This window comes from Rattus rattus, chromosome X, assembly GCF_011064425.1.
Source record: "Rattus rattus isolate New Zealand chromosome X, Rrattus_CSIRO_v1, whole genome shotgun sequence".
In the NCBI taxonomy this organism is placed as follows: domain Eukaryota; kingdom Metazoa; phylum Chordata; class Mammalia; order Rodentia; family Muridae; genus Rattus; species Rattus rattus.
Window position 1 is genome coordinate 101,502,753 of NC_046172.1, and position 144,179 is coordinate 101,646,931.

Below are 144,179 nucleotides of genomic sequence, written 5' to 3' on the forward strand. Positions count from 1 at the left end.
ACAGAAAGTGAGAAATAGCCTTGGACTCGCTGGTACAGGAGAAAATGTCCTGAACAGAATAACAATGGCCCAGATTCTAATATCAACAATTGATAAATGGGACCTCATGAAACAGAAAAGCTTCTGTAAGGCAAAGGACACTGTCAAGAGGACAAAACAACAACCTACAGATTGGGAAAAGATCTTCACCAACTCTCACAGAGGGCAAATACCCAAAATTTATAAAGAAATCAAGAAATTAGACACCCACAGTCCAAATAACCCAATTTTAAAATGGAGTACAGAGATAAACAGAGAATTCTCCACACAGAAATCTCAGATGGCCAAGAAGCACTTAAAGACATGTTCAAAGTCTTTAGTCAGCAGGGAAATGCAAATCAAAACAACTATGAGATTCCAGTTCACACTGATCAGAATGACTAAGATCAAAAAATCAAGTCATAGCACATGGCTGGTGAGGATGTAGAACAATGGAAGATTCCTCCATTGTTAGTGAGAGTGCAATCTTGTACAACCACTCTGGAAATCAATCTGGAGGTTCCTCAGAAAATTGGCAATAGTTCTACCTGAAAACCCAGCTATAACGTTAACACCTGGGCATGTACCCAAAAGATGCCCCACTACTCCACAACGACATTTGCTCAACTATGTTCGTAGCAGTTTTATTCATAATAGTCAGAAACTGGAAACAACCTAGATGTACTTCAACTGAAGAATGGATAAATATAGCACATCCACACAACAGAATACTATTAACGGCTATTAAAAATGAGGACATCATGAAATTTACAGGCAAAGGGATGGAACCAGAAAATATCATCCTGAGTGAGATAATCCAGAACCAGAAAGACACATAAAGCATCTACTCACCTATAAGTGGACATTAACCATAAAGTGCAGGATTTCCACCCTACAATCCACAGACCCAAAGAAACTAGATAGTAAGAAGGTCCCAAGGGAGGATGTGTGCCTCTCACTTAGAAGGAGAAACTAGTCATCTGAGAAGCATGGAGAGAGGGAACAGGATAGGAGAGGGAGTGAGGAGGGGAACAGGGATGGTGATCGGGTATGGAGGTGAGACGGGGTTGGGAGTGAGGATGGAAAGCATGGGGAGGGCATCTCTGGGTTAGCTGGAGGCCTGGGACTGAGAGGATTAGGGAAGTCTGGGGGGGTGACCGTGGCTGAGGATTCCCACCAGGGGCGATATAGAGGCTGAAGTCGCCAGCTCCTGCAGTAGACATGACTTCCACCGGAGGGAAGGAGACATCAATCCACCCACAAAACCTTCAACCCAAAATTTGTCTTACCTACAAGATGTGCAGAAATAAAAATAGAGAAGAGACTGATGGAAAAGCAAATTATTGACTGCCTCAACTTGGGACCCATCCCGTGGGAGAAAGCTAACCCCTGACACTATTAATGATACTCTGCTATGCTTGCAGGGATAAAAAGCCCTAACCTAACTGTCTCCTGGAGGTCTTACCCAGCAGTGGATGGGGGAAGATGCAGAGACCCACAGCTAAACATCGGGCAGAGCCTGGGGAGTCTTACATCAGGTGCAGCTCAGGGAGTCTTATGGAATAGTGGGGGATAGAAGTGAACAAGTTGGAGGGGTCAAGGACACCAAAAGAAGATCCACAGAGTCAACCAACCTGGGACCATGGAGGCTCCTGGAGCCTGGGCCACCAACTAGCAAGGATGCAGGAACTGAAGCTCCTATTTTTGTACAGCTTGGTCTTCGTGTGGGTCCCCCAACCAGTGGAGAGGGAGCTGCTCTGACTCTGTTGCCTGCCTTTGGATCTCCTTCCCTCTACCTGCAGCGCCTGGTTGAGCCTCAGTGGGAGAGGATATGCCTAGTCCTGCTGGGACTACATGTCCCAGGGCAGGGTGGGGTAGTACTCAGGGGGGGTCCCCTTCTGTGAGAAGAAGGCAAGAGGTCAATGGGGGAGGGATTTATAAGGGTAGGACTGGGAAGAGAGGAGGGAGGGAAGCTGTGATGGGGGTGGAAAGTAAATTTTAAAAAAGGAAGGATATGTACTAAACTCCTTTTTGTAACCCTAGCAGCTTCTGAGTTTACCTCATCGGATTTAATTCCACCCATACATCTCTGGAGCCACCTCCGGTAGCTCTCTTGTCAAATAGGGACGAAATGAATGTGAAGGGTTTCTTAGCAACATCCCAGGATATAACTCAAAGCCATCGAAGGATGGATGCGACCAGTCTCGGACAACTAATTGCCCTCTTTCTGGGAGAAAGCTTGTAGGCGCAATCCAGTACATCATTTCCCCTCTTGGGAAACATGTACCTTCGCTTGGTGCATCCTCAAAGTAACTTTCTTTTTAACCCTCCTGTTCAAGCTTATATTAAAATCTTTAAGAAAGGGGCTGGAGATATGGCTCAGTGGTTAAGAGCACTAACTGCTCTCCCAGAGATCCTGAGTTCAAATCCCAGCAACCACATTGTGGCTCACAACCATCTGTAATGGGATCTGATGCTCTCTTCTGGTGTGTCTGAAGACAGCTACAATGTACTCATATACTTAAAGTATAATAAATAATTCTTTAAAAAAAAAAGACCTTTAAGAAAATAACCAACTCTGCTTTATTGTACAGGCTAGACCCGGAATTCTTTTCAGCATGCAAATCATGAGTCCCTGTTTGGCCTGAGTCAGGCTTCTAAAAGCTAAAGTGAATGCCTCAGGCTACCTAGGGTGGTAGTGCAGAGGGATGTCCTGGCTGCATTTCCTCGTCCTTGACACACTGAGATTACGACAAATGCTGCAGGGAGAGAAAGGCATACGTGACGACAGACTGATCGGGCTAGGTTTGACAGTTGTCCTAAAGGTTAAGGGAGCGCAGGAATGATTTTAAACAGGACACAGCTCACCCCCTACACTAAGATTGAGATCAGTCCTCCAGCAGTGCGGAAGTAGGAACAGGAGCCAGAACACCTGGATGACATCAGAGGAAGAGACAATTAGCAGCCAGGAGAGTGGAGAGAAAGGTCACTTTTCCGCATGTAGAGATATAAACTTAGAAAATACATGAACATAATAGAAAAACAACGATTCTATACTTGGTAGGTTTTAACCCCTTTAAAGATAGGTGGGATAAATAAAATCGGAGGGGTAGGCAAGTGGTTCAGTATTAGGACATCCACCTAAAGTGCATAAGGGCCTGGGATAGAGCTCGGCATCTCAAACATTTTAAATTAAAATTAGGACTCAGTGTCTGTTTTAGTTAAGGGTTTATGCTGAGAAGAGACACCAAGACCAAGGCAACTCTTATAAGGACAACGTTTAATTGGGGCTGGCTTACAGGGTCAGAGGTTGAGTCCATTATCATCAGTGTGGGAGCATGGCAGTACACTTTCGCCAAGGCCACACCTACTCCAACAAAGACACACCTCCTAATAGTGCCACGCCCTGGGCCAAGCATATTCAAACCACCATGGGGGGTAGGGGGGGACTTTCTGATGTGATCCAGGTTTTCCAAGTTTTAGATTTTAAGATTTCGTCACCCTGTCACAAATTGCAAGTTTACCTAATGAGCACATTGTGTTATTCAACCTAATATAGGCACCACAGAAATAGAGAAAAAATTGTGATTAATATTGAAAATAAGTAAGCAGAAGAAAGTGCACTAATCTTTTGGTAGTATACCATAGGAGACTAAACAAAAGCATATTGTTATACTGATCTTCAATCTATTTCTTTTTTTAATTTAATTTTTTAATTTTCTATTGGTAATTTTATTTACATTTCAAATGTTATCTCCCTTCCGGCTTTCCCCTCTGCAAACCCCCTATCACATCCCCCTCCTCCTGCTTCTGTGAGGATGCTCCCCCATCTACCTACCCACTCCTGCCTCATTGCCCTAGCATTCCCCTACACTGGGACATCGAGCCTCCACAGGACCAAGGGCCTCCCCTCCCATTGATGCCAGACAAGGCCATCCTCTGCTACATATGTGGCTGGGGCCATGGGTCCCTCCATGCATACTCTTTGGTTGGTGGTTTAGTCCCTGGGAGCTCTGGGGGGTCTGGTTGGTTGATATTGTTGTTCTTCCTATAGGATTACAAACCCCTTCAGTTCCTTCAGTCCTTTCTCTAACTTCTCCATTGTGGTCTCCATGCTCAGTCTGATGTTTGGCTACATACATCTGCATCGGTATTGGTCAGGCTCTGGCAGAGCCTCTCAGGAGATAGCTGTACAAGGCTCCTGTCAGAAAGCACTTCATGGCATCAGCGATAATGATTGAGTTTGGTGGCTGCATATGAGATGAATCCCCAGGTGTGGCAGTCTCTGGATGGACTTTCCTTCAGTCTCTGCTCCACTCTTTGTCCCTGTATTTCTTTTAGACAGGAGCAATTCTGGGTTAAAATTTTTGAGGTGGGTGGGTGGCCCCATCCCTCAACCAGTGGCCTGCCTCTGGATATGGTCTCTGTATGTTCTCTCTCCCCCTTGTTGTGTATTTCAGCTACTGTCATCCCTGTTGAGTCCTGTGAGTCTCTTGCTTTCCTAGCATCTCAGACTTTCTGGTGGCTATCCCTAGTTCTCCATCCCGCACTGCTACCTCTGTTCAATTTCCTGACCCTCTGTACATCTTCCCTGGGTCCTCCCACACCTGATCTTGCCCCCTCTTCCCCCCTTCTCTCTTCCTCCCAAGTCCCTCCCACCCTCTACCTCCTGTGAGTATTTTTGTTCCCCCTTCCTTTTTTTGGAATTTAATCTTTTTATTTGATACATTTCTTTATTTACATTTCAAATATTATTCCCTTTCCCAGTTTCCTGTCCATAAACTCCTATCCCCACCCCCTCCATATGGGTGTTCCTCCGTCCATCTCCCTTTCCGCCCCCCTCCTGACATTCATCTGCACTGGAGGTCCAACTTTGGCAGGACCAAGGGCTTCCCCTTCCACTGGTGTCCCAATAAGGTTATTCTCTGTGACATATGCAGTTGGAGCCCAGGGTCAGTCCATGTATAGTCTTTCAGTAGTGATTTAGTCCCTGGGAGCTCTGGTTGGTTGGCATTGTTGTTCTTATGGGGTTGCAAGCCCCTTCAGCTCTTTTAATCCTTCCTCTAATTCCCCGAAACGGGGTCCTGTTCTCAGTTCAGTGGTTTGCTGCTAGCATTGACCTCTGTTTTGGACATGATTTGGATGTGTCTCTCAGGAGAGATCTATATCCGGTCCCTTTCATCATGCACTTCTTAGCTTCATCCATCCTATCTAGTTTTGGTGGCTGTATATAAATGGGCCACATGTGGGACAGGCTCTGAATGGGTGTTCCCTCAGCCTCTGTTCTAAACTTTGCCCCCATATGCCCTCCTATGGATATTTTTGTTCCCCCTTTTATGAATGAGTGGGAGCATCGCATTTTGGTCATCCTTCTTGAGTTTCCTGTGGTCTGTGGATTGTATCTTGGGTAATTCGATCTTTTGAACTAATATCCACTAATCAGTTAGTGCATACCATGTGTGTTCTTTTGTGACTGTGTTACCTCATTCAGGATGATAGAAAGCTTACTGCACAAGCACGCATACTGGAGTTTGGACCCCCTAGTGGTCATAGCCATCATCTCCAATTCCAGCTTTGGAAAGCAGAGCATTACTAGGTAGTGGGATTAGTGTTATTGGAAGCTCTGAGTTTCATTGAGAGACCCTGCTTCCACAAAGGCAGCCATGAATAAGACTCTCAGCATCAATTCCCCAGGCCTCACACACACATGCATACAAAAGAAAGGACACACACACACACACACACACACACACACACACACACACACAAGTGCTCACACAAAAAGAAAAATATTAGAAGAGCATAAATCACATAAAAGAAAAGGAAATATGTACTTAAAAAGCTTGCTTACCAAAATTTTGGAAGAAGTCAAAGCATCCTATTTGTAGATGTATAGGTTGCTTACATAAGAGTACCCAACAACTCTACCAGAAAACCATATAAAACAGCAAAGTGTTGGAATATAAAATTAACACACAAAAATACATATAAATACATACAAAGATATGTTCCTTCCGACATGGCAGTATCAAATATATTGAGGAAGAAATTAGGAAAATAGTTCCCTTCACTATTGCCTTACATATACCTTGGTTACCTTTACAATTTTAAAGTGTACTATTGACATAGGGTACCAACTTCAATTATATTCACTTAATTATTTCTAATATCATATATCTCCTAAATAATTTAAATTTAGTAAAAACAAAAAAAAAGTATGGCGAGGATGTGGAGAAAGAGGAACACTCCTCCATTGTTGGTTGAGATTGCAAGCTAATTACAACCACTCTGGGAAATCAATCTGAGGTTCCTCGAAGACTGAATACAGCTATACCTCCCTGGAGCATATGCCAAAAGATGCTCCAACATATAAAGGAGACATGTCTACTATGTTCATAGCATATTTATTTATAATAGCCAGAAGCTGGAAAGAACCCAGATGTCCTTCAAAGAGGAATGGATACAGAAACTGTGGTACATCTACACAATGGAATATTATTCAGCTATCAAAAATAATGACTTTATGAAATTCATAGGCAAATGGATGGAACTGGAAAATATCATCCTGAGTGAGGTAACCCAATCACAGAAAAACACATATGGTATGCACTCATTGATAAGTGGATATTAGCCAAAAAGCTCAGATTACCCAAGATACAATCCACAGACCACATGAAGTACAAGAAGAAGAATGACCAAAGTGGGGATGTTTCAGTCCTTCTTAGAAGGGGGAACAAAAATATTCATAGGAGGAGATATGGAGACAAAGTTTGGAGCAGAGACTGAAGGAATGGCCATTCAGAGCCTGCCCCACATGGGCATCCAGCTCATATACATACAGCCACCAAACCCAGACAATATTGTTGATGCCAAGAAGTACGTGCTGACACTGATATAGTTGTCTCTTGAGAGGCTCTGCCAGAGCATGACAAATACAGGGGCGGATGCTAGTAGCAAACCTTTGAACTGAGAATAGGGTCCTGGTTGGAGGAATTAGAGAAAAGACTGAAAGAGCTGAAGGGCTTGCAACCCCATAAGAACAACAATGCCAACCAACCAGAACCCCAGGGACTAAACCATCACCCAAAGACTTTTCATTATGGATACACCCATGCCTCCAGCTATATGTAGCAGAGGATGGCCTTGTTGGGCACCAATGGGAGGAGGAAGCCCTTGGTCCTGGTAAGGTTGGACCCCCAGTGAAGGGAATGTCAGGCAGGGAGGTGGGAAATGGTGGGTGGTTGGGTGAGGGGAACACCCAAAGAAGAAGGAGGGTTGGGATTTAGCTCATTGGTTAGGCGCTTGCCTAGGGAAGCGTTAAGGCCTTCGGGTTCGTCCCCAGCTCGAAAAAAAAAAAAAAAGAAGAAGGGAGAGGGGTATATAATAGGGGGCTTTTGGACGGGAAACCAAGAAAGGCGATAACATTTGAAATGTAAATAAAAAATATCCATTCAAAAAAGGTAATCTTGTACCAACTTAATACAATGGTAATTTCATAAGCAGTCATTTTCATGTTCAGTTGCAATGCATTTATGGCTCTAATATAGGCATAGGTCTGTGTTAACTCAACATACCTTTGAAAAATCACAGCTTACATGGTCATTAAATATTAAGTTATTTAAAATCAAGTCAGCCTAGAGAACACCTTTACTTTCCAAATATAGATGATTTTATTTTAGTATCTTATATTATTGCCTTTATTGCTATACTTTTCCATCTACCATGAATTCCTAACTATATTATTTATAAATAATTATGTACATATAAATTTAGTGTATGTATGTACAAACATACAGTACTCTTATTGTAGATCTTCAGTGCTACAGCAAAAATATTTGAGATAATAGGTCAAAAGAAAAAAATACTTTGGAATAATCAAGGAAATTGAATATCTTTACAATGAAAACCTTGAAAACATTCAAGTTAAAAGTTGAAGAGTCTAAAAATGAAAAGTTCTTCCATACTCATAGACTGGAAGTTAATATTGTAAAACTGGCTACCTGTTTTAGTTTGGGTTTTTATTGCTGCAATGTAAACATCATGACCAAAAATCAAGGTAGGAAAGAAAGGGTGTGTTTGGCTTACATTTCTGTAGTCCATCACTGAGGGAAGTTAGGGCAGGAACATAAGCATAGCAGGAACCTGGAGGCAGGAGCTGATGCAGAGGCCATTGGAGGGGTGCTGCTTACTGGCTTGCCTCTTGTGGCTTGTGGGCCTGCTTTTGTATAGAACCAAACAGCCAGCCCAGCACACAGGGAAGATATCACCTACCATGGGCTAGGCCCTCCCTCATTGATCATTAATTGGGAAATTGCTTTATAGCTGGATCTCATGGAGGTATTTTCTCAACTGAGGCTCTTTCATCATGGATGACTCGAGCTTGTGTCAAGTTGGCACACAAAACCAGTCACCACGTTACCTTAACAAAAGCAACCTGTGGACTCAATGAAAACTGAATCAAAATCCCAAAGCCACTACTACTAACCGAAATAGAAACAGAAACTTAAAACTTGTTTCCAAGCAAAAGTGTCTTTGGATAGCTAAAGCAAGCCTGAACAAATAGACTACTGCTGGAGGAATTGCTATACCTGATTTCAAACAGAGTTCTAGTAATAAAATAGTGTGCTACTGACACAAAACAGGCCTGCAAATCAATGGAACAGAATAGGAGATCCAGGTACAAACCCATACAGCAACAACCAGCTGATTGTTGACAAAGAAGACAAAAACACACATTGGGGAAAAGGCAGCTTTATAATCTACTACTGCTAGAAAAATCAGGTATCCAGGTATAGAAGAATGAAACTTGATACTTTTCTGACGTTGAAAAAAAAAATGGATCAAAGACCTTAACTCAAGAGAGGAAACTCTGAAACTGTTAGTGGAAAAAAATAAGGAAAAGACATCAAGGTAGAGGCATAGGCAAGGACTTCCTCGACAGAACACTTAGGAATTAAGTCAATTGACCTGTTGGGATCTGAAGAAATGATAAAGTTTCTGTTTAGCTAAGGAAAGAGTCCAGTGAATAAATAACCTGCAGGATGGAGAAAAGCTTTGCCAGTTATACGTCTGAGAGAGGATTAGAACATAGAAATATAATACACATATATGTGTATATATGTATACTATATACCATATACTATATGTAGTTTATAATATACACATATGTGCATAAATATATGTATAAATATACATATATGTATACATATACTAAAATGTAAAATAAGGAAAGGCATGGCCAAATTCTTAAAGGACAGTTCACAAACTACAAATAACCAATAAGTATGAAAAATGTTTAATCTCACTAGATATAGGAGAAATGTAAATGAATACCACGTTTGGGATTCCTCTGAATTCAGCTAGAATGTCAGTTAGTAAGAAAACAAGCAACTCATGTCTGGTGTGATGTGCATGAAAGAGAACATCATACATCACTAGTATGGTATGCAAACTAGTGTGGTCTCTAAGTCTCTACCAGTATGGGCCTTCAAAAAAAAGTCTATCTACGGTGTGAGTGAGCTGCGCCGCTCCTGAGTATTTACCCAAAAGACTCCAAGTCAAGGGACCACAGAGACACTTACACATTAAACTTTATTGCATCTCTCTGCATAACAGCTAAATTAGGGAACTAACCTAGCAGTCCAATAACAGAAGAATAGAGCAGAAAAATATATTTTCCAGTCACAAAGTATAACGAAGTCATGTTATTTAAGAGAATTGGGTTCAATTACAGAAGACTGTGTTAAGTGAAGGAAGCCAATTTCAGAAAGACAAATACATGTTTTCTGTCATTTGTGCTTCTAAAATTTTATATTGTCACGTGTATGTATGTATGTATGTATGTATGTATGTATGTATGTATAAAATGAAAACAGAAGTAAAGTTCTCTATGGCAATAGAAAAAGGTACGCAAAGGGCAGTGTTAAGGAAATATTTCAATAAAATATATATATTATACTATATGAAATTTGTGAGGGAGGATAATATATACATGATCTGTGTATAAACAAAGAAAATTTGCAAGATTCAATCCTTTCCTTCTACCACGTGAGTCTAGAAATCAAACTTAGGACATCAGTCTTGGTAGCAAGTGCCTTTACCTGCTAAGCCGTCTCACCAGTCCTTCTACAAAAATTTGTTATAATATTTTTAATAAATTTTTGGCAAGAAATTCCATATTACCATTTCAAACATACTTTAGAAATACACTTTTAAGCTTACTCTCATCCAGGTATGTATTAAACAAGCAGGGATGCTGTAACAAAATACTACAGGTAAGATAGCTTAACAAGAAATTTATTTTTCACTATTCTGGAGATTAGAAGTACAAAATCAAGATACCATTGTGGATTGTATCTCAATACATGTCTTTTTCCTGGTGTGTAAACAGCTGTCTTCAGCCTAGAGCTGAGCATAACCTTTCTTCTGTGTACAGAAAGAAATAAATCTCTACTGTGCTTGCCTCTTCTTATGACACAGCTCTATTAGACTAGGGCTCACCTTCAACTTTATTTAGCGTTCATGTCCTATTTTGAGGTCCTCTCCTCACATAGTCATGTGGTGAACTAGATATTCAACATACAAATTTTGTTAAGGTGGGACATAATTTAATCCATAAGATTCTTTGAAGAATTCCCCATTTTTCAAGAACTCCAAATTCTCTAAATCTTTCTTGTTTATTCTCCTCAAGGATATAAACATGTAATTTACAACTCAATGTCAGAATTCTGTTTATAAATACATAAAATCACAAATATATATTTAAGCATATATATGCTTAAAACAAGAGTGTATAAAATTTTATAGCATTATTTGTTATATATAATTATATAACCATGACTTATATAAAATAAAATTAATATAAAAGAAATTTCAACAGGTCCAGATAATAATAACTTTTAAAAGATTTACTTCTATTTATAAGTATCTGTGTGTCTGAGTGAATGCTAGCATTGTTAGGGTACCCTGGGAGATCTGAAAAGGGGTAGAGGGAAATCTCTTTGACTTGTAGTTGTAGATGGTTGTGAGCCATATGACCTGGGTGCTGGGAACTGAACTCAGGTCCTCTGGAAGAACAGCAGGCACTATCAACCTCTGAGCCATTTCTCCAGCCCCTATACTTAAATTTTTTAAAATAAAAATTGAGTATAAATGCAAGCTACAATCCTGATGTTCTAGTGATAGTATCAGGAATGGAACAGAACAAGGAAAGTGATTAGTCAGGTGAGAATGGCAGTCTGGAAAAACATACGTTATGTCATTATGACAGCAAAATAGAAATTTATTTTTCATACATTTGAAGAAGCCTGAGTTTGAACAACTATCCACTCACCTTCACAGGACATAAAAAACAAAACAAAAAACAACAAAAACAAAAAATCCAAGAGTAGGTGGTACATTATACCATCTGTGTGGAGCACAGAAATAAGAACACATGCATCTGAATGTCAACTTGTCACTCAGTGCCTGTTTTGTTTTTAATATTTTATCACATGGTACACTTAAGATTTTATCTGATTAGGCATAAATGCTTATAAATAATTACTTATAGACAACCATCTAGTTTTTTCTCCGGAGTTTCATTCTCCTAGAAAATATTCATCTTAAGCAAAGTTGAATTATATGAAAACATTTCTCAAGATAGTCTTATCCAATTTTAAGCAATTATACATCTGAGGTTCTTCTTTTAACTTAAGCCCTGAATCTCAATCTGCGAATTTTTTATTTGTACAACTTTGGTACCACCAATCTCAAATGAGCCAGGTATGACACATAGTGGTTGAAAATGTTCTGCCATTGTAAAGTCTGCTTTCAGGAGCTTTCTCCAGTGACAAATGTGTGCTCACTGCTAGGCATGATGAGACATGCCTATAATTCAGCACTACTGAGGCAAAGGCAGAGTGATCAAGAGTTGGAGACTACCTTGGACATGTGCCTGAGTTACATGGAGACAGCCTATCTCAAAACAACTACATGAGCAGGCAATGAGAGGGCCAAGCCAGAGGCTACACCAAACAGACACCATGACAGGCTCCAAACTGGTAATTTAAGGATTCATTTCTATTTTTGGTACATCAGGATAGGGAGGTCACCCACCTCCTCCCTGGAATCCCCTAATAGGCTTTAAATGCATGCCTGCAAGCTCACTCTGAATCTCCATTTTGGTGCATGGAGATCCCTATGTGCTGGTGATTTCTGCAGAATAAATGCTCTTTGCCTTTGCATACCATTTGAGCCTGGGGTCTCATTCTTTGGTGAATCACAGACCCTTACAAATAAAAACCAGAAACAAAAAAAAATCTAAATTTTAAAAGAATATAGTGATAATGCAAAACAATGCTTTATTTAGATCTTCTCTCCTAAGTCCCATTTAATATCTGGGGTAGGAGGATGAGTGGGGACCTTTGCATCTAAGAAAAGGACCCAAGAATGAGTGGGAATCTAAGGCAGAAAAGGGGGTTAATAAGGAAAAGAAGGGGCTTATGTGGATACATTGAAAGCAGGAATGATAGGGGTACAAGTAGAACAGAAATGTGAAAAGACCAAAGAGTTCTCAGAAATGCAAATAACTCACTCAATTATATCTACTGAACCTGATCCCTCTGTTTGAGTGGTTTTGTCTGGGCTTGTAGCCGGAGATAAGCAGAAGAAGCTGAAAGGGAGGAGACACGGAGAAGCAGCTAAGGGGGCCATTAACAGAAGCAGCAGAACTAGTTTTCAGACTCACTGATGGTTGAGGCCATTAGCATTCTGAAACCCAACCAACCAAGATCAGAGCAGTGCCACCATCCCCTGCTGGGGAATGTACACATTAACAGAGTTTGCTGGAGTTCTTCTGACTGGAACTTTGGAACAAAGCACTTGGAATCAAAGTCCATAAACCAGGGCACATACTCACAGGTGCTGCTGCCATGGTTTCTCAAACACCTTGTAGAATACACAAATTAAGATAAACATTGTAAAGTATTGTGGTAAGTTTGCAGCTTTCTAGGCCCTCTCAGCCAGGGGAAGGTATATGTGCATAAGTGTAAATAGGCTTAGCCATTTGCAACAACCAATCCACTCAGCTTTTCATTCTCCCATTTAGTTCGCCAGGTCTAAACTGAATCAGAGACCACGTTTTGTTCAGCCTCCAATACTTATAATACCTGAAGGACAAGAGGCTGGGCCATATGTGAAGTGAGTATTTCACAGAGTGCTACATCAGTTCTCCTTATGTTGCAGGCATTTTCTGTGAGTGTATATCATTTATTTGATAATATTGAATGCTTGCTGTCTCTCATACCATGTGTCCTACTGTGGACACTTACTGGACTCATACTGTGTCACATGCATGTTCATATAATATACACAGTTGTGTACACTATATAGCAATAGCACACATAAAGTCACATACTTTCCTGTGTGTATCTGAATGAAAAGGAAATTTTTAACAAGGATAGCGAAAAAGAACAAAATAGTAAAAATATTTCCTACACAAATTCGGAGGATTCTTTGTAACCAACAGTGTGTTTATTTTTGGTTTTATAGGATTCCACAAAAGAAAATAGAGTAGTTCAAATTCACAAAATCAAACAAATGAAAATAGAGTACTTCAAACAAAGAACAAATAATTTTAGTATATAGATATAGATATACATATAGCCTATGTGATAACTCTATATGAAATAACAGCTATAGCTACTTAGGGAGATTCTATCTCAAATTAATTATTCCTAGGTAGTCATATATAATTTTGGGGTCTGGTACTATACTAAGTACCTTACATGTACTATTTACTTTAAAATTAAAACAAAATATCACATTCATGAGTAACAGGCTAAAATTAATGTAATTTTTTTATTATTTTAAAAGACAGGGTCTTACTATAGCTCTGGCTGGCACAGTGCTTAATGTGTAGGCCAGTGTGGTCTCAAACTCATAGATATCTGCCTGCTTCTGCCTTCCAAGTGCTGAAATTAAAGATGTGAACCACCACACCCATCCATAGATATTTAAGATGGTTACAAAAGGGAGAAAGTATTCAAAATATTTCCCACACAGATTCAGAGGGTCCTATTAACTCATAGTGTGTTTATTTTTGTTCTGTTTGATTTGATAAAAGGAAAATATGTAGGAAGCCTACTTATATTTGAATTTCAAATAAGTCACAAATATTGTTTTAATATAAAGATGTCTCATAATAACTTTGAGTGTGGCAAGATGGCTCAGTAGATAAAGGTTGAAAAGCCTCACAACCTGAGTTCAAAATTTAGAACTCAGACTGGCCTCTAACTCCTAATCTTAGTGACTCAGCCTACCAAGGGCTGGTATTATAGGCACGACCACCATGGTCATCAGATTGGAGATATTCATCAATTGTGTAAATTTTGTTTGTTTGGTTGTTTGGTTGTCTGGTTGGTTGCTTGCTTGCTTGGTGTTCGTGTGTTCGTGTGTGTGTGTGTGTGTGTGTGTGTGTGTGTGTGTGTGTGTTGCTGTCTGTTAAACTTGGCTTTTATATGCTAAGCAAGTGTCTTTACCACTGAGTTACAGCCAGCTTTATACAATGACTACTTTTCTTTTTTTTTCCCGGTCGGTAAGATATAATTGCCCACCTAAACATACAAAGCTTAGTACCATCCCATCAAGAACATTAATACCAACCTGTAAATACACAGAGCAGAATCTAATGTCACCTGCCAGCTTCTCTTTCTCTCCTCCTCTCTTCTCTCCTTTCCATTTCTGTCTCCTCCACTTCCTTCAAACTTCTTTCCCACCCATCCTTCCTTCTCCTCCAATGACAGGCCTCCTTCTATCCTGTACCTGTCCCTCACCTGTATTTTACAAATTCAATGGGGAGAAGATTCTGGTGAAGTCACCTGATCCCTGAGTATGTGACTAGGCAGTGGAATTAGCATCAAAATACAGATAACTCCAGGGCAAACCACAACATTTCCCCCTTTTGCCCAGTTAAAAAGGCCTTTTTCAATATATAAATTGGTACAATTATTACCATTCTATAATTTATAAAAGCATGATATACCAAACACCTGCCCATCCTTCATATCAGATTAAACCAGAACATTTAGTTATCCATTCCAGGTTAAGAAAAGGCTTAAAAATCTGTATTATGTATAGCTCTTGTATGCTATGTGATAACTCATCAATAAAAATATGTATTTCAGAGTTAAACAGCCCAATAGGCTATGTAACTATAATCAGTCTTCAACCCCGTCAGAAATCTAAGAATGACTAAATATCTATACACATAGGAAGCCTAACACGGTTTCCAGAACTGAGAGGTTGTAGAGACAAATCTCCACTAGCACAGTCCCCTGTTAGCAACATGTGAGCGCAAGTCTTCAGCCTTCTGGCCCAAAATCAACTGACAGACTCTTGAAATGCGGATTTTTTGAAGGGCTGATCCCCTGTCTTGGCAGAGTTTGTCAGTCAAACTATTATTGCATAATTTGTCCTTTTTTTGGACAGCACAGTCTGCAAATGAAACAGGTGTTTTTCTCAGTGGCTCAAATTTTAGATTAGTTTCTTTTTTGAAAACCATCTCTGCTTATAAACACCAATATTTGATCTTTTATCTTTCCATTAGTGCTGCTTTCTTAAATGTATACCCTAAATAGGCCTACCTCAAGTGCCGCTCTTCAAAACAGCTTCTCTTGTTTTCTCCTGTTTCCCTTCAACACTTATCTGAGTTGTTCCTTTGATTCTTGGGCTTTTCAGTTGTGTCTGAGAGGAAAGTGGCATTTGATAGCTCTGATAAATTTACAACGACAGGTTTTTGCTCTTGTTAACATAAAACCACAAGACACCAGCTAGGAGCACGGGAAAATGAAAGTCAGTGGCTGATAATGATTTTGTCTAGCATGTACAAAACAAGGCAATGCCCCACCAGGAAGCAGTGAACTGGGTATTTCTTTATTTGTGCAACACAGATGACTGCTATCTCCCCAGTACAGTACTGCTTTCACTTAAATGTGTACCCACTGTAAATGGAGGCCTACCTCCAAATTGACCAGCTCTTCAAATTGCCCAACTCCGCTAATGTTTTTTTCCTGGAACTGAAGATTACGGCAAGTGCTCTGTTGCTGAGTTACCTCCCAAGCTATTTTCTAATTTTCTTTTTGAGTGGAGGCTTCACTTGAATTGCCAAGCCTGACCTTGAACTGGCTTTGTAGCTCAGGGAGGCCTCACAGCTTTGACCTTCTTCCCTTAGCCTCCTGAGGAGCTGGGCTCACAGGCATACATCAGAATATCAGCTCAAACACGTTCCTTCTAACATCCTGTTACTGTGACACCCCACTGTTTCTTGGAGTATATGTTTTCTTTCCCTGAAATAAAAGCAAAAAACACAACCTACTGATTATGTGTGTGGTCTTTGTTTGAAGGTCATGGTGGCAGAAGAGCCGAGAGCTCACATCTTGATCTGAAAGAAGACTGGGAATAGAATTGGTTCTTTGGAAATCTCAAAGTTGCCTCCTAGTGATTGATATACCTCCTGCAAAAGGCCACACCTTTTACTATTCCCCCAATACTTTCACCAATTGGGAACCCAGGTATTCCCACATATGAGCCTATGGGGGCCATTCTCATTCAAACTGAAGTAGATGCTATATTATGTGTTTAAATTATATATTTATATATGTTTATTATATGTTCCTCCCATTAGCATGTAAGTGTCATGAAGACTGGAATTGTGCTTTACTGATAACTATATCCACAATACCTAGAACCTTGGTTGGACTAGAGTTGGTACTACTTAGTGAATAGCTTTGTATTGTGTTCCAGCTTACAAATGCCATTCTGTCACACAGTCAAAATTAATCTCATTGGTTGGTCTCATCCTCCAATTGAATAAGCTCACTATAAAATATCATTCTCTCTCTCTCTCTCTCTCTCTCTCTCTCTCTCTCTCTCTCTCTCTCTCTCTCTCTCTCTGTCTGTCTGTCTCTCTCTCTGTGTCTCTCTCTCTCTCTCTCTCTCTCTCTCTGTCTCTCTCTCTCTCTGTCTCTCTCTCTCTCTCTCTCTCTCTCTCTCTCTCTCTCTCTCTCTCTCTCTCTCTCTCTCTTTCCTCTGTAGCATCATTACCGCATTATACCTGAAGGTGTTCATGCATGTGTGTGCATACCTGTAGAAGCCAGAGATTGTTGTGCACATCTTCCATTGTTGGCTCTACACCTTATCTTTTGAGACAGGTTATCTCAGTGAACCCAGAATTCAACAGGTAGCTAGACTAGCTGGCCAGAGAGCTTCAGGGTTACAAACCTTCCAAACTGGCTGTTATTGGATGCCTGTGGTGGTTTGAATAAGAATGACCCCCATAGGCTCAAATATTTGAATGTTTGGTTCCTGGTTGGTAGAACTATTTGGGAAAGATTAGGAGGTATTGGTCTTATTCAAAGAAGTGGAAAGAACAGTGGAGGCGGTTTTGACAGTTTAAAAGACTTGGTACCATTTTAAACTTTGCTCCATTTCTTGCTTTCTGTTCAAGATGCTGGCTCTCAGGTTGTTGTTCCTGCCACCACACCTGATCCCTCAACTTAGCTATCGTGGACTCTTATCCTCTGGAGCTGTAAGCCCAGATCAACTATTTCTTCTAGAAGTTGCCTAGGTCGTGGTGTTTATTACAACAATGGAAAAGTAACGAATACACTGGAGTTTCTGTAAATTGGTGCAGCCCCTGTGGAAATCAGTGTGGAGGTGCCTGGGGAAGCCAGACTGGATCTATCATATGATGCAACTCTACCACTCCTGGACATATATTCAAAGGATGATATTTCTTATTATAAAGATACATGCTCATCCACGTTTACAAATGCTATGTTCGTAATAACTAGGATGTGAAGATAGGCCTAGATGTCCATCAATTCATGGATAGGCAATGAAGATGTGCTAACTATACACAGTGGGACTTTACTCAACTATATAACCTATTTGCTAAACAGTCACCCACAGTTATATGTAAGACTCTAAGTGCTTCCGAGGATGAAATGTTATGGAAATAATAATGATAACACAAACATTATTGCCTTTCAAGATAGGGCTCATTCGGCACGATTTGGTTTGTTATTCCTTCTCTGTGGTCCTTTTATACCTTGTAAAATATTTTTTATTCATGTCCATGTTCCTACTGAGCCCTCTGAAAAGAGAAAAACTTGTCTCTATCCCGCAGGGCCTGGTGTATATTTGCTGCAGATCAGATGTGATCTCTATGTTAATAGAAATGGAGTTAGCAAGGTACCACATGCACCATTTAACATTCGATTAACAAGAGTTATCAGAACACAGGTTTCTTCTTAGAAGTAAACAGTGTAATTTGGTTATCTTGTTATCCTACAATTTGAATTATTATGAGTTAAATTTTAATATGCATATGATAGTCGAGGTGGCTTATCATCTGAGCAACAGGCTCACAGGACACATTTCAAACATGGAAAAGAAATGAAATTTATGCAACCTCTGAACACTTTTAAGCCCTGGGGGCTTACACAGAGTTTGAACAAACAAGACTAGCTTCCCTTCCAGTCCAAACAGTGTCATCAGATCTTTTTCCCCTTCCCACCCAGCTGTGCTTTCTGAAAATCCCAGAGCACTTAAAAAGAGCTTTGCAGTCGCGGAAAGAGCCGAAGGCAGGCTTCGGGCTCTTCCGGACAACCCCGACAACCCCGATGCTCTCGGAAGAGGAAGGCGAGGACGCCACGCCTCCTACGTTGCGTCCTCTTTCGGCAGAGCCGGGCGTCCGGAGCGGCGTCCGTGGAAGCCGCTTTGACGTCGGCGGAAACTGGAGCGACATTTAAAGAGGTAGCAGAAGCGCTGCGGAGTCCGGCAGCTTGGGGGAGGACTCTGACCCTTCCTTGGCCGGAGGAGGAGTGAGCGGCCGCCCGCGGAGCAGGTGAGGAGTGGGCTGGGCACCGGACCCGGGAGACGGAGCCCGCCTGCGCCTTCAATGCCCTGGCCGCGCCTACGTTTGCGGTCGCCTCACTTGAACCAGGAAGCAGCGGAGCCCGAGGCCCGGCTCCTAGGCTCTTTCTTTGTGTGGGTTCGGGAGCGCTACGAGAAAAACCGGTAAGGCGCGGCGTGGTCCCCTTCACTGTCCAGTGCCAGAGGCACCCGGTACCCTCGGATAGACCTTAGGGCGTGGGGGACACCGCCAAGTACCCACTTGGCTTTTCTCGCTCTCCATTCTGCCGCTTTGGGGGGCGGGGAGGGGGAAGGGTCTTTTCCCACCTCTCTACTAGTTTGAGCTTTACTATGGGGCCCATCCTCTTTAGACCCTTCTTTGGACACAACAATGCTTACCGCTTCACACGGCCCGCTACCCCCAACAGAGTACCCTCTAGCTAGGCCTACTTTCTCTAACACCCCTCAATCCCCCTGTCTTCGCTTTGCTGTTTGCACCTCTATCTCTATTTGCAAGAGGCTAGCTTTTTCACTTGAATTGGCGTTTAAAAACTCAGTTGCATCTAAGTTCAAAGGAAGAAGAGGGAGCTGGTGGAAGAGAGATGTTAAGCAGCTGCAGGGAGCCCTGTGTTGTTGGTTTGTCTCACCCTCTGGCCTGTGGCTCTTATCTCTTCCCTACTGTCACCAGCCCTCTAAACCAGCGGACATTCGTCCCACAATGCTGTGAGATGTCGTTTCCATAGTCAGGTTGGAAATCTCTGGGGAGGAAAGGCTTAAAACCCACTCGGGTTGATCCTAGGCTAACCCTGACCAGCTGGATACCTAAACAAAATGAAACCAGGTCTCAGTATCACCTAGACACCTACATTTGAATCATTCCCACATTGGGAAAAACATATTTTCCAATGATAAAATCATGGCCGTATACAGAAACCTCTCCGTTTCAAAATGGTTTCTATTGAAACCTTCATGTTTTGGGTCACTGGCAGATTATCTAAAGGTCACACTTTGTGATGAATGCCTTTATGATTGCCTGTTAATACCTTGGTGCTGTTAAAATGGAATGTTTTTAATTCTTGACTTTTAGACTTTCGTCCATAGTTTGTTCTTAAGTTAGGATGTTTTAAATACAGAGATACTCTTGCCTCCCTGTGTGTTGATGTGTGAGTGTATACGTGTATGTATCACAAATACCAGGTGACAGTGACATTCTTTAGTAACTTATCGATAAAATAATTCCTTACCATACGCACTTAGCAAGGAATGGTTAATGCATGATATTTGTATATAACGTGTTTGTCTCATAAATATTTTAATATGCACTGTTAACTGGAGAGCTGTGAAGTGCAAAGATCAAGTGTTTGGAGTGGCACACAGCAGAAACACTTGCTATCTTCTCCGCAGTAATACCGCCTCTGTTCCAGTAAGGAACTGCTCTTGTGATCACTAACTCATTTGAAGAGAAATAGGTTCTTTTACTAGTGAACGTCATTCTTTACCAACAAAATGTGTTTGCAGTTTTTATGTAAATAAGCACTGAGGTGGACCGTTTTTCCCTTTCTAGTTTCTTGTATCTTCAAGAGAGAGTATGTGCTGACTTCACTTGATGCTCTGTTTAACACTGCACCTCTGGAAAGTGTGCGGGGCAGGATAGAAGGGCAAGGGTAGGTAAAATATAATGGGAAATTGTGAGGTGGTAATTGTCAGTGTCTAATTGTCCTTGGCTGTGAGGGTGAACTTTTGAAGAGGATCTAACTGATAAATTATAGCTGAATTGAAGAGAGTATAAATTTCAGACTTAATATTAAACACACTAAACTGTTCTGGCATTTAAACCGTTCATTTACAGAAGTAATTTGTATGCTTGATGAAGATTTTTCTTAGAATTAAAAATTCCTATCTCTTGAGGAAAAATAAAGTAAAATTGGGACTAGGAAATGAATTCTAATTTTAAAAGGGTAACTAATGGAAATGCATTTTCCTGAATTTCAAAGGAAGGTGACCAAGGAGATTATTTTTCAGATCTACATGGCAATTTAAAACTGTCTTCACTTTTCTCAGAGTAAGACCTAAGATTTGACATATAGTCAAAAGCTAGTCTACGTAAGCAGCATATTTAAAAGTCAAGATTTAGACCAAATTTTGATTAAAATTTAAACTGTTTACCACATCTGTGCCTTACATTCTGAATAGTCAAGTACTTTGAGTTTTTTTTTTCCTCCCTAATCCTCCCCTCTTTCCCTCTTCTCTCTCTCCCTTATAGGCATGGAGAGTAGAAAACTGATTTCTGCTACAGACATTCAATACTCTGCTAGTCTGCTGAACGCCCTGAATGAACAGCGTGGCCATGGACTCTTTTGTGATGTTACTGTGATTGTTGAAGACCGAAAGTTCCGGGCCCATAGGAACGTCCTCTCAGCCTCGAGCACTTACTTTCATCAGCTCTTCTCAGTGGCTGGGCAAGTTGTTGAACTGAGCTTTATAAGGGCTGAGATTTTGCAGAGATTCTCAACTATATCTACAGTTCCAAAATTGTCCGGGTTAGAGCAGATTTACTTGATTTGTGCTAATTAAATCAGGGCAGTTACTAGGCGTGAAATTTATAGCAGAGCTCGGTGTCCCGCTGTCACAGGTTAAAAGCATATCAGGTACAGTACAGGATGGTACTGCTGAGACCTTACCTTCTAGTTCTAATGACAAAAGCCCTGAAATAGAAAAATCAAAAGACGAAGTCCAAGATAATGGGGCTCCAGTGATGCCCATTATAACTGAGTCTTTTTCCCTCTCTGCTGAAGATTATGAAATGAAAAAGATCATTGTTACTGATTCAGATGACGATGATGATGATGATGATGTCATTTTCTGCTCTGAAATTTTGCCTGCCAAGGAGGATTTGCCAAGTAATAACACAGCGACACAGGTCCAGCCTAACCCAGCCTCTGTTGCTATTTCGGAAGTGACACCTTGCACTAGCAGTAACTCTCCCCCTGTAACAAACATCACACCTCCTCAGCTTCCCACTCCTGTGAATCAGTCAACTCTAAGCCAGGCACAAGGAAGTGAAGAATTGCTGGTGTCTTCAGCTTCAACACATCTGACTCCTAACATTATTTTGTTAAATCAGGCTCCACTTACTGCACCCCCAAGTGTCAGTTCGTCACTCCCAAGTCATATGTCCTCTTCAGTCAATGTACTTGTACAGAATCAGCAGGCGCCTAACAGTGCTGTTACAGGAAACAAAGCTGAGGAAGAGGAAGAAATTCTAGATGATGACGATGACATCATTAGCTCCAGTCCAGACTCAGCAGTCAGTAATACGTCTTTGGTTCCACAGGCCGATACCTCCAAAAGTACCACGTTCGATGGATCGTTGACACAGAAGATGCAGGCTCCTATACTTCCGCAAGAGCCACCTTCTAATTCTTTAAAAATTTCCGATGTAATTACTAGAAACACTAATGATCCAGGTTTGAGGTCAAAACATGTAATGGAGGGTCAGAAGATCATTACATTAGATACAGCTACTGAAATTGAAGGCTTATCAACTGGTTGCAAGGTTTATGCAAATATCGGTGAAGATACTTATGATATAGTGATCCCTGTCAAAGATGACCCTGATGGAGGGGAGGCCAAACTTGAGAATGAGCTACCAAAAACATCTGGCAGTGAACCATCAAACAAGCGTATGAAAGTAAAACATGATGATCACTATGAGTTAATAGTAGATGGAAGGATCTATTATATTTGCATTGTATGCAAAAGGTCATATGTCTGTCTTACAAGCTTGCGAAGACATTTTAACATTCATTCTTGGGAGAAGAAGTATCAATGCGTTACTGTGATAAGGTATTTCCTCTTGCAGAGTATCGCACAAAGCATGAAATTCATCACACTGGGGAGCGAAGGTATCAGTGTTTAGCATGTGGCAAATCTTTCATCAACTATCAGTTTATGTCTTCACACATAAAGTCAGTTCATAGTCAAGATCCTTCTGGGGACTCAAAGCTTTATCGCTTACATCCATGCAAGTCTTTACAGATCAGACAGTATGCATACCTTTCTAATAAGCCAAGTGCTATGCCTGTCATGAAGGATGATGCTGTTGGGTATAAGGTTGATGCTGGAAAAGAGCCTCCAGTAGGGACCACATCTGCTCCTCCTCAGAACAAGTCAACATTCTGGGAAGATATTTTTATTCAGCAAGAAAATGATTCCATTTTTAAACAGAATGTAACCGATGGCAGTACTGAGTTTGAATTTATAATACCAGAATCTTACTGAACTCTTGGAATATCAGGAAGTTTGGGTTGAATTAAGGGGCAGGGATTTCAGAAGACTTGTAAAACCAGTCAAGGTGAAAACATGTTAATTTGACCTACCATGTCCTCTGAAAGTAGACTAGGTACATTGTTATTTTTAGAAAGTTTTCCCTAAAAGTTTGAGTAGAGCTTGAACATCCCTGAAGTATCTGTATAGTTTAGCTTTCAGCTCATTTTAAAAGGTAAATTTTTAAAGGTGCAGAGACATGGTTTTCTGAATAGATTTTGAGGAAATCTAAATGTTCTTTGAAAATTACTGGAGTTAACTAACATACCTTAGTACAGCTTATAATGTTCCCCTTCCAGGTTAACACTCTACTGCTGATTTTTCAATTTTCTAAATGTTAAGACTAAGTGTGTTGTGTTTTATATGGCATAAGAAGTGATGAACGTCCAAAAGTTGTGCTAGTAAATATCAAAGTCCTCACTTGGTGATTTATTCTGTCAGTCCAAATGGAGATCAGCCTTCTGCCTCTCTTCCCACCGTGAAATAGTCATGCAAACAAGTCTCTCCTATGAAGACTGAGTTGATTTTAGCTAACTAGGATTAACCATTGCTTATATTGCCGTGCTCTGATTTTGATGGCAAGGCCACTGTATAACTTTAACATTTGCTCCCAGGGGTAGGGGGAGCTAGCAGACATGCATGTAGTGCGGACAGGAGGTTCTTTTGTGCTTATCTTTGCTCTCCTGCCTTTCTATGCTAGCAGCAGTCAAGTTGAATGGAGAGCTCCTTTTGTTCCTTATGATTAAAAATGTTCCTATCTGAAAGCTACCAAATGCATTTTTATGTGTAATGCTAGTAAAGGTTGAGATTCCATAGATGAGACTTGTGGTTTGGGGGTGGGAGGCCGCTGGCACAGCTTTTTTAATGCCCATTTTAGAATCTCCAGGGGGAAGTTTTCATTTTAAGTAGTTTAAATAGCAATCTAGAATTGTCATTTCAACAAGGTCTTTTGAGTTTTTTAACCCCTTAAAACAAGTTCCAGCCCATGTGCAAACTGCTGTCATAGTCTATAGCAGAAACCATAACTAGAATACTGCAGGCACATTGCTTCCTGTTTATTTTGACAATAATACCAGCTCTCCTCCTTTTAAGATGGCACATATTTAAACACTTAGAAGAATTTAAAATTTACCCAAGAACTAGTAATAAAAGAAAGCAGGTTGGAACAGATATATAGTTTAGCATTTATAACAGATTTAATACAATTCTGTAAAAATTAACAATGTTTTGCAATGAACAAAAATCATAGATACTGAAAATGGTTGTTGTTGGATAGTCGTTAGTCATCTGTGATCTTGCTTATATATTTCTTAGTTCAGCATAGGTATTTTCATTCTTTATATATTTTTGTCTATTTCTCGACATTGAACTTAAAGCTTTAATCATACTTTTTCATATATAGGTCATTCCTCTGGGTAAACTAGGTGTGAAAGTGAAGTTTTAAGTGTATCTTAAGTTGGTAGCTGAGGGTATCAAGAATCAGTATTTGCAGTAATACAAAGGAAAAGGGCAGTCCCTGCTTACTGAGATGTAGAGTGCTATACATTTACATTTTCTGTTTGGTAAGCTTAGGCCTGCCATCATAAGCTAACTCTTAGAAAACATAAAATCACTTTATAACTCAAGACTCTGATGTCTGATCACAATATTCATTTCCTTTCTCTGTAGCTATTGATGGCACTGCCTTTTGAGTATAGGGTCTGCTCACAAAGGTTCTCAGTTGAAATGGGAGTTTCATGAATGCAGTCTCAGCAGTTAGACATAATTCTACCAGTGTCAGCCATAATGATGTCAAATCAGTTTGTCATAGTAAAACTTGATAGTTACTACAAGCCTGTTAGAACAAACTGGGAAGTCTGTAATGGAAGACGATTTGGTCCGAATAATACTGGTAAAAACGATTCACCACAGCTGCTGTGCTCTGTCAGTCTCTAACCAAAACTTTGAAACTTTGTGCCTACTGAAAAGCAGCTTCTGGAGTTTGCAGGGAGGAGAAGAACTAGAAAGTTAAATTGTAATTTTGCTAGGAGACTCTTACATGTGTTTGGTTTTTTTTTTTTTAATAACTTTATATATCCAAAGTTCAGAGTTTTTTGTGGAATACTCCTCTGGACAATAACTTTTTACTCCTAGCCATTATTAGATTGAAATTTGTAGCAAAATGCTGTTTAAAATCTACTGTGACTATTTTTTTTTTAGCTTTCTGACTACTGATTTTTCTATTTCTTTCATGTTGGCTTCAATTTTACTCAACTGCTAAATTATCTGTAGTTATTTTTGATAGAATCTATTTGAAATAGTAAATTTGTTCAAAGAACAAGCCAACATTTTTAAAAGGTTATAGCATTCTTGAAAGATTAAACAGAAACATTTTGTTATCATTTTGGTGGTCACTATCCTCCACACAGAGTCACTGAAGAACTTGTTCGATTAAACTAAAAGGAGAAAAACAAACGAACCCTGCTGTAGGCATTTAAAATGTTATAGTGTGTGTATTTTGAGGAATTAAATGTAAATTCAATAGCACTTGCTTCTTTACCTCTGTTAGTCATATGACACCTTGTTCATTTCCCCAATTACTGTAATTTTCACATTTGTACAATCTTCCTTATCATGGCATAAGTTCTGCTTTTCATTAATCATTACCTGATACTAGTTCATAGAGTTTATGACAAAATAAAACGTATTCATTCTAATTTTTGAGTGATTTTTTTTACAAGATTGTAGTGAATGAATTATATAGGCTTTCAATCCTGTTGTTTTATGTTTTTTCTCCCCGTAGCAAGAGAGAAGCTGTATTTCTGGTGACAGCATGGCAGAAATTGTCATTAGGTTTTGTGTTTGGTTAAGCACGTCGCATTGTTTCTCAAACCATTGCAGTTAAAAGTAAGTTGGCAATGCCAGTTGGTTTAGAATTCCTGTTACACACCACAAGAACACCTGTAAGTGCATGGGGAGGATAATTTTATTAATTTGAAACATCACAAAAGCTGTGTGGGTTTCCAACATGGCAGTGATACAGATTTTAAGCAACATCTAGTTTATACAGGTTTTGAATTAATATTTTAGTACTTCATGCCCAGTTCAGTACTTTAAAGCAGAATTAGGAAGAAAGCAGTAAATGTTATAAAATGCAGTCAAGATACATTGGAAATACAAATTCCTTGATTACAGCAAATGTTTTGCAGAAGAGTGAAGCAGCAAATATTAATTTTTCCTAAGGTAGCATGCACTGGATATAATTCAATGTAATAAGAAAAGCTGCTCAAATTAAGAGTTACAAAATCTATAGTTTCAAGTTATTTTGTAAAGTAAAAAAAATACATAGAAATGAGTCATAGAATCTTAACACTTTAAGAAATGTGATCATTAAAGATATACTTTGTAATGGTGCCTTTAAAATATACACATCCACTAAAGCAAGGGGTAAAGTGTAAATGACAAGAAAAATAACCCTTAGATATGTGTATAAGTCAACTGATTATTAGTCCTTTTTGAAAGCCAATAGAATTTTAATATGTTCAGAAGTGTAAAACTAACAGTAACTTTGTGTAACATCAAAGGATTTTAGTCTTTTGGATTTGAAGTCTGGATAAGAGAATGTGACACTGAAAGTTAAACTGAATGTTTTTGCAAACATTTACTGTGAATGGTGAGTGCACTTGTTGTGCCTTGGTGATTCTCGATGACCAGGTAAATGGGAGCACCAGCATTTGTCTGCTACCTCCAACCATCAAAGATGGGAGGCAGCGAAATGGGCTGGAAATGTTTCCAGTGTATGTTCTTGTGTTTGCAGAACTGTCTAATTAGGCGTCCTCTGTAACTCCTGTACTTTTACATAATGCAAGTGTAGAATTATCAATCTTCTTTTAAACCATTTCTCAGGTTAAAATAAAATCCCAGTGACTATGTTCATGCTGGAGTGAAGGCATGGGTGCCAGACTGTTTTTAACTCAACAGCTTGATGGTTTAAAGCTCTGTATAATTAAAACAACTATAGAACTACCACAATACGCCAGATGGATTTTAAATGCGTAACACTTAAGAATTTGTCAAGTTGGCTGTATCTGAGGTCTTAAAGACTTGAAATGGCATTATAAGGTTTTCATAATCTTGAATGCTGTCACAATTGATCTCAACGGGAAAAAGAAGGACCAATAAGAGCAGTGGCATTAAAATACAGATGAGTTTTCAGTGGTGGGGTGCAGGATCGTGCGGTTTGCTGGGGTCAAAGCACAATAGCTGAAGATTAAATAGTCACAAAGATAAGTAACAATTCATACCACGACCCAACCTAATCTAGCATTTTTAAACTCTGAATTTCAACTGTAAGATTTATATCTCCAGTAGCAAATGTGTTTTGTAATAATGCAACATATAGTAGGAACACTGTCTCCTAAGTTGTCAGATGTATACTGAGATCTACTGAAAACAACACACATGTTGCTCGTGTATTTCGGTGCTTCTCCACCAGCCAGTTCTGATCTCACCACTCAGGATAGCACGCCATTGCACTTTTCCCCTTAGGAGGTCCCAGTCACAAAAGCTGAGCTGAATGATCACAACAGCCATTTTTACAAGACTCAGAGAACAGAGTAAAGATATGAGCAGCTTTTTTCAATATCCAGACACGAGCAAACAAAAAGCCAGAACTTTCTGTATTGGAACTACTGTGTAGCCCCAATCAGCTAGGAAGGTTTCCTAAGTGTGACATTAATAGTAGGGAAAGATAGAGCCTATAGACCAGGTGATTCAACTGAGGTGCTGTCACGGCCATCTACCAAGGGCCTGAGGACAACAGTCCTTTACATAAAGTGAAGCAGATGGCAGCCACACTTGTGTAGAGGTGGAGCATCAGGAAATGCAGATCTGAAGAAGCCACACTCTTGCCGACTGGCTCCCCAGCCCTGCTTAGTGAACTTCCTTTCTTGAAAATACTGGGTTTGGCCTAGCCAACCCTGCCCTTCCCTGATAATGAATAAGCTTCATCCCTATCTTTCCCTAGCTTGGCAAGCTATTGTAAAACTTGATGTAGAAGAGTCACACTTTAGATGTACCCTACACGCTTCCACTAGAGCAGAAATACAAAAGCCACACTATCAATAGCTGACGAGTATTCCTCTTTAAGGACTGTAAGGTGGTGGCTTTTCAAAAGGCGGGTAGTAGGGTGGAGAATAACGGGGTGGCGCACTGGAGGACCACATGTAGCTGGGTGAAGGAGAGGGCGATTGGGGCTCCTGCTCATCGGAGAGTCCAGATGGAGGAGAGGATGGAAAGACTCCGGAATGCTGTGTGGTGAAGAGAAAACAGCTCATGCAGTGAGTTTGCAATTCCTCCCATAGCCATTACTGTTTAAAATGAAGACACACCAAACTTGTTCCAGTTTAGGAAAATAGCTCTTAAATGTTATGGTGTCGGTAAAGGACAGAAAATAGCCCCACATCAAGTCACTCAGGCTGAAAACACTGGGGATCCTCCTCCTTGCCCCTTGAACTCTACATCTAGATAGCTACTCGATCCTGTTGTTTCTGCCGCGTGGCCTTTTGAAGACATTACTCCATTTTCTGTGTGTGTCATTCAGCCCATCAGTTCCTATCTCCTCAGTTATCTGTGGTTTAAGCTTTACAACTAGTCTTTCAAAATGTCTGGGGTTTAAGAATGTTTAATAAGGTTAAGTATCTGATCCCTAGGGAAAAAAAAACTTTTCTGTAAGAATATGTCATTGAGAAGTCTAGGGGTCAGGGGCTCATGTCACAGACTAAAACCAAGGTTAGACAAATCAACTGGCTTGCTTGGGTCCTGGGCTGTGAAGTCCTGTTCCATATAAATTACCATTCCTTTCATTACCCATACATACACACCAAAGATCAGAAAACAAGACTTAACAAAGGCATGGGGGTGAGGGTGAGAAAACCAGTGTTAAGCATGAGGAACAATTTGTCAGTATACCAGAGGGCTTGAGAATTCAATTTTACTCTTTGTTGTCTACCTTTTGGAAAAGAGCAGCTATATGGATTTTTAAAATCAATCTATTGAGATATTAAAATATAATACTAAGCATGATGTCCCACACTCAGAAAGGCAAAAACCCCATATTCTCTCTCATGGGGATACTAACCTGTAAAGAATGGGGGCAGAGCAGTAAAGTGTACAGAAAAAAACCTCACCATAGCCTCGCTCTAGAGTGATTGGAGGGAATTGCAAGGGCAGTAAGAGTTAGGAAACCAATTCAGGGGCTCCTGGTCAGCACACAGAATAGGGGACCTGTGGGTATTCTAGTGTAGCTGGGCTCCGGGAGTACCTGGTATTTTTTGGAGCCACTTACACTAAATTTTCTCAAGAGTTCAAGTTCTATTTCGACACAGGTGAGGTGGAAGAGGGGTCACACTTGGGATCACATCATCTTCCCATGCGTGTAGCAATATTTGGCCAACTCTGACATGAGGCTTCCAGAGCATGAGACTAGTTGGCAGAATCTTATCCTAAGACAATGACTAGAGATTCCTAGGTCCTGTATGAGACACTGAAATATCTGCAGCACATAACGTTGAGAGCAAAGAGATTTGCCACACTCCTCTTCCTCCTTCACCCTACCAATTTACTGAATAATGACTAAATAACTGGGCTAGAGAACCTAGAGAAACGTTAAAAGCAATACAACATTAGAGATTAGACCAGGAGAAGCAAGATGTCTTCCTAAGCTTAAACTGCCCCCTCCCTCCAAGAAGATATCCTTTACTAAAATAGTCCAGTTTATGTTATTTGATAATAGGTATATTCTTTTTTTTTTTAAAGCACATTGCTAGATCATTAGGCAAACTTGTTCACTTGTGACGGTGTTGTCAGTCCTGTCACTATCCTGCTCTCAGCAAATTAAATGTGAGTTAACCCCTTCCTAGGCTGGGTGTAGTGACAAAGGCCTTTAATCCCAAGTAGCAGAGGCAAGTGGATCTCTGTGAGTTAAAGGTCAGCCTGGTCTACAGAGAGAGTTCCAGGCCAGTCAAGAATGCATAATGAGACCAGGTCTCAAAAAAATCTAACTAACTAACTAACTAACTAACTAACTAACTAACTAACTAACCCCTTCTTCCTTAATTCTTTTTCTCAGGTACTTTATCACAGCATAAGAAAAGTAAGTCATACATCCTCCTTTCCTTCTCTCGTGTTGCTTTCTTCTAGAAGGAATGTTCCTCTTAATCAGAGAGGAAAGTAAAACCTACAAAGGCAAGAGTCTCTGTGCCTGACGTATGTGGCACTCTGTCCTAAATCCCACTATAGAGGTGGCAAGAGGCAGCAGGGCACTTTTAGATGTTCATGGCTACAGAAGGGAAGGACATGTCCCTGCAGTAGAGCTGAAGTCAGTTGCTTCCTGAGAGCCATTCAAAGGCTCCAGTGGGTGGCAGCTGCCATGGATGGCAGTTGTACACTGATAATAAAGAAGCTAGTCCAACGGCCTCTGGGTTCTCCGTTCTCAGTTTCGTGCCGATAACTATCAGAGGGGTGGGCAGCCGACAAGAGGTGATCCTCATTTCCCTCCGAGATCAAAACTGGAAATCTGGAGGGTAAATGTGAAGGTTCCTGGCAGAGCTAACTGGCTGCAGTCCACGTACCCTTGGGGGTTGGAGAAGAAAAAGGCCCACAGTAGCAGTACGTAGTTTCCTAGCAACAGGCAAGCACCTTGGGAAATACTTGGCTTTGTTGTAGCTAGAGAACTGGCTTGGTGTGTTTTGGTTCTTGGGTGAGAGTTGAATTTTACTGATGCTTTGAATCTCTGCACACCACCAAGTACAAGGAACATCTAAGTAGCCAACCGACTACTGGCCTAGTCGGCTCTGGCTTTCTGAGATACCTCTAAGGCCTGAGTGAACTACAGACCACCCTCCAATATACCTTAGAGTTACATGGTGTACTCTAATCATGCTAAGTGGGAAGCTACCCTTCATTAACTGAGTTGTCTCTCCAAACCCCCTCATGTGCCCTGTGCCTGTCCACATCCTTCAATGTCTATGCCCATCTCTCAGGACATAAACACACCTCTTTTTAGGAAGTCCATGAGCGTTTTACTCCAGAAGGTTCCCTGGCACTGCCTAGTGACAATGACCTTAGAGAAATTGTGTCTCAAAGTGGGGGGACACTACAGGATTTGTTTGTTTTTGAAAACATTTTCCCTGCATTCTGCCCTTGAAATAAAAGGCTAAGAATATGGAAAGGAGCAGATAAAAGAAAGAAGAGAGATATAGAATACAAAAAATTGAATAATAAAGGGAAATGTTGAAAGGGAGGGGGAAATAAAAGGCAGAAATGGATTTCTGAGCTTCAAGGCAACTTGTACCACCAACTCCTCCCACCCCCACAAGGTTGAAGCAATCCTTTTATTAAATGAGCTCAGTTTATGTGAGTCAGCCTTAATGGCTTCAGTGAAACATCATGTACTTTCAGGTGCTGAACAAAGAATATAAGCAGCGCCATTTGCATTTCTCAGAGACTGAGACTTTTGGACTTAAAGCTGGCGGTTCACCAAATGGACAAGAAAAGGACAAGCTCATGAGGAAAGGAGAGGAACTAACCTAACATTCCAGCCTGAGACATATGACTGGGAACCTTTGAGGTTTTAGAGAAAGCCACACTGAGTTCATATCTGTAGGGAAACAATAGGATGTGGGCATAGCTAAAGCCAAAGGGGTCCTGGGGAAATGATTTCAAAAGGCAAGAGAAGTGGTGCTGGAGCATATGGCCTCCCTATGTTGAAGTATGGGAAGTACATTAAATGTGAGGACACAGTGAAATGTAAAACTGAAGTAGCCTGTCACCCCACATGCAGGTCTCACAACTAAACAAATCCTTACCCGTATCTGACCACAAGAAGTGTTTCCCAGCCCTCCTAACTGGATCATTACACAACAAAGGCATGATTTTGAGGAACTAAAACAAAACCCTGTTAGGGGGCCGGTGAGATGGCTCATTCTGTAGAAGCACTTGCCACCAAGCTCTATTTACACACACACACACACACACACACACACACACACACACACACACACACACATGCACACACGCACGCACGCACACACTCAGCACATGCACACACACAGAGAAAATTAATTCACTAATTAAAACCATGAATCTTTGCTCTCATTCTTCTATTAACCTCAGAGTGAAAAGGGAATAGAAATGATCAAATGAGAGTCACAGAGATAACCCTATTTAGAAATGAACAAAATGAAGAAATCTTTCAGAAGAAGGTCTTTCAAAGTCTGAGTATAATGAAGGTCATTTTCAACCTGAGAAGAGCAAGAGGAAGCTCTGGTGTCTTTTTTTTTTTTTTTGGACAGACTCACTCAGACTCACTCTTCTGGCAGTTTGACTCACAGAGCTGGTGTGCATTTTTCACTTTTCTTTTATTTATCTAGAATCATATACAAATATTCCCCAGCCTGTTGTATGTTTTATTGGAAGACTGGTATTTCCTTTTGAAATTATAAGTGACTGTACATTTGGAAATAAAAGAATCCTCAAGTTATATACTAAGTTCTAGAAAAAAATAAAAAAATATTCCCTCCAAGGCCTATACCACAAAACTCTAAAGGCTCCAAGAAGGAAATACAAAAATTCGGCGTGAGCCTAAGAAAGAACTGAAAATGTTCAGGAAGCAAGCACCTGAGCAGCCCCCAAATCGGGAAATGGATGGAGCAAGGGACCCTCTTTTCAGGGGAGATCAACTTGATAATCTAATGAAAAAGAGTACATGGGACTTTCCTCAAGTCGTATTTAGGAAACCCATGAGAAAAAAAAATACAGTAACATGTGTATATATTTAACCCAGGGAGAAGAATCTATAGGCATTCAGATTTATAGCTTCTCCAAAGAATTCTCCAAATTCCTCTCTGGAACCAGCAGTTATGGGTAAAAAGGCTTCTCCTCCTCTTCTGACTTAATCTGAACTTGAAGTCACTGAACCTCGCCATTATTTTGTCATCACAACTTGACAAATTGCAGTGGCAAGAGTATTTTATTGATGTATAATTGCTCAGAAAATAATGCTTGTTATTGAAAAGAAGACAGACAGGCTTATAATCTCAGCACTTGGGAGGCTAAGGCAAGAGGATCATGAGTTCAAGGCCAGCCTGACTATAAGGTGAGACCATGCCTCAAACAAACAAACAAAGGAAAGAATAGAGGATTCTGTAATCCTTGATATTCTTGTTACAAATCCAGAATGGAGTGGGGTTTATTTTGAAGGTAAAAACATAGATGTTCTTTAATTTTTAAATATATACATATATGTCCACATTTACACATGTGTATGCATAGACATTTTATCTGTGTGCATGCACACAGGTATGCCATAAGTATGCAGATTACTACTTGTGGAAACTGGTTCTCCCCTTCTATCATGTGGCTACCGGGGATTGAACTCAGGTCGGCAGGCTTAGCAGTAAGCAGCTTTACACACTTAAATATTTATCTCGATTTCTCCAGAGTAAATTTTGTACATTTTGATGGGGTGACTGAATTGTAATTTTCCTCTGGATTCTTTGGGTTTCTTTCCTCACACCACTTATCTACTTTTTAGTCATGACTGTCCTCTGACTCCCTTAAGTCTGTAGACAAATCATTTAATACAAGGGATGTCTTACTCAAATTCTACAGCCATATCCCCAGGCCACAGTATCTGACCAGGCATTGTTTGAGCTGAAACCAACAATCCAAGTCATCACTGGATTATTTGCCAATCTTATTTTGATCCCTGGAGTAGGATTTAAACAGAAAATAATAAACAATTATGTGTCTGAATATCTTAGATGGAGGTTTCCTATTAAGAGTTTGTGTTAACTGTCACACTAGATATTATCCCTAGTTGGAAAGTGCACCATGTCATAAAACTGCAAAGCTTCTGTAAGGCAAAATGCACTGTCATTAGGACAAAATGACAACCAACAGATTGGGAAAAGATCTTTACCAATCTTACATCTGATAGAGGGCTTATATCCAAAATATACAAAGAACTCATGAAGTTAGACTCCAGAGAGCCAAATAACCCTATTAAAAATGGGGTACAGAGCTAAACAAAGAATTCTCAGCTGAGGAATATTGAATGGCTGAGAAGCACCTACAGAAATGTTCAACATCTTTAGTCATAAGGGAAATGCAAATCAAAACAACCCTGAGGGGGCTGGAGAGATGGCTCAGTGGTTAAGAGCACTGACTGCTCTTCCAGAGGTTCTGAGTTCAAGTCCCAGCAACCACATGGTGGCTCACAGCCATCTGTAATGAGATCTGATGCCCTCTTCTGGTGTGTCTGAAGACAGCTACAGTGTACTTATATATAAGAAATAAATCTTTAAAAAAAAAAACAACAACAACAACCCTGAGATTCCACCTCACACCAGTCAGAATGGCTAAGATCAAAAACTCAGGTGACAGCAAATGCTAGCGAGGATGTGGAGAAGAGGTACAAACACTCTGGAAATCAGTCTGGAGGTTCCTCAGAAAATTGGACATTACACTACATGAGGACCCAGCTATACCTCTCTTGGGCATATACACAAAAGATGCTCCAACATACAACAAAGACACACTCTCCACTGTGTTCATAGCAGCCTTATTTATAATAGCCAGAAGCTGGAAAGAACCCAGATGCCCTTCAACAGAGGAATGGATACAGAAAATGTGGTACATCTACACAATGGAGTACTACTCAGCCATCAAAAACAATGACATCATGAAATTCAGAGGCAAATGGAATGAATGAACTAGAAAATATCATCCTGAGTGAGGTAACTCAATCACAGAAAAATACACTTGGTATGCACTCATTGATAAGTAGATATTAGCCAAAAAGCTCGAATTACCCAAGATGCAATCCACAGACCACAGGAAGCTCAAGAAGAAGGATGACCAAAATGCAGATGTCCCCACTCCTTCTTAAAAGGGGGAAAATATTCATAGGAGGGGATATGGAAGCAAAATTTAGAGCACCGACTCAAGGTATGGCCATTCAGAGCCTGCCCCACATGTGGCATATATATATATATATATATATATATATATATATATATATATATATCCACCAAAACTAGATAAGATTGATGAAGCTAAAAAATGCATGCGGAAAGGGACTGGATATAGATCTCTCCTGAGAGACACACCCAGAGCATGTCCAATACAGAGGTCAATGCTAGTAGCAAACCACTGAACTGAGAATAGGACCCCCTTGGGGGGGAATTAGAGGAAGGAATGAAAGAGTCGAACGAGCTTGCAACCCCATAAAAACAACAATGCCAACAACCAGAGCTTCCAGGGACTAAACCACTACCCAAAGACTATACATGGACTGACCCAGGGCTCCAACTCCATATGTAGCAGAGCATAGCCTTGTTGGGGCACCAGGGAAAGGGAAACCCTTTGTCCTGCCAATGTTGGACCACCAGTGCAGGGGAATACGGGGGCGGCAGTAAGGGGGATGTATGGGGGGAATACCCGTATGGGGGAGGGGGATGGGATGGGGGCTTATGGACAGGAAACTGGGAAGGGGAATAACATTTGAAATGTAATTAAAGAAATATATCTAATAAAAATTTTTAAAAAAGAAAGTGCACCATGAAGTCTAACTTCCTAAAATCAATACAATTTACTTTGATATGAAAATGAAAATAGCTCATGACAGAGGCTCACACCTATATTGTCAGCAGTCAGTTTGAATCAGAAGTATTTGCTACAACATCAGGGCTAGCCTTTCTATAGAATTCAATCCCTTGGACATTCTTGATGGAAGGCAAGAACAAGTTGTCCACCTCCACACACACATGCTGTGTGACACATGCATGTACCTCCACAAGCAATACACACACACACACACACACACACACACACACACACACACACACGTATTTTTAAGAAAAAGAGAAAGGAAAGGAAAAGAAAGAAAAGGAAGAGAAAAAGTGAAGACTCCTCCTGTTTGTCAGTCCACAACCTCTTTATCCGAGAAGTGTTTGTTTTACTATGTAGGCCCCAAGAGGATGATGCCATCTCTGTATAAACGTCAGCATAGTTGAACTCTCTTAAAAGGTAAACATGCTGTCTCTGTCACTGTTGACGTTGTGCTCTTCCTGAACATAGTTACCACCTGTGTTTTTAAAAAAGACTAAAGCTGTCTTTCTGTGGCTACAAGGCTTTAGTGCAAATTTCAGCATAAGGCTTTTTCTAAGCCTTAATGCTCTGTCCTGGTAGTGATACCATATTTGAGAGGAGTGAACAAGTCTAGGTTTATATTACCCTGTTATAAAGCTGTAGACCTCTCCAAACCACATGCAACTAAGAGCTTTAAAGTTTCAGCTATTTTGGTACACTAAAGCCGAAATCAGGTTCCCCAAAGATTTCTGCCTACCAAACATTAGCTACAAATCCTTTCAGAAAGTTTATGTCCCCTTGTATTGTTCCTGGGCTCTAATCAAGTGAAACAAAAATCATTTTGAGTTTTGTTCCTTTAAAAGAATTTTCCTATTGTCTCTGAGTTTTGGGTTGAGCAGAATGTAGTGTGCCTTGATTCTTATTTGGCGAATGGTTTTCAGAGGTTCCTGTAAAACAAAGACCTGGTCTTTGTTCGGATGGGGCTGATTTGGTCCCCTGCACTCTGAGGAGGCGATAACAATGTTTGCAAGCACAATGTGACCATTTGGTCACACACTGAAGCCTCTAAAACCATGAGTGAGAATAGTGCTCTCCTGTTTAGAAGCTTATTTTGACCTTGTGGGTTTCCTCGCAGTGAAGGAAAGCTAGGAGCACTATCATTGCCATTCATATGTAAAGACCCATTTGATGGGTTTTCCCAAAGTGCCTCCTCAGACTGTGCTGTGCTCTGAGCACAGTGAATCCATTTTGCCCTTTTAATGCTTCCATTTCTCTGCACTTAGGCACAGCTCAAAAGAAAAAGGTTGAAAGTGCAAACTTAATAACATATTTCTGACCTATATGATAAAGGCAAACCAACAAATAAACGAAACAAAACAGAAAACATGGGGGTGTTGTAAAAGTATTTTCTATGTTGTTCTAGTTGGGTGCTTGAACAAACAGAGGGACTCCCTCCTGGCTCATAGCTCCCTTATGTCAAGCTTCAGGGTTATGCCTCTCCCTATAGCAAAAGCTGGTGTTAAACAGGGGCCCATAGTAACTTCTGCAAGCTGTCATCTCCCAGCCACGTTATCTTCCCTTAGTGTATTTAAATACAATTTGGGATACCTTTCTCTTATCCTCCTCCTCTGTTTTCCTCCCATTTCTCTTCTTCTCTCATGCTCTGCTCACTTTCTTATGTCTTCTAACCTGGATGGTCCTTAATCTACTCACTGGTTCCTACACACTGATAAAGGCTATCAGAGGTTGAGAGCCTGGGCTAATCCCTATGAATTCCAGAAGCAAAGGGAAGAAGATTCTATAAGTCAAATACAATAAAAAAGGACTGGGTCACAGCTCAGGGAATAAAGAGGGTTTTTTTTTTCCAAACATACCTGAAAGTCATAAGCAGAATATGGTGGAAGATGAGGAGGGCTATGGTAGTAGGTATTGTACGATGCCACTTGGGGACGCGCATAGTAAGAAACAGTTGGATGGGCATTTTCAACAGAGCAGTTCAGAGCTGGACGAGTAGGGTTCTGCAAAAAAACAAGTTATAAACAATACATTACACACCATCATCATTAGGTGAATCACCCAGCTATCGATAAACAAATATTCAGACCTATATTTAGTGACAAAGCTTCCCAGAGTATACTGTTATTTTTTATGCGTATGAGTCTTTTGCTTGTATGTGTGTCTGTGTATCCATGTGTGTGCGTGGTTCCTGAGGTGGCCGGAAGAGAATGTCAGATTCCCTGGAACTGGAGTCACAGATGATTGTGAGCTGCCACGTGGGTGTTGGAAATTGCAGGTCCTCTAGAAGAGAAGCTGGTCCTTTTAAGCACCGAGCCTTCTCTCCAGCCCTATTGTTATTTTTTAACTACTGTGGAGCTACAGATACAGTTCAGCAGTAGAACATTCGTCTGGCATGTGTAAGGCCTTGGATTCGATCCCCACTACTGCAAAACGAAAGGCTACTCTGATAAATTAATATAGTGTGCTCTAATCCATGTTCTAAAAATCTCAGTTGCATATTTATGTGTACAAATACAGAGAAATTATTCCGGAAAGATGCACTGCAAACTGTTATTTGTAGTTGTTACCTCTGCAGAGGGAAGTAATATTAGGAAGAAGATGGAAACTCTTACTTTTTAATATATAAGCCGATGTTTTTGCAATTAATACATAGTGTGCCATTTTCATCAAGCTTTAAATTTGTTTTAGATTTATGTATTTTCTGGTATGTGGATGAGTGTTTTGCCTGCATGTATGCATGTACACCACATCCATGTGCATGCCTGGTGCATATCAGATGGCATGGTCCAGAACTAGAGTTACAGACAGCTGTGACTTATCATGTGGGCGCTGGAAACCCAACCTTGGTCTTCTACAAGAGCAACAGTGCTCTTAACCACTGAGAAATCTCTCCAACTCCTCCAGCTTAAAAAAGATTTGTATTTATTTACGTGTTCATATGTGCATGTGTCTGCATATGAACATGTGAGAACACGTCTATGGAGGTCAGACAATGGCATTGGATCCCCTGGAACTGGAGTTACAGATGGTTGTGAGGCATCATATAGGTGCTAAGAATTGAGCTTGCATCTACTGCAAGGGCAACTGAGCCATTTGTCCATTCTCCCGACCCCACAACTTTTGTTTCATTATAATCTGCTGGCAGATGTAGCCTTTTTAGGTCAATGCCACTGTTGCCCAGGTTAGAGGCCTGCTCATTAGTTCCCGAGAAGAAGCATGCTTTGTACCACATGCATCTAAGTAGAGAGTAAATGTTTTCCTTTTTTATGGGGCAAGTGGACCATACCACCAGCCAGAAGAACTGGTAAGGTTGAGTGAGCTCAAATCCCATGAAACCCAAAGTTGAGAACAGTAGGAGTGGGGCCAGCTCCCTGCCAAACTCTACCTGATCTGCAACGTATAACCACCACATCCCCGGAGAGGAGCAAAACTCTGTAGTCACTGTAACATAAAAACCTGGAGTTCCCCATGCTAATGAGGTATCTAGGCCCAGGAGTTCTCCATGCTAATCAGGTATCTGGATTGACCCAGAGTGTACAGCCAATGAACTTCCCTTCCTGGACATTCCTTCCGCAAAAAGGTATTTAATCCCTGGTTCACCCTGAGTAAGGTGTATGTATTTAATTCACCACCAGATAAAGCAGTTTGAACAAGCAAGGACCATCTCATCATCAAGTGGGGTGGGAGTTCGATGGAAAGTGTAGGGCCCAGATCTTGGGGAGAAGGCCTGCTCTCCTCCAGTTCCTTTCTCTCTGTACTCTTGGCACTCCCTCGAAAACAAAGAGGGTTCCACCCTTGTCTAGACTCTGCTTTCTGCCTCCTGCCTGTGGATGCCATAAGGTAAGCTCGGACCAGGGACCCGCTCCTGTAGCACTTGGGTACACAGACTGGGAACCAAGCAATCATCTCAGAGTTCGCTGTTTCCCCCCTGGGAAAGCAGGGACTGAGGACCCCATTACGGACTATGGGACTGTGTTCTGCCTCCGCTCAGTGCTCTGTTGGCACTCCGAGCACTCCAGCGGCGAGGCAGACACACAGCCCCCCCACTTTTCTATCTTCGGTATCATAGAGCCCTCCTCCATTTGCGTGGATAGTTAAGAACTGTCGGAAAGATAGGTGCCTTCCACCCAGTATGTACCGACGCCACCTTAACACAGAGCAGGAGGTACCTCTGCAGCAGTGAAAATTTGGGTCGGTTTTGGCAGCAACACAGGTGAGCATGCCTCAGGGTGTCGGCAAGGAAATTCCATTAGAGAAAGTTTCCACATAATTCTGTTGCTCTGTTGCTTGGAGTGGGTTACAGTTTAGATCCCTAAGGGTATGAGATCTACAGGCCCCAGTCATTACAATGCACCTCACGGTCACCTCGTGTATGGGAGAGGCCTGAGATCTTGCCTTGCTTTACAGAGGAAGAGCTCTGAGAAGTTCCATTATCTCTCTACCAAAATTCCAAGAAGACATTTCACCCCTGAGGAAGTAGCAGAAATTGTGTTTCTTTGGTCTCCTAACCACCTGAAACATATCCTGCCAGCTCTAACAAAACCAAACCATTTATCTAAATAAATCAAGCCTGACCACAGGAAAGCAATCCAACAATGTAAACTGTATCTGTAAAAAAAAAATGCCCTGTGTGTTTAGTAGGTCACAGGTCCAGGATCCTATCTGAAAGTTAACTATTCCAGAGAAAGAAGCACAGAAGAAACATCAAAGGAAGACTGAGTGGGAGTGAGCAAGTGTTGGAAAGCTGCTGTAGATTTCAAGCTAGAGTGGATCAAGGAAATGGTCAGGACCTGGAGGGAAGAGGTCAAAGAGATGGGCAGAGATGATGCAACATAGATGGCCAAAGGGTGATCTGCTTCTCTTTCAAATATATAACTAGGATTCAGTACTTATGTGTATGCATGCACGTGTGCGCGCATGCATGTGTGTGTGTGTGTGTGTGTGTGTGTGTGTGTGTGTGTGTGCATGCATGTGTGTGTGCTTCCACTGAAACTCTGGAACTCAAGTTGTAAGATTCCCCTCCCTATTACTGATCAGTAACTTTCTGAGCTCTCATAAAACAAAAGATTTCTAGAAGGCACAGAAAACAGTGGACGCAATATTGCCTGGGCCAAACTGGATCTATTGAGACAATGGTCATGGACTTTGCAAAGAATGCTGCTTTTATTCGTCTTTAACTTAGGAACCAAATGCACAGATCTATGTTGGTTATTTTCGACATTCATCTTAATCGTCATGTCTTTAATCAAGCAACACTGCACTGGCCATTTCCGTAGGACCACTCCCAAGCACGACAGGGTAAGGCGTGAAGACATCCTTTTTCATTTCAGGACTTTGCAAAAACCTCTAAAAAAAACAAAAAAGTGGGAACCTCGCTGATCCTGGCCCAGCGCTCCCAGCTCCCAAACCCCATGGGAGAGAGAGCTGATCGCCCAGAAGTGTGAGCAATCGTGAGACTGCAGGACAGGAGAGACCACCACTTCTGCCCACCTTTGCCCACATCCCTGGCAGAAGAGGAAACTGTATAGGGCCTCTGGGCACAGGAAGATAGGGGCAGTCAAGCTGCAGGAGCCCTGTGGTCCAGACTGCACCTGGGGCTGAACAGACCTGGTCAAACAGCTCCCTACACCCAAATCCCGTGGGAAGGAGAGCTAGACCTTCAGACAGGCAGACATGCCTGAGAAACCAGAGGACTAGTCTCTGCCCACATTTCTGATTCTAGAGGAAAAACGCCTAGCACCATCTGGGCCCCCTGCACACAGGGACTCAGGAGAAGGAGGGGCAGGCCCTTTTGGTTCCTGCCCACAGGGACAGCTGAAAGCCAGTGGAGAGGAACAACTACACGCCTGAGAGCAGAACACTCTGTTCCCATAACTTGCTAAAAGAAAACAGGAAAACAGGTCTACAGCACTCCTGACACACAGGCCTACAGGACGGTCAAGCCACTGTCAGAAATTGCAAAACAAGGTAACATCAGAGACAACCTGATGGCGAGAGGCAAGCGCAGGAACCCAAGCAACAGAAAGCAAGACTACATGGCATCATCAGAGCCCAATTCTCCCACCAAAGCAAACACTGAATATCCAAACACACCAGAAAAGTAAGATTCAGATTTAAAATCACATTTGATCATGATGATGGAGGACTTTAAGAAGGTCATAAATAAGTCCCTTAAGGAAATACAGAACAACACAAGTAAACAACTAGAAGCCCTTAAAGAGGAAATACAAAAACCCCTTAAAGAACTACTGGAAAAAACAACAAAAAAGGGGAAGGAAATAAAAAACAACATCCAGGAGTTAAAAATGGAAATAGAAACAATAAAGAAAGCACAAAGGGAGACAACCCTGGAAATAGAAAACCTAGGGAAAAGATCACGTGTCACAGATGTGAGCATCACCAACAGAATACAAGAGATAGAAGAGAGAATATCAAGAGTAGAAGATTCCATAGAAATCATAGACACAACCATCAAAGATAATGGAAAATGGAAAAAGCTAGTAGCCCAAAACATACAGGAAATACAGGACACAATGTAAAGATCAAACCTAAGGATAATAGGTATAGAAGAGAGTGAAGACTCCCAACTCAAAGGACCAGTAAATATCTTCAACAAAATCATAGAAGAAAACTTCCCTAACCTAAAGAAAGAGATGCCCATAAACATACAAGAAGCCTACAGAACTCCAAATAGATTGGACCAGAAAAGAAACGCCTCCCATCACATAATAGTCAAAACATCAAGTGCACAAAAAAAGACAGATGATTAAAAGCAGTAAGAGAAAAAGATCAAGTAACATATAAAGGCAGACCTATCAGAATTAGACAAGATTTCTCACCGGAGACTATGAAAGCCAGAAGATCCTGGACAGATGTCATACAGACCCTAAGAGAACACAAATGCCAGCCCAGGTTACTTAAAAGATCTGTATGATAAGAACTTCAAGCCCCTGAAGAAAGAAATTGAAGAAGACCTCAGAAGATGGAAAGATCTCCCATGATCATGTATTGGTAGGATTAATACAGTAAATATGGCCATTTTACCAAAAGCGATCTACAGATTCAATGCAATCCCCCTCAAAATTCCAATCCAATTCTTCATAGAGTTAGACAGAACAATTTGCAAATTCATCTGGAATAACAAAATCCCAGGATAGCTAAAACTATCCTCAACAATAAAAGGACTTCTGGGGGAATCACTATCCCTGAACTCAAGCAGTATTACAGAGCAATAGTGATAAAAACTGCATGGTATTGGTACAGAGACAGACAGATAGACCAGTGGAATAGAATTGAAGACCCAGAAATGAACCCACACACCTATGGTCACTTGATTTTTGACAAAGGAGCCAAAACCATCCAATGGAAAAAAGATAGCATTTTCAGCAAATGGCGCTGGTTCAACTGGAGGTCAACATGTAGAAGAATGCAGATCGATCCATTATCACCCTGTACAAAGCTTAAGTCCAAGTGGATCAAACCAGATATGGTCAAACTAATAGAAGAAAAAGTGGGGAAGAATCTCGAACAGATGGGCACTAGAGAAAATTTCCTGAACAGAACACCAATGGCTTATGTTCTAAGATCAAGAATCGACAAATGGGATCTCATAAAACTGCAAAGCTTCTGTAAGGCAAAGGACACTGTTGTTAGGACAAAATGGCAACCAACAGATTGGGAAAAGATCTTTACCAATCCTACAACAGATAGAGGGCTTATAGCCAAAATATACAAAGAACTCACGAAGTTAGACTGCAGGGAGACAAATAACCCTATTAAAAATGGGGTTCAGAGCTAAACAAAGAATTCACAACTAAGGAATGCCAAATGGCTGAGAAGCACCTAAAGAAATGTTCAACATCTTTAGTCATAAGGGAAATGCAAATCAAAACAACACTGAGATTCTACCTCACACTAGTCATAATGGCTAAGATCAAAAACTACAGCGACAGCAGATGCTGGCAAGGATGTGGAGAAAGAGGAACACTCCTCCATTGTTGGTGGGATTGCAGACTGGTACAACCACTCTGGAAATCAGTCTTGAGGTTCCTCAGAAAATTGGACATTGCACTACCTGAGGGCAGCTATACCCTCTTGGGCATATACCCAAAAGATGCCCCAACATATAACAAAGACACGTGCTCCACTATGTTCATAGCAGCCTTATTTATAATAGCCAGAAGCTGGAAAGAACCCAGATGCCCTTCAACAGAGGAATGGATACAGAAAATGTGATACATCTACACAAGGGAATACTACTCAGCTATCGAAACAATGACTTTATGAAATTCATAGGCAAATGGATGGAACTGGAAAATATCATCCTGAGTGAGGTAACCCAATCACAGAAAAACACACATGGTATGCACTCATTGATAAGTGGATATTATTAGCCCAAATGCTTGATTTACCCTAGATGCACAGGACACATGAAACTCAAGAAGGATAACCAAAATGCAAATGCTTCATTCCTTCTTTAAAAGGAGAAGAAGAATACCCTTGGCAGGGAATAGTGAGGCAAAGATTAAAACAGAGACAGAAGGAACACCCATTCAGAGCCTGCCCCACATGTGGCCCATACATATACAGCCACCCAATTAGACAAGATGGATAAAGCAAAGAAGTGCAGGCTGACAGGAACCGGATGTAGATCTCTCCTGAGAGACACAGCCAGAATACAGCAAATACATAGGTGAATGCCAGCAGCAAACCACTGAACTGGAGAACGGGACTCCATTGAAGGAATCAGAGAAAGGACTGAAGAGCTTGAAGGGGCTTGAGACCCCATATGTACAACAATGCCAAGCAACCAGAGCTTCCAGGACTAAGCCACTACCTAAAGACTATACATGGACTGACCCTGGACTCTGACCTCATAGGTAGCAATGAATATCCTAGTAAGAGCATTCAGTGGAAGGGGGAAGCCCTGGGTCCTGCTAAGACTGAACCCCCAGTGAACTAGGACTGTTGGGGAGGGCGGCAATGGGGAGGGTGGGGAGGGCAACACCCATACAGAAGGGGGTCTAGGGGGATGTTGGCCTGGAAACTGGGAAAGGGAAATTTGATATGTAACAAGAAACATCCAATTCAATAAAGGTGGGAAAAAAGTGGCTCCCAGCCCGATGTATGTAAGTGCTGCCAGCTCGCAGTAGTAGGTTCCTACCTTTCCATCAGCCAGTACCCTTGAGCCTTCCTACAGACTACAGAGCACTGTAAAAAAGGAGCAGACCTGCCAGGCACCAACTCCATTTGGACCTAGGCCAAGAGGTTTTTGGCTTACACATTTATATTCTAGAACTTTCTACATCATGTTCTCATTTTGATGACATCATCTCCTTGGTGGCCTCATGTTCTACCCCCACTAGAATTCTATTATTCTATGAACTGACTATCTTTTGCCATGATCTTTGTTTTCATTTTTTTCTTTTCTCCTAAGAGCGTTCGACAGGGCTCCCAGGCTTAAGGTTTAATAATATTCAATATTTCCTTGGCTCTCCACCCTTACTGTTAAGGAAGTTCCTGAGCAAATAGCAGGTAGTGTTCATTACAAAACTTGAAGAAGCAGAACCGCCTGGGCAAATGTCATTGTGAGGCAGGAGGGATCGGATAGAAGGAGCAAGAGTTGATCTGGGCTACAGTCCAAGTTCTGCTACTTTGTTCTGGGCAAATCTCTTGAGCCTTCTTGATCTGTGTTCTCATATATTAAATGGTTGAGTATTTAATATCTACCTGAGGTGAGTATCTAAGCTAAGTAACAAAGATTGAACAAAAATATTTACACAAAGCCCTGTTTAAAGAGAGCATGGCCACTATCATTACTATCAACAGAATCCCCTATCTTCTGTACATAAAAAGATAACTGAATTGAACAATTCAAATATAAATCTATACATGTGAGTTTAATTGATCTTTTTGACAGGAGAACTAAGAGCCAAATGGGGAAATATCAGTCTCTTAAACATATGTGTTGTAGTAAATCATACATTTGATAAAGGTCTAGTATCTGTAGCAGGAGAAGAATGCTTAGGATTCAACAGCAAAAGATAAAACACTCAAAATAGGGGGGAAACACAGGCAAAGCCATACGTGGGAGCACAAGCCTATAATCTCATTTGTCAGAAAGCTGAGGCAAGAAGATTGTGCATTTGGGCATAGCCTGAGCTACAGAGTAAGACCCTGCCTAAAAAAAACAGATAGATAAATGATAGATAGGTAGGTAGATAGATAGATAGATAGATAGATAGATAGATAGATAGATAGATAGAAAGATAGATGTCAAAAGCTAAGATGCAAAAATTTCCAAAGAAGGTGTATAAATTGTCCACATGCACATGAAATAGGCCTGACATCGTTGGCTATTATAAAAAGGCAAGGCAAGATTATAATGTTGTGCCTACTAGACTCTTTTGCTAATGAGTTTATAGAGAAGTTGGAATTTTTGTATAGTATTGTCAAGAATATAAAATGATATCTGATGAGGAAAACAGATTGGATCCCTCTCCAGAAGCTAAATATAAAAGCATCATACCATCAAAAAATTCCACTTCCAGTTTATATGAAAAAACTGGGAATTTATATGAATGTTTGTAACAGCATTTCTCCATAGCCAAAAAGGTGGGAGCAAATGTCCATCAACAGACTTTAAAAGATTTAAATACACTTAATATATAAAATATACATTATTTAATAGATTTAAATAAAATGTGGCATGTCCATAGAATGAAATATTATTCAACCAATAAAAGAAATGAAGCACTGATATATGCCGAAAGGTAGATGAGTTCTAAATATAGTAAGTGAAAAGAGTCACCCAGAACTTTATGTTTTATATTAGTCCATTTGTAGGAAATATCCAGAAGAGACAAATCTATAGTGATAGCAGATTAATGGTTTCTGATGGTTCGGGACAAGAGGAACAAGGAACAGCTGTCTCGTGGTTACAGGTTTCATTTCATGAAAGGGCCATAGAACTAAGTAAAGATGATAGCGAGGTGCCATTTTGAATGTCCTGAATGTTACTGAATTGTACATTTCAAATAGGTTTATGTTATCATGGAGATGTCCTCGTGGATTTTTTAAGGTGTGGGAAATCTTTGGTTTGAAGAGAAAGCCAAAACCCTGTGGGGGCTCTAATTCTTAGAAGGTCACCATCTTATTCCTTCCTTCTTCCCAAGTTGCAGAACTTTCTTTGAAGAAAGTCGTCTTTCTCAGGCACACTTTGACTTCACATCCCAATTCCTTCTGACATCATGGAAACTTGTCAAATCATTAACTCAGAGAGGTTACATAATAGAAGGTTTTAACACCTATGTGGCGTCTTAGCCAGCATATTTAAAACATTACTACCTGGGGCTAGAGAGATTGCTCAGTGGTTAAGAATATGTATTGTTCTTACAGAGACCCTAGTTCAATTCCCAGCACCTACAACAGGAAGCTTAAAACTGCTTGTAACTCCAGCTCCAGGAGATGCCCCTGACCTTAGGCACATATACATACATATATACATACATACATATGTACATACATACATACATATACACACATATAAATAAATAATAATATAAAATAAAATTCTAGTAGTTTTGAAATTACCTTATTTTTAATTATCTTAATTTTGAAAATAGACAAAGGGGGGCAAAGTCTTATCAGAAAATATGGAAGAAAAAGAAGAGGAGGAATAAGAGGAAGAAGTGGAGGAAAAACAGTAGAATGTTCAGCACTGTGATTTTATGGGGTAAAATCGGAGGGTCACCTTGCAGGTAAACCATGTAAAGCACTATTCATTCATCAAGGCAGCCCCTCCCCTGGGTCTGGAAAGCTCTTCCTATTCAGGAAATCCCCACCTGCTATGAGACTCTTCTGGGACAAGCCTCCAAGAATAATGGAATTTTTACCTTTGAAAAAGCCTAAACATGGAAACACCTATGTCTCCTAACCACCCCCACACAGAGGAAATCCTTCTTGTTCCTAGGGTGACCATCACATCAATGCTTACCATACAGACTCCCTAGTGCTTGGGTTTTCTGAAGAACAGAGGAAGTGAGAAATATGTACAAGGGAAAAAGGACAGAAGAGAAACTGATAGACTAGGGGTGGACATGGAAGGGTTTCACAACAGAGTCACCAGCAGGAACACCCAATATTCCTAAGCAGCTCACTTCTTCATGGGCTTTGTAACCAAAACTCCATTGTTCCCTTTACCTTCAGGGCCCTTCATTTTACCATTACTGTCTTTCAACTATCTATCTAGAGTTAGATTAGAGACTGCTATTCAGGATCCTGTTCCTTGGCAACTCAAAGGGGATATAAACAACCAAGGGTCTAGTAGTTGCTTATCTCACTTCTTGAATCATAAGAAAATCCCTTCTAGGCACAAAATCATGTTCTAAGGATATGTGAAACAGTGGTCCTCAAGCCCACCTACAGACCCGAATCATCTGGAGTGATCTCAAGAATCCATTGCTAGATGGGTTTCCATTTCGACCAGCTGAATCAGAAAGTCTAGGGAAAAGGACTCAAGTGAGATTTATTTTTACTTTGTTTTGCCTTGGTTTTGATACCCCAGGTAATTCTAATATAAAGCTAGGTTAATAACCATGGCTCAAAAATAACAGCTCCATAATTGGAGATTAAAATTTACCAACATTGGGGTTGGGGATTTAGCTCAGTGGTAGAGCACTTGCCTAGCAAGCGCAAGGCCCTGGGTTCGGTCCCCAACTCTGAAAAAAAAATTTACCAACATAGAAAATAAATTATGATAAATCTTTTGGAAGCAAAGAAAGAGGCTAGGTCCTGTTATCGAGGGAATATGCATTACTGAGGGTTCTGGGTGCTGCTGTGCATTTACAGGCATGCGCACAAATATGGACAAGATTCCAAAGAGAGGAACAGGAATGTGGGTAGGCTGAGGTCGAAGGCAAGACCTGGCAAGCAGCTTATCCCGGGACTGAGTCATCAGGTTCAAGAAAAAGACAAACAAGCCTAGGTGCATCTAGTGTAGAAACTCCATGATGGAATTCCTGTAGGAGACTAGCATTAATCCTGCCTACAGTTAAACATAAGTCCCTTTTCTTCATTGTCTCCCAAAGATCATTAGGGAGAAAACTAAGTAGGAAAGTTTCTACTAAAGGTGTTGGGGGAAGGTATGTTGGATTGTTCACATACACCAACAGAGTGAACGGGAAGACGGAAGACTGAAAACTCCCTCCCACTACTTCACTCTTAAAATAAGCCCCCAAGCTACGTGGAAGTTTACATTCACAAGAAATATATACAGATTGATGTCACTTCTCACTTCAGCTTGAAATATTTGAAGGCAGCTGCCTATGCTGGATTCTGATTCCTCCCTTCAAATTCTGTATCTCCATTGTCCCAAACATCTTAGCCTTGTTCACAATTGCCAAACAGAGGTGACTGTGAAATGGAACGTCTCTTTCTTACCATATCCTTAAATCCCCCAAGGACAGCGGCAGTAATGATACCCAAGAACAGGCCCACAATGTTGAGGATGGTGGCAGACCAGAGTAGATGGTACAGGTGGATGATGTCCTGGCAGCTGCTGACGTCAATGTATTCATAGTAACCACCGGTGATTTCCACCCTGCTGCATGGGGAGAAACATAGTGCAGTCAGTCTCCTAGAAGCAGAAAATCTTCCTCCCTTGCTCTCAGCACTAGGATTGGACTACTGTGTAGCTCAGAGGATAAAAAGCTGCCTGCCTAGGCAGATGGGGAGCTGTTGTAAAGGGCATCACTGTAAAACACAATAAATGGAAGTGTGGTTGAATTTATGGAAAACACAACACAAAACAAAATGTTGCTTGTCAGAGAGACTCTTGTAATCATCACTAACACTAATCATAGATAGCATTTATTGATATGTATCATCTACTAGGCACAGTGTTTAACATTACACGTATGTCAGTTCAGTAAATCTCACCTGTCCAATATGGTAGCCATTAGTTACATGTGGTATTTTTTTTTATTAAGTACATTTTACAGTTCAAGCATTTAGTCTTCTCATGTTTCAAGTGCTTCATATAGCCATATGTAGATAGTGGCCATTGAACTGGACAGAACATATTATAAAACATTTCTATCATCACAGCAATGCCTGTCAACACTGCAAACTCACACAGTAGTCTACGGGGTAGATCAGCAGTTCTCAGACTGTGGGTCACGTCCCTCTTGGGGATTGAATGACTCTTTCACAGGGTCACTTACAACCATTGGAAAACACAAATGTTTTACATTATGATTCATCATGGTAGCAAAATTACAGTTATGAAGTAGCAATGAAAATAATTTTATGACCGGAGGTCAGCACAACACGAGGAACTGTATTAAAGGGTCACGGCATTAGGAAGGTTGAGAACACTGAGGTAGATGATGTTACACTCCCACTTTTCAAATGATGGAAGTGAAATTCCGGGAGGGTAAGGACCTTGGCTAAATCATAAGTGGTACAGCTGAAATCTGTTTCAGGCTTCAAAGACTTCAATATCTCCGTAATCAAAACCAAGCAAATAATTCCACCAAGCCCCCCCCCCCAAAATCCCCAGTGTGCTAATATACTACTAAAACTGAGATGTAACACAAGACTCAGAATATCACTCCTTGGAGAAGTTCTCCCTGGCTACTTTGTCTAAAGATGCCTACACTCAGCCTAATTGCTCTGAGTCACGTCACTTGACACAGACTGATTTGTACTCTCCCTCCACAAATACATATGTGAAAGATGTAACCCCTGCAGTTCTGCATCTGCCAATTCAATCTGCCATGGATTGAGTATTTAAAACATGGGTCTGTACTGAACAGACGTAGACCAGTTTCTGTTGTTCCATAAATAACAAAGAACTGTATTTAGTATAATGCCTCATGTCATGACACTTACAATTATGAATTATAAGTAATCTAAAGGCAATTTAGAATATACAGAAAGCTGTGTGTAAGTTGTGTGCAAATAGTATCCATTTCCTACAAAGGACTTCGGCACCTACAGGTCTTTGTATCAATAGGAGATAGGGACTTAGAACTAATCCCTTCCCTCACGTCAAGAGATGGGTGACAAGATAATAAACTCACTAGTTCAGTAAGCTGAACTTGGGTGCAATAATTTCTTTGGTCTACCTCTGTTCTTTCTGGGGTGAACAGACATTTGTTCATATCTCAGGAAAAAAACCTCATGCAACTGTTATACATGACACACATTTGGTGCTGAATAATGCTCGGTAAATGAATTCATTGGAAATCTCTATCCTCTGGGACATTGCAAAGCAGGTAACCTGAAACATTGTGCTTAAAATTAAGCACATAATGCAATGCCCTAGCATCCAAAGGCTGTTACATGAGAGATCCCTGTTAGAGGAATACCAAGAGTGAAAAACAAACAAACAAACAGAGGGTAATCTCCAAAATGAATCAAAGAAGGATTATTCACGCAAGAAAACCTTTTCAAGTCTACAAGTAAATTTAACTTAGGAATCTTTAAAATGAATTTCTCTGAGGAATTGAAATCAGTGTGGTTACAGGGCTGACTACACCAGGATCACCAATGTGTCTGCCCATACATGTCAATTGTATTCTTTGTGTGTGGTTATAAATGTGTGTGTGTGTGTGTGTGTGTGTGTGTGTGTGTGTGTGTGTGTGTACACATGCAGGTGTGTGTTTACAGAAGCACCAGAGACACTAGATCCCCAGAAACTCTAGTTACAGGCAGAAAAACCTGACCTTGGTTCCCCCAGCGACCATATCCATCTGAAATTGAATTTTAGTACTTTATACCTATCTGAAGATCCCATTCCTAAGCATACCTTAAGTTTGTCCTATGACTTGGCACTGATGCTGGGGAAGGAAAGTGTACTTACTACCCCAAAAGACTTAAGTGTGTTCAGCTTCAATCCCTTAGAAAAGGACAGGTATGTGTCTAAGGGTGAGTGTGGGATTGTAAGGACATTAGTGGCTTGGACTCACCTTCTGACACATCCTTCCAATTATCTTTGCCTACCTCCTAATCTACTGAGAGGAAATGAACAGACAGAGCATGTAGAAAGGCATTATACCCTAGCAAACTCTGGAGTCAGGCTGCATTAGAACCCTAGCTATAAGGTATTTGCTGCCTGACAGAAACATTCTTAACTTCTCTGTGCCTGGGAGATTTAATAAGAATGTGCATGACAGAGCCATGAAATGGCTTAGTGTACAGAAGGCTTCCCTTGTAGACTTGATGACCTGAATTATACCCTCAGAATGTACATTTTAAAAGCCAGATGTGGTAGCAGCTGCAATCGCAGCTCTCCTATGGTAAGATTTCGGAAGGAGGAGCCAGAATTATCCAGAAACTTGTGGACAGAGGCAGAAACAAGAGAGGCCCTGTTTTGTTAAAATGGAAGGTAAGATCTGACCCCTGGAAGTTGTCCTCTGATATCCACATGTGGCAGGCACACACGCGCATGCACACACACACACACACACACACACACACACACACACACACATTAAAATTTAAAAGACTGTGTACAAAGCAGTACTTTAGCCCATAACAAATAGTAACTATTTTTTTCCTTCTGAGAGCCAATGTCTGGAAACATAACTCAGACCTTGAACCACATGCTTAAAGACACTCATGCTGTAAGGACACATGACCTCACATGGAAATGTGAGTAATGCATTCAAGAGTATATAATAATTTGTGACTTGATATATAACTCAGTGGTAGAATATTTGCCTAGCATGCACAAGTTAGTATGCACAAGTTAGGCACCTCAAGAAAGAAATTATTTTCCAGAGGGCATAATTGGTTTCAATATGAGTGGGCTCAGCAACTATTTAATTTTTAAAAACTGACCTATGAAACAAAAGAAAGTTAATGATTAATTATAGTATGGGTTTTAGCAAATTAATGTGGTTTGTGTCTGTTTGAGAGTCGTGATTTCATTTGGTTCATTTTCTGAGAAAAAAATTGCCTAAAATTGTATTTTTTGCCTTCTGATTGACCTCACCCTTGTGCCCCCAAGACTGCAAGGTACTCCTGTCACACTCTATCGGTGCTCAATTAATCTTCCAAAAATATTTCTGAAACTTAGGGTCATTCATTTTTTTTCTAAACCTTTTCACTGCTTTTCACGATCAGCAAGGTGAATACACACACACACACACACACACACACACACACACACACAAAGTATATAATAAAAGAAATTAAATGAAAAAATTACCCAAATTTCCATTTGCCATAATCTGGGTTAAAAATGGACTCTATATCCTAGCTAGGCTGCAGTTCTTAGCAGGCTTAAGACTAGAAATGCTAGGAGCTTACTTAAAAACTGACCTCAGATGTTTTTTTGATTCCAGTAGGTACTATCTTCAGCTCCCTGCCTGTCTAAATCCCACCTTTGGCCCAAAGCTTTAATGGTACCTTCTCAAGGGCTCCAGTGTCCACTCGCTAGATTTTTCCCTCAACACTCGCAGCCTCAGACAGCCTTTTCTTTTCAGTTTGCTGTTGTTCGTTTTTCATTTAGGCTAATACATATCAAGAGGCTGCTCGGGGCCGAGTGCCGTGCTGCAGCCAAACCCAAGGCCACCACAATGTCTCTGTCAAACTTGTAACCTCTCCAAAGCAAGGGCCATCTCTTACAGGGCATCACTTTTGTCTCTCTTACTGCCTAGAACAGCACTAGAAAGATTGAAGACCACAGATTAATGTGCAGAGAATGAGGAACGAGTACAAAGCCTCGTCACTGCATCGATCATCAAATAGGGGCTCGTTTCTTCCTGCACTCTACTTCCTGCAGTGGCAGTTGGTCCTGGGAAACGCAGGAAAGCATCATTATGCTCTTCAATAAGACAACATCTTAGCTTGGAGTGGTAATTTTTCTCCTCATGTCTTCTCTCTCTACCCTACCCCCCTCTGTCTCTAACTGTCATTCTTTCTTTCTGTCTGTCTTTCCCTCTCCTTCCTCCCTCCCTCCTCCCTCTCTCCCTCCCTCCTTCCTTCCCCCTACCCCCCATCCTCCATCTTTTTAAACTCCCCTTCTGGTACACTGAGTTTCTAAAGAACCCAATAGCCCCTGGCACATAGTAGGAATGTCATAAAGGTTTATTAGAGGAGGCGAGGAGTGGAAGTAAGCTGTCCTGTATCATTGTGTTCCCAGCTGAGGCCATACACAAACCACTCCATTTCCTTTAGGTTACACGCTAAAACCCAATGCTATTGACTTGACCTCTCCAAAGACGAGTGAGTTCGATGGAAGGCAGAGATGCTCTGAAAGGCTGCCGCAGAGAAGCTGTGTCCTAGAGAAAGCCACCTTCCTGCACAAGGCTAAATGGAATAATCTATGTTTGGTATTAAACCTCACCACCCATGACGTCAGTGAAGGTCTGCGGGTTCGAGGGGGACAGTAGACACTCTGTTTCTGTAGCGCTGTACAAATGACTGCCTGATGTTTTTTGTTCCTACTTTTTTTTTTCTTGGCCTCCTTTCCAGGAAATGGACTGGAGGAGCTGGCATTGATTAAAAAATAGGCTTCGTGTGAGGAAAACAAATACGCATTCGGCAAAATTAAAGTCTCCAAGCCTCAGAATGCTGGTTGCTAGCTATATTTAGGTCTTCAATTTAACTCCCATTGGCTCTGGCTGAAAAAAAAAAAACAAAAAAACCCTGGGTCAAGGAAAAAGCTTTCCCTTCATTGCTAGTCTGTCCCCTATTTAGTCTTATGGCTGTTTTCTGAACTGATGGAGACGTAAGCAAGTCCTTTTCTATTGGTTTTGCCCTTGGGATCTTGGCAACCCAGACTTGGGAAAGGATGTTGACAGATGCTTGGGCTTCTAGGTACAGGGTACATTAAAGCTACTCCAGACCTTATAGATCCTTAGAAACAGCATGACCCGTATCCGTTGCTTTGTCTAATTTCTTTTCCTGGTGAAAAGGAAGATTTTTTTTTTTGATCTTCAACAAATATCCCTCTATTTTCATCAGCTTTTTACTCATGCCTAGCCTTGCGCTGACGAGATGAAATCATGTCCCCTGCCCTGTGGAAGTCCATAGTTTAGTACAACTTCTTAACAAATTCCTTTCTCATGTGATTCATTTACATAATGGAATGCTACTCAGATATTAAAAACAAGGGCATCCTAAATTTTGCAGGCAAATGGATTGAACTAGAAAATATCATCCTGAGTGAGGTAGCCCTGACACTAAAGAACACACATGGTATGCACTCACTGATGAGTAGATATTAGCCAAAAAAGTATAGAATACCCAGGATACAATCCACAGACTCAAAAGAAGCAAATAAGAAGGAAGACCCTAGGGAGGATGCTTGAATGTCATTGAGAAGGGGAATAAAATAAACATTGGGGTGGATGGAAGGAGAGAACTTGGTGGGAGAGGAGTTGGGGTGGGGAGTGGATGGGGAAAAGGTGTGGAGAAAGGGGGAGGGCTGGGGGAGGAAACAAAAATCAGTATGAGGGTAACTCTAGGACAGGGGAGAGTCATGGGAGTCTATGGGGATGACCCTAACTGAGAATCCTAGCAGTTGTGGATATGGAGACTTAAGTGTCCACCTCTTATAGCCAGGCAGGATTTCCAGTGGACGGAGGGGGACACAACCTACCCACTAAGCCTTCCACCCAAAATTTGTCCTTCCTACAAGATGTTTGGGGATGGAGCAGAAAATGACAGATGTCCAAACACTGACTGGACCAATCTCATAGAAGAGAGCCCATCCCTGACACTGTTAGTGACACTCTGCTCTGCTTGCAGTTATGCCTAGCACAACTGTCTCCTAAGAGGCTTCATCCAGGAGGTAATAGAAACGATGTAGAGACCCACAGTTGAACAACAGGTAGAGTCTTATGCAAGAGTGGAGGATAGCATTGAGCAAATTGGCATGGACAAAGACGCCTCAAGAAAACTCAGAGTAAACTAACTTGGGCTCATGGGGCTCACAGAGACTAAACTACCAACCAAAGAGCATGCAGGAGCTGGACCTTAGCCTGTTACACATTTGTAGTAGGTGTGCAGCTTGGTCTTCATGTGAATCCCCCAATAATTGGAGGAAGTGCTTTCTCTGAGTGTTGCCTGCTTTTGGATCCCCTTCCCCTTCTTAGTATTTCTTCTAGGCTCTGCCCCACAGTTACCTGGCAACAGCCAGGTATGCCTGACTCAGTATAAAAGGGCCTATTTGCCTCCTCTCTCTCTCTCTCTCTCTCTCCCTCTTCCCTCTCTTTCCCTACTCTCCCCATTCCCCTTCGCCCTCTCTCCACATGTTCATGGCTGGCCTCTACCCCCCTGCACACCCCCTGCGCCTTTCTCTGCCTCTTCTCTCACAACTCCCCTCCCCATGGTCTAAATCAACTCTCTTCATACTATGTCAGTTGGTCTTATGGCTGGTAACTCAGGGAAAGGGATGTCCCATCATGGGCCTGCAAAGGCATCCCCTTCCACTTCATCATACTGAGCCTCTACCAAACATATTCCTCTTTCTTTCCTTCTTTCTTTCTTTCTTTCTTTCTTTCTTTCTTTCTTTCTTTCTTTCTATAAAACACAACACCCCTAGCTGGGCTACCTTGTCTGGCCTCAGTGAAAGAAGATACGCTTAGTCCTGTTGTGACCTGACACACCAGGGTGGGTGGGTACCCATTCTCTGAGGAGAAGGGGAAGAGGAATGAGGGGTGGGCCTTTAAGAGTAAAGAAAAAAAGAAAAAGGAAAAATTAAAAGTATTTCATAAACTAGAAAAAACATTCCTTCCTTAAAAATAATACTGGTAAGAGTTGCTTTATGAAGATCAGTTATTGTGAAATTTAGATTAACAAAAAAGAGAAGTTGGGTTGCGTCTCCACTGGGCATAAGAATAGAATATTCAGCTGTGCCCCAGATAAATGGGATTTAAGTAACCTTTTATTTTCTTTCTAATCTTTTTTCTGAAACATACCTATTGTAGAAACAAAAGTGTGGGTGTGCGCATGCATGCGTGTGTGTGTGTGTGTGTGTGTGTGTGTGTGTGTGTGTGTGTGTGTGTGTGTGAAATAGATTACTTCTTAGATCTCTCCATAGGCCTCCAAATCTCGAGCCCTATTCAGTTCATGGCAGTTCCCAGCCCCTACTCTTTGAGGTCATAAATCAGGAAAGAAGGGGGAGAGAGGGAGGTGGAAAAAACATCAGCAAAGAAAGGGAGTAAACAGAGAAAGGGAGAGAGTAAAAGAGAGAGGATGAAGAATGGAGGAAGTCAGATGAGAAGCTGGACATGAATATTTATGTGTCACCCTCCCACCTACGTAATCCTTATACCTCCTTTGAGTCTTTGAATTTCTCTTCCTCTACTGTCAGATAGTCCAAGGAAATGAGATTGGTATTAGCAAAGAAAGTGAAAGGGCCAGGTGAACTCTTCCCTTGCTGCTCTCTGTTTCCAGCCTGTCACATTTTAACCCTCAAACCTTCTTCTGAACTCGTCCCAGACCACTAAGAGGAAGAGAGTGTGTAGGAGTAGGTGGCTTCCCTTCCAGGCCTCTCTCCATCCACCTCTCCTGGGCTAGTTCTTCCTTCCCTGCCTTGGCCTTCAGCTTTTCTACACTAAGTCTGAAAATAGTCATGCATAGGAAAGCATGAGCCCACAACATGTTATATGAAGGCCTAGTCCTCATAATCTGTATCACATCGCTAATTCACCTAAGTTGTTCTTTAAAAAACAAATCGCTCCTGCTTTTATTGCATCCCAGCCATCTGCAATGTCTACCTGCTCAAGTTCATTTCCCATGCTGTATACCTCCGTAACTCCCAATCGCCTACAATGGTTAAGGCCAAAGTTCCTTTAGACAGTAGGTTCTTTGACATCTGACCCTGATTCCTGCTTTGTCTTCACCACCTACTACTGTATTTTCTATAGTTCCCTCCACTTAAGTCCTGACAACTTGCGAGCATATCTTCCCCACCCCCACATGCTTTGAGTTCATACCCTAAACTCTCCCTTATCCTTTGTCCTTCGTTGTGTCACCAGAGTCCTTGCTATAGCCACTGGTGCTCACCATGCTACGTTCACATATCAATTGCTCACCCATTTGCCTTTCCTACTAGTCTGACATCCTTATTCTCAGCACCTAATATTTGGAAGGAAGAACGGCTGTATTCCTAATTGGAAGGCAAAGAGTCTGGATGGTTTAGCATAACTGGCACCACCCTTGCTTCAGAGCATTCATATTTTGCTGTCCCCTTGGCTTTAAACCTCTTTTCTTGGCTATTTCCTTGACTTGCTTTCCAGTTTTCTTCAGGTCCCTTCACACATGAAACCTTTACAAACAGACATCCCATGCCCACTCTGTGTGTACACAGCTTCTCCCTCATTGATGTCTTCCTGCTTCATTTTTCTTTGAAACTCTATTCGCACCTAACATTATATTGTGTATTGTGTGTGCTCACATTCTCTCCTCTGCTAGAATATAAGCTCCTCACTAGTCTTGGCTCTCTTAGCACCCAATATGGTCAAACAACTACTTCTGTGCCCATGGCACCAGACTTACTTGCCACAGTTGTAGAGGTCACAGCAGAAGCAGGTGTTGCCCCGGATGCGAGGTGTGCAGAGTCCACGGCTAAGTTGAGGGCAGTTCACCTGAAGGCACAAAACAACAATGGGAGAAACTAGCACTGGACAGGATTGGTCCTCTGGAATTGAAATGTGAGTTAGTGACTGATGGAGACAGAATGATGGGTATAATATGCAAACGAAACGTGAGGCTACGCAGAAAGGTTGCTGTGCTTGTGCATAAAGCAAGAACCTATGTATCTGTGATTATGTTCAGCCCCAGCTACAGTCCTTAGTGCCCAACTCATAATTGTTAGAGGAGAGGAAGGACAAATGGAACAATTTATGTTATATTAAATGGATGTTAGGGAATGAGGATATGAGGGATGAGAAAACCAGGACACAGGATGAAAGAGAATCTGGTACAAAGGAATAGAGAGGCCATCACATGCATACTGAAATACAATAGTACCTCTTTAACTGCCTGGGTAAGGTTCCTCAAAGCCCTCGTAGAAGGAGTAATTTTGGATGAGGAAGTTATGACCTTATACAGGAAAAATCGAGTTAAGACAAACAGGATTATAGGCAAATTTATGGAAACTGTTATTAATATTTGCTCAGTTGGCAAATTAACACAAGAAAGCTATCACAGTGAAATCAAGAGAGTCACTGCAATAGGGTTGCATTGTTTGAGGTTGCAAAAACATTTTTCAAAACTAAAAGTGTAAGACATAGTCTGTATTTACCTTCTCTTGCTTGCAAGAATGTTTTTCAAGTTCCCTTTGCAATAAGGGTGCAGTAAAGTACTTTCACACTTTGGCTTTGTTGCAGAAATATTCCTAGTAAACAGACACTTTGGGTCCTTCATATTGGGTCCTTCATACAAGTGCCTGTTGCCTTTTGATATGCTGTTAGCACACACACACATTTTATTCCTCCTTCTAACCCAGGAACAATTAGAAAAATGGTAACTTTGTGGTTGCTGACCAACAATGGTGGGAACCAGATGGTACTACCATAATAAAAGCATTTAACATCATGCCTTGGGAGCAAGACTGTGACTTTGTCTAACTCCAAGGACACCGTTCCTGTTAAATTTTGTGTAAAGTGGCTCCCCGGGAGGTTGTGTGATGTAGTGGTCATTTTGCTTCTGCCTTTATTTTTTCCTTTCCAGTCACAGGTATGCTATCTTTCAATTTTTTTTTGTATTTTTTCTTCATTCTTTGAGACATTAATACAGTGCATTTTCATCCTATTTGTTCCCTTTCTTAACTCATGCTATGCCCATTCCCTGCTTCCCTACCCACCCAACTTTTCTTCTCCCCTCTCTGGGGAGTCCGAGATGTGTGCTGCAAATGAACTCTTGGGTATATCCTCACTGTGCATGACTTTCATTTTGAGATTAACAGAGTACCAAATTGCTAACAATCCCAGAAACATGGGTAGAATTTCATACATTGGAATCCACTAGTTTGGAGGTGTTTTGTGATTTGCTGAATTGAAAGTGCACGCCCCCCACCCCCAGTGTTGCCACTGCTATTGCCTCTAGATGAAGCAACAGAGAACACAGGGCATGTGTGGGGTAAGAAAGAAATACTCTCAGGATTACTAGGCTGGCCTCTTAGACTAACAAGCTGGGCCTCCTTAGAACCTTGAGATAGACCAGATTGCTCAGTTATCCTGATTTGAACTGCAGAGCATTCTATGTGTGGCATTCAGGCTCTGCCTTCTCAGCACAGTGTTTTGGTGGGATTCCTATCTTCTTCCAGCTGAGCACCAAGTCCAGGCAACTGAATCATTATTGGCAGAGATGGGAGAGGGACACACCATGAGAGACTTCTGGCTGGGGTCAGAGGGCCACCCTATGGCCGTAGAACAAAATTAATCTGATTAGGCCTCATGAGGCTCCAATCTATGACATGTCCTCATTAACACCGTGCTTTGACCCAGTGAACAAATAGCGTAAAGCACCTAGTAGTAAACCTTATGTCTATGGAAAGAAATAATATAGAGTGTTTCCTGGCTTAACAGTTGTTTTAGCAGTTAAGAGCACTTGTTGCTTTTGCAGAGGACAGGGTTCGATTCCCAGCATCCACATGGTGTCTCATAACTATGTGTAACTCCAGTACACATGTGGTGCACATACGTACATGCAGGTAAGACACTCATATGCTTTAAAATGATAAATAAATATTTTTTTGGCGAAGAAAGGTTGTTTCAGATAAAACAAGCGACTTTCCCATGAGGTAAAGACATGCAGCATCGTTGTGGCTCACCTCCTCAGCTTCCCTCTGGGATGTCTTGGGAACATAGTGGCACGGTTAGCATAGAGTGGTTTCAAATCCTATAAAGGGAAACACCAAACCAAAAGGGTTTTGGCTTTGTAAAGCAAAACATCAAGAGCCCTGCTTGCCAATATAAGATTGGTAAACACACACACACACACACACACACACACACACACACACACACACACACACACACACACACACACACACACACTCAGTCCCAGAGGCAGTAGGTTACGTTAAATTCTAAAAGCTATCTATTGGGGGCCCAAGAATGTATGGATCAGGCAAGATCATTCTAATAACTGCTTTCTGTTGAACTACTTCAGTTAATGAGAAACCAGGAAGATTGATTGAAAAATGAGTCTCTTGAAATTTCCTCCTTGTTCTTTTTTTTCCCCTTCTAGGCTTTGTCTCCTTGCAAACAGTCCCTAGGGAGCAAGACTCCAAACTCCAGGTTATTGCAATATTGCACTTCTAAATAGAGAGAGCAGAGCCAGAGCGTGGCTTTAACTATGAAGTCTCATTATCACCTGAGGATAATGAGGATAAGGGCTGACTGATTTGTGCTCCCTGCTGTTATTTCCACACCTTTGCAAAAGGAAGAGGCAAAGAAATCAGTGGCTGGAGGATGGGCGGCTACTTAGTTGGCTGTAGATTTTAACTCAACTGTACTGCAAGCCATTTCCACTCTCCTACATAGATAAGTAAAACTGTCAAACTCAAAATGGTACTTCTAAGGCAAAGGGGCGGGTGATGTGGAGATCAAGGACAGTTGATTTACTCTGCTGGCTTTCTGATGAAACTCTCAGACATGAGTGTTGGAAAGAAGAGACAAGTCAGATATGCCTGGAAACTTGTAACTTGTAACCAGAAAATGCTGTCATTTGTACAACTGACACTAAGCATCCCTGTGTAGTAGGGGGGTCTTTGGACAAAGTCACATTGCCTAAGACACTGGTTTATGCAAAATGGCCTTAGGGGCTTAGTTCAAAGTGCCCAGGCAGAAAGGATTTATTTGTCTTTTGCCTTTCCCCTTCTGCCTCATTTCCGATCCTGATGGTTATTTTTCCTGTACCTGTGATTTAGAATCCCCTATACTTGGCATTGAGTGCCTCTTGCCTTCTATTCTGTAACCCCATCAATGACCTGGGACTTTCCATTGGCTCATGCTCCATAATTCTTTTCACTGTTCAGTGTTACAAAAGGGTATTGCTTGTTATTTCAGTCTGGAGTTGGACTAGAAAGGAAGGAGGACTCTCATGCTCACAACTGGCAGGACTTATTTTCTATGATGGAGTAACAGCCTATTCGTTATTATTGTGCTCAAGAAAAAGGTTTCACCGTAGTGGTGTCCATAGCCCTATATGACCTGGTTTGTCATTCAGCTACTGACATTAAATAAGACAGGGATGCAGGATGATTGCCCATTCACTATGTCTGGTTGATATTCTACACTTAATCCCCAGAAGGGCAGGAACAGGCAACTCATGGGTGAGAAGAGGTCATTGACCCTGAGCCTGAAGGGCTGCCCACCTTGGCAAGAAGAGATGGAAAGGGGTACCGCTATACATTAGATGACTGCTATGTGACAGGCCCTTTTAGGACATGCTCATGGCCTATTATTTAATTTCACTCTCTTTCTAACCCTGAAAGGTAAATTTCTATTATAGACACTTGAGAGAAAGAGAAATTACAACACAAGAGAGTAAAGTGACTTTTTCAGCTAATGAATGGCCATGGTTGGGAAGATGGAGAAAGAAGGGGGAATAGAAAAAACATTAGGTCTTGGTGAAATTCTGATTCACTCAAGTTGAAGAAACATAGCAAGGCAATGTTAACGGTTCTCACTGACAGGACAAGCTGGCTTTAACCCGACCAAGGTGAGCCGGGATCTAAATACGACTTTCATTTAAGTAATCCAGGTATCTTTGAGCAGGTCCCATGTTAGAGGATACATTTTCTTTTTTTTTTTTAAAGCTCTTCCCCCCACCTCCGGAGCTGAGGATCGAACCCAGGGCCTTGTGCTTGCTAGGCAAGCACTCTACCACTGAGCTAAATCCCCAACCCCGAGGATACATTTTCTTAAAGATGCACCCAGCCTTAGCTCATGGCATACATTATAACTAAAAGAAAGCAGCTTTGTAGAAAGGAAGCTGAGCCTACGATCAAAGGAAATGTTTATTAGTAGGCAGTACCACAGCCTTAGACAGACATGATGGGATCCTGTGGAGACATTTGATTCTGTAGCAGGAAGCCACATGGTCCAAACCAACCTCTCCTTTAACAGCTACAAGAACAGACCATGAGGACAAAGGTACCTTTCTCAAGTACCCAAGTAGTGCTGTTCTTATGACAGTGGTTGGAATGACTCTTACAGGTTTGCTAGTGATTGGAGTATTAAGTTCCACATTACATGACATAGGCTAGAATTCATAAGGCATGATAAAGTAAAAACCCATGTTGTCTTAGGTCTGGAAATCAGGGTGAGCCAGACTTGTTGGCAGCTGAAAGGGAGCAAGGTGTCAACTCAGGAAGGTCACAGCATGCCTCCTCCTTACCAACTCTCTGTCCAGAGGTGGAGTGTGGTGGGGTGGGGGAGCGACAGCGACAGAGAGACAAAGACAGAAAGAAACTGAGGCTGCAGGGGAGTGTGGCCTGACTTCAGAGACAGAAAGGCAGCTAATGGATCTGTGATTTAACAGCATCATGATACCATCAAAATCTATAAAATATAATACCAAAGTGCAACCCATCAAGTATAACATTTACAAAGGGGCTTAGAGGTGGCTAGATTGTTGTGGTTCCATAGTGAATAATAATTACTAAGTCGACAAGATCTGGGATCACCCCTGAGACAAGCCACCAGACATATTTGTGAGAAATCATTTAGGTTAGCATAAGATCATGCCTGCAAATGATGATCTTGGTCAGGTTAAATGAAGCAGAAGACTCACCCTAAAGGACAGTGACAATATTTCCTGTGCTGGGGTCCTGCACTGAAAAAGTAGAAAGGGAGCGGAGAACCAGAATTTCTCCTTCCTGATTTCTGACTGCAGATGTAATGGCAGCATGGCTTCAGGCTCCTGCCACCATGGCTTCCCTGCCATTGTACCCTGCCTGTACCCACAAACTGTGAGCAAAATTAAACCCATCTATAAGTTGCAATTGTCAAGGCATTGTTATAGCAACAGGAACAGTAGCTAAAACTGTGATCATCACAGAGAACTTCCCAATAAATAGAGGCTGGAAGTTGATTCATCATTGCCTTCCATTGAAGCCAATGATCTAAACTATCGGACCCATACGGGAGATAGAAATCAAAATCATAATGAGACACTGCCTCACACTCACAGGCACAATCACATAATAATGGAAACTGGTGACGCTGTGAAGAAATCAGAATCCTAATACATCGATGGTGAATAAAACATGGCACAGCTATTTCGGAGAACAGTCAGGCAGTTCCTCAATGAAACACAGTTATCATATGTCCTAGCAGTTTTGCTCCCAAGCAGAAAGGAAATGAGAATGCAAATATGCCCATTCAGAACCATGTGCCCAAATGGGAACCAGATCACTGTCTATAATCGTAAAATGGAAGAAACAACGTAAATGTCAATATAGTATACCATTAGTACACCATAAAAAGGAATAAAGCACTGATCTACAGTGCAGCGTGGATGAACTTTGAAAACATTATACTAAATAAAAGGAGCCAATCATAAAATCCACATATAGTGTTCCCTTAGTATGAAATGTCTAATATAGGAATATCTATTAAGGTGAAAGCATATTAGTTGTTGGGGAGGATAGAGAGACAGGCTATAATGGACAAAGGGTATAAGGATTCTTTTTGATATGCAAAAAAATCTAAAACTGTTGTCTCCATGCCACTGTGAATATACTAAAAAAAAAATTTAAACATGAGTGGAAGAAAAAAAAGAAGAAAAGGAAGCCATTTTAGCTCATGATGCTATGAAAATCTACAACAGGCTTCTGAGCCACTAGGCCTAGGTTGCCATGGAAACTGTCTCAGAGTGAGTACTGCTTGTCAAATGGGGATAATAATGCCTGCCCTACTTATCTCACAGGATTGTTGTAGGTCTCAAATGAGGTAATAGATGTGAGGACACATTGAAAGCTAAATGTCATACATAAAAACAAAGAATTAGTGTTGCTAGGATGTCTCCTATTGAATAGAAAATAGCGTGCGACTATGACTGACTGCAAGCAATGATACAAAAACATATATATATATATATATATATATATATATATATATATATTCAGAGAGTAATATGTGAGGACCACAATAATTGCTATGTTAGGGGACAGAATTATAACCAGTAACAGTTACTAATATATCATTTAGGAATAAAAAAATCCAGGCGAATGAAAGATGTCACCTCTCAGCTAAAACCAGAATATAGATATTTGATGGAGGATATAATATTTATGTTCCTGGCCCTCAAAAAAATCAGAGAAAGGGCATCTCTCTCCAATACCTTATTGTTCTCCCCACATAGATTATTTCCTAAATTACTGTTTCAGAGTTGAGTTAGGTGATAACATTAATGGTATGCTCTCCTTTGATCTTGCCAAAAAGGGGCTGCCTCTTCTGTCTGGAAGAAGACTCCAAGAACGAGCTTCACTTAAAACAATGTATTCCTGATGCACATCTACTCACATCCTTGACACATCTCCAAATGACCTCGAATTAACAACTAGTCAATGACTAAAGTACAACAACATGCCATGTGACCCACAGAAAAATTTGGTAAGCTAAATTTGCTCTGATTCAACTATTGTAGAAAATACAGTTTTCAACAGTTCACAAAACATCTTCATTTTCCATGTTTAGTTCAGTTGAAGAACTGAGTTTGCTCCGAGACTTAGCTGCTACATCTTGCTCTTGATTTTGGTCTTTAGAGAACATCAGGGCTACTTAATGATTTCCCATGTCCAAGGCTCTTTTGTTGTTGTTTTTCTCATCCCCTTCTCCCACTGAAAAGTATTTTTTAAAAATATGCTTTATGACCACATTGGTATGAAAATGAATATATCTATGTTATGTGTCAAATGTTTTGTCTCAACCTAAAAGTTCACCATTTTTCTTCTTATTTGAGAGGAAATAATGCCATTTTTGTGGCACTCTAAAATTAGTATGAGTTCTAAGCACTATGCTTACTATGGTTAATGGAAAAGTTGTTCCTGGGCCAGAAATCTGGAACAGTGTGAAACAGAACATGGTAAAAGAAGGGCAAGAGCAGGAGGTGCTACGTAGGCTGCTAGTGGGGAGAAGGCATCAATAGCCTTAGCCAGCTTTGAACACTATGAATTATAATACCAACCATCCAGGCAAAACGCACCCACTTTAGTGGCAACTCTTATGGGTGGGAATCAAGCACTCTGTAATTGGACTTGAAGCCCACCGCATAGGAGGGAATCTGTGCTGGAAATCTGCTGCAAAAACCGTGGTGAGGGAAGTCACAGGCCCTAAGGGGGGACCATAATTCCATTGTTTAGCTAAATTGACACAATATTGAACCACCTTCTAAATATCTATGTTTATACAAATAGACAATTATCACTCTCAGCCTTAGTCACAGGAGCCTTCCTTTCTAGTGAACTGTGATAAATGCAGAGACTTACAATTGCAAAAGGTGTGGAGGATCATTGACAGTTGAGTGCTCAGCCCTAAACATGACATTTATACCGTACCCTCGAGGCTCAGGAAATACTGTAGAAGATGGGGCAGAAAGAATGTAAGGGCTAGACACTACGGAGAGGCGCTGAAAACATGCTACCTTCAGAGGGAAATAAACATTTTTTTGACAATTGTGAATGCATTTTCTGAGTATGTACATTAGCAGCCAGGCACAAATCCAAGAGGAGCCCAGGAAACCCTAACTCATATGCCATATGATTTCCTACTGGTAAATTCAGCAAAAAGGGAATGCCTTTGCCTTCAGTTATGCACCCACTGGTGATGCCACCAGGTTCCAATGGATAGTCCCAATCAAATGGTCCCACAGATACCTCTAAACAAATAAGAGGATTCATACACAAAACAAAAATTACGTATCTGGGAAAGGGACATGGAGGGAGGAGGGGCTGTTGATAGGAGTGGGACAGAGATAAAAAGAAGAGAGACAAAGGCAGCGATCAAGATGCATTTATCTATATGCATGGAATTGTCAAAGAACTAAAGTTAAACATGGGGAACAAGGTCTTCTACAGACATCTCAATGGGTGTGCTCTTAGTCACAGAGACCTAGAGTTCAGGAGTGAAAATGGCCCTTATCCAATGCACAGCTTCTGCAGAGTGGGAAACATTTGCTATCTGGACTGAAGGACTGAACTCAGGGTGGGGGGTTTAGCTCTAACTTTCTCCAGACTTCCAACTTCATCATGACATCCCAACCACTGTCACAGGAACAGCATTTATTTGGGTACCTGAGAAAGGTACCTTTGTCCTCATGGTCTGTTTTTGTAGCTATTGAAGGGGAGGTTGGTTTGGACCATGTGGCTTCCTGCTACAGAATCAAATGCTCTATCTGCGTCTCCACAGGATCCCATCATGTCTGTCTAAGGCTGTGGTACTGCCCTGCTGCTCTTTCCCCATCTCCAAGTCATCCCATTACCCAATGCCTGTGTCTTTGACTGTCCAAATTGTACTCACCAAAGGGCTACTCGCATCCCTATTGCCACTGGGAATAGCCTTCTCTGCTCTCTGGAGTCCAAGATGAACCCCCTATTTCACCTGGAGTCTGCACTGCCAGTTTAGGTCCAGTTTTCTAGGTGCTTACATTCTTCACTGATGTTCTCACCTTGACTACCAGCTATTGAAGACGGAGGAGGAGCTTCCTTCTCCCTTGTATACATGTGCCCCCTCAAAGCACTCAGTGCACATTCAAGGCAGGGTTATAGCATTGTATGATTCAACTCAAGGATAATAATACTCACAATGTGTCTGGCAGCAAAGACCCCATCAACTATAGCACAACAAAAAGCTGCAATCACACCAAAGCTGATAAACACGATAGAAGCCACCAGCTGCAGGAGGGAACAAAAGGAACATGCCTGTTAGCCTTCCAGAGATGCCGCTTTTGGAGACTAGGTAATCCCCAAGAGACTGCCAGCCAAAGCAGAAGTCTACTCTGTCACTGACGAGGGTGCTTTTTTCTTTTTCAGTCATGCAGGGTGAGTGGGTATGGACATAGGCAGGGAGGAAGAGAAGGGGAAACAGAAGCATTTTTGAAAACTATTTCAGGGTAGGGTCAGAAATTCATTCTGTGAACACCGAATGAAGAAGCTTGCTGTATCCAGTATGCTGTCCTTCCATCCTCAGATTCAGAAAAATGTTGGACCTTGGACAACATGTAATCCAACCCTGTATTTTATCAGTGAGGGAAACAGTGTTTCCAGTGTCTCTATTGTGAGTCTTTGATTTCTATACCCCTAACTCTGCTGCCTGAGTGGACACTGATGATAACAAGAGTGATTCTTGGGTTCTACATAAGTCTACATCACCATCACATTATGTATCATTGAACGAAGGGGATATTCAATTTACTACCAGTTAAGTGCCAGAGAGATTTTGCAAGAATTGATGTCTCTGAAATGGATAAATTCTCTGTGGTCTATATAAAAGTTTTCTTTCTCACTCTTTTTTTGGAGGGCATGGCTTCATGTAGTCCAGGCTGGTCTCAAATTTATTTTGTGACTATGTCTCATCTTAAACTTCTGATCCAGCCACCCAAGGGTTAGGAATACAGGTATGTACCACCATGCCTAGCTAGAAAATTTAAAATAATAAAACCAGATTGCCAAATTTATTGATCATGTTAGATAACGTAAATTTTCCTAAAGTCCATCTTCTAGTACCAAGGTGATGCTATAAATCAGGGTATGGTAGCATCACAATTTCAGAATGTCTTCAAGGACAAGGAGATATGATACACAAGCCTACAATCTGCTATGGTTGCCCTTCTGAACTACATGGAATCAGCATTTTTCTTTCTTGAGGCTTTTGGGGAGAAAGAGGAGGAAATAACATGGCATCAAGCTATTCCCCAGGGAGAAGGAAAAAAATCAAAGCCAAGACTACCCTAGGGTTCACCCACTTCAACAGGCTGAGAGGAAATACTTATCTCCTTTGGGAGTTGTTCAGAAACCTCTCTCCATAAATCTCACTTCACAGCACTGCAGATAATTGGTAAATAATGGATGAACGATGTCATGAAATTGGCATTATTAGCTATGCTATGATCAGCTCTACAATTAAAACTCCCCCATTATTTTGAATAATTTAAGCCCAAAGTGAAAACGAAACTGGCAAGGGATGGCGGCCAGGTGAAATTGAAGAAGAAACTATTAGAAGTCCCCTGGCAGTGATTCCCATATTGCTGGGGGAAGCACATGGGTAGAGTTCTGTGTCCCTAGAGCTAGTCCATTATTTGATTAAGCTTGATGTTAAACAGACCCCATTGCCAAAGTTTGGATGCCACTAAGAGTTGTCCAAGGTGAGTCTAAACTTAGTCCAGTGTCTGACCACTCACCAGACTTCCTGATCTGTAATTCTATAAAACTGTATTGCGAACCTCTCCATTCTACCCCTTGCCCTCAAGGAAGCCTGCCCAAAATTAAACAGGAAAATACAGCAGCTTGCTTTTAGGAGATTGTATTAGGACAGTGAACTATAAGCTTCACCTTCTGTCAAATGCTGGTCCTTCCTCTCAACTTTACTACGTACTTGCTTTGAACTATGGATGGCAAAGACACAAAGATAGTGTTGTGAAGTTGACTTCATAATTTTAGTTCGTCTGATCTATGTTTCAAGTACGTTTACCTTCTTTCTCTTTTTAGTTCTCAAGTGGTTCAGGAAGGCCTTGAACTCAGGATCACTCAAAGGTGACCTAGAGCTGAGCTCCAGATCTCCCCTTCTTAACCACTCGAGTGTCAGGAATAGAGGCATGAATCACCAGGCCCAGTTTATACTTATTTTCTTAATTGAAGTTCCCTAGATTATAATATCCCAAGAGATTTAAAAAAAACTTTGTGAAAAACTTTTCCAAAAGATTATGTAACCAAAAGGAAGCTATAAAAGTCACTAATATTCAGAGTTGCAGTAATGTATGTAACAGAAACCACCCGGCATTCTAGGCCAGACCAGCAGCCTGATTGAACAGCCGGAAGAATGAAGGAGAAAGCTTAAAGAAAAGCAAACCATCCTGAGAACACCGTAAGGTAAGTTCTCTGGAGGCTTAGGGGAAAAGGTGAAATAACAGTTTCCTCTGGGGCCAAATTTGCACAAGCTTAAGCAATGTATTCCTTATCCACATAAACACTGAGCTTTCCAGAGGACGAAAACTTACCATCTGCCGCTTGTTCTCAATCAGGTTTGATCCGATGATTCCAAGGAATGATCCGAAGCCAAGCTGTAAGACAACATAGCATTTAGGAAGACAATCCACTGTCCCACGCAATCAGTCCAGTCCTTGGCCAGCATTCAGGACAGAGGAAAAGAACTGGAGTGTAAATCTCAAAGTCACATGTAGCTTCTTCCACAAACACGCTATGTACAATGAAAGTATATTCGCCCATTATTTACAGTTTTCTCCTGGCGCAATGACTCACACTGAAAAAGAAGCTCGTGTGCCCCCAGACTAAAAGTAAAGATCAGGTACAGCTTTTTAGTGCCTGCCTGTTTCAATTTTAATATCCATTACCTAGCATATGACTTGTGATTCTGTAAGAGACCTATAATGGCGAGAAGCACGCGTTATCATCAGATCTCTATCTAGTTTTCAAAAGGACCTTCTATTCGGAAGCATGGATTATAGAATAAAGGTTTGCAAAGGCAATTTGTGATGCATCGGGCATAGTAATCAAGCTCAGGAAGTACTTTTGAAATCAGCAAGCACCTTAACCCGCACTAAAAAAAAAAAAATAGAAATAGAAAAGAACTTTTTTGGAAAGCCTATATTTGTGGTTGACCTACTGCAATTTATGTTAGCACTTACTTGCCTCTTTCTCCACCTCTGCTTCATTTATGGACAGAAAGCATTCATTAAAGGGTGAACAGAAATGGCAGTGTAAAACCCTGAAAAACAATTTCTCTGGTCTAAGTGGCCGGGATTATGGCTCAGTGTAGAAGATCCCATTGCCCTCTCAAGCTCTGCCATTAGTGGACTCAAGCTCGCCGGTCTCAGCTGAAAACGATCAGTAACCAACAGCTATTGGTGGAGATGGAAAGGGAAGAAGTAAAAAGTGGTGAGAATGGACCAATAAATCTTAACACACGTTCAGTGATATAGGTACCTCTCTTTAACCTCACTAATGGTCTTGCTTTGCACCCGCAGCCTTACCTCGACTCTCAGAAGCATCTCTTTCAACCCAAGACTCCCAAGTTTTACATCTAGGTTGGGAAATCTAATGAACCCAAGGATTGGAACAGATGGGTCCCAGTCCAGGAACTAACTGTTTGCCTCAAGACCCCAAGTATGAAAGACGCTGAAAGGAAACAAAGATTCCTTCTGCAGGACCAGCAACCATTCTTGGGAAGCCAAAGCTTATGTGTCAATGGATAGACTACTCCATCCCAGGATACTGAGATCATCCTCATGGAAAAGCTGACATACTTTTCTCCCACCCAATCTTCTTTAAAGTATAACTAAGACGTGTTGCTGCAAAATACACCAATGTAAACATAGTTATCACACTAACCTGGCTTACAAACACAGATCTTCTACTAATGTCTGTGTAATCTACAATTAACTAACCACTCAGCCTCTTTCCTTGTGTATAACACAGAAGGAACCACAGAAATGTTATCTTACAGAGCCTTGCAAGGATTAACACAAGCTATACAGTCAAATGACCTTTAATGGAAATAATACATTCAAATAGCTTAGCACATCTCCTGCTATTTGGTGCACACTGAGAAAATACTGTTTTGTTCTAGAGATTTGAATCATAATTTTAAATTTAAAAACATGTATTAATTTTTATATATAGATTTTTGCCTGCGTGGATGTCTATGCACCATGTGTGTGCAAAGCCCTCAGAGGTCAGAAAACGGTCCAAGATCCCCTGAAACTGGATTAACAGATGGTTGTGAGCTGCCAAAAGGGTACTGGGAATAATCAAATCCTGGAAGAGCAGCCACTGCGCTTAACCACGGAGACAGTCTTCCCCCAGTTTTACATTTTTTTAAAAAAAAGACATTTATGTGTTTAAGACTTTTTATTATGTATGTGTGTATGTTTGTTTATTCACACTCTCACACATGAGAGTGCTATGGTGTGGAAGTGGAAGTCAGAATACAACTTGAAAGATTCAGTCCTTTCCTTTCGCCACCTGGGTCCTAGGAATGGAACTCTCCGCTTGCTGAGCTTTGTGGCAGATGCCTTTACCTGCTGAGCCATCTCACTGACCCAAAAGACATTTAACTTTTGAACCACTTTAATGTGATTTGAACTGGAAAATTCCATCACTATGCATCACGTATGTGCTATGCCCGTAGTGGCCAGAAGAGGGTGCAAGATCACCTGAAACTGGAGTTACAAATGGTTGAGCTGATAGCTGATAGATGATAGATAGACAGACAGACAGACAGACAGATAGATAGGTAGATAGATGGCACGAGCGAACAACTACAACAAAATACATTATAATCATTATGGAAATACATCTTTGGGTATGTCTGGGTGGGTGTGTACAGAGATGTTTAACTAAGAAGGGGATGACCCACTTTGAGTGTGTGCAGGACCATTTCATGGGCTGGGTTACAGACAGCATATAAAGAAGGAAGCTAGGTGAGCACAAGCATCCCGCAGTCCTCTCTGCTTCCTCCCTCAGAGTACAATGTGAGCAGCTGCCTCTTGCACCTGCTGCCATACCTTTCCCTGCATAAGGAAACTGTGTCCCCTGCAACTGTAAGCTGCAGTAAATCCCACCTCTCTTAAATTACTCTTGTCAAGGATTTTATCGCAGCAATCGGACAAGTAATTAGTAGAGACCAGAAACAAAGACAGTGGCTATTCCTGACATTTTCAAACAACTCTTTGCTAGTGGTTACTGGAATAGATAGACGTAACACTTGTCGAACTGGCACTACAGAACTGGACATCTCAGGCCTATCTATTACATCATCTATGAGTCCTATTCTACTGCTTCTCATCCCATCTCATGTCAGTGAGTGTCGTTTAGTCCAATCTATAAGGAGTCATCACACCTGACCCGCATGAGCTCACGTCTACTAAAAGGCACAGAGTATAAGTTAAGGTGCCCAAGCTATAAAAACAAAGCACTACGTGAGCTAAGAGGAATTCATTCTGGACCAATTCCCTGTCCCTGCTACTCAGTGTACTCAGTGTGACCTTGGGCCTGTCTGTCAAAGACTCTGCTTCAGCTTTCTCATCTCTAAAATGGGATAGAATGGGGTCATCGAGATGACTTAGCAGGGAAGGGCCCTTAATGCCAAGCCTGATAACCTGAGTTCCATCTCCAGGATCCGTATTGTGTAAAAAGAGAGTTAATTTCTACAAGTTGCCTTCAGACTTCCCCACACACACACACACAGACCGTGACATGATCTGCTCATGTACTCCCACCTTCCCCCTGGTGAAAAATTAACAAACAAATAAATAATGTGATCTGAAAGCATTTTAAAAGCGAGAATCATTAAAGTATCTATGAGACAGTGTTGTCGTAAGGATCAAGTATAAAGATAAAGTGGCATTTGCTAAATAAGAGGTACCTCTAAATTTCCACAGAAGAGGAGGCATTTTATTTGGGTTCATTAGATGGGTGGGGCTCAATAGGAAAGAACTAGCATCTACTGAGTGATGAGTGAGAGCAATCACTTACCTGGATGGAAGGTAGATAAACTCACCAATATTGTTGAAAGACCTTACATTTAAAGAACCTTCCATTCACATATGTTCTTGTGCCCCACCCCTCCCAGCTTTAACTGCAGGAATGATGCAGGGTTTGGTAGTGTTTGCCATTTGACCAAAGGGGAAGCAGGCGTCTAGAGAATTGTAAGAACCCATTTCCTCTTACAGCACCTTAATCTCTAATGGACATCATAAGGCCTAAGAAGTCAGTGGCTTTTTGTGGGTTTTTGTTAGTGTTGTCTCTTACAACAGGGTCTCACTGTGTAACCCTGGCTATCCTAGACCTCACTCTGTAGACCAAGCTAGCCTTGAACTCACAGAGATCTCCCTGCCTTTGCCTCCTAGTGCTGGAATTAAAAGTATGGCCTACCACATCCAGGCCACTGTTTACAGAAAGTGTTCTCTTCAGGGAGTGAGAAGTCCTGTTTGACCATGAGCTCGGGGTAAAAGAAAGAAAGGAGCCAGCAGGTTCCTGAACATGGGCAGCTGCTTCTATCCGAATGCTAGCTCCTAGGGAACCAGAGAGACATCTCAGTGGTTATGCACACTAGCTGCTCTTCCAGGGGATCCGAGTTCGGTCCCCAGCACCTGTATGGTGGCTACCTCCAATTCCAGAGGACCTGAGGCCCTCTTTTTGCACGGTGCACAGGAATGCATACAAGAAACTCCTGTACACATAAAATAAAGGCAACTTTAAAAATATATGGTAATGGTGGCCCCCAAGTCCTAATGTCTAGACATGTGTACTTTCACTGCTATTTCCAACTACCTGAGCGAATAGTTTTCTTTCTTTTTTTTTTTTTTTTTTTTTTTTTTTTTTTTTTTTTTTTTTTTTGAGCTGGGGACCAACTCAGGGCCTTGCTTGCTAGCGAATAGTTTTTTTTGTTTTGGTTGCCCTTCATTTATCAAGTAAAAAGACAAATCACTAGAAATCAAAGGAAGATTAGAGAGTTTTTAATGGTTTGAGGGGGTTATTGTTTGTTTGTTTTTAGCCAAAGCCTCATTGAATAACTTAGGTGACCTCAAGGTTGTGTTATCCCTCCTACTTCATGCTCCTGTGTGCTGAGATTACAAGAGTAGGCCATCACCCCCAGCTGAAGGACTCTGGGGAAGGACTCTGGAGAATGGGCCTGTTCGTATTCCCATCCACTGCCCCAGACACCCAAGAGAGAGGCTCAGATGAACATTAACTGGGTATGTACCTTGTGTTATAGGACAGTGAGATGTGGGGTCAGGGAATCCAGGCTACAGTTGTCTGAAGCAGCCCATAAACCATTTCTGTAACTTTGAAATTCGAAAAATCTCTGAAAACTAAAAGAATTGTCTGATGCCAAATTTGGTGGTAATGCTTGATCTTGAACTCATGTGAGGATTTTTTAAAATAATCTTTACCCTACTTGATATTAAAATTCGTATTTTATGATTGGACTATAAAGGAACTTCTTAAAGCCCTACTGAAATGCTAGAAGCCATATCGCTGTAATTTTCTCCAAAATTAAAGTCTAAGTCCTGAAGTGTATTTTGCCTAAGTAATTGTGGAGCCTTATAAACAAAGGGAGTAGAGAATTCAAAGATGGTAGACTACACTGTGGACCCCAGGAGCTTAGAAATGATCCCACTGAGGACACCCCTTCTCAGGGGAGCAAGGGAGGGCGTGAGAGGAAGGGTGGCTAGATGGAGGAACTTGGAGGAGAGGAAAGAGAAAAAGCTGCATTTGGGATGTTACTCTTATCTAGGTAGAAAAAATAGCTGGTTTAAGAGTTTATATAGTTACATAGTTACTTACTCCCTAATAACCAAACTGTTCAATTAGCAAAAGCACTCTGTTCCCAGACACATCTGGGTTCTGGGAGGCATTTACTTGCAGAGGTAGGAGTCCTAATTGTATTTGCTATAACACGATCTGACCTATAAACGTAAATGGATTTTCGACTGTTCAATCTGCTATCTTCTCTGCTTCGCTCTGTATAATTAAAATACATTTTAAAGAAATTATCTACAGGCATTCAGAGAGCAAATTTGTAAAAGTTAAACCAGTGTGTGTTGCGGGGAGGGGGTTGAAGGAGAAATACACCATCCTCTCCGGGTAGTTCTCTTAGTAACACACACACACACACACACACACACACACACACACACACACACACACACACACACGGGGGGGGGGGAGGGGAGAGAGGGAAGAGGGAGGGAAGGAAGGAGGGGAGGGAGGGAGGGAGGAGGGAGGAGGGAGTGCTAGCTGAACATCAAGTACTTGATAACAGCAATCAGGAGTCCTTATTCCTTTGTTAATGTATTCCAACCTAGCCTCCCACAGTCAGATACTCTACAGAGAAGGTTTGTACTAGTATGAAAAATGCCCTCCCTTCACCCACAGCCACTCTGGATCTTGGCCTGAGCATTCGCTCTTCGGTTGGCAACATTTCACTAATGCAGCTACCCGAAGCACACAAAGTCACACAGACCCTGTCAATTCCTTTCCAAGCCACCAAAATGCTCTCACCCCCTCTCCTTTCTTCTCCTCCCCTTTGCTTGCTTTTAAAAATAAAACCCAATTCTGCTGACAGATGATTTTCTTGCCTCACCACAGGAAGTGGACAGGGTGAGTTCTCATATCACATGTTTAACAGAGGGCCCTGGGCACAAACTGGTATCTGTGAGACACCTGCCCTAAGCTGGGGGTGGGGTGGGGTGGGACCCCTACCTTCCTCCAAATTGCAGAACATAGGCTTGAAGAAGGTCCAGACCCCACATCAGGCCCAGTCTTTGAAAGAGCTCTTGAGTAGACTGTGGAATGGAATTGGTGACCTAGGCAACAGGCTCCAAGCTGGTCCCTCATAGCGACGGATTGTTAAAGGCATCATCTTTAACCTCTTCTCTTTTGAGTGAGAACAAGAAAGACAGGCAGAAGCCCTAAAACCATGTCTGATCTCTGCTGTGCTAATTTTTTTTAAATGAGCCATTCCTAACATCTTTCTTCTCTTTAGCAATTACAATTCAGGAATCATTTAATTGTTATTACAGTAAGATTCAATCTCTAGACTTAAGACTGGGGTTAAACAGCACTATTCATAGACCCAAACGAGGGGTGTTTGTTTTGACAGACTCTCACTATGTTACCAAGCTAGTAAATGAGGTTTTTTTATGTAGCAAATTCCATGTTGACAAAATGGATTGCATGCACTGCAGGGGAGGGGAAACTATCCACTGGACTATAAAAAGAAGTCATTAGAACCTTGATTCTTAGTTATTATCTGAAATGAGAAAACAGAAGCTATTACTGACGTTCCATAAATGGACTGTCAGTCACCGGTATTCTATGGCTATGAAGGCCAGACCATTACAGGAGCTATCCTCTGTGAAGAGGGCAAGTTCCACACAGTGAAGGGTTAATGGTAGGGGCTTTCTGTAGGAGCAGATATATTGTCTGGTTTTAACCAAGTTAGCACTAGCAAAATGGACGAGAGGTTGAGATCCCATTGAGAAATTGTAAATTGAAGTTGACCCTGATAGCAAATGACCAGCAAAAAAAAAAAATGGCGCCATTGATACTTCTGCCTCCCGTAGGAGCTTTTAGTCAGACACTCTGCAAAAGCCACATTTTAAAGGATTTTTAAAAGACCAGTAACTGTGATAACAACTTAAACATCTCTGATAAGAAGCCAATCAAAAATATTCACAAATTGTGCATTGCTTATTTGAAATAAGTGTTTTTAGGCATTATCTTGAATGACAAACTTTGCACTAAATATATAACATCCTAAAACATTTTACTGTTTATATAAAAAGATATTAAAATTGGAATTTCATTTTCAGCTAATGTTGGAGTTTCCATTTTACATACATTGTGGGAATGTATATATGATCTACAGATGAATAAACATGCATGTATTAAGAATATGTCTTCTACTCCTTTTCTTGGCAGGACCCCTTTGCAAATGAATGAGTGCTGTTGGCCAGACAAAGTAGAGGTGTCAGATTCTAGGAAAGATCAGGTGACGTCATATAGGAAAACAAACACTGAGAGGCAGGAACTTAGCTCGAATTAATGTTGCTAGAAAGGAGCATCTCCTAACACCAGAAAAAGCAAACCCTAGACAATAAGATGACTTGCTTAGCATCCCAGTCTTAGCGGACAGAGACCCTGGGATGCTTCTAAGTCTCAGTCAATCAGTGTTCTTCCTAAGGAGTCGCCTTTCTGTGTACTGACAAAGAGGAAATCAGAGAAAACATTATAAATTCTAAACAAATTGAAAACCATCACAGAAAAGTCACGAATGCTGTAGCAAGCAAGCTCCAGAGGCCGACCTATGCTCTCTGTACTTACAATAACTCCTGGGTAATAACCGCCCACGGTCACATTCTGGGTCCTGGTAGTTGCAGCAAGGCCCACCGTGAGAATTAACACGGACACAATAAGCAAAGTAACGGTAACGTAGATGGAGTTCCGCTTCCTCCTATTGAAGGCTCCTGCAAAAACAGAGAGACATTGAAATTGCTCATTCATCTGGGAAAAAGAAGAGAATTTTTTTTCTTTTTCTTTTTTCGGAGCTGGGGACTGAACCCAGGGCCTTGCGCTTGCTAGGCAAGCGCTCTACCACTGAGCTAAATCCCCAACCCCTAAGAAGAGAATTTTTACTCATAAAATTTTTCTTTCTTCCCCCTATTGGCAACTGGGGTATCTCTAGGGAATGGAATTATGGCGAAAGAACAGAATGCAGTCATTAGGTGGCACTCTCCTAATAAAAAAAAAAAATTGCTTCTTTGAAAATAAACAACCAGTATCTAACAGCAAGACAATTTTGTGTTTTTGACATTCTAGAAAAGACGTGTCATGCCCACTCCGTGGAGTGTTTTTTAAGGCAAGTTATAAAAGCATACGACGAATGGGAAGTGTTCGTATGAAGGTATTAAGCGAAAATATTATAAAGCCAGTAGGTAACTAAGAACCTTTTTACTTAGAAGCTAGAGATAGGAAATTTCATTTTTAGTGTAAATATCAGAACTGAGCCAGGTACCAGCATCTTTATTTTTTCATTTATTTCTGACATTTGCTGCCTCGTGCATAAACTTAAAAATGGTGCGTGGGCCAGATGTGTCACATAACAAATGTTCGTAATAAAGTAAACGGTTGAAGGCTATTAGTCCACAAAGATTTGTATCGGGGGAAGTAGACTAGAAAGATATGACTTCCACACATTTATGCTTATGTGAGGATGACATAAATATAAACGGCAAGGAGCCCCTGCTCCTCCTGCTCAGGGCTTATCAGACAGGATAGCTCCAAGCAATTCTTTTTTCAAAACCAAGCTTATTAAGTCAGATAGAAAAAATGGTATCTAGGCTCAGTTTAATTTACAATTTTTAAAGAACCAAGCACTGCTCTATACTAGGAACTAAACACTATCCTACTCTATGCCGGCTTTTTTTTTTTTTCCTAGCACAAGGAAGGGGTCCTCCACAGGAAATACAATGGGAAAATTAACCACCTAGGAGTTCTCAGAAGAAGGAAAAAAAAGCAACAAAGGGGCAAGGGTATTAAGATCCAGTTCCCTTGAAGCCATAGGAGGATAGGGACAAAGAAGCAGTGGGTAGCTGTATGTTATATGCTTTCAATATCGTGGATGGGACTAAAGAGAACCTTTGGCTCTCTGCCTGCAAGACATAGCACTCCGAGAGACCTCCCTGCACCTCTGCAAGCTGTGGGCTAGAGAAGTTGACCAGACTGCACTACTGTTGGGTGACAGGGAGAGAAAGAAAAGAGGAAGGTGGAAAGAGAAAGTCAAGAGAGACCCAGGAGGCTTGTCGGTAGTGAAAGCGCATCGGGAGCAGCGGCTATGGCCGTTCTCACAACCTCCTGCAGAAACCTCTTTCCACATAGAAGAACAGTGTCTATGCCACCCTGGCTTTCCCAGGGTAATCTTTGCTGAAGGCTTTAAGGTGGGTGGGGGAGTGGAAGGAGCTGTCGGCCTCCCCTGACATCATCCTTGAAACTAAGAGGTGTGACTCATCAGGTACAAGTCTAATACAATACTATTTATTCTAAGACTGTTTTACACCAAAATGTAAAAGCGGTTTGAGCAGGTACCGGCCCCTATCAAACATTAAAGTTCTTGTCTCACTGTGGGAGGGGAGGGAAGGGGAGTTGCAAATGAATCTGCTGTGCAGCGAGCTAGGAAGCCATCTCCCATGCAGAAAGCCAGGAAGGTCCCTAGACACCTATGACATCAGGGTCCTTTGTGGTGCTATCAGGGGTGCAAATGACAGCAGTTTGGACTGCGTGGTTCTGGGAGGGGGAGAGAAGAAGGATAGGGTTAGGACAGACGGGATTTATTTCTTTCATCTAGCTGCAGGTTCCTTATACGTCTTGTTGCCTTCAGGGCACCCAAAGGAGTCTGTAAACCAAGGTTCCTAATTCCATCTCATGATACATACTTGGTGAGTCTCCCAGTTGGTTTCACCGTGGGATTCTAACATCAATTTACCAACATGGCCTCCCACTCTTTTCTCGCCTTCCTGTTTGCCGTGCTCATTGGAGCTCTAGCCTTTCTTGCTCCCAAAGACACCAAGACCTGCTCACATACAGACTACGTAACCTTAGAGATTAAATTGGAGGAGCACAAATGTCGGCATGATCTTTCTAATTTATTGCCTCACTGACCTGCTCATTCCTACCCACTGACCTTTAATCTTCGCCACAGTCCTGGAGTCTTCTTTGCAAATATCACTCTAACTCTTAAAAGCACAGGAGCCAGGTCAGAAAAGTGACTCAGCAAACCACATGGTGTCATTTGAAAATCTTTTTTTTTTCCCATTTGCTTTAGAATCTGGATTGAAATTCGGTCTGTTGAAAAACTGAAAGATCCCACCACCCTACAGGGGGGCTTGTCTCCATATAATTTATTTTGAATCATATTGCTAAGAAAACACTTAGGGCACTAGATGAACTCTGTTCTGCCAGTCACCCTTTATTTTGTATTACAAAGACCTTAAATGCATAAAGTCAAATGCTTTTCATTGCACTTGGAGAGTTGACTATTTTAAAGAACTCTTGGGTAAATTCCTTTTGAGATAAAGAGGCACCCCCTCATTTGTCTGTGGTTTCATTTTGATTTAATAAAGTCCATTTCTACTTGGCATAAGGCATAGCTTAGAGTACTCTGAAGGTGTGGTCAGGGATCCTAAGAGTCAGATAATTGTACAAACGCATGTCAGTTACCTGCTTGTTGTTATTTTAGAAAACAGAAGAACCCTGTTCTTACTGAGGTATAATTTGGGACTGGCCTTAGATGATAATTTAATAGATTAATATATTAAAAAAAACTCAGACACCATGAGCTACTTAAAAATACCCTCATACACAGCTGAGAAGTAGCTGATGGTTATTGAAAAAAACAAACAAGTGGCAACATCTCATAATTGTTTTCCCCCTAATGGAAAGAGTCTGCTGGATGAATCGTGCAAATGAATTTGGCTATGCTCAGAGAATTAACTTTTTGAAATAGTGCACACTCTGAAGGTTCCCCAGAATGGAAAACTCTGTGGCTGTGTCAAAACCACAAGAGCTTTACCACTCTGTCTACTTGGTACCTAGTACTTACACTACTATTGCAAGCAATAGCCGCGAGAGTCCAAAATCTCATCATTGGCACTGCCTGCTCCCCCCAGCAGCCTCTCTGCAGAACTACTGCAGCCCTCCCTCTCTGCAGTGCCCCACCTCCATGCCAGGTACCAGGGGAGGTCTGTGCTGGAGTTCTGGAGGCATGCTTCACCCTTCCAGACAGGGTCATCTTGCCCTTCCTCTGGTCCCTCTAATCAAAACCCTCATCTGTATTTGAATCTGAATTCTTCTCTTCATTTGAAGCAAGCTCAAAACTTCCTCCGCTGCAGAGTTTATCTCAATCAAGCTCCCACTACTCTAACCATCCATTAGCTTGGTTTCTAATGGTCTAGATGCCTGACTCAGTAAGTATATAAACCATGACAGCAGGTTTCTTCCACAACCCATACGATGTCCACCAGGTCCAGGTTTGCGTATCTGACAGGAGCCAAGTTGGGAGATGCTGTAAGAGAAGAAGCCGCCTCTGCACACTTACCTGTGCTGTACTTGTACATTTCTTGAGAGCCCCCTCCTAAGAGAGAGTGTGTAATGTTCACTGGGATGTATCAGAGATGCTTGGTACACTGCGGTGTTGGTGATGTGTTCATTTTCAGGTTGGAATGTTCGAATGGATTTGGATTGGCTTACCTGAGTCAGCTTTGCCGCAGACTGGAGCTCAGCAAGTCCCTGCCTTGAGCATCCCTGGAAACAGGTGGCTGCCCACACAAGAACCTTAATGCTATGCCAGTCTCCCAAACGTCTACCCAAAGGTGCTGAAATCTACTGCCTTCACCTTTTTAGTAAATTATTCAGAACATGGAGATATATATTAAAACAAACAAAAAAAAAACCGGTAGAGTACAAATGCGTAGTTGGCAGAGGAGGATGCCCTGATAGTAGAAGTGCATCAGCGCTTGGGGGGCTGTTGCCAAAAAGTGGAGGAGGGGTGGCTGAGAGCTGATGGAGGAAAAAGGAGTCAAATTACTATCTTCGCAAGATCTAAATGTCTGCTTCCTTCAGAGCCTTGGACAACTGATCCTGAGGCGGCTGGCAAAGTAGTGCGGGCACCTTGCTGCAGTGGTGTGTGTGTGTGTGTGTGTGTGTGTGTGTGTGTGTGTGTGTGTGTGTGTGTGTGTGTGTGTGTGTGTGTGTGTGTGTGTGTGTGTTTGTTACATTTTATTTGGGGGAGCTGCAGTTTGTGTCTTGCCTATAAGAGGAATACCTCAGAAATGCTGCTCTTGGAGGCAGAAACACTAACCCAGGGCTTAGTTAAGCGGGAAGTATGCTAGATGCTGGATGCTGATTCAGGCCTAGGCTGTGGGACCAGCGCCAGGGAACTCCGGGGAGTCCCCCCTGTCCACACTGTGGGAACCTAGAATTATCACTCTACTCAAGAATTTTCTCCTGACTTCGGCTTGTGGACTCTTTTTACCAAACGCTGTTCATGATGATTGTTCCTTGTCTCTATGAGATCTATGATTCCCTTCCCTGCAGTGCTGAACTCAGCTTCTTGTTGCGCAGACTTTTAGAAAAATGCGAGACAGGCTGGGGGCCCTGGGAATACAAGAGAGAACTCTCTTCATCTCTGAAACCCACAGAGCAGTGTCAAGTAGCAAGGCTTTCAGCCCTGGGCCTCCAATCTGCTCGGTCCCATAGCGACAGAGTTCTGGCTGGGGAGGGTTGGTTTGCAGGTGGTTGTTGCACGCAGTTGGAATGGGCTCTGCAGAACCCTCGCCCTCTTGTGCCCAGCTCTCTCACGCTGTAGCTAGATGTCTGGGAGCCTGGGCTGTGGTAGCGCCACAGCTGGCCAAGGCAGGGAGTGCGTTTGGACTTCTGTGTGCCTGTGTATGCGTGAGGTGGGGTGGGGGGCGGGGAGGGTACTGGAAAGTCTGGTACTGCTGGGTTCTGGATTTGGACCCCAGACCTTGGCCTCATTTAGTATCGGGTTCCAAATAACTACGACCTTAAAGGGCTTCTACTGATATGCCTTACACCATCCAGATTACCACTATCAGGGGCCCTTGAACGAAATTTGTTGCAACTGAGTCTTTTGCAGGCAGCAGAGAGCTCATACTGGGCTCTATCTTCTCCTCGCCCCTCCCCTGTAGATGTTCCAGCAAATTCATCGGAGAAGAGCTGATAAGACTCAATGGCAGAGATTCGGGACAGAGGAGTTTTGCAGAATGTGAAGTGTGATAGAAAAGACAAATTGGACTTGATTAAAGTGAATGCAAGCAAATTTTAAGTTTAGGTGGAATTATGGCTCGGCAGTCCCCTCCCGCTTACCCAAGGCTCCAAATTAATTTCTTCTCCCAGCGAAGTCTCAGGAAGGTGCCCAACAGCGAAAGGCAACTGTTTTTGTTTTTGTTTTTTTATTTCTTAAAATTCGTTTGTAGCTATCGTAAAGCACCCTCGAGGGGCCTCCAAGTTGGTGCAAGATGGTAGCAGTACCCTGGTTTTTAGGAAGGTGTTGAAAGGTGCCCCTCCCCCCTTCATTCCGCTGAAGAGGAAAGCGCGACTTCAGAAGATGCGCGGGCTTGCGCTGGATCTTATTTTTCTGGTGCTCTCACCCCCCCCCCAATTCTATGCGTTTGAAGCAGAATGGGAATCAAATTCAAGGACTGATCGTTCTGTGTATGTCCAAGCTGAGCTGTCTTGAGTGATTCCCCAGGAATTCCCGTCCCGCCAGCATACCCTTTCTTCTTACCCCACCCCCATTCCCTTGGGTAGCACACCCCCCACACCCCCGGTCTGCTAAGTGTAAATCAGCTCCCCAGGACCATTGCAGGTCTGAATTTCAAGATATCGCCTAGAGTGTGTGGGGGGTGGGGGTGGGGAAGTAAGACCCTGCTTCTAATTATCATTAGTCCTGATCTTAAAAGTGATGTGGACTTTGCAAAGAAGGAGCGTCGAACTGAAAGCAAAGGCACAGGTTGAAGGAAGTGTTTTGATGCCCAGACAGCTGAGATTTACCTCAGGCTGCAAGTCTGTACACACGCGTACACACACACACACACACACACACACACACACACACACACACACGCACTCCTGGCTAGGTTAGGATACTCCAACCCTAGCTTGGCGCTCCAATCTCAAACGCGTCACACTTGTCACAGCTGGGCCGCTCCCTTGGGGCTCTGGTCCACCTCCCAGATACTCGAGTTTGTGGACCCCCGTCCCGGTTGCCCTCTTTCTGATACTGGGGCAGCCAGGAGCTAGCTGTCCTGAGGACAACGCACTTACCCCTTTACTGCTGTCTCCCGGAGGACAGGACTTACCCATGGAATCGGGAAGGGACATGTCGCTGGACCGCTGCTGAGTCAGGGACTGATGCATGGTGAAAGCTGTCCAGTTGCCTCTGTCCCCGAAGCTGCTTCAATAGCCCCTGGCTCAGGGCGCCCCGCAGAGCATCCTACTCTGCGGCTGCCTCTCTTGGTCTTCCTGTGCGCTGAGAGCGACTGACTGCCTCGGGTTGAGAGCTGCAGCCCAAGTGCCGCCTCTCCCTCCCTCCCCCTCTTCTCCCTCCCTCCTCTTCTGCCTCCCTCTGCTCCGGGAGGCAGCAGCATTGGCGTCCGTGCAGCAGCGTGCGCTTGCGCAAGACCCCCCCTTCCTTCCTCCCCCCCTCGGCCTCCCCATCCTAGTTATCCACCTCCCCCGCCTCCCAAGCCAGACAGGAGACGGTTTCGCCCTGGGGCCAAAGCTGCGCAGAGAGAAAAGGAGGCTTCAGCCTGGGGCCAAGGGGCCTTCTCTGCAGTTTGAACAGAGGGTCTTAGGCAATCATCTTTTCTTTTACAAGATTCATAATTGGGGAGGGGGACAGAGTTAGAGGTTCAGAGTTGGAGAACGCACACAGTGACACAGGCAGACAGACAGACAGACAGACAGACAGACAGACAGACAGACAGACAGACACACACACACACACACACACACACACACACGCAGGTCTGATCTTACGGCTTCCAGAATAACATAATGGAGCTGGAGACGATCCAGAGAAGGGCCACTCTATAATCAAAGGGATGGTGATGGTTGGGGGGGCAGAATGCCTTATGAAGATAGATTAAACAAATGTGCACTCTTTAGTCTAGAACGATGAAGGCTGAGAAGGGATGTGAGCAGAGTGTATAAAATTATGCAGTTAGAGACAGAGAACACAGCCTTATTCATCACAACTGATAATTCGAGAACCAACAGCCCTCTAAGAGCTATAAGGAAGTTCAGCTAAAGAAAACACGACACTATACCAGTACCGCGGTTTGTAGTTTTGTTCAAGGAGATGTTATATCAAGGTAGGTTTTTTAGACCATAGCAGTTGTGTAGGGGAGAAAGAAGAATGATCCATAAACCCATTTTGTAGATGAAGAAATTGAATACCAGTTGAAAATCTCCATGCCTTTGCAGCTACTAAATGACAGCGGTGAGATGCAAACCTGGATCTCAGGTGCTCTTACTGTAGAAGCAGCCTTTATGCCCAGCCACCACAACTCATAGGTTAGGCTCTGAAGGCCTAGCCTTTAAGGGCTGAGTCTTCTCTCCAGCCTTGCTTCCACAACTCAATCCAAGCTAAGTGTAAAATTCTCCAGACAGGCTGGGGAGATGCGTCAATATACAAAGCATCTGCTTGGCAAGCCTGAGGTCTGAGTCCCATTCCCCACTACCCAAGGGAAAAAAAACTCAGGTGCAACAGTACTTGTTTGGAATCTCAGCCCTGGGGAGGCAGAGACAGGAGGATCCCCCGGGTTTTGCTGGCCAGTTCCAGGTCCAGTGTGAGTCTCAAAAAATAAGGTGGAGAGTGATTAAGGAGAACCCCTGACATCTACCTCTGGTCTACACACACACAGACACACAGACACACAGACACACAGACACACACACGCACACACACACACACACACACACACACGCATGTGCACACACAGGCACAAGCGCACACACACACTCCTGACTTGACCATGAACTGGGTAAAGGAAGGTACTGGGTTCCTCCCAGATCTGCCTTCCTAATCTGCTGTGAGACATCGTTTCCTTACCCAGGAAATGTAACCAAAGGCCCTTGCCCTTTTTCACCTTCCAAAGGAAGAAAAGATTCTTCCTGAAGGTTAAAAGGAAGGCTTTTGTAAAGAACTTGGATATCCCAGGGGCCAAGTTGAATGCTTTGTCACGTATTATTAGCAGTCCTACACTACAGACGTGCTCTAAAGGTCTGTGGCACATGTCCTAGATAGAGACAAGATGGCCACTCTTGTAAAAATGTCTGTCTTATTCAAACTTGGCGTGTAGGTCATTCTCCAGGAGTTGCACAAAGGCCGAGGGAAAACTTGTATTTCTGCTGTCGAAAAGATGCTCTTTTGGTCCTGTGTGTTTAGCCCTTCCTTCCACCACTCTGAAGATCTCATATTTAATGTGAAGAACTCCTGTGAACAGCACTGATTTCTCAGGAGTGCTTCATAATTAGCTTATTTCGCTTCTGTGAAAGTAGCCTTGAGGAAAAGAAGTTTTTATACAGGCCAAAGAAAAATGTTTACCACCACCCTCTTTAGCGAAGCGTGTCTCTCCTATAGCAACCCTACAGATAGAGAGCCCGAAAATGCCAAATACAAACTTGTCACTGTAGCACGCTGCTTTAAGTGGACTCAACGAAGCCTTTTCATTTTAGAAACGAGTGCACTACCCATCCAGTGAAGCAGATAGCATATGGTATTGGACATTTATGAAAAGAGCCACAAACCAGTGAGGACTCCTTAATGAAGGGGGAAAAGCCTTGCCTTCTGCAGTATCGGTGAGAATTGGATCATTTCTAAAACAGCTAGAGAGCTAGCTGTTTAAGCCTTTACGCTGTGTCTTCCATACTGTCTCTTGTGTGTGGGGGGTGGCTTTTGGGACTTGGAACACTTAGTCAAGTTAAAAATGACTTTGAGATAAGCAGCATAGACAGACCCAGTGACTGTGGGGAGGCACGGAGTAGTAGCAGCTTCTGCCCCGAAATTGTGTTCTTGTTTGGATCTGGAGGAGGAGGGTATAATGAGAACTGGTGGGGTCAGGGGACATCGTGAGAGACTTACTTCAGGTCCCTAAACTTCTTTTCATCCAAAGAAAGTTTATCTGAATTCAGAATGAGCTGGACAACTAAAAAGCAAAGGGGAATTTTTCATGGAGTTCATCCCGATTTTCTTCCTGTCAAAACATGTACAGATTTTATGCATAAGTGAACTCTTAATAAATTTTACCAAGAGTCAAACCATCTAGATGAAGGAACAGGTATTTCATGCAAATGGAGGCTACTGTAAAATTGCTTGGTTAGCTTCTGATTAAAAAAAAAAGAAATTATTAAAGTAGCTTAAAATAAATCCTTTTCATTGCATGCTTAATCAAGCATACAGTGCTGCCCTGGGTTGCAAAGTATTTTACAGCATCAGGAAACTTTGCCAATGGATCTGCAGCCTAATTCTCTCTATCTTCTTGAAGCCAATAATGAAGACTCTTCCCAGAAGCCTTCAGACTAGAAAAATGCCAGATGGCGCTCTGTCTCTAACACATTCACCCTGGGAATACTCAGAACAATCACCTCCTTATTTTGATGATCAATTTGACTTAGTTAAATTACTGTAGTACCTTTCCAGATTCCAAATTTGTAGACCAGAAGTATTGTGTCTACGCGCACGCGCGCGCACACACACACACACACACACACACACACACACACACACACAGTGTGTATGTATATTAAAGTGGTGGTCATATACATATTCAGATCAAAACATAAAATGCACATATATTTATACACATATGTGTGAACATCTAAACCATTATCCCTACACACTGATCATTGCCACCTCCTTCCCAGCTTTCTCATTTCTGTTGACCCAAGGCACAGAGGAGCAGAAAAAGGAGGACCTGAGTTCACACATTCCTAATTAAGGTTAAGCATTGTATCTACCCAACTACTTTAGGTCAATGACTAGTGCTCAGCGTCTACACCACAAAATGAGTCTTTACTCAAGAGACCCATAATTCAAGGTTTTATTTTATCCATGAAACTTGAATGGTTCCCATTGTCAGTCGGCCATTTTCTTTGGGTACCACCAGGGGACAACAGCAGTTGTCTTTGCTTTGTTGCTGTTGTTTTCTATTTTATGACATTCTTTGATTATCAAAGATCAGTTTCCAATAGCAGTAAGAAATTTATCATAATGTGACATTTTAGTGGATGGGTCATCATTTATCTACTTTCTCTCTCTCTCTCTCTCTCTCTCTCTCTCTCTCTCTCTCTCTCTCTCTCTCTCTCTCTCACATACACACACACACACACACACACACACACACACACACACACACGTATCAACCAAATAACCAGATGAAACTTCACGGATGCCCTTTCTCGGTTACCCTCCAAGAAGTCACCAGTACGCTAATGTTTATCATCAAGCCCATATACTTTTTTGTTTATTTTGGCAAGGGTATCTTAATTACTTCTCCCTTTCCTTTCCTCCTCCTAAAGCTTCCTATATACCCCTCCTCTATCTTCTTCCAAGTCATGGCTTCTCTTTCTATTGTTATTTCATTCATATGTGCATTGGTTTATACTTATATTTCTAAATATGCCCTATCAAGTCCAAATAATGTTACTTGTATGTATGTATGCTTTCTGAGTTGACCATTTGGCACAAGATAGTTAATTGGTAGACCACCTCTTCTACTCCCAATGTTCCTTGGTTGCCTGTAATTCTTTGTGTAAGGTTGAGGACTCCTGAACCTAAATTCCTTTAAGGGTTTTAGTATGTATCATCAGATTGCCTCCCCAAATGCTGGAAGGAAAGACAAGAAAAGTGTCTCAGTTCCCAAACCCTTTGGGTTTGCCATAGAAAAGGAGATATTTAGCTGAAGAGACACCAAGATAAAGTCATCAATATGCAGAGAGAGTCAGGAAGTTGAATTGGGGTTCCACTAGCAAAAGGCAACCAGTCGGCACCACAGATAGAGAATACAGAGGATGAAATCAGTCCCACCAGACAGAAAACATGGTCACAGCCCGTACATATCTTAGGAATCCTCCAACTACTCACATGTTTTCCTCATTGCATTCTTTTTACTTAAAAAAACATCTTTTATGTGCTTGGTGTTTTGCCCAAGTATATGTCTGTGTGTGTCTGGTTCCCAAAGAAGCTAGAAGAGGATGTGAACTTCTCTGGCTCTGGAGGTCTAGTCAGGTATGAGATGCCATGTGGGTGCTGGCACTTGAACCCAGGTCGTCCTGTTATAGTCTTTTTTGTACTCCTTTGCACAGACCTAGTCTTTACATGTGACTTTCCATTTTTCTACACTAATCGCTTAGCTATATCTGGTATGGAGCTGGCATTTAAATACTTGTTGAATATACAACACTTTGTAGTTATAATTTTTCTGCTTAATTAAAATACACGGTGATGTTGTAAAACTTTCCTTAGCTGCTGAGTTACCCAGTAGCAGATTAATAGTTTCCCACAATTCTGCTGTACAGTAAAAATAAAAGTCTATAGGTTGGTTTTTATTTTTCCAGAATTTTTCTCTGTGAATATTTTTCTCTGCTCATCAGTTTTAAGAATTAAATGCCACCCTTTAAAAGTAAAGTTTGAAATAACAAAAGAGTAAATCTTTTACTAACCATTATGATATATTTAATAGTTCACAAATGTCTTACATTAAAGTCTATCTTCAACAAATCAAAACCCAACAGGAGTTCATCCTTAGGTTATAAGACCTCCTCCAACTTTATGATACATACTGAGTTGGTACAGGAAGGAAGTAGAAATTCCGTCTCCATTCTCATCACTAATGTGTGGTAACGAGCATCAAGAGAGTTCTGTGATAATGAATAGAACAAAAACATTTTTATTTCAAATGACTTTGTTTGGAAACGTTAACAGAACGTCACAATGATACAAGCATACATACTTCTCCTGAATTCTGGATAGGAATGTTCTGAAGAATGGGCAGCTTCCTACTACAGGAAGGAGATGATTTCTTTTTAAGGTCAAAACATTTGTTTTTCCCACAGAAATTCACGTTTCCCTAACGTGAAGGCACAAAAATGCAACAGAGAACAATAAAGTGCAGGACAATGGACACACTGAGAGCAGTATGATACTAAAACAGCTAGACAATGCTTGCATTTTAGAATACACGCTCATGTTTTAGAATAAGTGCAACAGATTTTAATAACTTCTTAAAGACCAAAATCAGAGTGAGATCAGTCAAGGTGTAAAGTATTTTGTTGAGTAAGTATTTATTAAAGAAAATAGCCATGCTGAGAACTTTTCCATGCTTATTACTCTTCCATCAGGAAATGGGGAAGATAATGGAGGGAGGGCTTTAAGCCCATAGGAACTATTTTGGAGGAACGTTCAGGGGTATATCGTCATTTAAATGCTCTGTTTGCCTGATGGCAGGTGGCAGTTGGTGAGATTAGTACATACAATAGAATTCAGTTAAGGCATAGCTGCCCTGTTTCCTTCCTCTAATTAATTACTGAGCTGAGTACATCCTTTTCCTTTTTTTTTCATAAAAAAATCGTTAAACACCTAATTACATGTGCATTGTCACAGGCGGGGGTGTGTGTGTCCAACTGCTTCTTCCACGTTTAGCCTGGAGAGGATTTCTGTGTTCAGGAGTTTCTGGGAATCAATAGAGCTGCTACCAGTTAAAAGGGCTCCGCAGAACCTTTAAAAATGTTTACACTCTGTGACCCAGCAATTCCACTTCTGGGAATCTGTACTAGGGAAAGAGAAGTCTGGGCTAAGATTTATGTGAAAGGACAGCAATAGCAATGTTATTTACAGCCTAAAAGTTGTAGGGGAAAATGCTCAAAATTAAGAGAATGATTAAAGAGACGATGGCCACATAATGAATTTGGAGTACACCTAGTAAAAATTGTATCTTTAAATATTTAAGAAGCTAGAAATATACATAACAATAAGAAAAGGGGTAGGGCTAATATCTGCATGTATGCTTTGATCCCAGTTTTGCTTGAAATTTCATACATAATTGGACAAAATGACTCAAAGGACATTTGAAACGTTAATTATATCTGAGTAGGAAAACGGCAAATTATTCTGTACTTTCATGTATTTTTCAAATATATTTTAAAAATTACCCTACTAAAATTAGTGTCAGCCAACCAATTTTGTTCAATAAACAAATTAAATAAATGAGTGGGTGCTAATTATAGTCTCAGCCCGGCAGTGTATGCCTGAAGTCACTCAGGATGTACTGCTTGATCCCACCCCCCACGCACACACACACACACACACACACACACACACACACACACACACACACACACCTATTTCAGTCTTGTTTGCCTTTGTACAATTTTCAGAAAATGTGACACCTCTTTCAAGGGAATTGTAGGTCTCATTGGTGTGATTAATGCTTGGTGGTGCTGGCAGGTGGGCAAGTTCTTCTCCTGGTACAGCTGGTTATGCCCCTCAAAGTACACCAGTAGAGGGCTGTCTACTCTGTGGATTTCCTGGAAGGAGCAGGTTGGTAGAAAACTGGCCTACCTGGGAAGATAAAAGGAACTTTGTGCAGACATTTCGGGAAGGGGGACAGACATTTGAAGGCAAAACATAACATAGAGAGTAATACAGGCAGCAATTATGCTTGCTAGATTTTCCGGACTGTTTTAGCGGATTACTGTTTAAAGGGAATAGAACTGAATTTATAAGGAGGTGAAATGCACCTAAACTCACACCTTTCTCCCATCTCTGTCAGAATCTTTGAGAATTCCCCATCTCTGAAAATCTTTTTATACCAAGGAGGGGACTGTTCAATAAAGGCTATCTTCCTTTAACAAAATCTAAAGAAGAGAAGTAAAAATATACAGGGAAATCTCAAATCAAACAAAAATTGCATTAAAACGTGAGTCTTCCTTTCCCCCAATTTCACTCTCCAAAGGTAGCCTCTATTGAAAGTTCAATGCATATATTTCCAGATATTTCTACTTTTCCTCTGCATATACAATAAGCACATGAGTAATTATATATCTATAATAGTGAACAAAAACTGAACCATACTGTAAACATTATTCTGTAACATACTTAAAGAAACTCAACATATCTTATGAATCTATTTTCTATGTCACCATATATAAATTTATCTCAATTTTAAAGCTGCTGCATATTATTCCATAGGGTTTTAGGTTTTTTTTTTTAAAAAAAAAACCTCCATGATTGGACATTTAATTTAGTTCCAGTTTTTTTTATACCTATAAGCAATGTGGTGAACATGGCTGTGTGCACACCACAGAATCAATTTAAGAGAAAATCTTCCTTCCATCAGATATGCATTACCTAACCATTTGCAATTAGTTTCCTGGGCTCTGGAGAACAGTTTTTAATGGGTATGCCAAATGCTCTGTAGCATCCCGAATAGTCCAAGGCATCCTTTCCAATTAAGTTACAGTCTACTACACTGCATTTTAAATTACATTGTGCTTTAAGGACACGGAGCTGTCTTACATTATTGATACTGTTATAATGTCCTATCTTGATATTAATATCCTGAACTTGAATGAGCACTGTCTGAAGAGGGTGGGCATCCAGAGGCTGCTGGTACCTATGACTGAGAGCAGCCCAACCCAGGGTAGCACAAATACAGATACATAATTGGTGCTCCTCCAATCGCACCCAGCATCTCTCCAGAATCTGGCACGAGTCCCGATTTCAGATAAGGCATTCATCTGCCACATATCGTTTGACAGGAAAGAAGGGGAGAAGCACCTATATGAACTTCTAAACCAATAAAGGATGCCCGCTGCTTTTTGCTATCTCCTGCCCTATCTGCCTCCCCTTACCCAAATTGAAACAATCACTCATTGTTTCAAACAAGCTCTCTGGCTGCCTGCAAGCCTTTATCTTGATATGCTACTTGGAGGTGAACTCTTTAGCAATTGTGTGACATCTTCATTAAAACTTATTCTTTTTAGAACATCTATCCACTAGTATTCATTTGCATTGGCATGGCTACGTATGCTTAAATCGTGGGGTAAAACGACAACTTTCCATCTGTGTAGGTATTTGGACAAATTAGCAAATCTGTCTGAATCAGTTTTAGTGCCTGTGAAATAGGAACCATATAGATCTCTGTTTTCAGTATTTCATAATTTCTTTTCTCATGAGGTTAATATGAAGATGAAACTACATTGGGTGTAAGCAGGAGCTCTTTGATTATATGATGTAAATATTCCTTATGAATTATCTATTCCAGATAAACTAGTTTTGTTTCCTATTATTTCAGTTGGGCTTCTGGATAACAGGGCATGAGAAGACTTCTTACTACAGTAAAAATGTCAAAGAGTAGAACCACGTTAAAATGGAGAAACCTTTTTAGACCTTCAAACACACATATGTGCAAGATGATGTTATCATCAGGAAAGAATTGACCAGAGATCCCTAAGTGGAATTATTAGAAAGATCTGTTAGTCTTTAGTCTCACCAAAGGATAGGAAAGTTGGTAGGAAGGGGGTAGAATAGCATAGATTTCCATGTGTTGGCCCAAGGCTCTGCCTTCCCTGGGGAGATGTGTTCTAGCAACTGTTTGGTGTATTTTTAAAGGTCAGAGAGGCTTTGGCTCTATAGGATGGAGTGGCTGTGACACCTGATTAATGTCTGTGCAGTACTTTCCAGAATGAAATTTAATCAGCAGAATGATTGCAGCAAGCAGCTGCCTGGAGGAAAATGATCCTGTTCTAATGGTGGCTTGTTTGATGTGTTGGCATTGTACTAGGGCACGTACATTATTAGTTCAACCCAAGGGGCCCCAACTAGGACACTAGATCAACCAGTAGGGAAATCCGGCAAATACCATTGGCCCTTCCATGGTTCTGCATAGGATCATCACTGTCAGACTGTCAGTTCCTCCTCACTCCAAGGACCTTTGCTGTCAGCCTCCTTGCCACCACTGGCGTCCTCCCTGTCAGCTCTTTTACCCACCTCCTATCATTATCCATTCCCAGTGTGTCCTCAGATCCGTCACACTCAACACCTCCCAGGCTTTCACTGACAGCTTCCTCCCAACACATTTGCACATACACACAAACACATTCCCCTCCCCTCCCCTCTCCTCCCTGATATTCTCAAGGTTTAAATGAAATGAAAAATGGCCTGGCCTCACACAAAATGGTGGGAATGTTCAGGTCTAATTAACCCTTCTTGCCCTGTTTTCCCATCAGAAGCACAGAGGTGATTGCACTGACTTGCAGAAATTCTGTGCTCAGTATTATACTCTATAATATGTAGGAAATTCAGCACAGGCTTGTGTGCCTGGCATCTCCTAGAGCACTCAAATGGTCTACTCTGCATGCAAGCTGATTACATGGGGGCATGTCTTGCCAGAATGTTTGGATCTGTGGCTTGAGATATTTTTCCTAATAGAAGAGATAATACAGTTGAGTTAGTCACAATTTCTTTGCTGGACTTTGTTGCCCTAGTTAGACTTGTTTTTCACTGAGTGTTCCCAGAATCGCAAGTATATGACTCAGAATAAGTGTAGTACTTGAAACTATGAAGTCCACAGTCCACAGTAGGAAGAGAGCTTTGCAGGATCAACGTGAATAGAACTGTAGCTTTCTCTAACATCAAAGGATGAAGTCTATTGTCCTCTGGGCTATTGAGACTACTTCAAGATTGGTACACATCTCCTAAGGGCCCAGTGTCTGAAATAAATGTGGAATACAGGAAAAACAGAAGCTAGATTACTGTTCATAACCATATTAAGTCGTGTTTGTGGTGGAGGAGGGCTATAGAAATGAAGAAATACGAAGGACTGATTTCAGTCAGTGAAGAAATTTCAGTCATAGTCAAAAGATACTGTCAACAGAATGGAAGAGATCCTAGTTAAAAGACATTGCAAATAATATGGAACAGACCCTTAAGTGAGCGCTTGATAGTTTCCAGGGACTAGAAATAAGGAAAGTGCATATCCCATTACCCAGGAGTAGACAGACAAGTGCGTGCAAGACAAATTTTGAAACATTACTTCAGCCAGGGTTAATAGCACAGACCTGTAATTCTAGCACCTGCAAGACACAAAGCAGGAGGACCACAGGTTGGAGGCTAGTCTGAGCTGCATGACAAGACTCCGTTTCAATTGTTTTTCAATTTAAACACTTAAAGATATTGATCAAGGTGTGTTCTGGCTACTAAGAGGGGACAAAGAAGGGGTCCATTGGCTGGAGGTGCAGAGGAAGTGTCACATGACTTAATTATTAAAATATTTATTTATTCTTGTTCTTTATTGTATGCCTAAAGATAAGGACAGTACCAGGAATATTATAGAAACTCAATAAATGCTCGTTGAACAAATGAAAACATGCATATATATGCTAACCCACAAGCTAAGCACTTGAGATACATGTGGAAGAGTATATAGTTTTCCATCAAAACTATATGGTTTAGAGGTTGGAGAGATGTCTCAGTGGATAATAACACTTGCTGCGCCGTCATGAGAACCCCAACTTGGATTCCAGTACCCACATAAAAAGCTGGGCATCCTACAAACACCTGCAGCTTGGACTTCAAGAAACCAGATCTAGTTCTCTTTTCTGGCCTCCAGGCTTATACATGAACACACATACACACACACACACACACACACACACACACACACACACACAATCATTCAATCTTTAAAAAGATGAACAGGTTTAGATAATTCAGATTATTTCTTTCCTTTTCGATCTACTATTACGTAATTGTATCCGAGTAGGTTGTTGAGATCTTCAACAGCTATCGAATTGTTCCTTTCCCTTCATGGTTCGAGCTGAGTCAGTAGCTATGAGCCATAACAACCAGGAGATCCTGGTAGTGTGGAAATCTGGTGTAGTTTTAGGTGTGCATTTATTACTGCCATAGATTCTGAATTACTGACCATTTTAAACTATAAAATGTACCACCTTGTGTCTATTTAACCACTCTTTACCTCAAAGTCTATTTTGTCTGGAGTGTACCAACTCTCCTTTGGTTAGATTGCATGGCCTACTCTGATCTTTCTTTTTATTGTATCATAATTGTGTTGTGTTAATCTAAATCCTTGTCTCTTGCAGATAGCACATAGTTGGATTTTTAAAATGTGCTAATTAAATCAGTTCTTTGATGATATCATACAGGTATATGATACACTCTAATTACTCTCACCCCATCCTCTCTTATCTGTTTTCCAAGCCTGTCAATCCCTCCTTCTTCTCTACAACTCCATTCACCACATTTTTTTAATTGACAAGGCCAGGCATGTATAGACACAGTACAGGTAACTGCAGCTACGGTGAGCTCATGACTTCCCAGAAGATGGTTTTCCACATCCCTTCACACTATTGCTGAAACTTACATCTTTCTGCCTCGTCTTCCGTGCTTTCCCGAGTGTGAGGGGGGGCTGTTACAGATGTCTTACTTAAGGCTGAGAACTCAGCACTCTGAGAAGCTGTAAGCCTATGAATTCACTGATATTTTCTGAAAAGAGAAACCTCTCTGATCAAAGCTGAGAGCAGCGTTTATCTATGAGTATAAATGTAGGTATTTAGAAGTCTGGTGCTGGGTTGGGGATTTAGCTCAGCGGTAGAGCACTTGCCTAGCAAGCACGAGGCCCTGGGTTCGGTCCCCAGCTCTGGGAAAAAAAAAAAAGAAATGTTAGAAGTTTGGCGCTATGTCAATGAAACTAAACAATAGTAGTAAGTTCTCCTTTAGGGCCTAGGACTTCCCCAGCCAAGTGTTTTTGTCTGGGTTACAGTACCAGGCATGGATCCTTTCCTCTGGAGTAGACCTCAAATCTAGTCAAAGGGTGGTTAACTAATGATCACCATAATAGTTGAGGGACAGTGACAAATCTTGCAAGATGGCTGATACTGATGTTTGTAGAAGTCACACCTGAATAAGCTCATTTGGATCAATTTTAACAGACAATTTTCTTTCATAGTAAAAGTATACTAACTTAAACATTGGTTAATAAAAGAAAAGAACACGAGGACAAAGAGGGAAAAAGAACTTTATTTCAGTCTAGCTCCATTCATTTCTCCTTCCTTCATGCTTGTCATAGAAATTTCAAATCGCTGTGTGTGTAGTGAGGCAGACTTGTTGGGATAGCTTTCTGTACCTGTCTCGCAAATCATAAAAAAAAGAGAATATGGTGTGATTCGTGTATAAAGATGACCATCACTAAGTTATTGTGAGAAAAGTTTTATGGAGCCAAGAGGAAGTCTATTTGTACTGCAGCAGAATGGTAGGCCTAATTCTCTTCTACTCCCCCACTCTCTTACATATGCTGTCACTGCAACAAAGGACTCCATTTCCAAGGATGCAGAAAAGAGATTGAAACATGGGTGCAGAATATGACAAAATTGGAAACCCACAACTAATTAAGATGATTTATACAATGAAGCACAAAAGTAGCTTTTGTGTCTCTCTATTGCGACATAGATTCTGAATTCCTTAGCTGAAACATACCAATTAGTAAAGCTTTATAGATGGAATCAATAGAAAGGATCAAATTATAGCTATATATAGAAGCCCATGAAATTTAAACGAAGTACTCCCAATGATGGTAAGGTTATTAAGTATGGAGGACACATGTGTGTGCCTCAACTCAACTATCAGAATCATTATTTGGCCTAAAGTCCCCATGGTGGCTGTACTCATTATACTAAAAAAAAAATCCTCTAAGTGGGCATGGATACTCTGAGTAATAAATAATTAAATGTTTGGCACTTTAAACTTGGCTCGGTTAAATGAGATGCAATGGTTTCATTAAAATAATGAATAATGGCACAGTGTGACTTATAACAGGGTCTTCAATAATGAAAAAGTCTCAGATTTAAGCAGCAAAGGGGGCAACTATCCCAACTGCTTTTCTATTTAATGTTCCAAATGTGCCTGGTTTTAAACCTGAAAAAATAATGCTTCCGTAGATAACTGCACTTCAATACAAATCATGTCTAGTAAGAGTCTTATGCCCAATAGCCAACATTACTGGAATTGATGACGCTATCCAATTAGCAAGCAGTAAATACTCTGTTAGCATAGGTTTTGATGTTATATTCAATGTCTATTTAAACAACCTTTCAATTTAGTTTACCATCACCTCCTAAAGAACACAGTGTGCCTTTACAAGGCCTTGTCATTGTGCAGGCGAAGCTACTAAGCCTCCTTTCTTCACAACGAACCTAAGTCTGGGCCCTCTAGTGAGTCCTATCTACCAAAGATATTGGACTTCCCCATCCTCCATCATTTGCTAGACGCCATAGTACTGAGAGAAGTAAAACCTCTCACAGGCCCTTGGCTTGGTATGAATTAAGTCGCTTTGTGGATGGCATCTCCGCATCATGTGAAGCTCAGTAGAATGTTATTCTTTTTCTTCCCTTTGCCAGAATGTCCCTGAGAAGAATGTGACCAAGAGCTAGCATAATCTGTCATGCTTTAGACAGTCAACTGAATGCCCTGGCCAACAGATGAGCTTATATATACTTTGCTCTTGAACTGTTGCCTTAAAGTTGTCTCTTTTAGAGAAAAGGACTCTTGAAATGTCTTCTTTTATAGATAGATATTCAAACTACAAATCAATGTAACATATCTCTACATGTGCTAAGTTAACTGTAAATGGACTTAGCAAGGTAGTCCTCACCCCTTTTGCAGTTTCAGGCCCTGTTAGCAGGGACTGAAAAAGTACCAATTTGATTTTTGGAGAACAAAATACCACGCTCTTAAAGAAGGCATCCAGTATAACTCTAACCCGAGGGGCAGCTGCTTTAATTGAAAGCCTAATGGGCTCTTCAGAGAACTCTTAAGTTGAAAAGTGACAAATGGACCCCACTAAATGTCACTTTTGCCAAAGGCACTGGTTAATCTAAATTCATGCATAGAGGCCAGTATCTTCTACACCAGGGCCATATAGGTCCTTCAAATGCCATTATTAGCTATATGTGGGTATAACTGTAATGCTCATGGTTTTTTATGGCCCTGTGACCCTCATACTCCTAATTAAGTGGCTGCTTCACCTCTCAGGAAGACACTTCTACTCCTCCACAAGTCTCAATTGTCACCAGTTTAAATTGATCTGATGATGCCAGAGAATCAATCATGGCATAAGCCCTAAAATTAAGCACTTCTTTGACATCTGGAAAAATCACAAGGGTATAAAATAGCTTAACCATAAATTCCCTTCTCCACTAAGCTCCTGCAGATAAAATCCCTAGCCAAGCCCCAATCTTTAATATACAAAAGTAACACAATTCTTGCTTATCCCTATGTGGGAGGCAACAGTTCTTAAAGAGCCCATGGAATTATTCAAAGAAGCTAATCACAACCTTCCTTGTAAACCAAAAGGCACATAAAAACCTACAAGAACTGAACCCTGCTGTTCACTCTATTGTCAAGTACAACTTACTGTGGCCTTGCATGGTACAAAAGTGTCCTCCTATTTTAGACTGTATTTTGATTGTTAGTCTCATCTGAGGAATATCAAGAGTCACATGTTCAACTATTTGTATAAACACATGAGGATCAGTCCTTCACCAATAAATTGAAGACGTGACCCAAATCAGAAAATCCAAAGGGGAAAACATTGTCCTTTAGGTTTATTTACATAGTTACTGGCTTTTATTCCATTCATGTGGATCTAAGTTACCAGTGTCCTTTTTTTCCCACATGGCTATTTCCATTTTTCATTATTTATAAGGTACATCTACCAGCAATATAACTATTTATTAATCTATGTCTTAGTTATGGTTTTACTACTGTGAACAGACACCATGACCAAGGCAACTCTTATAAGGACAATATTTAATTGGGGCTGGCTCACAGGTTCAGAGGTTCAGTCCAGTATCATCAAGGCAGGAGCATGGCAGCATCCAGACAGGCATGGAGCTGGTAGAGCTGAGAGATCTACATCTTCATCTGATGGTTGTTAAGAGAAGACTGGCTCCCATGTGGTTAGGAGGAGGGTTTCATTGCCCAGTCCCACAGTGACACACTTCCTCCAACAAGGCCATACCTCCTAATAGTGCCACTCCCTGGGTCAAGCATATTCAAACCACCACAATCTGGAAATGTCCTAATTTCTTTTATTCTTTTTTCTTTGAGATAATATCTTCCTCTAGCTCAGGATGGCCTTAGCTTTGTAATTCTTTTACCTCAGCTTCTCAAGTGCTAGGGTCACAACCATGTGCCACCACACTTGGCTGCTTCCTCTTACTGTGTGTGTCATTCATTTTGTAAGACACCTTTTTAATCTGCTTCCTGACTGGCCTTGAACTGGTGACTTTCTGCTTTAGACTCCAAGTAGCTGGGATTTTAGGCGTGTATCACCTCTTTAAAGTTAGATCTAGAATTTTTAGGTGATGGTCTTTTTATCTGAATATGTTTAATGCCACCTTACAGCCTTCTCGCCTCTATATTTTAATAAGAAATGTAACTTCTAATTTTCGTGAATATCTCTTGTATGTAGTTATTTTTCCCTTTCTGCTTGCAAAAGTTGCTATCTTTTGATGGTTTAGTTATGATAAAATGAGGCATGGAAGTCTAAACTTATGCTGTTTGGAGTTCGTTTCATTTTTTTGATGTGTAGATTTGGGTTACTGTGCAACTATAATGAAATTCAGGATGTAAATCCTCTCAAATAAATTTCTCCCCACACTTTCTCCCTTATTCTTTTCAGTCTCCCATTGTGCTCATGTTAGAATGCTTGCTCATGTCCAACATGACTATGAGTCTCTGTTCGTTATGACATTTTTTCTTTCTATTCATTGTGCTTAATAATATTCATGGACTTACCTTTAAGCTTGCTGATTATTTCCTGTGTCTGTCTGTTCCCATAGTGATTCATTTTACTTTTCAAGTCCACACTCGTTTCCTTATTCTTTTTTTCTTTGTATTCATTTAAGTTTTTGAGACAAAGCCTCACTTTTATGCAGCTCTTGCTGTCCTGCAACTCATGTTCTAGACGAGACTGACCTCAAACAGAAATCCATCTGCTTCTGCTTCCTGTATACTGGGACTAAAGGTATATATCACCACACCTGACCAACTCCTCATTTTTTTTTTTTTACTTTTTTGTTCCCATTTTTATTAACTTGAGTATTTCTTATTTACATTTCGATTGTTATTCCCTTTCTGGTTTCCGGGCCAACATCCCCCTAACCCCTTCCCTCTTATATGGATGTTCCATCCTCCCCCCATTACCGCCTGCCCCCCAACAAACACGTTCACTGGGCGTTCAGTCTTGGCAGGACCAAGGGCTTCCCCTTACACTGGTGCTCTTACTAGGCTATTTATTGCTACCTATGAGGTTGGAGCCCAGGGTCAGTCCATGTATAGTCTTTGGGTAGTGGCTTAGTCCCTGGAAGCTCTGGTTGGTTGGCATTGTTGTTCATATGGGGTCTCGAGCCCCTTCAAACTCTTCCAGTCCTTTCTCTGATTCCTTCAACAGGGGTCCCGTTCTCAGTTTAGTGGTTTAATGATGGCATTCGCCTATATGTATTTGCTGTAGTCTGGCTGTGTCTCTCAGGAGAGATCTACATCCGGTTCCTGTCGGCCTGCACTTCTTTGTTTCATCCATCTTATCTAATTAGGTGGCTGTATAAGTATGGGCCACATGTGGGGCAGGCTCTGAACGGGCGTTCCTTCTGCCTCTGTTCTAAACTTTGCCTCCCTATTCCCTCCCAAGGGTATTCTTGTTCCCCTATTAAAGAAGGAGTGAAGCATTCGCATTTTGATCATCTGTCTGGAGTTTCATGTGTTCTGTGCACTTAGGGTAATTCAAGCATTTGGGCTAATAGCCACTTATCAATGAGTGCATACCATGTGTGTTTTTCTGTGATTGGGTTACCTCACTCAGGATGATATTTTCCAGTTTCATCCATTTTCCTATGAATTTCATAAAGTCATTGTTTTTGATAGCTGAGTAGTATTCCATTGTGTAGATGTACCACATTTTCTGTATCCATTCCTCTGTTGAAGGGCATCTGGGTTCTTTCCAGCTTCAACTCCTCATTTTATACTTTATAGTTGTCTCATTACCGATAATCTCTGGTTGGTAACATCATATAATACTCCTGTAGATTTGAATTCTTCTATTATAATGAAGAAGTCACTTATAGTCACTTATAAACTTAACATAATAGGTGCTATGCCTGAGCCTTCTCAGGGACAATTCTTATTTATTATTTTTTCTACCAACATATCATCCATTCTTTGCTTTTTAAAATATTTCTCAGCTTTTCTAATGATATTTTAAGCCATGTAATATAGCAATCATGGAAATTATTTTCTTTTCTAATCCTGGTTTATACTTTAATCACTAGTTATCTATATTATTTCTGTTGGCTTGTTGTATGGCTTACTGAAGTGATTCTGTGATGTTTATACTCCTTGCCATGTGTGATTACTGAAGCCTCTCTTTAGTTTGGTGGTCCTGTTAGGATTTTAATAGATCTTTTAAAAATTGCTGGCACCAAAGAAGTGTATGCTGACAGAAGCCTGATATAGCTGTTTCCTGAGAGGCTCTGCCAGAGCATGACAAATACCAAGGCAGATGTTCATAGTCAACCATTGAACTGAGAACAGGGTCCCCAGTGGAGGAGTTAGAGAAAGGATTGAAGGATCTGAAGGGTTTTGCAACCCCATAAGAACAATGCCAACCAACCAGAGCTCCCAGGGACTAAACCACCACCCAAAGAGTACACATGGACAGACCCATGGCTCCAGCTGCATATGTAGCAGAGGATGCCCTTGTTGGACACCAATAGGAGGAGAAGCCCTTGGTCCTGCCAAGGTTGGACCACCAGTGAAGGGGAATGTGAGGGCAGGAAGGTGGGAAGGGGTGGGTAGGGGAACACTCTCATAGAAGCAGGGGGATGGGGGATGGGATGGGTGTTTATGGATGGGAAACTGGGAAAGGGGATAACATTTGGAAGGTAAATAAAAAAATCCAATAAAAATATTGCTGGCACCAGTAGGTGCTGTGTACTGGGTGGTTTTGTGTGTCAGCTTGACACAAGCTGGAGTTATCACAGAGAAAGGAGCCATCCTTGAGGAAACACCTCCATGAGACCCATCTGTAAGGCATTTTCTCAACTAGTGATCAAGGGGGGAGGGCCCGTTGTGGGTGATACCATTGCTGGGCTAGTGGTCCTGGGACTGAGAGCAAGCAAGAAGAACAAGCCAGGGGAAGCAATCCAGTAAGCAGCACTCTTCATGGCTTCTGCATCCACTCCTGCCTTCAAGTCCCTGTCCTGTATGAGTTCCTGACTTTCTTTGATGATGAACAGCAATGTGGAAAGTGTAAGCTGAATAAATCCTTTCCTCCTCAACTTGTTTCTTGGTCATGAAGTGTTGTGCAGGAAGAGAAACCCTGACTGAGACAGCACATCTTCTCTGTGGACCTGTATACGCTCAGAGGTGTGTAACACTCAGCTTCATAATTTTTGTATTATTCTTCACATCTGTTTCTGTAGAGCCTTCTGTATCAGCTTGAGAAAAGGTTTTGACTATCTGCAGGCACGTCTTGTGACTATACAATCTTATTTGTGTATGTGGCTTTCTAACTTCTCTAGATCTGTCAGAACTTTGCCAGCACGCTATGGACCTTTATTTTCAAACTTTTTTATTTTGAGATATTTTTTTTTTGGTCATCATACATTGTTTGTTCCAATCTTTATCAAATGGCCTTGCTTTCAAACAATTCCCACTTGTTATTTTCGAGTCAGTGGAAAGACAAATTGAATTAGGACAAATAAGGACAGATTTTTGAATGGGATCTTCCAAGAAATGATGAGACAAGCCAATTAATGGCAATAAATAAGAGCATAAGGCTTTGTAGGAGCTGCAGCTCCATTCTGCCTCCTCTAATAGCTGTCAGTTCCTGTATTTCCACATAATTCTAGAATGCCAATTTTCGAAAACTGCAGAGCTGGAGAGACAGAGGCGGTCATGTCTCACATTAAAACAACCAAGAGCTTATTCTTTTCATTTTTTCCCTTTTATGTTTCTGTGTGTTTTGCCTGCATATATGTATTTGTTCCATAGGTGAGTCTGGTGCCTAAAGAGGTCAGAAGAGGGTGATGGATCCCCTGGAAGTACAGTTATCGAGAGTTGTGAGTCACCATGTTAGTGGTGGGACTGAACTTGGGCCCACTGCAAATGCAACAAGTGTTCTTTAACGACAGGCGCATCTCCCCATCCCCCATGCTCATTGCTGTCACAATCTAGATGTCAGGAAAAAGTCTTGATTCCTACCATTGTGACCACAGCTCTGTTCCTTCCATAAAACATTTTTTCTTCCTTACCACACCATTCATTATTTCTGACATCACTCTGATGGCAAACAGATATGCAGGCATAGCCTCTGTGAAGCTGTGTATTAATATCTGAAGTTTAGTATAAGGAGAAAAAGTGTAGAAGATGCCATTGGCACGAATTGGTCACTCAATGAGAATTTGAAGGATTTGGAGGCCTTAAGACAGAACTCTAAGGAACAGAAATACTCAAAAGTCAGAAAGAAACTGGAGATAAAGAAAGCATGATCAAAAAGGCAAGAAAGAAACAGAAAATCTAGGCCTTTGAAATGAGTTTCTTCATCCATAGTTTGACAACCAGGATAGTCTCCATCTTTCTTCTTGCTGATATGGAATCACTAATGTGTGTACATAGCCTAGCAGCTGCTCTATTCTTCATAGAATGATTGAGACTTCGTGACATTTGTTATATCCACAGACAAAAGTTTGTTTATTTCACTAATCTTTTCAACTCTTGCTCAAATCCAGGTCTCTTGGAAGCCTTCTGACATGAATTAAAATAGAATCAGTCTGTGTCTTTAATTCTGGATTCCCGGATCTCTTTTTATCTTTCTGCCAGTATATCTTTATTTATATGTATATTATCTCAAATATTTTGCTTTGTTCCTGAATGCTATGTTTTTAATGTGGTCCCTCATCAATTCAAAAGTTGTCAATTCTAGATGAGGTATATCTTTGCATTATTTCCATAACATATAAACCTAAAATTATATTCATAAAAATAAACTTCAAAAAGTAAGAGGGAAAAGGCACAACCTGTTCAAGGGAAATGGTATATCGGGAGACTTCTTAACAGTAACAGTGAAAACCAGAAGATAGTGTAATAATTTCCTCAAAAAGCTAATAAAAGTCTGTTGTCCGTTAACTTAGAACTGATAAACAGAAAAGTTATTTTACATGTGCAGTAGTGAAATAAAGGTGCTACTACATAATCAAGCACAGTAGAAATAAATTGAAAAAGATACACTTCAAGAAAAGAAATTGATTTCAGAAAGGTCTCAGTCACAAGAAGGAACAGTGAACAAGTGTTGAAAAAGCAAACTAAAGAAACAGTGCGTGTTTGGTGCTGTACAGAAGCAATACAATGACCAAAAACGGCAATATTTGCACAAAAATTTGCTGAATAAAAAATGTTGTTTTATTAAATATACCCCAAAATTAAGAGGTTGAAATGAGAACCTAAAATGGAATATAAGCAGAAACAAACAAACCTAGCAATATGTTATACACATAATCATTTGGGGCATTATACATAGAGGGAAATACACAAAGAAATGTTTTAACACACTGTAACAAGATAAAGGAATTGTAAGTACATATTTATGCACTGGTATAGTTCAGCAGCTCTGGCAGTTAATGTAAATGCACTTGAAAATAACAAACATCAGACTTCTTGATGTCAGAGGAGGGAATCACAAAACAGAAAGGAGGATGCCTTTTGTTTGGAATCTGAAGCACTGTACTCAAATGTGAATTCATGATTATTGATATGTGAGACTGGTACAACTAGTAAGGCCCAGTAGCAGAAAGAAAGAAAGAAAGAAAGGGAGAGAGAAAGGGAGGGAGATAGAGAGAGGGTGGAAGCGAGGCAGGGAGTAATATAAATGCTCTTATAGCAATAATCACATCTAATGTCTGATTTTTGGTATCTAGATTATCATCCTTAAATAAAGGAACAGAAAACTTAGCGAAATGGCTGGATCCAGGGTAGAACAAATGCATATGCCTTGCACTACTGGAAAATAATGAAATATGGAAAGCATGATAAGATAAATGTCAAAGGGACACAGAAACTGATCTGAAATGATACCAACTGGCCAAATATGTGACAAATTCACAAACAGCATAGAGAATAGTAATAAATTACAATACATATGCAAAAATGTTTACAAATGCATACTAAAATAAGAAACACTTTCATACCAATGGTATTAAAAATTACCATTTGGCAACCATCATATTAATATTTGTTTGGGGCAAGAATCATGAACAGTTGCTGAAACCAGCAGGTAAAATTATGGGGGAAAATAGGTATCATTAGAAGTCTCAAAGAATCTATAAATATGTATTTATTTCAATGTAATAGTTATTTTATGCAATTTATGTGCATTGATTGCAATGCGTATATAACGTTACAGTGAAGGAAAGGAGTCCTCTGTTGGGGACTACATTAAAGAAATAAACAAAATTAAAATTGTGAACCAAAAGACAACAGTATCATGTGTCTCCAGTATGACGCACTGTACACAGACATCAGTGCTGACTCAGCAGTATTAAGCACTTGCTGTTCTTACAGAGGACCCAGGTTGAGGACACAGGCTCAGTTCCCAGCACCTGCAAGCAGATTCACTGCCATCTGTAACTCCAGTTGCAGGGATTCCAACACTGTCTTCTGGCCTCCACAGGCACTAGGTAAGCAAGTGGTGCAAAGACATACATGCTGAAAAGACATCTGTGTACAGAAAAAAAAATAAAGTCAGTCTTTAAAAACAGAAAGAACAGCAGCTCTGTGACACTCCCGCCCCAAGTGCAACAACTACATCCTATAATGAGGAATCAGCAGAAACCCAAATTAAGAGACATTCTAAAAATAGCAGACCTTTAATTGTTGAAAAAGTCACATCCAGACAGAGAGTGAGGAACTGTGAAAGATTTAAAGGAATCTAAAAGGTTATAGTAATTAAATACTATGTATAGTCCTGGATTGGATCCTAGACCAGAGGTTTTTTCTTTTGTTACAAATGCCACTAGTTCAACAGTGATGAAGCCAAATTTTAAATGAGAATTTGACACATCTAATAATATTATTGTATCAGTGTTCATTTCTGAATGTGGTAATCATTCTGACATTAAGAGAAGGTCTCTGTTTTTTTCAATCCCTATGTATACATAATACCACAAATCAACAGAAACAACCACATGGCCTAGCTTGCTGACTTTGGTAAATAGAGTAAAAGGAAATCCTAGCTGTTGGTATACAGCAATGCACAGTATTCTGAATCCCAGATGCACAATTTTGGAGCAGTCTTTCACTGGAGTTCATAACGGTCTAGCATCTACGAGTTTCATGTACTTCCTACTGATACCAGCCATTAATTTTCGGAGTGTAGGTGCTAAAGACAAAAGATTTTGTTCTTGGTGTTTACTCTTACCACTGGAAGATTTAGTGACTGAAGAGTTGGTTGTTGTTGTTGTTATTGTTGTTGTTTTTCCTTTGAGTCTATATTTGGATGGGAGGTAAATTTAAATTTAGTTAAGTATTTATTGAGAGTCTATTTAATTTTTTTTAAAAAATCTTATTTAATTATCATCTGCGTGAGTGTGTGCACATCAGTGCAGGTGCCCAAAGACGACAGAGGTGTTGGATCCCCAAGGAGGTAGGGTTACAGGTGGTTGTGAGTCAACTCAGGTTGGTACTGCGACTTGAATGCAGTCCCCTGAAAGAACAGCCTATGTTCTTAACCACTATCCATCTATCCAGCCGCGTGAGTAGATTAGCATGTGCTCGTGACCTGTGGGGTGTTTACTTTTTATCACCAGTAGGCTCACAGCCTAGTATGGACCACAAACTTGTTAATGAATAAGCAAATCCTGTAGCACATACAAAACAAAGAATTCGAGAGTACCAAGCCTCAGAGAGACTAACTAGTTGTGCCTTCAAGAATCTTAAGAAGGGGCTATATAAATGGCTCAGCGGCTAAGAGCACAGACTACTTTTCCAGAGGACCCAGATTTGATTCCCAGCAGTCACACTGCGCTCACAACCATCTGTACCTCTACTTCCAAGGCATCCGTCACCGTCTTATGGCCTCCTCAGATGCACAGAATTACCTGCAAGCAAGACCCTCATCCCCATAGATTAAAACAGATGAATCTTTTTTTCAGAGTCATGAGGAACTTCAAGTAGCATCGTGGGTGATCTGGAAGTACAGTAACTATGGAACAGGGCAAAGGGCACTGGACGTGGCACGTGAGTGACTGAAAGTCAGGAAAGCCCCTGTCATATGAAGAGAATTGGAGGTGGGGGAGTTTGAGGTGGCTGGAAAGCAGCGCTGGAGATCCCAGGAGTGTGGCAATGGAAACTGGGAGGCCAGAACAGAAAAAGAGGAGGAGAGATGCCTCCTCTCAGATTCCCTCTCAACCCTACCAAAGCACTCTCAGTATCCCTGCTTCTAAAGAAGAATTCATGCTGGAGATCAGATCGGGTAAAGCAATCAAGTAACCAAGGCTTATTGCTGCAGGCAATTGAAAATAAAAGCAGAAAGTAAACACACTCTCCAGGGTAAGAAGGAGCACCAAACAGGGGCAATGGCAGAGGGCTGGACTCATTAGAGCTAACCTACCATTTTCCCCTCCCCTTCCCCACCCCTGGGGCAGCCTGGAGTGCTTGCCTTCCTGGAATAGGCAGAGGCTTCCTTAGAAGCCATCGTTCCCCACAATTCAATCTGTTACAATGCATTCAGTCTGTTAGATGCAAGGTGTAACTGCGCACAAAGCTGAATTTACAAGGGGGAAAGGCAGCAAATGCCTCCCATAACCTCCCCAGGAAGCTGTCCTTGGGAGCTGGTCAGAGCGTGCCCACAACAGATTTGTTGTTTTGCCCAGATCTCTGTCCTTTCTCTTATCTGTTCAGCTTGACTATCAAGCCAGAAGCAAGCCTTGCTATCCTCCCAAAGAGCTCGAGACCTCACCATTTTAACCCTAACACCGATTTTAACCCTTGCATTTGCTTTCACTGGAACAAGGCTGCTCTCCTCAGGGACCACCCTCAAAGGACACCAGTTTGTACAGACAATATTTTCATAAATTGGTCACATTCAGATTGGGATGTAGTTCCGTGGTTGAATGTTTGCGGAGCATTGTGGAAGATCTGGGCTTCACATTCAGCACCATAAAGCAAAGCAAAAGAATTCAAAAAATTTTCTTTCCTTTTTTTTCGACTGGGGACCCAACAGGGCCTTAAACGCTGCAAGCGCTCTACCACTGACCAAATCCCCAACCCCAAAAGAATTCTGTCCCCCATGGCGGACCCAGTTATTCAGGGGTCCCAAGAGGCTTTCTACCTGTGGGCCAAAATGGGGGTGAAGAGAAGAAGAGACCAAGCAAGATTCTATTTGTCAAGGTCTAGATTTTATTGGGATGAACGTTACAGTTTTTAAGGCTTTCAGGTAGGGGAGGACCTTTCAGAAACATGAAGGAGGGGGAGATGAGGGTATAGGCAGTGATAGCTGGAGACAAAGAAGTCAGGCGGTGAGGTCAGGTGGTGGAGACACCGGGTGTAGACTGAGGAGATAACTGGTATCTGTTCGAGCTGAGGCATCCCTTGAATGTTATCTTCCTGTGCTGTAAATTCGTGGGAGAGGCTTTGTCCAACACTCTTTTTTTTTTTTTTTTTTTTGGTTCTTTTTTTTCGAGCTGGGGACCGAACTCAGGGCCTTACGCTTAGGCAAGCGCCTACCACTGAGCTAAATTCCCAACCCCTTTGTCCAACAATCTTAAGACTTATGGCAGTCATCTTAGGGGTGAGTCTCTGTGGCCAAACAGCCCAGAGTCATCTAGCCACTTTGAGCCATGCAGTCAAAAAGCGGCTAGGCCCAAATCCAATATGGCTCCGTGCAGAATTCAAATTTAGTATTTGTCTATTAAATTCACATTGCCAAATAAGTTCACATTCACGACTTGAGGAATAAGTTATTCATCTTTCACGTTAACAGAAAACTACTACTGATGATTTTGTTATTTCCATCCAGTCATTTTCACCTTACATCATATCCAGGTGTTTTGACCACAAACTGCAGTTGCAATGGGAGAAACCAACACCTTCTCTGTCCTCCATGGAGACAACTCATGCCCATGGTGCATAGACATACATGCAGGCAAAACACCCATACACATAACATAAAAATAAATAAGCATCAAAAAATTTCTAGATACTTATGAGTCACTATGTGGCTGCTGAGAATTGAACCTGAGCCCTCTAGGCACTGGAAATTAAACCTGGGTCCTCTGAAAGAGTAGCCAGTGCTCTTTTTTTTCTTTTTTTTTTTTTTTTTTTTAAAGATTTATTTATTTATTATATACAAGTACACTGTAGCTGTCTTCAGATACACCAGAAGAGGGCATCGGATCTCTTTACAGATGGTTATGAGCCACCATGTGGTTGCTGGGAATTGAACTCATGACCTCTGGAAGAGCAGTCGGGTGCTTTTAACCGCTGAGCCATCTCTCCAGCCCGCCAGTGCTCTTTTAAAGAAAGAAAGGTTTCTCGTCATTGTTTTGTGGTTTGATTTCATCTGGAGTTCTGACAACTATGCCTGGAGGTTAAGTAAACACGCCTAGCCTTATTCTTAAATCTTGTTTTCAGGTAAAGAGGTGCAGGGAGAGGAGAAAATTAAAGGTTACATCTTCTCTCACTTTATTTCTAAATTTTTTTGATTTTTTTATATAATTATTTTGATCATATTCTTTTTCCTTCTCGACATGTAACCCCAGTACCAGGAGATTCTCCACCCTCTTCTTGCCTCTGTGTACGCTGTATGCACAGACATACATGCTTGCAAGATACCCATATGCATAAAAATAACAAAAAATAAATAAAATGTTCCAAGAATTAAAAAAAAACACATTTCTTTCCTTTGTAAATCTGGTTAGCAAGTGATATTAATTTGAGGGTTCTTTTTTCTCTTGGTCAACATAGCAGATGTTTCTGGCCTTGCAAAGAACAAGGTTATGATTTCACCCATATTCTCTACTTTGATTGCATAGTTTATTCGTTTTCATTCTGATCATTTTAATTCTTCCCCTCCTGCTTGATTTATGTTTACTTTGCTCTTTTTGTCTATCTTCCTTACCAGGAAGCTTCGTTTATTAACTTGTAGCCTATCTTCCTCCCCACTTTGCCCAGGCTAGTATCAAACTCCTGGACTCAAGACATTGTTTCACCTGAGTCACTCAAGAGCTGGGACAAGCATGTCTTTCCTCCTGCCCTCTTCCTCCTCTTCTTCCGCTTCCTCCCCCTCCTCTTCCCATCCTTTTTCTTCTTGTTTTACATGCTAGTTGCTGAGCCTAGGACCTGGTGCATGGTCGGCAAGTGCCTTCTCCTCATGTGCAATATAGGTGTTTGCAATATAAATTTCTCTATTTTTATATCAGTCATATCTTGTAAGTTACTTTTGTCTTTTGTATTCTTGTGTATTTATTTTTATTCTATGAACATTGGTGTTTTGCCTGAATGTGTGTCTGTGTGAAGGTGTGGAAACTCCTGGAGCCTGAGTTAACGGCAAGGGGGAGCTGCCATATCTGAGTTGGCAGCTGAACTTGGGTCTAGAAGAGCAGCCAGTGATCTTGACCATGGAGCCATCTCTCCAGCTTGTTGTTTGGCTACAACAAGCCATCATTTTCATTCATCTAAAGTTTCTCTAGTTTCTCTTACAATTTAGTCATATCAATATCTCAATATGTTAACTTTTATTTATTCATGAATTTCTAAAATTTTGTTAACTTCTAACTTTGCTACATTGCATTTGTAGAACAATTTTTCTTGTATTCCTAACATTCTGAGAATATTGCTACTTAATTGTTAGACTAGCATATGATTCACTTATCTCAAGAGAATATTCTATGCGCACTTGAGAATAATATGTGTTTTGATGTCATAGGGAAAAAGTTTATGGTGGTTTGAATATGGTTGGCCCTGGGATTCGTACTGTCAGGATGCGTGGCCTTGTTGGAATAGCTGTGACCTTGCTGGAGGAAGCATGTCACTGTGGAGGTGGGCTGTGACAGTGACATGCTTCCTCCGTGCCTGTTACCATCACATTCCGTTGGCCATGCTAGCACGGCCACATGCCAAGCTAGCCCCAAGCATTCTATAGCCTAGCATGGCTTCCTGTCACAGACACTGTTCACACTCCCAACAATCTAGTAAAGACATAACTCAACAGACTGGAACCCAGCAACCAGATGTGTGTGTTAAATACTCAATGTACAATACATCACAATTAACTTACAACCAATTGATAAGGATATAAAATGCCACTTTGCCATCTAGACACATAAAATCCTGTACACTTCCACCCCTTATGAATATTCATAACAACCTGTATCTATGTAAGAATGCAGGGCGAGGATCGTTTATGCCTGCTTCCATATTGCTTCTGCTGATGCTCTCTCTCTCTCTCTGTCTCTGTCTCCTCTCTCTCTCTCTCTCTCTCTCTCTCTCTGTGTGTGTGTGTGTGTGTGTGTGTGTGTGTGTCTCCCCCCCTCTTGGTCCAGTCTCCTCCTCCTCTAAAACTTTTCTCCCACCCATCCTTCCTTCTTGTTCAATGACAGGCCTCGTTATATCCTGTACCTGCCCTCACATGCATAATGACATCAAACTACAGCCCCTATTAGAGTTGCTTTAGTCATAGTGTCTCTTCACAGCAATTGAAATCCAAACTAAGAAGTTGGCCACGGACTAAGGCGGTCTTCAACAACAACAGAAATGACAGAATGCCCACATACACATGGAAGTTGAACAATGCTCTACTTAATGATAACTTGGTCAAGGAAGAAATAGAGAAAGAAATTAAAGACTTTTTAGAACTTAAAGAAACTGAAGGCACAACATACCCAAACTTATAGGATGCAATGAAAGCGGTGTTAAGAAGAAAACTCGTAGTTCTGAGTGCCTCCAAAAGGAAACTGGAGACAGAGCATACACTAGCAGCTTGACAGCACAGCTAAAAGCTCTAGAACAAAAAGAAGCCAAAACAACCAAGAGGAGGAGAAGGCAGGAAATAATCAAACTCATGGCTGAAATAAACCAAGTAGAAACGAAAGGAACTATACAAAGAATCAACAGAACCAGGAGCTGGTTCTTTGAGAAAATCAACAAAATAGATAAACCTTATCCAGATTAACCAGAAGGCACAGAGAGAGTATCCAAATTAACAGAATCAGAAATGAAAAGGGAGACATAAGAACAGATTGTGAGGAAATTCAAAATATCATCAGATCATTCTACAAAAGCCTATACTCAACAAAACTGGAAATTCTGGATGAAGCGTACAATTTTCTAGACAAATATCAGGTACCAAAGGTAAATCAGGATCAAATGAACCATCTAAATAGTCCCATAACTCCTAAAGAAATCAAAGAAGTCATTAAAAGTCTCCCAACCAAAAAAAGCCTAGGACCAGATGGGTTTAGTGCAGAAAACTATCAGACCTTTATAGAAGACAAAATACCAGTACTGTCCAAACTATTCCACAAAATAGAAACAGAAGGAACACTACCCAATTCCTTCTATGAAGCCACAATTATGCTTATCCCTAAACCACACAAAGACCCAACAAATAAAGAGAACTTCAGACCAATTTCCTTATGAATATTAATGCAAAAATACTCAATAAAATGCTCGCAAACTGAATCCAAGAACACATCAAAACAATCATCCATCATGATCAAGTAGGCTTCATCCAAGTGATGCAGGGATGGTTCAATATATGGAAATCCATCAACATAATCCACTATATAAACAAACTGAAAGGAAAAAAAAACCACATGATCATCTCTTTAGATGTGGAGAAAGCATTTGACAAAATTTCAACACCCCTTCATGTTAAAAGTCTTGGAAATATCGTAAATTCAAGGCCAATACCTAAACATAGTAAAAAAGCCACATACAGCAAAACCAGTAGCTAACATTAAACTAAATGGAGAGAAACTTGAAGCAATCCCACTAAAATCAGGGACTAGACAAGGCTTCCCTCTCTCCCTACTTATTCAATATAGTTCTTGAAGTTCTAGCCAGAGCAATCAGACAACAAAAGGAGGTCAAGGGATACAGATCGGAAAAGAAGAAGTCAAAATATCACTATTTGCAGATGATATGATAGTATATTTAAGTGATCCCAAAAGTTCCACCAGAGAACTACTAAAGCTGATAAACAACGCCAGCAAAAAGTGGCTGGTATAAAATTAACTCAAATAAATCAGTAGCCTTCCTCACACAAAAGAGAAACAAGTTTAGAAAGAAATTAGGGAAACGACACCTTCATAATAGACCCAAATAATATAAAAGTATTGTGACTTTAACCAAGCAAGTAAAAAGATTTGTACAACAAGAACTTCAAGACTCTGAAGTAAGAAATTGAAGAAGATCCCAGAAGATGGGTGGGTAGATGGGTGGGGAAATCCCTCATTGAAGGAAGGGGAGGAGGGATGGGATAGGGAGTTTATGAATGGGAAACCAGGAAAGGGGATAACATTTGAAATGTAAATTTTTAAAATCCAATAAATATGTTTTTTTTAAAAGAAGAAATTGGCACCAAGTACTAAGGCATTGCTGTGATAGGCCTGACCATGTTTTAGTTTGGAGGAATATGGACTTTGGGACATTGGATTTGGAAAGTGGCAAAATAAGTACGGCTTAGTGGGCCATCCTAGTAGGAATATGGAAGATACCAGTGCTGAGGGTGATTGGTCAAGAGAGTTCAAAGGAGAAGAATGTTAATATGTATCCTAGAGACTGTTTTGTGGTGAAGCTGCAGCTGAACTTGGTAATGTGTAAGAGTCGCCCAGGTGGTACTGGTTTTGAAGGCATGAAGGGGTCATGAAGAGCAGCTGAGGCTGGGCACTGTGAGAGGCTATGGAAGGCCACTGGTGATGGTGCAGCCTCAGTTGCAGTCAATGTCCCGGGACTAAAATGGTCATGGAAAGGAGATAAAGCTTGGCACCATGAAGGGAGCCTATGAGAGGCTACTGGTGAAGCCTAGTAGCAGTGGAAGACTCCAGTGTATTGGAGATGCCAGTACCATGGGATGATCACCAAGAATAGCAGCAGCAGTGGAGTGGATTCACCTGAGCTTAGAATGCTACAGAGAGCAGGGCTAGAGAAGTGACCCAAGCCCCTTGGAGGAAATCAGAAGATCATGTGTAGATCCCAGACAGGAAGCTATAACATTAAAGTTGCCTTGGAGACCCCAAGATGTTTGAGATGCCAGAGCTGTTGGATACCTACTGAGGAAAGCTGCTAACATGGAGTCAACCCTGCCAAAGAGAAAGAATTGGGCTGCAGTAAACAAAGCAAAAAGGAGTTGGAGATCTGAAGTGCGCTTTGACTGTAAACATGGATTTGCCCAGCTGTCTTTTGGTCTTGCTTTGGGCCAGTATTTCCTTGCTATGATGTTTTAGAATGGTAATATATATCCTGGGATGTTCAAGATATATGGTTTGCTTTTTGCTTTTGATTTTATAGGGATTACAGTTAAGTTATTGGGTGAATCTCAGAAGGGATTTTGAACTTTGGACTTTTAACATTATTTAGACTGCTATAGACTATGGAATCTTTAAAGTTGGAATAAATGTATTTTTGCTATGGCTATGTATGGCCCCCATAGACTCATGTGTTTGAACAAGTCGATATGGTCCAGGGAGTAGAATGTGGTGGTTTGAATATGCTTTACATGGGGAGTGGCAATATTAGGAGGTGTGGCCTTGTTGGAGTTGAAGTTTCCTTGTTGGAGGAAGTGTGTCACTGTGAGTTGGGCTTTGAGACCCCCTCCCTAGCTGCCCGGAAGAGACAGTTTCCTCCTGGCTGCCTTTGGATCAAGATTTAGACCTCTTGGATCCTTCTCCAGTATCATGTCTGCCCGCACACAGCCATGCTTCCTCTCATGATGATAATGGACTGAATCTCTGAACCTGTGAGGCAGCCCCAATTAAATGTTGTCCTTTATAAGAGTTGCCTTGGTCATGGCGTCTCTTCACAGTAATGGAAACCTAAATTAAGATAATGTTCCACAAATAACTGTTAGAGCTGTTTGACTTCTATTATTGTCTAAACCCACCATTTTCTTGTGAATCTTCTCTGTAATCCTATTCATTTCTGAGAATAGGGTATTGCTTAATTTGTCTATTTTTTCCATTTAATTGTCTAACTTTGCTTTACACATTTGAGTGACCTTTTGTTAAGGGAAAATATATTTAATATGTTTTTCAGGTGGGCTAAGCTGTTTTTAACATTTTAAAGAATATTTAATTGAAAAATCTCATAAGTATTTAGTACAAAGATTTGTAAGGATGTTAGAAGAAATACAAATTTCTACATGTCAAAAAATTCAGGTTAGTATCAAAAGACAATCTTGAAAGAAAATATTATTTCTAGTATTTTTAAATATGTATTTGTTTGTTACTATTTTTTTATTTTATTGTTCTGGGTGTTTTGCCTGCTTTTATGTGCACTGCAAGGTATCTGGTATCCTTAGGCCAGAAATGGTCATTGTTCCACTGAAACTAGAATTACAGACCGTTGTGGGTCACTGTGTGGGTGCTGAAATTGAACCTGATAGTCACAATAACTAAAAGTAAAATATTTGCTATCAGGCTGATGACAACACTGACTACCCAAAATTCTTTTGTAGAAGTAACTTGGTAAAATCTACAAAAACTGTATAGCTATTCTTGATTCCACAATTTCACTTCTCATAAACCAGAATGAAATATGTAGAAAGAAACAACATAGTATATTACCAATTGTGTGTGCTTGCATGTGTGTGTGAAGAGTATGCCCTTTTGGTGGCAAATGTCTACTTGTCCACAAAAGGATACAAATAATGCGGTTTGAATGTCGTTCTCACTCTGCTTCCCGACACACAGCTCTCACCGTAGCTGTGTGATTGCTAGCAGTCAAAACTGGAAGCCTGAGAGGGAAAGCAAGGCAGGTGTTGGATAGGGGGTGTGGGCAGAGGTAGGGGCAGGAGACCTCAGGCAGTTAGTGAGCTTGGTGGTGAGAAGGGACTCTGCAGAGAGTGGCTTCAGCCGGACAGCCAGTTTAATTGCAGGGAGGAACAAAGGCTATTTAATCATTTTGGGAGTGGGTAGGGGTTTGGGGTGAGTGTATATCATTGACCTGGGGCCAGGGTACTGGGGGTGCCTCCTTTGCATGGTCTTATAAGGGGAAAGGAAGGTTAACCTTGCCATTGGCTAAGTGACCTCCTCTGGTGAGGCAAGGGAGGGGAGCACAGGGCTACGTTCACCAGGACATACAGGCCCAGGACAGGGGACAGGGAGCAAGCCTACTCTGGCTGACCCCAGAATGAGATTTCCTAGGTTTGGACATGTCTGGACCCCACTATTGCTACAGGCCTGCTCCTCCCTGTCCCACAGCTCCCTGGCTCCATAGTTTCAGTAGTTGCCTTTTGGAAAGAGACTTGACTGGAAAAGAAAGAAGACTTCACATCCTTTTTGAACCCTTTGAAGCTTTCACTTCTCCAGATACTATCTATTTTTTAATGTAGCAAAATCAGCTATATCTAGGGTTTATGTTCCACTAAAATAGTTCTAATACATCAAATACAACCAAATAGTCCCATGAAATACAAGTAATGAAACATCAGGGTTCATAAATAATAACCAACAGTTATTAAAATATTTCATGTTCTATTTTATCCAGAGAAACTTCCACTATTAAGCTGTCAGAGATCTGCAACAATAAAGTCTTAGCAGAAATCATTTCTGAAAATATGTAGTTGTATAATCATTGGCCTCCAAGATATAATACATATTTTACTCCCTCAACCTACAGTCCTCCATACTATTAACTGAGCTGTTGAATGAAGTTCACAGTATGTATTTTCAAAAGTAAAGTAAAATTAGTAATTACTAATGCTGTTGCAGTTTATTATGCATGAGCATATTTTTTATGCAGCTTGAGAACCCCGTTTTATTACTGTCCACTGCTACTGGAAAAAAGTGACCTTTAAGCCACTGGTGGATTATGCTTTCACGTTTCCTTGGTTCTTAGGACCATTCTTGATGCAAGGGTATGTGGCAACTTCAACTCCATGTAAAGGACAAATGGTTTAGTGTAGCTAATTGCATCCTGTCTTAGGCAATCAATCACTTTGTAAATGTTTTGCCAATTACCTTCCATCACTCCTTTTTATTTTTATTGGAGATGAGACTAACTGTAGGTCTGCCTTCTGGTCTCAGTCAGAAAGCAACATCTCTTGTTCGTGCTTCTACACAGTCACTGATGTGGTGATGACCTCTCAAGTATTGTCTGGCTTCCTAAATGTGTGTGTGATAGCTATGCTTCTCCATGACATCCATCCATGTTGTATAATTTGGATCAGGACCCTGAAGAGGCCACTCCGTGTTGCTGTGATGGGCAACAGATGGGGATTGATGGAGTTATTCAGAAAGGGGGTGCTGTGTACTTTCATGAAGTTGATGAAGGGGAATTTTACTCTGACTTCTTGGTTGAAATGCTGGTTTTCCATCAAAGAAGTTACTGGCAACTTACACCCCATCAGGTGCCTTGGCTGCTCTCATTTTCTGTTCTTGTGCCCTTGGACCGTAGTTGTAAGCACTGACACTCATAACAACATCATAGAAGACAGACGTGGTCCAGAGGTATCTTCAGGGGCGAGGAGGGCTAGAGCCCTGAACTTTCAGTTTGGTTTCCATATACTACAGTGATTGAACTTTTCTCATTACAAAGTGTGTTTTTCATGCATGGTATGCACTCACTTATAAGGGAATATTAGCCGTAAGAAACCCAATAACCATGCTACAACCCACAGACCCAAAGAACTTAAGTAACAGGGAAGATGCTTGAATCTCATTCGGGAGGGGGTGCAAAATCAGAGGTGGAAGGAGGGAGGAACCGGGAGACAGGTGAATGCAGAGGGGAATGAGAGGCTGGGGGATGGAGGGGGAAATGAGAGCAGGGATCAGGTGTGCGAGAGTGGAGGACAGGAGGGGGCTGGCAGAGGGAACTGCAATCAGTTGCACGGGCATCTCTGGGATGAGCTGGAGGCTCCAGGGAGTCTATGGGGGCAACCTTAATGGAGACTCCTAGCAGCTGGGGATATGAAGACTGAGGTAGCCACCTCCTGTATCCTGGCAGGACTTCCAGTGGAGGGAGGGGACACCAAACCACCCACAAAACCTTCAACCCAAAATTTGTCCTGCCTACAACAAGTAGAGGGATAAAGATGGAGCAGAGACTGAGGGAACAGCCAACCAGTGACTGGCCCAACTTAGACCTATCCCATGGGAGAGAGCCAACCTCTGACACCATTAATGATACTCCACTATTCTTGCAGAGAGGAGCCTAGCATAACTGTTCTCTGAGAGGCTTCACCCAGCAGCTGATGGAAACAGATGCAGAGACCCACAAGCAAACATTAGGCAGAGCTCCAAGAGTCTCGTGGGAGAGTGGGAGGTAGAACTGAGGGAGCTGAAATGGTCAAAGGACAACACAAGAAGGTATACAGTCAGCTAACATGCCATGGGGCTCGAAATAAACCAAACCAAAGAAATAAACTCACCACAACATTTGTAGCAGATGCAGCTTGGTTTCATGTGGGTCACCAAACAATTGAGTGGTGCTGTCTCTGACTTTTGCCTTTGAATCATTGTTCCCTAAGCTGGGCTGCTTTTGTGGGAGGTGATTCCATGCCCTATTCCCCAGAGAAGGCAGAAAATAATTTGAGTTTGAGCAGGGAGAGAGGAGGGGGCTGCATTAGGATGAAAAACAAATAAATAAAATAAATAAATAAAATAAATATCTTTTATGTTCCAGTATTTTTCTTAAAATCTACCTTGTTCCATTTTATTTAAAAATAATTTATTTGGTTGTTTATCAATTGTATACATATATAATATATTCATCCATATCCTTTATATCCCTTTTATCCCACTCTCTCTGACCCTTTTTCCCCCCCTCCTCCCCTCCCTCCCTCCTCCTCCTCCTCCTCCTCCTCCTCCTCCTCCTCCTCCTCCTCCTTCCTCCTCTTCTTCTTCTTTTCTTCTTTCTTCTTCTTCTTCTTTCTTCTTCTTCTTCTTCTTCTTCTTCTTCTTCTTTCCTTCCCAGCATGTCCACCTCCTATTTCCATATTTTGCCACCGTGCAAGAAGTGGTTACTTCTTGCATATTTCTCCCTCTTTTTTAATTTTCATTTATTTTATATTTTTGAATCTAAAACTGTTTTTGAAGTAGCATGTATTTATTATGTCTTTTAATCATTTTTGAAACTTCTGCCTGTCAGATAGCTTGTTTAATCACCATAGATGTCATTGTTTTGGAGATAAGACCTCTGCCTGAAGCCCAAGCTGTCCTTCTTTAGCCTCCCAAGTACTATAATTCCAGGCATGCGCCACTCCACCCAACTTCAATATCATTACTGGTATAGCTGGATTTATGTCTGTCTGTTTCTTGCTTTTGTATGTGCCATATCTTTCTCCTTTGTTCTCTATTATTCATTTGCTGATATTTTTACATTAAGTGTATTTTAAATGCAACATTTTAATTTTAAAACTTCTTTGTACTTTTATTTTCTTAGTGCTATTGTAAGTTTGGTGTATGCATACTATCAAAATCTCTTTTGGGTATCAAATTGTTTGCAGTGAAATATGATAGTCCTATATTAAACAATATCTTCTATGGCTGTGGATATAAAAACATAGGTATGCTAACAAATATCTATCTTTTGGATAATATGAAAAGGTCACATACTGCATGGTTCTAATTATATAACCCTATAAATATGGTAAAATTATATGCCACAAAAATATCAGTAGTTGCTAAGTGTTAAGAAAGAAGAATGGATGAACTGTAGAGTACAAAGGATTTGAGAGCTATGAAGGTATTGTGAATGGTGCTATGTGAATAATAGACATGTGTCATTATATGTTTGTCACACAGAGTAAATCCTAATGTAAACTATGGGCTTTGGGTAATAGCTATGTGTCAGTTTGGGTTCATCAACTGTACTAAGTATACCTCTCTGATGGAGGATACTGGTAATAGGAGAAGATATGGAAGTGATCAGGGAATATTTGAGAGTTATCTTTACTTTGTGCCCCATTTTTCTGTGACCTCCAAAAGGTTCTAAATAAAGCCAATTAAAATGTATTGTTTGACTTTATGAAATTCATAGGCAAATGGATGAAACTGGAAAATATCATCCTGAGTGAGGTAACCCAATCACAGAAAAACACACATGGTATGCACTCATTGATAAGTGGCTATTAGCCCAAATGCTCGAATTACCCTAGATGCACAGAACACATGAAACTCAAGATCAAAATGTGAATGCTTCACTCCTTCTTAAAAAAGGAACAAAAATACCCTTGGCAGGAATAGGGAGGCAAAGTTTAGAACAGAGACTGAAGGAACACCCATTCAGAGCCTGCCCCACATGTGGCCCATACATACACAGCCACCCAATTAGACAAGATGGATGAAGCAAAGAAGTGCAGACCGACAGGAGCCGGATGTAGATCGCTCCTGAGAGACACAGCCAGAATACAGCAAATACAGAGGCGAATGCCATCATTAAACCACTGAACTGAGAACGGGACCCCTGTTGAAGGAATCAGAGAAAGGACTGGAAGAGTTTGAAGGGGCTCGAGACCCCATATGTACAACAATGCCAAGCAACCAGAGCCTCCAGGGACTAAGCCACTACCTAAAAAGACTACATGGACTGACCCTGGACTCTGACCTCATAGGTAGCAATGAATATCCTAGTAAGAGCACCAGTGGAAGGGGAAGCCCTGGGTCCTGCTAAGACTGAACCCCAGTGAACTAGACTGTTGGGGGAGGGGCGGCAATGGGGAGGATGGGGGAGGAACACCCATAAGGAAGGGGAGGGGAGGGGATGTTTGCCCGGAAACCGGGAAAGGGAATAACACTCAAATGTAAATAAGAAATACTCAAGTTAATAAAGATGGAGGGGAAATGTATTATCACGCATGCAGATGCAGCTCAGTAGTGGAACTTTGGCACGGTGTGTGTGTGACCCTGTGTCGCATCCCAAGTACTGTAAAGAAAATGGTTGTATGCATTTCTTTCACACTCTTGACATGGACAAAAGTCTGAGAAGTTATTGTAGCTACAGTGCTTCGTGGTTATTATTTATTTATTTATTTATTTATTTATTTATGAGACAAGGTCTCTCTTTGTAGTCTTGGCTACCTGGAACTTGCTATTTGGACCAGGTTGGCCTTAAATATCATAAAGATCTGACTGCCTCTACCTTCTAAGTGCTGAGATTAAAGGCCTGTGTCATCATGCCTGGCTAGGTTCTTTTATTTTTGGTAGGAGTTGGAAGGTTAATTTTGGACCTAGTTCTGTATACTGAAATGGCTCCATCTGAATTCAATGTCTTTTCCAAGTCTCTGTCTTTCTCCAGTATATCATCCTTGTGTAGATTCAAGTTGGGAAGTATTGACTTCCCAAAAACATTTAGTTCTATTCCCAACAACTGAAGAGTAAGATTTAGTCAACAAAAAGAAAGATTTAGTAAACAGGCAAATTTGTATAGTTATCATAGTTTTCTTTCTTTTATCTACTTGTAAAGGTCCCTTTGTCACTATATTTGAAGGCTCCTTCAGATCCTGATCTTGGAGAAAGTCAACTTCTACCCTTGTCCCCCCAAAGTCATAATAGGTGGCAGTCCCTCTGCCCCTCTGCCACCCCTTGCTAGAAGTCAATCAGCACCTGCTTCCTACCCATCTCCCGGGATGGAGCACAGAAGGAATTTTGACATCACACTTGGAAAGTTTCCTGACTTGGGATCAAGGGGATTAGTCCAAGAAAGAAGACAAGCTAATGATTAAAGTGAGAGTTAGGGATACTGTTTCTTTGCTACTATTCCTAGCAGTACTGTACTAGCATGTGATTGGACCAATTTTAACACTTGACTTTCTATCTGTGAACACAGGTAAACCAATCTGTCTGGTCTCAAAAATTACTTGGGGGAAAGTGTTTCTGTCGCTACCATAAGGGTGACTGACTAAGGAAGTCTGGGAATTTTTATAAATAAAATAACCATGATTCTGCTTGTAAACACCATGCCATTCCACAGCATCATTGCTTTTTTTAGCCATATTTTTTAAGTAACAGATTGTTTTTGATCATTGAATAGATACAGGCTTGACTGGAAATGGGAGGAGCAAAAGCTATAAGGGATTTATAAGGTGTTCTTCTTGCCTTCAAAGTTTGTATACTCTTACTTGAGAGAGAAAACATTCGTTAGAGAGGAGGAAGGATAAAAACAGACCAGTAGACAGTCCTTTCTATCAGGAGTGAGACTACGTAGGAGAGGAAGTATTGTGTGACTAATAAACTCGAGAAATGAGGACACTAGCCAGGAATGGCAGCACGCACCTGAAAAACCAGCACTTGATAAACTGAGGAAGGATTGTGAGTTCAAGGCCACCCTGGGCTACATGAAAATCTATCTGGAAAAAAAAGTGAGGGTCCTGTGTATGTTCCTTAACAATGAAAGAGAAAACGTTCGTTTTTCCCTCTGATAGTTTTTTTTTTTTTTTTTTTTTTGTTTTTTTTTTTGTTTTTTTTGGAGCTGGGGACCCCAGGGCCTTGCACTTGCCTAGCTATCACTGAGCTAAATCCCCAACCCCCTGATAGGAGTTTTAAAAAATGGCTCTGCTAAACCAGGCGAGGGAGCACAGGCCTGAAATCCCAGAACTTGGACGACTAAGGCAAGGCAGGAGAATTACACATTTGAAGCCACCCTGAGCTCCATAGTGAGAACTTGTCAAAGAAAGAAAAGGAAAGAAAGAAAAGGTAAAAAGAGAAGAGAAGAAGAATGGCTGTTCTAAAGCCTCCTGGGATCTGTTCTTTCAAGGTGTTAGGAGCCTTCTTTCCTTGGCCTTCATTTTGATCACCAGTGTTGCTGCCTGTGTTAAGAAATAGGACTCCGCTCCTTGGACAGTGTGCTACATCTCAGCTGCCCTACAAGTTTAGACTGACCTTTCATCTAGTTAAGGCCCAGGAATGAAGTTTGACTCCCTCAAGGAAAAGTGGTGAGAGACATGGCCCTAGATAGACAGTACCTTTCTGTCAGTGGCACTACATATCAACTTAGCAAAATGAGGATGGTCTTCTATTCTAAATGGTCTGCTTTCCTGACAAACACTAATTTTATGTGATTCATTTGTTTGTCCCACAAACAAAAGAGTAAATATTATGGGAGAGATGATTATGTCCTTTTTCATTCTCTCCATCTAGTACCACTCTCTGCATGATGTGCAATATTGACCATTTAGTTCATAAATGGATGACTTCGTTGCTTAACAAACCAATTAAACTAGACTTCAGTCCTAATAGAGTGTAGATGAAAAGTAGCAAATAAATGAGGAAGAGTGGTGAAAAACTAAACTGAGGCCTTTGTTGGGAGCCAATAAACGAATATAAGACCAGAATGGGAAAAATGGAACCTTGTACTAATTGTGGAGAGAGACTGAGGATGGGGGTGTGAACCAACAATTGTTGAGCATCTTCTGAGTGCCTAGTACTTTAACATGTATGAATTCATTCCATATTCATTATTCCAGGAATAAGCACTATTATGATACATGCTATCGAGATAAAGAAGAATTGAGTGTCAATACATAAGTGTTAGCTCACAATGATTCTCCTGTGACCATCTTCTACTGGTTTCCTATGTTTCTGGACATCTTATGAGAACTAATACTGGTTGACACTGTTCAGGTCTATGAGGATAGCTTTAGAAGATAGCTTTCCTCTGGATCAAGTAAAAGTCAGGCATACTTCTTTCCCCTCATGAAACACTTGGATTTATTAAAGTGTTGCTTTCCTGTCACATAACATTCTGTATGTTCTGGCAGGGCAGTGGTGACCACACACCTTTAATCCTGGCACTCAGGAGGCAGAGGCAGATGGATCTCTCTGTGAGTTTGAGGCCAGCCTGGTCTATAGTGTGAGCTCCAGGACAGTCAGGGCTCTTACACAGAAAACCATGTCAAAAAAAAAAAAAAAAAAAGAAGGAAAGAAGGGTGGAAGGAAGGAAGGAAGGAAGGATAGAAGGAAGGAAGGAAGGAAGGAAGGATAGAAGGAATGAAGGAAGGATAGAAGGAAGGAAGGATAGAAGGAAGGAAGGAAGGAAGAAAGGAAGGAAGGAAGGAAGGAAGAAAGGAAGAAAGGAAGAAAGAATTCAGTGTGTTCAGGTATTTCCTCTTTGAGTAACTTTGGCAGGACTTGGGGGCAAGAGATATTAATCTAAGACAATGTTCATATTCTGGCCAGTACTTTTGCTGTGAGACAGTTGCTTATCTCTCAGGATATTAAGTCGGGTTTTTCATGTCTTTTGCCAGTATCTGGGAAGATGTGACAAGCTACCTTGTTAGCATGCAGGTCATATTAAATCTCAACATCTTCACACCTCTTCTTTGTCACAAGGTGAAATGTCTAAGAATCGCACCCAGAGCTCTTTAACTCTTCATTCACATGCTTTTCCCAGGGTGGTGTTGTTTCAGGAGTCGCTGGTGTTAACATTTGATGACATTCTACCCTGAGCTTTCTTTTCCTTCATACCTATGGGCCACTAGACCTGATCTCAGTTTTCAAGTTTTGGGGAATGGGCGATCCATCCAGAACAAATAGAACAAGTTTAAAGTGTCTGACTGTTTTTCCTGCTACATTCTAGGTTAGCGGGAACACTTCCTGCTTAGTCATGCTCTTTCCTGGGGCTCTGTTTCTTGTGAAAGTTAGGATTGTGCCAGGTAGGACTTATATGAATGGAAGATTCCTCAGCTGGTACAATTGGAACACCTTGGACACTTGCAAGAGCTAGTTTTTAGCAGTGTGAGGAATACTGACCAAACCATACATTAAAAACACTTGCCTTTATTCATTGTTCTGGACCGTTTGAGTGGTAGGATTCCAAGATTACATTTTCCACCCATTTCTAATCCTTCAATTAGTTGTGTAAGCAGTTTCAGTTGCTATTTCCAATCTCAGGTGTCCCAAGCATCCCCATTGTTCATTAGGTCTCTTCCTCTCATTGTTTACAAGTCCTTTTTATCTCTTTGTTCACTAGAGCTAGAGAAACAGCTGCCATCCTGGGGCTGGAAAGAGAGGAAACAGGAGACCGTGGAGAAATGAGGCCATTTTCATTTATCATGTTCCCAAAGGACTGTTCCACCAGAAGGCCTGATGATTTGTTTAGGATTTTCATCAAAATGATTGCATGCCACCCTCACAATAGCCCTCTGAGGACACCGAGGCCTGAGGAGATTAAGTGACTGGGCCAACATTACACTGCAGTTATAGCAGCCCTGTACTAGAATTCCTTTCCCTACCCTGGATGTTGGCAAGTTCAGAGGGGAGTTTTAAGGAGGTAGATGATAAAAGCCTTAGGACAAAGACTCTTTGATTCTGGCAGATTCTGTCCAGGATGTCTGGAAGTCAGAAACTCAAAGGCAAATAGCAAGATGAATCGGCCCTCTTCTGTGTCACATTTACATCCAGAAAGGTGGGGTCAAGGGAACATTTGGGATGCTTAAGGACTGCTGTACTGCAAAAATGTAGGGATTACAGAAGTACTTCCGGCCTTTGCCATCTTCTTGAGTTCCTCCAGCAGCTATTAACACTGCACGCAAAGGTGATAGCTGGGTCATTGGGGAATAGGTTCTCTAGGCTGGGCTCTACTTTGGTTGAAGCCAGAGGTGGTGGGAAGAAATAAGTTCAGAAAGGGAATAAGGTTTCCTCCACCCCAACTAATCAAGAAGGACTAGAGGTAGGAAAGATGGGCCCTGGGCGTCATAAGCATCTACAACCAGTGGTTCTCAACCTTCCTAATGCTGCGATCCTTTCATGCAGTTCCTCAAGTTATGGTGACCTCCGACCATAAAATTATTGTTATTGATACTTCATGACTATAATTTTGCTACTCTATGAATCGTAATATAAGTATTTGTGATTTCTGATGGTCTTGGGCCTGGGAAAGGGTCGTTCAACCCTAAAAAGATCACAAGTTAAGAACTACTGATCTAGATGGTAAGGAAGGTCCTGAGCAAGTTGACTCCAGGTTCCTTTTCTTAACTTGTGTGTTCGCCTGAAGATGCATGAGAAAAGAAAATAGTTTATTTCTGGTCTGCCAGTTCCTCTGGTGGGTAGCAGCATGCCATAGAAATGCCTTAATTTTCATGGTCTGAGAATTAGGAATTCTGTAAGGGCAGGAGACTTGGCTCACTCGTGAGTGTTTACTTAGCAAGCACAAGGTTCTGGGTTTAGTTCCCAACACCCACACAAGGGTGTGTGAGCACACATGTGCATGCATACACAGAGATGGGGGGAGGAGAGAGAGAGGGGAGAGAGAGAGAGAGAGAGAGAGAGAGAGAGAGAGAGAGAGAGAGAGAGAGAGAGAGAGAGAGAGAGCGCGAATAGCACAAAAGACCAAAAACTGGAACTAGTAATTCTTTAAGAACTGGTAATTTTATCAAGAGTGAATTAATTTAATACTTTCATCATAGATATCAGAGGCTTTGTTAGGATTCCACAGAAAGGAACGGTTATGGGGAGCATACACATAGTTTAGGAAGCCATCAGAGACCTCAAACATGATGCTGTTTTCCACACGTATGTGTCAGGCAAGTGCTCTACCAGTTGTACTATATTCCCCGTCCCTCTTTTTCTCACATGTAATATTCCTGATTCACTCTTTTATTTTTCTATTCTTGCCATGGACTGGAAAAAAAATTCATGACGGATAGAAATAATTCCACAGGGTGTTACTCTGACTCTCTTAGCTTGCTACTGTTTGTCCATTTGGGTAGGGTCTTCTGTGTATCTTTGCCCATTATCAAATTGTGTGACTCATTTCTGACATCGTCCAATTCGACAGCTAAAATACATATGTGTGTATATTACCTATATATGTCTATAACAAAAAGGCATATTTTATTTTTTTTTTCTTTTCTTTTTTTTCTTTTCTTTTTTTCGGAGCTGGGGACCGAACCCAGGGCCTTGGGCTTGCTAGGCAAGCGCTCTACCACTGAGCTAAATCCCCAACCCCAAAAAGGCATATTTTAAACATCAAATGTTAACAATTATATTACCTACATACATCTACAACAGAAAACATATATGTAAATGTCAAATATTAACAATTTATAGATAAAGGGCATGCTGGTGTTTATCACCATTTGCTTTCACTGTGTAGCATTTTTCCAAATAAAACACTGGGACTAATGGCCACAACTGGCTGGGTCTGCCTTCCTGAGCAGTGAGAATGAGTAAAGTACTGGACATGTTAGACATCACAACCAACATGTCCAGAGTAGAGCACTTCCCTCTGGAAGGTCCAGCCTTAGGCAAACCTGACCAAGTAGAAAGTCAATTGAACAGGAGAAAAGCAAAACAAGTCCTTTATGTGGCATAAGTGGCTCTGCATGTCAGTGTTTCCCAGGGCATGACCTGTGAACCCGGAACCACAACCATCCCGGGGTGCATTAACCCTTCAGTTTTCTGTACCTATACCTCAGAGCTACAGAATCCGAATTTTGGGGACTGGCATTGGGAGAGCAGTTTGTTAGCATGCTCTCCACTTATTTGCGTGCGCACTGAAGTGCAGACTCATCTATATCCTTCCTTTGAGTTATCGCCCGTCTCTAGAAAACTTTTTTCCTCAATTTTCTACTCAGGAGGTTAAAGCTTACTCCATCCTTGGAGGCTAAACTCTGATATACCTGCCTTCATGGGACTTTTCTGGACTTCCTGTTTCCTTAACTCCAATACTCTTCAAATAAGAGAGAAGAAAGACACTAGCGGTATATAAAGTGGGATATAGGTACCTCTTGGGATGTGAGAAGGTGCATATTAGATGAAGTACTGGAGGTATTAATATTTAGTACCAAAGTTTTACTTGGAAAGTATGTTACAAAGTAAAAGTAACATTGTTAAATACCAACATACCCTTCATCTGTGAATTTTTAATATTTGATATTTGCATATATATTCATTTATAAGCATACCTAGATGATGTATACATGTATTTGGCTACAGCATTAGAAAAAATTACTGTCATACAACTTCACAATTAAATGTTCCTAATATGTCCTAAGAATAAGAGAATCATGTCCTCTTGCACAATCAGATAGCATTATCATATCCAAGAAAGTCAACATTTTAGTAGACTAAAATAACAGACTCAATATTCTAAAATTGTCTCCAAATTATCCTAGTTGCTTGTACTGACAGGATTCAATCAAGAACTATGGATTTAATTTCCTTTTCTTTTTAAGTCTTCTTTCATCTAGATTCTGAAAAAAAGGTTGTTTTCCCCCTCCATTAGTACTAATATTTTTGGAGAGCCCAGAAACGTGACTCAAAAAACCATCTGGACGTTTCTGATCTTTTCTTCACGATCACATTCACATTAAATATTTGCCACCCTGCTTGCGCTGGCTCGGTTTATGTCAACTTGACATGGGCTAAAGCTCTCTGAAAAGAGGGAAACTCAATTGAACAAATGCCTCCACAGGATCCAGCTCTAGGGCATTTTCTTAGTTCGCAATTCATGGGGAATGTCCAACCTACTGTGGGTGGGGCCACCCCTGGGCTACAGCCATGGGGAGCAAGCCAGTAAGTAGCACCCCTCAGTAGCCTCTGTATCAGTTCCTACCTCCAGGTTCCTGTCCTGATTGACTTCCTGTTTTGACTTCCTATTTTGACTATAGATGTGGAAGTGTAAGCAAATAAACCCTTTCCTCCCCAGCTTGCTTTTGGCCAGGAGCTTTCTTCATAACAATAGTAACCCTAACTAAGACACTACTACATCTGTTGGATGTTCATATGTTATTTACAATGACCCTGATTTTGGCTGTGGTAAATTTGATGGCTTGGCTAAGATGTATGTTTTCTGAAATTCTTCACTGTAAAGGTGCATTTTTCTTTGAAAACAATAAGTAATCCTTGGAGTAATACTTATAGAATGAAATCTAAGTTTGCCCTGAAAAATAAAAAACCTGAAAACAGGGGTTGGGATTTAGCTCAGTGGTAGAGCGCTTGCCTAGGAAGCAAAGGCCCTGGGTTCGGGTCCCCAGCTCAAAAAAAAAAAAAAAAAAAAAACTGAAATCAGGTTTACCCTGAAATTTTTCACCAATAGTTTTAGAATCCACAGATTCAATTGCTGTATTGATCAAAACAGGAAAGATTCCTAAGAAGTCATGCATTCTCAGAGGTACTTGCCAATGGCAGCCACATGATATGATACCGTGGCACTGACTTTTAGTTCTTGCCTTTGAAAGAGGCAGATCTCTAAGAATTATAAGCCAATCCGGTCTATGAAGTGAGTTCCAGGCTAGGCAGAACTACATAATGAGACCTGTCTCAAATAAAAGATATAATAATAAACCAAGCCAGGCCCTTGAAGTTAAACCATTTATTTTTATACCAATTTAAAGATTGCATGACTGGGGGTGGGGGTGGAACGGATCAGAGATGTATTATACTCACTCGCTTATTAGGAGCAGGAATGAGGCTGAAGCTCTGCAAACACGGGATGCTGCGTGAAGTTCAAATCACCTGTGCCCTCTTATAAAGGAAGGCACGTAACCATGCCTGTAACCCCAGCACTGAGGAGCAAGGGCAGGTGGATCCTTCCAAGTCAGTGAGAAACCCTCCCTCAAGGCAACAGATGGACAGTGATAGAGAAGACTTCTGTGTGCTTGTGTATCGGTGTGCACACTCACATTTGTGAGTGACTATAATCTCTCTCTCTCTCTCTCTCTCTCTCTCTCTCTCTCAAGAGAGACAGAGAACAATGAGAACTGCCAAGCAAACAAACAAGTAAATAAATACATAAATAAATGCAAATACTAGATTAAAGCCCAGGTTTTTTTGTGTGTGTGTGTGCCCATTTTTTTTTTTCTTTTTTTTTTTTATTAACTTGAGTATTTTTATGTACATTTAGTGTTATTCCCTTTCCTGGTTTCAGTAAACATCCCCTTCCTCCCCCTTCCCTATGGGTGTTCCCTCCCCACCCTCCCCCATTGCCGCCCCTCCCCGACAGTCTAGTTCACTGGGGGTTCAGTCTTATGGGACCCAGGGCTTCCCCTTCCACTGGTGCTCTTACTAGGATATTCATTGCTACCTATGAGGTCAGAGTCCAGGGTCAGTCCATGTATAGTCTTTAGGTAGATGTAAAAAGCCCAGTTTTAATTCTAGAATCCATGTTTATACAGTAGAGCATACCCCTTAATAAATAATTCCACCTGACTTCAGAAAACTCTCACCAGTTTCTTTTCAAGAGTTCCAGGCTCACAATATTCCTGAGAGTGGGGTAGCAGGGACACCGGACTTTCAAGGAGGGTTTGGCAGAGGATGCCTCTGAGAAATCAACTGACATTCCTGTGGCTTCCAGCAAAATGAGTACTGAACATGGCTGCCGCTGGAGAGACCTTTCAATCTTGCTTATGAGTTTGCTTTGATTAATGAGGCAGCTGAGAGCCCCTGCGATTTCTGATTAGTGCTCTGCTAAATCTAGAGTGAGTTCATGTTGGATGAATGTCACAGCCCTCAGCTTGCTGAAATGCAGGTGCTTGGTCATAAACAGGTTTGTGGGATTTCGTAGGAAAGCCCAGTGTTGCCTAAGTGCCCCTTCTAAGCTTGACACCTTTGACTGGCTCTCCTAAGGCTCGCAGCACTCTCCTTTCTGTTACAGGGAAAACTCTCCTCTTGACATATAACTGTTTCCAGGAGATTTCTCACACTCACCTATACCTTCTATCCTCTGCCAAGAGATTGTAGTCCAGGTTCCTTCTTAATCTACCAATTCCTGCTTGAGGATGCACAGAAAAATGCAGCAGTGGGGCCCATATGACATATACATACATTCACACATGCATACATATGCCCACACATAGACACTAGCACACACATAAATGCAAATATATATCAATGCCCATACAAACACACACGAATACACAGAAATAAGCACCAAACACACACAAAGGTACACAGATACACATATATACCAACATACATACACACAAGTATGTACCAACACACACATACACACACAAATGCACACAAACACATATAACACCAACACACATGCACACAAATACACATGCACACACAAATATACAGCAATACACATTATACTCAACAACCACACACATGCACGCAAACACACCAACAATCCAAAGACTCTTCCATTCAAAAGGGCCATCTGTAACGTGAGATTTTACTGAACATTTAATTTCAGACCACCCAGTTTTTAGTAATAGAGGCGTCAGGAGAGCATGTCTGCACCTGTTGCAAAGTCTCACAGCTGGACACAGACACACACATATAGAATATCATCCCAATTTTAGCATGTGCACTGTTGAGTAAAATGCATGTACATATAAAGCATCATCCACGTTTAGCGTGCGTCCCAAGAAAGCAACCAGCATCAGATGTAGACACAGCACATTTCAAGGTTAGGCGAATACTAAGAGGTCACACAGTAAGGCCTTCCTTCTTACTTGGGTAGTGAATGCTCTGGACACCTCTGTCCTATGACACCAAAGTTTGAGCAGCTCCAGTGACAAGCTGCTTACTAATCTGCAGAGGCACCTGATCTCTCTGACTAGATTTGTTTAACAAAACTCTTCTAAAAATAAAATCTGTTAGCCCTGTGGCGTTTTGCTTTTAGAGGCCACTGCCTTCCTTTGGGTTCATTCTGAACAAAGACTACGCTTCCCCGCGTAGAAACTAAAAGTTCTGGCATCAGTCCCCGGCAGGGACTCTGAAATGTCTTCTTTCCTGTGTATTTCTGAGGTTGATTTTCACAGTCAGTGCTGCCCCCTCCTAGATTGTACCACTCCACCTTGCTCACCAAGCAAACAAAAGGTGCTGGGAGGTTGAACCACTGTGGGTCCACTGCAGTGCCATCATTCTGCTTGCCAAAAACCATTTGAGGCAGCAGCAGGTAAGTAAGCATTTCCAGAGGCACATTGGGCTTCTGAGAGGTACCAACATAGCTAAGGCAGAAATAGGCTCTAACTTAATAATCCGCTCATCGCACACAGTAAGAGACACCCTGACTTATTCAAAGACACTGTGGGTGGTGCAGAGGATGAATAAGCATGATTCACTGCCACTCTGTCACCCGGGGCACGAAGAATAATAAAACCCAAAGAATTGTAGCCGCCTGAGTAGTAAATTAAGAGATCCAGGGCTCAGCTAGACTCTAGACATCAATGTTACCATGGCAATAAAGGGCCTCAGCGTTCAGCAGCTATTACAGAACAGGCATCTAATAGGCTAGTCTATGTCACAGCCAAAGCCCAAGAGGCTAGCAAAGAAGACCAATTAGCATATCCATTCATTACAGGCCTCTGCACACTTCTTCGCTTAATTCAAATTAGTTGTTTGTTTGAACCAACATCTCTTGCCTGCATTATAACTCATTGGTGCCTTTTAGCCAGTGGAAATAGGTTTGCATATCCATAAGGACTTCACAATTTCCCAAGCCTCCATTTATTTCCCCTGGGGTCTAGTCTTATATAGTCACAAACCCATGGCCTTCAGTCCCTCGAAATGAAAGCGTCTCTTACTTTACAACTGTACTCGACAGATGGAAACTGCTTTGGAATGTGATGTGCTAAGGGATTTTCCTGGAACCCAGTGAAATAGGGATCTGGGGCCATAATCTGGACCATTTAGGTCAAGGAAACCCTCTGATCTTAGCCAGTGAGCTTGCTGGCTATGGCTACTGGCCATTACTCAGAGGCTAGCCACTCGGGAGGGGGAACATTGGACACCAGGAACCAGGATGACACCATAAAAGTCAGGCAGTAACTATTCTAGTCTGAAGAACTGCCCTTCAAGGTCTGGCCTGAGGCCTGTCTATTCTGGAAACCCTCCCTTGATAGTCATGGCCACAAGAGAATTCCCCCTCTTTTATTCACTTCAAGGAGGACACCCTTTGTTAGGAAGTGTTTATGGGGAGCCTCAGGCCCCAATTTGGCCTATCACTTCTCAGCTTAAAAAACTTAACTCTGGAAAAGAAGCCAATGTTCTTAACCACTAAGCCATCTCTTCAACTCTGACAGCTTGTATTTTAATCAGAGTTGAACGTGGACATACAGTTTTTTTTTTTTTTTTTTTTTGGTTTGGTTTTGACATCCTACAGGATCTGGGTTTGTTTCCCCACCAGCAATTGGCACTACAGAAGGCAGCCTGAACAGTAGTCAAAATACATTTCAAATGTATTAAGTATATATTAATCACACAGAATGCTATGGGATGAAAGATTCTAGAGAATGCAATATTTTGTTATATGAAGTCTTGTCATACCAAATCTTTTGCCTCTCTACTTGAGTCTTGATTTTCTCTCTTGATTCTTGAAAATAACTAAAATTATCATATTCTTGTTTGTTAAGATGTATTTTTATTTTGTTCCTGAGCTCAGGCAAAGGGAATGTGGGTGTCCATGGGGGCCAGAAGAGGGTATTGCTTTACCCAAAGCTGGAATTACAGACAGTTGTGAGCAACTGACGTGGATATTGGGAACAGAACTTGGCTCCTCAGCAATAGCAGCACGTAGTCTCACTGCTGGGCCATCCCTCCAACCCCCAGGAAGGCAGGACCACTGAATGGATTCTGCACTGGGTTTTGAGGCTTCCATAGACCAAAGATTTCTCATACTCAACACCAGGAATAACACAAAGTAATGAGGCAGAGAGAGTATAAGAAACAGAGTGAGACATTTGTCCAGTGCTGATCATTCCTGGAAATATATCTTAATTTTATTGAAATCCAAAGAGAAGAATAGATTTCTCTTTTCTGTACGTGGCTTCGTGTAAAAATGGGGAAGGGGTATCTTGGAGACGTTCTATTAGGGAAGAGTCCTGATGAGTGACATTAAAATAAATGAAGTCTTTAAAACTGTTGTCATCTGAAAAGCGTAGACTTAGAATTGTGATTAATTTTGCCTAGGTAACTATGCTGTTTGCCTTGGTGATGCCAAGAACCTTCATTTCTGCAATTTTCTCAGCTGCCTGGATAGAATGGAAATTAGGGAGTGATTTCAAGGGAGGATCACAAACTCTACCCAGACCCCAGAGTGGTGGACCAAACAGAGGCGAAGTGCTATACAATGCTCCTAGCAGTTTCTAGTCATTTTCTTTTGCTGGATCCCATTTTGGCTTCAGGAGTATATATGTCTGAGAAACTGACACTGCAAAGTTCTGGCTTGTTCCCTGCCCTGATGCTAAGGGATAAATATAGATCTCAACCACTACAGAAATTTGGCCAGGATTCCAAGGGTGTGTGTATGAGGGGCAGTGACGGATGGGGCCACTGTGACATGTGGCCAAGAAAAGGCTTTTTTATATCCAAGACCCTCTTTGGAATAAGGAGGGGTAAAGCAGAAGCTTTGCATCTAAAATTAAAAGTACAATACACATTTTCAGGAGTTCATGGACTGATCTACTAAGAAATATTTTATAGGTGGCTTAGAGAGTGTAGGGAGAAGAGGGTAGGGAGAGCAAAGGGAATCTTCCCTGACACCCTAGATCCTTTTGCATGAGATCAGCCTTACGAAAAAGCAAGTTATTCTTGGCCATCTCCCTCACCCTAACTCCCACCCCGCCCCACCCCCTTGAGGCCACACACACACACACACACACACACACACACACACACACACACACACACACACACACACACACACACATCCAACTCTTGATTGAGAAGAATAAGACTTAAGATTTCCATTGAGCCCATCATCTCTCGGGTGCTGGAGAAGGGCAAGGGGTGGAAAGGCACATGAAGGGGGCAGTGAATTGCTCATCCTCGTGACCCAGAATATCTCCCCCTCCCTGTAATGATGAGCTTGCTTTTCCAAAAGGGCTTTCCTTTGATTCCAGGAAGGAGCCAACCAATGAGAGAGGAGCATGCTAGATTATTTTGGGGAAGGGCTCGTGCCAGCAAGGTTCACTTTTAGTAGGCGCCAAGTGTCCCCAGCAACCAGTGTCTCCTGTCCCAGCAGAAGCTCCAGGACCCTGTCCTGCACGCCTGCCTCTGCGGCATCTTGGCCCACTGAACAGCCATGAGACGGCAACTCCGCTCCAGAAGGGCGCCGGCCTTTCCTTCTGGTTACCGCTACAGACTTGTGAGTCTCAGGGAGCAGAATGTTTTGCTGCCCTTTTTCATTGGTTGGGTTGGGTGCCGTGTAGACCTTGAATTATGGCTGCCTTCCCTTGGGATAAACAGGAATAAACGAAGTTTAGGAAATTCCAGACTTCAGAAGAAGAGCAGTGACTTCCAGCAACCCAGGGCACCCTAAATTACTGAATGGAAGGAAGGTGGACTCCTTTCTTTGCAGGGAAACAGAGAGAAAGGAGTGGGAAGACACCATGGAATTAGGACCCCTTTGAGACCTTATCGTAGGAGTCTAAAATCTGAGCAGACCTTTGGAGTATGGGAGTAGAGGTTTCACTGCAAGAAATCCGACCAGAAGAAGGGAAAGAGAAGAGGAAAGGACAGGCACTGCTGCCCAGCTGTCTCAGTCCCTATGGGTGGTGGCTTTTAGGAACCAGCTGCTCTTTTTCTAAGGCATAAATTTCAAACTATAGCTAAAATCACAGAGTCCTTGCTAGCAACTAGAAGGAAGCCCTAGACATCACCTCTCCAGAAGCCCTCATATTGGAGGAGGCTGCAGGTAGCAGGGTGCCAGACTTACTTGCAAGTTAGTGGGGACTAACATGAGGATATGCATCTTGGTTCTAACTTGTGCTCTTTCCACTGTGTTTGTGGTATGAAACTTCTCAAGTCTCATCCACGGTCCTACCTTTCACCACCTTGTCTGACACCCCACCACACACACACACACACACACACACACACACACACACACACACACCCCTTGTGCACACACACAAACACACACACACATGCACACACGCACCCCTTGTGCAACACATGCATATACACCAAACACACCTTCCATATCACTGTTCAATTCCAGGTGCCTTCACAAACACTTATTTCAAATGTGTCTTCACATTTACTCTAAGCCATAATAACTGGGCATCTACAACACTCTCAGAATGGTTAGAATATGACTCTCAAAGGAAGCAAAGCATAAACCAGTTTTCTTTGCATATGACTACTTATGTGCCTGGGGAATTAATGCAAACTGTCAAGGGTAAGCTGGAAAAGATAAACAACCCATGGTTCTTCTATCCGCATGTCAACCACTAAGAGTTTCTTAGCGCTCTGATGTAGAATCTTTCCACTGACACCTGCAGGTTCTTCCCTCTCCTAAGACCAAGTCACCGTTTATGGAGTATACATAGCCGTACCCTATTTGGCTTCTTTTCTATGTTGAATTGCTAAAATCGTTGTGTATCATTTCGCAATTTGTCCAGAAGTTTGATTTTTATACAGGGATCTTGCTCTTTATAATATCTGATCAAGTTGTAAATAAATCATTCGATGCAATTGCATGTGTAATGTTTTTCCTTTGAAATGAACGTGTCATTCAGATGTTTGCACTATGTCACTCAGTGAATGATACAAATTTATCCTTTGGGTCAGACTGTTTGCATATTTGTTTATATGTTTATATATTTAGATTGCTCAAAATGGAGCTACCTTCTGTCCTTCAGGCTTCCCTTTTAGGAAACATGAGGGCCCCAGCACACACCCACTACCATATCTGAGCATGCTCACACACACTATCACATGAGGGTGGTGCCACTTTAGGAAACTGACAGAAACAGAACCTTGGAGATGAGCGCCCTCATTGCCAAAGCGCTTCCTACTGGAGCGTGTTAAATAATTGCATGGAGGTGCATTTTACACAGGATTTCATTAACAAGGAACCTTTGAGAAAAGCCTGTGTTGCACAGTGTGACATTTCCCTGTCCCTGGATGCAGGGAACAGGAAAGCAGCTATTTGAGGTTTCTGAAATAAGGCTCAGGTGGTAGGAATCTGTGATGGGAAAATAAGCTCCAAGAAGATTAATTCTTCCTGGGAGGATAAGACTTTAATGGCAGCCATTTTAATAAGATTATTTTGAGAGCACATATCTACAAATAAGATAAGGCTGAAGCTGTGTCCAGCTGCTTCCTCTGTAGAGCAGATGTGGAAGGCAGGCATGGGCAACAAAAGAAAGTCATTCCAGAAATCTAAAGGGATTTGAAACCCTTCCTGATGAAATGTCACATTTCATAGTCAGTGAGAATGTGGTGCATGGGTTTTCATGTTGACTAGCCAATCTAGTATACGTGACAAGGTTAAGGTGGCAAAAGCTTTGGGAATATCCCTCCAGAGTCCAGGCAGTAGCACTGATAGTACCCACTGAATACCTTGCCGTGGGCTTCCCACTATGGATAGACCAGAAAACATTAGGAACTATGGACCTTCTACCTGTATGTTCAAAACCTGGTTTGGGAGAAAATGTATACATAAGTTCACACATGAGTAAAAGATTTAAGAAGGTGTGTTAATTCATTTAGCATTGAATTATAGGCAAGGTTGGTTTTCCTAAGTCTTATACCGTGAATCCATAACCAAAGTCAGAAATCCTTGATTATAAGCACCTACCATTTGGGAACACAGACTCTAAGACATCATCATGTTCACAAATCTGCTAAGCCACTTCTAGCCACTTGTGTTCAGTGTGATGGAGGAGAAACTGTGCAGAGTATCAAGAGACACAAGTTCCGAGACTGTCAACTCTGTCATGGATTTGCTGTGTGGCTTTGGCCAGATCCTCTCCCCTCTCTGGAGCTCAGTTGGACAATCATATTTTGGAAGCCCCCGTAAGTTTTGATATGGTATGTGATATGGAGCTGTACGTTTGAACCAATGAGAGAACAATTCAAGGGAGCTCATTATGAAGAACTGGGGGTTCTGGGGAGATTAACGGCAGCGAGCAGAGATTTGTCGTTCTGTATCATTTTTGCTGACCCTAAACAAGCCAATTTCCGTAACTCTCTCCTAGAGGAGCATGGGTAGCTGAGTGCCCTCTAAGTGGCCTTTGAGGAATCGGGCAGGAAGGGGGCAGCACAGAGTCCATGGCCTCTAGCATTTGACACATCCAACCCCAACAGGTGCACCAGCCTTGACACTCTTCAGACTTGGACAGCACAGAGAAGGGAGGGTGGCCTGATTTTCTGCTCTTGCAGAGAGCCTTGGCAAACTCCCAAAGAGCGATGTTGCAGCCCTGCAGCCTTACCTCTGAGGCGGTTGAAATACCACTGGCGGCGTCTGAGTTTTGTTTTGTTTTTTTTTTTCATCTTTCTTTCTTTCTTTCTTTCTTTCTTTCTTTCTTTCTTTCTTTCTCTCTCTCTTTCTCTCTTTTTCTCTTTCTCTCTTTCTCCCTTTCTGCTTTGTTTAACTTTCTTAAAACAACTCCAAGATAACTGTCTCAAATATCAAGTGCTAGTTGTAATAAATCAACAAATTTCTGCTGAGTACTTTCTTTGTGCCCAACTTTTGGTTTTATATTTTTAGTTAATTTTTAAAATTGAAATGTAACTACATCTTTTCTCTGCTTCCCTTTCCTCTCTTGAACCCTCCTATTTACCCCCTTTTTACTCCCTGTCAAATTCCTGGCCTCTCTGCTTTTAATTGAATATATGTAAATGCAGCAGCCTGTTCAGTCTGTTTAGTGTTACTTAGATGTGTATGATTTCAGGGCTGACCACTTGGCTTTGATAACCAATGTGGCCAACTTTTTAAACTAAGCTAGAGAGGGAAACAAAGGAAATATCTACTGGGATCTCATCTCTGGGTGGTGGTGGGGGCGTCCATCTAGTCTAAGGCAGGAAGCAGGAAATGAGTCCTTGTTTGTGTTGGGAAGGCAGTGGAAGTTTTGAGGAGGGGTACAGCAGTTGGCCTTTCCTCCTGATTATCTGCCTGAGCCTATTTTTAGGCACAACTTAGGATGGTGAGGTCAAGCAGCTGAAAGTGCACAGAGCATTAGGACAAAGCTGGCTCTTGCCGGGAAGTTACCATCATAGACATAAATGCCGAAGACTACTCAGTCCTTCAGCGTGAGCTCAGCTCACTCTCAATAGGTCAAAAGCCAAGGCCCTGGACAGAGCAGTGACATGAGACGCTCCTAGAGGAAGAACCTAAATTCCTGATGTTGAAACTAAACTTTAGCACCACTGTGGAAATAATCGTGATTCGATATGAACCATAGAAAGGATGCTCGCTCCCTACAACAGAGGGAACAGAGAAAGAAAATCTGTCTCTTGCAACAATGGGTATTTTCCTGGGGATGTGAAAATTTGAAACACCTCCAAATACTGAGTTGTTGCCTTTTATTTGGGTCATTTTTTTTTTCACAGAGAGGTCTGTGTTTTGTCACTGCTCTAGGATGATCAGGATGAAGTGAATCACAACTACTTAGCGGACGAAGAGGAGGAAGCAGAAGAAGAGGCTCAGGTGATGATGGTGCCTGGTCTGGAGGAAGAGGAAGAAGAGGAGGAAGAAAGGGAGGAAGAAGAAGGTCAGGGTCAGTCAACAGGCAATGCCTGGTGGCGGAAATTGCAGATCGTGAATGAATACCTGTGGGACCCGGAGAAAAGGATGTCTCTGGCCCGAACAGGTCAGAGTCGGAGTAAGTCCCATTCATCCCAATGCCCCAGTCTGGTGTCCTTGGCTTTTTGACGTGGTGTCCAGCTCTCCTTGACCACTGGATGGGTTTGTTGTAGACTCCTCTTAACATTTCCCAGAAAGACACCAATGGCTGCTGCCATCCTTGGACCGTGGACAGATCTGATTCATCAGAAAACCCACTAAATAGATGAACAAGAGTGAATGTGTGACTGCAATCTACTAGTCTCCGTGTGCGGTGTAAAATAGCACTGAGAATGAGTTGAAAGAGCACAGGGTTTGTTTTTCATGCCCAAGTCCTGTCACTTTCTATGCATGTGACTATGGGCTCATCATTTACCCTCTCATAGCCTCAGTCTCCCCACATGCCAAATGGGATGATGGGGGTTGGGGAGACTCTGCTCTACCTTTCTAACAGAATCAGCATAAGACTATAAAACAGGCTGAAAACCGTAAGGTTGAAAGGAATTCATAGAAGATTACTTTTAGGATACAACAGCAAAGCCCTGCTAACATGACCAAGGGTTTATAATTTCAAGGGTTATAAAGCACTTACCTGCTTTAGAGAGGGAGAGCCCAGAAGCCTATCCTGACCCCAGCTTCCAAGTGCTTTCTACCTCCATGGTAGACACAGAAGAATTGCTTTTAAAGAGGTCACTGCTAGGGACAAAGGTTGAGTTTCCTTGTTATTTGATCAATGTCGCTTAGCCCTTTTCTTTTTATCACATGTTGCCCCCATTTCTACTTTACCAGTTGTCCAGATCTCCCTTCCCAGGGTTCTACTCGCTTAGACTATTACTGCTGAGCCTTCTCCTCAGAAGATTTTTGTGGGTAGTAAAATCCGTACTTGCCACATCCTACACAGCCCAGAAAAAAAAAAAAAAGAAAGAAAGAAAGAAGCTCTGATTCCTAACGTGGTTAATCCACAGGAGGCAATGTAAAAATCAAAACCAAACCAAACAAACAAACAAACAAAAAACAGTGGATACCATGGATGAAGTACTAGTCCCCTGCTGCCAAGGATCTAGGTTGTTGAAATTGATGGTCATTCCTTCCAAAGGACCTTTTGGCTAACTAAGAATTGTCAGGTTTTGTAGTCAGTGCTGCTAGTTCAGCTCAGTTTGCATGAAGTAGTCAGCTCTATTTCCTGGAATTAGGAATAGCAGGTGTGAGGATCTAAACAAACGCTCCTCCTCAGTTCCCAGCCCCACCCATGACCATCCCTGGAACTGGAACTAATATACCATTTAAGGGACATTCCAATGTTCTGGAAGCTGCAGACAAATGCTAGACACTCACTGGAGCTCCAGAGGGGGCACAGCTGTTTCTTCCTTGCCTAAAGAGGGCTGGAAAAGCAGGCCTTGTGAAATGCAAGTACAATTCTGGGAGGGGAGGAGTCATACTTTAACCCTTAAACATCATTGGAACTTCACCACATATCATCCATCTAAATTGCTCTGGTGAATGACAAGCCATAGGGCAGCAAAGAGGGGTGAGGTGGGAAGGCACAAGTACTTGGGAGAAGACACAGCCATGGGGATGCTTCATTGTAGGCTGCAACCAGACCTAGGCTAGCCCAGCAGTTCACACACCTGTTAGATTGTCCCAAGGTAAGGGGCACATATTCATGTGATGCCTACTTTGTGAGGTGCAAGAATTGCTGCCCCTTTTCTGACATCTAAGGACCACTTGAGCATTTACTAACCCTGCTCCAATCTGGACAGCAGCATGTCCAATCTATTCACCCAGTCTGTTAATATAGTCTGCTCTTTTCCCTTGGTAACTGGGAAATACCAATTTTTTAGGAAATGTATGTTATTTTGTTCAACCAAAAAGAATCATATAAGTTCATGATATGATTATCCCATTTTTCAAATGCAGAAACAGGCTGAGAATGGGTGAGTGACTTGCCTCAAGTCACAGAGTATCAAAGTGGCAGTCCTGGCATTCAAATACCCGAGTTCATTTTCTTGTCAGGATGTCTCACTCCTTTCATGAATTTGAACAGTGAACAAGGCCTTCCCTGACTTGTAAAGATTGGCTGCTTTGTTGGATGCAGAGTTGGGAGCATGAACCTGAGTGGGGGTTATTCAGGACAGAAGCCTAGAAAAGGGCCCAAGGTAAAACTTTCTATTTGGGGCAGAAAGAACTGAGTTTAAATGGGCTGGTGCCTGAGTAGAACTGAAAGACTAGGCTATCACAGTCTCAAGGCCACCTTTCCTACTACTAGAACCATTATCTTATCTACAGCTTAGCTTTATGGTCCACATATCTTAAGGAAGAAGGAAAGAAGATATTGCCAAGAAAATTAACCTGCGTTCCACTGATTCCCCTTCATGCATGAAACTGGATCTCTTTGCCCCCTTGGATGGCTCTAGGCTGTCCCAGGATGAGAATGGGAGTGGAGAAAAGGAAGCATAAACACAGGGCATATCCCTTTAGGATAGCTAGTGAGCAACAGGCAAGAACAACAGGCCACAGACATGGTTGTTTCTTCTCTAGGGACTCTAAGTAAATCACTGCGTCCATGCTCCAGTTCTACTGGAGTTCATCTTATACAAACACAAAGGATCAGTTCCATTTCCACCTACATTACTACAGTCAGTCTCTCTCCCTGCCCCCACCAACTTTATTTGGTTCATGGTTCACTTTAAAATTAACATTTGAACTCATTTGGGGGGTACAGCAAAGTTGTGTGGCTTACCCTAGCTTCTGGCTCATGACTCAGTTCAAATCTGAAGTTCCAACATTATGTCAACCCTGTGAGTGAAGCCAAATATGTTTGCCTGAGAGGTCTCCACGGAGGACTGGAAGAGAGGTTCTGGGCAGCTGTCTCATGCTCACTTGCCTCATCCTGTGCTCTGTAGTCTTGGGACAAACATAATTTCAATACAGCCCACAGAAGGGCAATTCATACAACTGTGCATCTGAGCCTATAGCAATAATAACAATATTAATAATAGCAATAATGACGGATGCCATTTATAGAGCACTTAGGATCTGCCAGGCTCTGTGCCATAGTGTTGATATGCATTATTTAATGCTTATTTAATATAGCAAGTACTATGCTACTGTCCTTGTTTACCAGATGAGGACACCAAGGCCTAGAGTGGCAAAACATCCTGTCCAAGGTTAAACAGCTAGAAGTGGTAGAATCAGACGAAGAATATAAAAAGAGTGAATTTCATATATTGTCAGGGATACAGATAAACATAAGCTGTAGATTCTACAGCTTTCCCAAGTGCACGCACAGCAAGTGTCAGTGATTGTCATTTC

General features: G+C 41.5%; 3 protein-coding genes across 4 annotated transcripts in view; 2 read left to right on the plus strand and 1 right to left on the minus strand.

Moving 5' to 3' along the window:
• The first annotated feature begins 18,763 nt into the window (after positions 1–18,763).
• On the plus strand, positions 18,764–25,934 carry Zbtb33 (zinc finger and BTB domain containing 33). Its single transcript, XM_032889707.1, is given in 5 exon segments — positions 18,764–19,077; positions 21,176–21,403; positions 21,406–21,473; positions 21,476–22,742; positions 22,745–25,934. Coding segments are annotated over 4 exon segments (2,010 nt in total). The 5' UTR covers positions 18,764–19,077; positions 21,176–21,177; the 3' UTR covers positions 23,194–25,934.
• A 247-nt stretch (positions 25,935–26,181) lies between these two features.
• On the minus strand, positions 26,182–84,726 carry Tmem255a (transmembrane protein 255A). Its single transcript, XM_032889708.1, is given in 11 exon segments — positions 26,182–28,526; positions 37,743–37,886; positions 49,327–49,489; positions 58,402–58,490; positions 58,876–58,947; positions 60,680–60,723; positions 60,726–60,747; positions 67,661–67,750; positions 70,072–70,134; positions 77,924–78,066; positions 84,478–84,726. Coding segments are annotated over 11 exon segments (1,053 nt in total). The 5' UTR covers positions 84,536–84,726; the 3' UTR covers positions 26,182–28,361.
• A 51,573-nt stretch (positions 84,727–136,299) lies between these two features.
• Atp1b4 (ATPase Na+/K+ transporting family member beta 4) overlaps positions 136,300–144,179 on the plus strand; it is a 20,420-nt gene continuing 12,540 nt past the window's right edge. Inside the window, exons 1-2 of one of the 2 annotated variants that reach the window (XM_032890055.1) lie at positions 136,300–136,442; positions 140,664–140,907. In XM_032890055.1, the coding sequence (XP_032745946.1) occupies positions 136,380–136,442; positions 140,664–140,907 (307 nt within the window). In that variant the 5' untranslated portion in view covers positions 136,300–136,379. The remainder of the gene's footprint in view (positions 136,443–140,663; positions 140,908–144,179) is intronic. The other variant, XM_032890056.1, reaches the window with a different exon arrangement.